At 46.9% G+C, this 140,585-nt stretch overlaps 5 protein-coding genes across 15 annotated transcripts in view; 3 read left to right on the top strand and 2 right to left on the bottom strand.

The window, feature by feature from the left end:
- The window catches only part of C7H15orf39 (chromosome 7 C15orf39 homolog), a 9,704-nt gene extending 5,831 nt beyond the window's left edge, over window positions 1-3,873 (top strand). Inside the window, exons 2-3 of one of the 2 annotated variants that reach the window (XM_059180343.1) lie at window positions 1-385; window positions 2,393-3,873. The exon at window positions 1-385 is cut by the window's left edge and continues 2,360 nt beyond it. In XM_059180343.1, the coding sequence (XP_059036326.1) occupies window positions 1-385; window positions 2,393-2,760 (753 nt within the window). In that variant the 3' untranslated portion in view covers window positions 2,761-3,873. Of the gene's footprint in view, window positions 438-2,392 lie in introns of both variants that reach the window. The other variant, XM_059180344.1, reaches the window with a different exon arrangement.
- Window positions 3,874-31,994: 28,121 nt separating this feature from the next.
- On the top strand, window positions 31,995-37,563 carry COMMD4 (COMM domain containing 4). Of its 3 annotated transcripts, XM_059180340.1 has the most exons (8): window positions 31,995-32,066; window positions 35,487-35,558; window positions 35,765-35,830; window positions 36,002-36,041; window positions 36,327-36,446; window positions 36,615-36,695; window positions 37,023-37,199; window positions 37,287-37,563. In XM_059180340.1, exons 1-8 carry the CDS (start codon window positions 32,064-32,066, stop codon window positions 37,325-37,327), a joined length of 600 nt encoding a protein of 199 aa, XP_059036323.1. In that variant the 5' UTR covers window positions 31,995-32,063; the 3' UTR covers window positions 37,328-37,563. The 3 variants fall into 3 exon arrangements, with proteins under 3 accessions (XP_059036323.1, XP_059036324.1, XP_059036325.1); XM_059180341.1 differs by lacking the exon at window positions 35,765-35,830; XM_059180342.1 differs by lacking the exon at window positions 37,023-37,199 and having other exon boundaries at window positions 37,200-37,563.
- A 4,141-nt stretch (window positions 37,564-41,704) lies between these two features.
- On the top strand, window positions 41,705-49,396 carry NEIL1 (nei like DNA glycosylase 1). 6 transcript variants are annotated; one of them, XM_059180337.1, is made up of 10 exons: window positions 41,705-41,845; window positions 44,094-44,549; window positions 46,731-46,850; window positions 46,942-47,005; window positions 47,229-47,328; window positions 47,721-47,848; window positions 48,257-48,284; window positions 48,468-48,529; window positions 48,670-48,835; window positions 49,160-49,396. In XM_059180337.1, the coding sequence occupies exons 2-10, from the start codon at window positions 44,116-44,118 to the stop codon at window positions 49,228-49,230; spliced, it is 1,173 nt and encodes a 390-aa protein (XP_059036320.1). In that variant the 5' UTR covers window positions 41,705-41,845; window positions 44,094-44,115; the 3' UTR covers window positions 49,231-49,396. The 6 variants fall into 6 exon arrangements, 5 of the variants coding, with proteins under 5 accessions (XP_059036320.1, XP_059036317.1, XP_059036321.1 ...); XM_059180334.1 differs by lacking the exon at window positions 41,705-41,845 and adding an exon at window positions 42,359-42,674; XM_059180338.1 differs by lacking the exon at window positions 41,705-41,845 and adding an exon at window positions 42,713-42,874.
- A 522-nt stretch (window positions 49,397-49,918) lies between these two features.
- On the bottom strand, window positions 49,919-61,037 carry MAN2C1 (mannosidase alpha class 2C member 1). Its single transcript, XM_059180332.1, has 26 exons — window positions 60,854-61,037; window positions 60,452-60,577; window positions 59,896-60,019; window positions 58,776-58,846; window positions 57,500-57,677; window positions 57,007-57,196; window positions 55,586-55,692; window positions 55,302-55,412; window positions 54,850-54,942; window positions 54,624-54,740; window positions 54,343-54,438; window positions 54,097-54,242; window positions 53,602-53,725; window positions 53,154-53,275; window positions 52,965-53,050; window positions 52,686-52,841; window positions 52,412-52,509; window positions 52,147-52,241; window positions 51,807-51,911; window positions 51,568-51,724; window positions 51,327-51,470; window positions 50,855-50,964; window positions 50,666-50,745; window positions 50,422-50,570; window positions 50,228-50,337; window positions 49,919-50,155 (listed from the first exon to the last, which is right to left on the bottom strand). The coding sequence occupies exons 1-26, from the start codon at window positions 60,958-60,960 to the stop codon at window positions 50,029-50,031; spliced, it is 3,129 nt and encodes a 1,042-aa protein (XP_059036315.1). The 5' UTR covers window positions 60,961-61,037; the 3' UTR covers window positions 49,919-50,028.
- A 1,981-nt stretch (window positions 61,038-63,018) lies between these two features.
- Window positions 63,019-134,867, bottom strand: SIN3A (SIN3 transcription regulator family member A). 3 transcript variants are annotated; one of them, XM_059180331.1, is made up of 22 exons: window positions 125,039-125,101; window positions 124,789-124,822; window positions 113,593-113,814; window positions 109,446-109,622; window positions 103,230-103,336; window positions 102,225-102,507; window positions 100,928-101,179; window positions 100,086-100,238; window positions 99,782-99,940; window positions 97,529-97,618; window positions 94,956-95,074; window positions 94,172-94,382; window positions 93,752-93,868; window positions 91,216-91,454; window positions 89,218-89,401; window positions 87,666-88,239; window positions 85,163-85,332; window positions 80,524-80,697; window positions 75,416-75,508; window positions 74,433-74,527; window positions 66,936-67,143; window positions 63,019-64,375 (listed from the first exon to the last, which is right to left on the bottom strand). In XM_059180331.1, exons 3-22 carry the CDS (start codon window positions 113,779-113,781, stop codon window positions 64,145-64,147), a joined length of 3,825 nt encoding a protein of 1,274 aa, XP_059036314.1. In that variant the 5' UTR covers window positions 113,782-113,814; window positions 124,789-124,822; window positions 125,039-125,101; the 3' UTR covers window positions 63,019-64,144. The 3 variants fall into 3 exon arrangements, with proteins under 3 accessions (XP_059036314.1, XP_059036312.1, XP_059036313.1); XM_059180329.1 differs by lacking the exons at window positions 124,789-124,822; window positions 125,039-125,101 and adding an exon at window positions 134,810-134,867; XM_059180330.1 differs by lacking the exons at window positions 124,789-124,822; window positions 125,039-125,101 and adding an exon at window positions 130,457-130,732.
- Between the last annotated feature and the right edge of the window lie 5,718 nt (window positions 134,868-140,585).

Raw genomic sequence — 140,585 nt, 5'->3', positions numbered from 1 at the left:
GGGCCCTGGGGCCGGGGGGCGTGGCAGGACTGCCAGGCTGTGCAGGGGCTGCTGGGCAAGCTGCTGTCGCAGCTGCAGAGCTTCGTGTGCACGCAGCGGTGCCCCTTCCCCCACGTGGTGCGCGCTGGCGCCATCTTTGTGCCCATCCACCTGGTGAAGGAGCGCCTCTTCCCCCGGCTGCCGCCTGCCTCCGTGGACCATGTGCTGCAAGAGCACCGCGTGGAGCTGCGACCCACCACGCTGTCTGAGGAGCGCGCGCTGCGTGAGCGGGCCCTGCACGGGTGCACCTCTCGCATGCTCAAGCTGCTGGCACTGCGCCAGCTGCCCGACATCTACCCCGACCTGCTGGGCCTGCAGTGGCGGGACTGTGTCCGCCGCCAGCTGGGTGAGCATGGGGCGGCCCCAGTAGCCACCGGAGCTGTGTGAACGAGTGACAGGTGTGTGGGCTGTCTGAGTGGTCACAGCCGGGCCAAGGGACTGCCTGGGACTCAGGGCAGGGGAGCCCAAGAACTGGTGCTGGGGAGGGGCCTGGCCATCCTCCGGCGGCCCTGTGGACTCCCACCCCCACTCTCACCCCCCCATCCCTCCTCACCCCGGTACCACCAGGACCTTCATGGCCTCTTCCTTAAGCCTCTGAGCAGGCCTGCTGCTCTGTCCCTGTGGAAATGTCTCTTAACTTTCTCCGATGCTGCGGCTTTCCAGCTTCCCTCTTCTGCTGGGCCTTCTCCCACCTCAGTATAGACTTCTCCTTTGGGTTCTAGGGCTCTGATGAGGCCCTGTTCTCTATCTGAGGTCTCTTCCTCCTGTGTCTGTGTCCCACCCAGCTTCCCTTCTTCTGAGCTTGAGCCCTGAATTACTAAGTGCATGCTGGCCTTTTCCACTCAGTATCTCTCCGACCCTTAACTCCTCCCAGACCCACACTCCTAAGCTTTCCCCTAAATCCTTTGCCCCCGACCCCACCTTCTCCCCCTCAGTAAATGGTACCTGATTCCTGACAGTAGGCAGGGGTCCCCTTCTCCCTCCAAACACGGTTGCCTTTTGAATGTGCCGTGTTTCAGTTGTCCCACTATTTATAGTCACAGAAGCGCCCCCGTAAGTGGGAGCGATGTTTCTGGTTTGCTTTTCCCCTACTAAATGACATCTCGTGCATATTGCTCTCCAGCTTGCTCTTTTTCTCTCCTGGAGCATCATGAGCTTAGGTCGCTTGGCCCTGCTCTGGGCAGCTGCTGCGTGCTGTGTACACTCACTCCTGCTGGGACTTTGGTGATGGTGCCAGGTGTGCTCATCATGGCCTTCTGTGCATCAGTACACCTGGCACATGGAGGCCTGAGGCCTGTGACTTGCTTTATAGCCTTCCCTCGCTGCTCCGCCATCCTGCCACCAAGCCTCTGTGTCTCTGTCTCCACGGGAATGGTTTCTCGTCCCTTCACCACCTGGCAGCCTTGCCCTGGGCCCTTACCTTGTCCTGGCTCCACATCAGGGTGGGGAAGGCGCCCGAGGCAGTGAGGCATACATGTGGAACTTGGGGTCTAGGTGACAAGCATTGCTGACTCCTGAGCACTTAAGTTGGAGCATTTGCCCAAACAGGTGCAAAGAGAACGTACACGGGAGTGTTGAACCGGGGGGTGGGGTGGAGTGGAGTGAGGGGTATCATGTGTGGCTCAGAGGCTCCAGCCCAGTCTTCTCCCTGGACAGTTGGACTGTCAAGCCCAGAGAGGACAGGGCCGTATTTTCCAGGCTGCCTGCTGGGCACTCCACAGTCCCCTCCTGCCCTGCCCAAGCTTGGAAGAGTCTGGGGCCTAGTGCAGAACTGACTGGGACCCAGGTTATTCCTGCTGCTGGCTGGATTTGGCGCCCCAGGGAGGGGCCAAATTTGGCCCCTGAACTGTGAGTCTTCCCCCGATCCTGGGGGGGAGGTCCACCCTTCTGTGGGTGTCCTTTGTGTTCTCCCTGACAGCCTCACTTGCCATGAGGTGTGCTCTTGGTCAGAAGCCCTCTCCTGCCCCCTCTGCTGCCTCCTCTACTCCTGGGCCCTGGGGGTGGTCTGGTAGAAGGATGCCACTCTTAGGTGTAACAGGGCCCTCTCTCCATGCCCCAATTTCCCAGCCTCTACAGGCCAGTGGTTCCTGTCTTGTTGGCCCTTTTCCTTTGGTTCTTGGACCAGATTCTTTGCCTGAGCAGTACTGTCATCTGATAGAGCCCTGGCGTCACCTGGGGAGAAGCATACCTTTCGGCTTCCTGCACACGTGGGGAAGTCATGATGGCCGTGACCCTGCTGGGGCCCTCCAGGCCTGAGGCAGAGTGGAACCACTGGTCTAGGTGGCTTTGGAGGTCAGGAGGTGGGACCTGAGGGTGTTGGGGTCTGCAGCCTGACTGTGTGTTCATTTTCCAGGTAACTTTGACACTGAGGCTGGATCTGTGCCCTCCTCAGAACCCACCATGGCCAGAGATGAGCCGGAGAGCCTAGCCCTGGCCTGGAAGTCACCTGTCCCCAAGGCCAGGAAGCCAGGGAGGAAGCCACCAACCCCTGGCCCGGAGAAAGCAGAGGCAACCGCTGGGGAAGGGTCCCATGGTACCTCCCCTACCCCTGCTGCCAGCACCAGACCCCCCGGCCCCACACTAAGAGCCCGCTTCCGCAGCCTCCTGGAAACCGCTTGGCTCAGTGGCCTAGCACTCCCCACTTGGGGCCACAAGGCCTCAGGGCCGGACCGGTCTGTGCCCCACCCACAGGTGCTGGGTGGCCAAAGCCATCACCTATAGCCTTGGTGGCTGTTTGGACAGCTACTGTATGGGGGTCACTTTCTGGACCCCAACCTTTTTGTAAGGCCAGCTGCCCAGGGCCAGGAGTGGACATGCCATTGGAGCTTCTCCTGCTCTGCTGCCCCCCACCCCCCACCCCACAGTGGGCTGAGAGCCCCTGAACTTTTTACATGAGGGCCTTTATTATTAGAAAGGACTACTTCCTGTTTCTTCTTAGAGAAAATGTGTGGGCTTTGGAGCTCAACAGACTTGGGCTTGAATCCTAGCTCCTGTGTTCTTGCTGTGTAACCAGGCAAGTCACTTCCTCCCTTGAGCCCTCAGTTCTCAGTTTGTAAGATAGGACAACGCAGCCTACCTCACAGGGTTGTTGTGGGGGTGATGCCTGACACACACCCATTAAGGTTTGCTCTCTGCTCCCTCCCCAGGACGGGGGCCTAGATCCCAGCCAGGGCCTAGAATAGGAGGCTAAGGCAAGTAGAACCTTCTAGAAAGTCTTTTTGTGTCATAGGACTTGGTTATTTAGGGTGGTACAGTGTACAGTGTGTATGACTTAACACTTTCTAGAGTCATTTCCCAAGAAAGCCTGGGGCTATGCCCTAACGTTTGGGGTTGGGCCCTGACCCCCCCCCCCCCCAGCCTGGAAGCTCTCTGGGAAGCCTGCCCCTTCCCTCCTTCACTACAGGGGGTGCCCAGATACAGCCTGGGGCTGGCATCCTTGTTCTGGGCCTGCTGCTTTCACCTCTGGGAGGCCCCAGGCCTGTCCTGAATTGACACCAGTGACTTCCCTGAGCTGCCTTGTCCCCCCTGGTGCATCTTCCTGAGAAAGTGGTATGTTTGCTAGAAGCCAAGCAGCTGCAGGGACTCAGGGACTAGACAAGACAGGCTGAATGACAGCTGGATCCTGGGAGGTCTCCGAAGATACGGACTGGGGACCCTGGCATTCCCCAAGCCAGAGCCCCATCAGTCACACCTGCTATGAGTGACCTCCTTGCAGAGTACTAAACTGAGCCAGAGGCTGGCAAGCTGGGCCCTTGGCCTGGCTAAGGTTTGTAAGAAGGCTGTGGGCCCGGGAGGCAGGCCATTAAACATTAAAGCATTTGGGTTGTTTTTGGATCTGAGGCCTGGCTGTGTGTTTGGGCCGGGGGGTGTGGGGTCTCAAGTTTAATAGGCCATCACCTAGTCCTTGGCAGTTCTCCCTGCTCCCAGCCCAGAAGGTGCTGAGGCTCCCTGGCACCATTGTGCTGGCTAGCTGTGGCCAAGTGGGTCATAGTCACACGCCCGCTGGGTGGCCACTCCCCTGCTCAGGGAAAACCCCTCCTCGCGAGACCCTTGGGGGTCCTGGTGGTCTTTGGGTCTGTGGCGCACTGTCCCAGTGAGAAGTGCTGGTCACTGCTCCCTAGCATGTGCCCCTCTCCAGCACCAAGGACGTGCTCACTAAGGCGTCTCTAGAACAGTGCTGTCACCCCACCCCCATGCTGGTGACTCCATCCTGCAGAAGGACAGTTCCTCACACCTTAGCTGGTGTGGGGAGATGCTGGGTACACCCTCCAGAGACCCTGTCTCTGTTGGGCTCTCCCTGCAGAGGTTTGTTCTCAGGGCTTGCTGGGGTGGCTTCCTGATTTCCCATCTCATCTAGACCAAGGGCCAGCCCACTAGGACAGGTCAGGCCTGCCGGGTCAACCCCAGTCTTTGTGAGCCTTCCCGGAGCTCAGTTACAGCATCCCTCCTGCGCCTGCTGACAGCTGGAGCCTGGCATTGCATGAGGCCGTTGACTTGCTGGTGACTGCCAGGATGCCGAGCGGCCGCCACCATTGCCCTGCTGCCTGTGTGGGCCCGAGGAGTCCCCCAGCCCGTGAAGGTCACAGGCCAGAAGAGAGGCAACTCCCAACATGTGGTCACCACAGTGACAGAACCTGGGGAAGCGGGCTGTGGAAGCTCGACAGGGGCCTGACCTAGCTTGGGGACAAGGAAGTGTCCCTGGATCCCAGAAGAGATGCTGCCGGTACTGGGCCTCGGAGGCAGGGAGGAAGAAGGTAAAAGCGAGGGAGAAGTGCACCAGGAGTACGGTGAACAGCGTGTGTGGAGGCCTGGCGGAATATTTGGAAAGGGGAAAGCAGCCTGCTCAGCCCTACAGCCTGGAGGCTAGGGGCTATAGGGCGCCTGTTTCCCAGAGAGCTGAAGTGAGGCCTGTCTGCTTCACTTGAGGCTACCTGAGTGGGGAGCATAGATGGGATGACAACACGGGTCAAGTCACTGAACCCCCAGGCCCTCTGCCACCCCGTCAGCTTCATCCACCTCATTGTCAAAACCTGGATTTGGCTCTGTTTCTTTTTTTTCTCTTCCTTTTTCCTTTTCTTCCTTCCCTCCCTGCCGTCTTCCTACACTTGCTTGCCCACCTACCATGCCCCTGCTCCCCGGCAGGCACACTTCTCACCGGCAGCCCCGGGCGGGCTCCAAGGCCTCGGCATAGGCAGAGCTGCTCAGCACCCAGGGGCACCTGCCTCTCCACTGTGGCACTACAGGGCCTCCATGGTGCAGAGGCTGGGTTTCAGTGTCCTGGCCCTGGACCTTGCTGGGGGAGGGGGCTGCTTCCAGGAGACAGCTCTGGCCTGGGAGCCTTGGTCAGGTGCACTGCCCAGTGCTGTCAGCAGTGCACCTGAGCACTGCCCAGGACCTCGCCTGTGGGAGGCTGTGCTCCCGCCCCTCAATGAGGGTTTTCACAAGGCCTATTCTGCGCCTCAGTCAGGGTGTTGATGGCTGACAGCGGAGGTTGTCAGTGGCCCTCACCTCTCAGCGAAGCTAGATCGGGCCCACTCTACCTTGGCTGATCATGGCTCTTCAGGCCCTGCAGTTCCCCTGTAACTGTCCAAGGCTTCCGAGCTGGAGTAACTCTTCTCACATGGAATCACCTGGAAAATGTTTGCCCCCCCATCTGGAAAATATTCAGGTCCCGCCAAGAACCCTTCAGCAGAGCCCAGAAAGCTGGGTTTGAACCTAGCCCCAACGGTGATCCTGGGTCAGGTGTTCAGGGATCCTATTGAGTAATGCTGACAACTCTCTTCAGGTGACAGGTAAGGAAACAGGTCCCCTCACTTGCTGCTGGTCACATCAAGTCAGGAGCTGTGTCAAGACGCCGCAGATCCAGTGCTGGGTTTTTGAGCCGGCCAGGAGGCCAAGAACGCTTTGTACCTGCCACTGCTTCGCCCTAACAGCTGAGCTCAGACCTGCTCACCGGGCTATTCTCCGCCTCAGGTGGCCTCACTAGACAACATGTAGGTCTCTGGCCTGAGTTGAAAAAGGGAGGATAGCGCTCAGGTGGGCCTAAGGCCTGAATGAGGCCCTGTCTCCCGGTGGCCCTACTTGGCGCTTGGACCCAGTAGGAGGCAGAGGAGCCCAGCCTGCTAAATTCCCCGCCAGGAATTAAGCCTCAGGCCTGCAAGGTAAGTGACGGGGCAGCTTTGTCTCCAGCCTGTGTCAAGCCTGTGTTGGGTCACTGGGGAGGGGAAGGAAGAGTGCAAGGCTCTGCTTGACAGGGGATTATGAAGACCCCCTTGGTAACCTCCAGGTGCTTCCAGCCCTGCCTAGTTCTCACTAAGGGGGTTGGGGTGAATGGGCTGGGTCTCCCGAAATCCCCATAGGGGACATGGAGCACCTGCCTGAATGTGCCTCTTCTCACCCCATAGTCCTGCCAGAGGTGGGAGTTAGTGGCTCCAGGCCCTGGGCCACCCCTCACCCATGCCTGCTGCTCCTTCCACCCCAGCCCCAGCTGAGGAAGGCCACAGGGACACCCCAGTCAGAGGGCACTGAGCCCTCCTGCTGGCTCTTGTCCTGTGTGCTCTCGAGACCCCTTTCCTGAGTACCTATCCCAGCCCAGCGGGTGCAGCCCTTCCAGGCCCCAGGGCAGGGGAAGGTGGTGTAGACCCCCTCCTCTCTCATCTCTAGCTGGACAGGCTCTCTTGCCTCTGCCTCAGTCTTGGAGGGGCCCAGCTTCCAGGCTTGGGGCAGTGAGAGCCTGGGCTCCTGGGAAGAGGGAAGAGAGTGCTGAGCCCCTGAGTCCCTTGAAAGACCCTCAAGAGGCCCCTCCTATGATTACTAGACTGGAGCAGAGGGTCCCTGCTGCTTTCTTCACTGGCACCAGATAAAATCTACAGACCTCTCCTCAGATGGGGGTTATGGGGACAGAGCAGGTTCCCCTCCTACCCTCCAAGCTTGGCAGTGGCTTCTCCTCAAACGGTATAAACCTCCCAGACCCGAGCACCCTGTCAGAAGAACAGGAGCTTTGGTCTGGGGCCCCTCAGCACAGACGCCAGAGGCTTTCGTCAGCCTCCGCCCTTCATCCTGAAGCATCCTTACTCCTGAGTTCCCATCCACCTTGAGTGGGCAGGAGAAAGCCCTGACTCAAAGAGGCCTGGGTCCCCCCAACAGACCTGGGCCCTGCCTACCTTTCTGTGAAGCTTGGCACCTTGCTGGTATAGGAGAGCCGGGGTCGCCTTGTCCAGCCTTCACTGCCACCCCTTAGCTTGCTACCTGCTGACAGCAAGGACACATCAGGTCTCCCAGCCCTGTCTGCTACCACCCTACCACTCTGGCATCACCAAGTCAGCTACGGCAAGGGCCCCCAGCCATAAAGGACTGGTCCTCACCAGATCTGCCTGCTGCTGCCCTAACTCTGCCTTGGAGCTCAGCAGGCATTCCAGGCCCCCAGCTTCTGGTACCCCAGTCCTTTCTGGTTGTTGCCAGCTGGACGTGTTCCATCTGGAATTAGCCTAGACCTTTCTGGTCTTGTTGGTGCCTCTGATCCCAAGTGCCTGGTCTACCAGGATGGGTGAGGAGGCCTCTCCCACTTCCACTGATCCCATGCCCTGTACACCAGGCTTGCTTTCTATGTACTGCCGTTCCCTTGGGGCCTCCAGACCCCTGCCGTGTGGGCCCTAAACCTTTAGCTGGGCCCACCCCTGCAGAGGAAGTGCCGAGGCTTCTGCAATACTTCCTCTCATGGTGGGCTGTGTAAGAGGGCCTGAACCAGAGTGTTTGGGAGCTCCTCTCTGCTGACCTTCCTTTCTCCTTGGCCTCAAAGAAGGCGGTTTTCTCCATGTCCCCAGCATGTACAACACCGCCCCTGGTCTTCCCATCCCTAGAAAGCATTATCCACTTCCCTGTGTGACTGACAGCTTTGCTTTGCCCTGGGATCCTTGTGAAATGTGGTTATCCTTGCTTTCCTTGTCAGAGGGTCAGCTGAGGTGGAGAGGTGGAATGGCTCCCCCATGGCCCCAGCCCATCTCTGGGTGGTCATGTCAGGGGGTGCCAACCTTAGGGGCTTCCCTCAGCAGTCTTCTCTCCTCAGGCATGTGCTGTCCTCACACTCATCTTCCTAAAAGCCAAAGTCTGTTTCTAGTAAGTCTTCTTGGTTCCATGGGGTGGATGGGGCTCCCGGCCTAGGGTTAGGGCCCTGTCTGCCTCTCAAGCCCCTTTCAGATGAGGGAGAGACCTGGGCCTCCATTGCTACTGATGTCCACTAGCTGCCTCCTCTCCACGCCTGTTCCCTGCAGCCAGAGGTCGGGCTAGGCACAGAACTGGGTGGGGGTCTAGGGGGAGAGTCTGCCCACCAGCTCCTACCTGGGCCCTGGGGCAGCCACCAAGTGCCAGCTCATGGGCCTGGCCCCACTTAGCCCCACCGGTGAGTGGGAGGACGCTCGCTATCTTCTAGGACATGACCACCACACTTCGTACCTCCTGGATTCCCTGGCAGACCTGTTACCCGCCCTTCTGACTGTCCTGAGCCCCAGCTCAAATCTTCCCTGCCCACAAGAACCTTTTCCTGAAGGGTCATCCCCCCACCCGTACACCCCCTCCCTTCAGAGCTTTGGGTGAGGGTTCCTGTGAGGGTTGGACGTCAGGGATGGCCTAAAAGCCTCCGGAGGAAGGCACAGATACCTGTAATTCCCACAGGGCTAGGCCCTCCTCTGCCTCCACCTCACCTTCCAGGACAGCCCAGTGCCCTGCTTCCTTTGGTCATGGGCCTGCTGGGAGTTGTTGTCCTTGCTTGATTGAGCTTCCAAGGCAATACTGACCTCACCGTGAGACAGAAGGGAAGACTGGCCTGGCAGGAGTTGTCCTGGGTGACCACAGGGTCCTGACCAGGAAAGGGTCAGCATAGCAGGACCTGGGTATTGGCACAAGGTGGCCGGAGATTGGTGTGTGTGTGTGGGGGTGCTGTGTTCAAAGTCCCAATGCCCTTCCAGTTTTGTGCCCAGCAGGGTATATCCAGAGCACCCTGAGCCCAAGAAGCTGCTCATCACCTTGGTGGTCCTAGAATCAATGCCCTGCTCATGATGAAGGCCAAACCGGCTGAGTCCTGAAAGTGGGTGGAGCCCCTCCACCTTCCACAGCCTTTGAGGTGGGAAGATGTTCCTAGAGGCATAAGGGATGGGAGCAGATTGGGAGTATGGGCTTCTCAACCTCAAGGCTCCGTAGTCTGTCCTCCCCAGGGGAAGCTTTGAGCGCTGGGGGTGGGACCTCTGAACCTAGCCCTTCTGCTGTGAGTCTCCTGGCTCCAAAAAAAGAGTGCTTGTTCAAGGTCACCATGTAGAGAGGGTGGAGTGGGACTTGGGCTCATCCTTACTCAGAAACAACTTTACGTCCCCTCCCTGTACAGGCAACAGATAACCAGGATAACCTCTCCACTGGGATTTCGCCTTCATTTATATCTGGAAGGGGTGCCACCTCTTGTCCCATTGGAGGACAGATGCCCTCCGGGCTTCAGCATGAGTGGCTCATCACTGGGACTTGAGTCTTAGAGTGTTCCCATGTGCTTCTTTTTTATTATTTTTTTTAAATTTTTTATTAACATATAATGTATTATTAGCCCCAGGGATACAGGTCTGTGAATCGCTAGGCTTACACACTTCATAGCACTCACCATAGCACACACCCTCCCCAACGTCCATAACCCTACCACCCTCTCCATGCCCCCCTCCCCCCAGCAACCCTCAGTTTGTTTTGTGAGATTAAGAGTCTCTTATGGTTTGTCTCCCTCCCAATCCCATCTTGTTTCATATTTTCCTTCCCTACCCCAACCCCCCCAACATTGCCTCTCAAATTCCTCATATCAGGGAGATAAAATGATAATTGTCTTTCTCTGTTTGACTTATTTCGCTCAGCACAATACCCTCAAGTTCCATACACGTCATCGCAAATGGCAAGATTTCATTTCTTTTGATGGCTGCATAGTATTCCATTTTGTGTGTGTGTGTGTGTGTGTGTGTGTGTGTGTGTGTGTGTATCACATCTTCTTTATCCATTCATCTGTTGATGGACATCTAGATTCTTTCCATAGTTTGCTTGTGGACATTTGCTGCTATAAACATTCGGGTACATGTGCCCCTTCAGATCACTACATTTATATCTTTAGGGTAAATACCCAGTAGTGTGATTGCTGGGTTGTAGTGTAGCTCTATTTTCAACTTTTTCAGGAACCTCCATGCTGTTTTCCAGAGTGGCTGCACCAGCTTGTAGGTCCACGGTTGGTGTACCACCCACAGTGTAGGAGGGTTCCCTTTTCTCCGCATCCTTGCCAGCATCTGTTGTTTCCTGACTTGTTAATTTTAGCCAGTCTGACTGGCGTAAGGTGGTATCTCATTGTGGTTTTGATTTGTATTTCCCTGATGCTGAGTGATGTGGAGCACTTTCATGTGTCTGTTGGCCATCTGGATGTCTTCTTTGCAGAAATGTCTGTTCATGTCCTCTGCCCATTTCTTGATTGGATTATTTGTTCTTTGGGTGTTGAGTTTGATAAGTTCTTTATAGATTTTGGATACTAGCCCTTTATCTAATATATCGCTTGCAAATATCTTCTCCCATTCTGTCAGTTGTCTTTTGGTTTTGTTGACTATTTCTTGATGAAGTCCCAATAGTTCATTTTGCCCTTGCTTCCTTTGCCTTTGGTGATGTTTCTAGGAAGAAGTTGCTGTGGCTAAGGTCAAAGAGTTTGCTGCCTGTGTTCTCCTCAAGAATGGATTCCTTTCTCACATTGAGGTCTTTCATCCATTTTGAGTCTATTTTCGTGTTTGGTGTAAGGGAATGGTCCAGTTTCATTTTTCTGCATGTGGCTGTCCAATTTTCCCAACACCATTTGTTGAAGAAAGTCTTTTTTCCATTGGACGTCCTTTCCTGCTTTGTCAAAGACCATAGAGTTGAGGGTCTATTTCTGGGCTCTCTATTCTGTTCCACTGATCTCTGTGTCTATTTTTATGCTAGTATCATACTGTCTTACAAAGATGACAGCTTTGTAATAGAGCTTGAAATCTGGATTTGTGATGCCACCAACTTTGGCTTTCTTTTTCAACATTCCTCTGGCTATTTGAGGTCTTTTATGGTTCCATATAAATTTTAGGATAATTTTTTCCATTTCTTTGAAAAAAAATGGGTGGTATTTTGATAGGGATTGTGTTAAATGTGTAGATTGCTATAGGTAGCATAGACATTTTGACAATATTTGTACTTCCAATCCATAAGCATGGAACACTTTTCCATTTCTTTGTGTCTTCTTCAATTTCTTTCATGAGTACTTTATAGTTTTCTGAGTACAGATTCTTTGCCTCTTTGTTTAGGTTTATTCCTAGGTATCTTATGGTTTTGGGTGCAATTGTAAATGGGATGGACTCCTTAATTTCTCTTTCTTCTGTCTTGTTGTTGGTGTATAGAAATGCAACTGATTTCTGTGCATTGATTTTATATCCTGACACTTTACTGAATTCATGTACAAGTTCAAGCAGATTTGGAGTGGAGTCTTTTGGGTTTCCCACATAAAGTATCATATTGTCTGCAAAGAGTGATAGTTTGACTTCTTCTTTGCTGATTTGGATGCCTTTAATTTCTTTTTGTTGTCTGGTTGCTGAGGCTAGTACTTCTAGTATTATGTTGAATAGCAGTGGTGATAATGGACATCCCTGCCGTGTTCTTGACCTTAGCGGAAAAGCTCTCAGTTTTTCTCCATTGAGAATGATATTCGCTGTGGGTTCTTCATAGATGGCTTGGATGATATTGAGGTATGTACTGTCTGTCCCTACACTTTGAAGAGTTTTGATCAAGAAAAGATGCTGTACTTTGTCAAATGCTTTTTCAGCATCTGTTGAGAGTATCATATGGTTCTTGTTCTTTCTTTATTAACATGTTGTATCACATTGATTGATTTGTGGATGTTGAACCAACCTTGCAGCCCTGGAATAAATCCCACTTGGTCATGGTGAATAATCATTTTAATGTACTGTCGGATCCTATTGACTAGTATTTTGGTGAGAATTTTCACAAATGTGTTCATTAAGGATATTGGTCTGTAATTCTCTTTTTTGATGGGGTCTTTGTCTGGTTTTGGGATCAAGGTAACGCTGGCCTTATAAAATGAGTTTGGAAGTTTTCCTTCCTTTTCTATTTTTTGGAAGAGTTTCAGGAGAATAGGAATTAATTCTTCTCTAAATGCTTGGTAGAATTCCCCTGGGAAACTGTCTGGCCCTGAGCTCTTGTTTGTTGGGAGATTTTTTTTTTTAAAGATTTTATTTATTTATTTTACAGAGAGAGATCATAGGTAGGCAGAGAGTCAGGCAGAGAGAGAGGGGGAAGCAGGCTCCCTGCTGAGCAGAGAGCCCAATGCGGGGCTCAATCCCAGGACCCTGAGATCATGATCCGAGCTGAAGGCAGCGGCCTAATCCATTGAGCCACCCATGCACCCCTGTTGGGAGATTTTTTGATGACTGTTTCAATCTCCTTACTGGTTATGGGTTTGTTCAGGTTTCTATGTCTTCCTGGTTCAGTTGTGTTAGTTTATATGTCTCTAGGAATGCATCCATTTCTTCCAGATTGTCAAATTTGCTGGCATATCGTTGCTCATAATATGTTCTTATCGTTGTTTGTATTTCTTTGATGTTGGTTGTGATCTCTCCTCTTTCATTCATGATTTTATTTATTTGGGTCCTTTCTCTTTTCTTTTTTGATAAGTCTGGTCAGGGGTTTATCAATCTTATTAATAAGGTCCTAGTTTTGTTGATTTGTTTTTTTTGGTTTGATTGTTTTTTTGGTTTCTATTTCATTGATTTCTGCTCTGATCTTTATTATTTCTCTTCTCCTGCTGGGTTTAGGTTTTCTTTGCTGTTCTTTCTCCAGCTCATTTAGGTGTAGGGTTAGTTTGTGTATGTGAGACCTTTCTTGTTTCTTGAGAAAGGCTTGTATCACTATATATTTTCCTCTCAGGACTCCCTTTGCTGTGTCCCACAGATTTTGAATGGTTGTGTTTTCATTATCATTTGTTTCAATGAGTTTTTTCAATTCTTCTTTAATTTCCTGGTTGACCCATTCATTTTTTAGTAAGATGCTCTTTAGCCTCCATGTATTTGGGTTCTTTCCAGATTTCCTCTTGTGATTGAGTTCTAGCTTCAGAGCATTGTGGTCTGAAAATATGCGGGGAATGATCCCAAACTTTGTTACTGGTTGAGACCTGATTTGTTGCCCAGGATGTGATCGATTCTGGAAAATGTTCCATGTGCACTAGAGAAGGATGTGTATTCTGTTGCTTTGGGATGGAATGTTCTGAATATATCTGTAATGTCTATCTCGTCCAGTGTGTCGTTTTCTAACCCTTCACTTTAAATCTGGAGGTGTCTTTGGGTCTAAAATGAGTTTCTTGCACACAGCATATTAATGATTTTTTAAAATCCATTCTGATACCCTGTGTCTTTTGATTGGGGCATTTAGGCCATTTACATTCAGGGTAACTATTGAGAGATATGAATTTAGTAGCATTGTATTGCCTGTAATCTGTCTGTTACTGTATATTGTCTCTGTTCCTTTCTGGTCCACTATTTTTAGCCTCTCTCTTTTCTTAGAGGCCCCCTTTCAATATTTCCTGTGGAGCTGGTTTGGTGTTTACAAATTCTTTTAGTTTTTGTTTGTCCTGGAGGCTTTTTATCTCTCCTTCTATTTTCAATGATAGCCTAGCTGGATATAGTATTCTTGGATGCATGTTTTTCTCATTTAGTGCTCTAAATATATCATGCCAGTTCTTTCTGGCCTGCCAGGTCTCTGTGGATAAGTCTGCTGCCAATCTAGTATTTTTACCATTGTATGTTACAGACTTCCTGTCCCAGGCTGCTTTCAGGATTTTCCTTTTGTCACTAAGACTTGTAAGTTTTACTATTAGATGACAGGGTGTGGACCTATTCTTATTGATTTTGAGGGGGATTCTCTGCACCTCCTTGATGCTTTGCCGTGTTAGGGAAATTCTCTACAATAATTTGCTCCAATATACCTTCTGCCCCCCCCCTTCTTCTTATGGAATCCCAATTATCCTAATATTGTTTCATCTTATGGTATCACTTATCTCAAATTCTTCGTTCGTGGTTCAGTAGCTGTTTGTCTCTCTTTTGTTCAGCTTCTTTATTCTCCATGATTTGGTCTTCTATATCACTAATTCTCTCTTCTGCCTCATTTATCCTAGCAGTAAAAGCCTCCATTTTTTATTGTAGCTCATTGATAGCTTCTTTTTATTTTAGCTTGGTTAGATTTTAGTTCTTTTATTTCTCCAGAAAGGGCTTTTATTTCTCCAGACAGTTTTCTCTAATATCTTCCATGCCTTTTTTGAGCCCAGCTAGCACCTTAAGAATCATCATTCTGAACTCTAAATCTGACATATTCCCAATGTCCATATTGATTAGGTCCCTAGCCTTCTGTACTGTCTCTTATTCTTTTTTTTTATGGTGAGTTTTTCCACCTTGTCATTTTATCCAGATAAGAATATTAGAATAAGAAAATAAAATACATAAAGGGTGGCAAAGAGCCCAGAAAAATGTGTGTTAACCAACTCAGAAGAGACCTTACAAATCATAGGGAGAAGAAAGGGGGTAAAAAGAAGTTCAAAAAAATTTTTTTTAATTGAAAAAAATATATATAGAGAGAGAGAGAGCCACCCACTTGATTTTGGGTGTATTTTGGTCTCTTGAAGGAACTACCTCCCAAAATTTTAAAGAAAGAAAAAAATACATATATATATAAACACACACACATAAAAAATATAAGGGTAAACACAATGAAGGGATAAAATATGACTGTGAATATGAAAATTTTAAAAAATTCTAAAAAAGGTGTTGATAAGATAAGTTGGTTGGGGAAAGAAAGAAAAAGAGTGGAGAGAATTTGCTCAGGCTGGAGACTAGAACAAAGCCCTGTGCTAGATTTAGTTTATATTTTGATCTACTAGAAGAAGTATCCCAAAATTTTTTAGAAGAAAAAACCCTATATGTATACAAAAAATAATGTTAGATATAATATAGGATAAAATATGACTATAATAATAAAGGTTCAAAAAGATTTTTTTAAAGAAAGGTATTGTAAAATAAACTAGTTAAAAAACATTAAAAGAAGAATGAGTAAAAGTTTTTAAAAAATTAGAATAAGAAAAAAAATAAATTAAAAATTTTTAATTAACTTTGCAAGACTAGAGAATCATGAGGCGAAAGCCACGAATTCCATGCTTTGCTTTCCCCTCCTCTGGGATTCTCCTTTTCTCCCTGATCAGTGAGCTTGTCCTTGGCTGGATGTTCTTGCTGATCTTCTAGGGGAGAGGCCTGTTGTAGTGATTCTCAAGTGTCTTTGCCTGAGGCGGAATTGCATGTCCTTGCCAGGGGCTGGGCTAAGTAATCTTCTCAGTTTGCTCTTAGGAGCTTTTGTTCCCTAATTGCTGCCGGTAGAGTTGTGAAGGACGGGAATGAAAATGGCGGCCTCCCAATCTCCCACCCAGAGTAGCCAAGAGCTCAGGGCCCCACTCTTCAGTGTGCCCTCGTAGAAAAGCGCTCAATCACTCCCATCTCCCTGGTCTCCTGCCATGCTCTGAGCTCACCTGACCTGTGACCAAGCATCTCTGTCTTGGGCACACAGCCCTGTTTCGAGTCTCCAAACCCAGCAGATTCCTGCCTACAGAGAAGGAAGGTGAGTCTCCCCGGATCTGCCACTGTGGCGTCCCTGCTCAAAGAGCAGTGGCCTGACTGTGCCACGGATCACGATAAGGTAATCCCGAACTCAGAGCTCACTCCTTGGCTCCATCTCTTAGCTGGCTTCCCCACTCTAATACCTGCGAGCTCTGCTACACTCAGACACCCCTGATCTTTCTGTGACCCTGTGGGACCCTGTCCCCACGAGGGCGCCACCCCTGCTCAGCCTCTGGAGCGATGTCCCTCAGTGGAACATACTTTTAAAAGTTCTGATTTTATGCTCCGCTGCTCTGCCACTTGCCAGGAGCCGGCCCCTCCTCCCATGGTCTATCTTCCTGTTGCTTCGGATTCACTTCTCCGCACGTCCTACCTTTCAGAAAGTGGTGATTTTCTGTTTCTAGAATTGCTTTTCTTCTCTTTGATCTCCTCTTGGGTTTGTAGGTGTTTGGAATGGTTTGAGAACTATCTAGCTAAACTCCTGCAACCTGATGTCATCTCAGCCTGCTACTTTTCCACCATCTTGACTCCTCCCCTGCTTTTTTTTTTTTTTTAAGATTTTATTTATTTTACTTGACAGAGAGAGACACAGTGGGAGAGGGAACACAAGGAGGGGAAGTAGGAGAGGAAGAAGTAGGCTTCCCGCTGATCAGGGAGCCTGATGCAGGGCTTGATCCCAGGACCCGGTGGTCAGGACCCGAGCTGAAGGCGGATGCCCAAAAACCAAGCCATCCATGTGCCCCTCATGTGCTTCTTGATCCAGGTGTCCAGGACCTTGAATCTGTCTCACTAGAGTTTCTCATGCCCCCAGCCTTGGGGCCTTCTCCACTCCCAGTCCTGGAGGATCTCAGAGCATAGCCATCCCCATGGCTCCAACACCAAGACAGGCTTTGGCCACTGTAGTTCCCCCTGGAGCCTCAGGCCATTGCCCTGCCACTGTCCAGCCCCTGGAGGGACACTTGGCTATAGCTCCTGGGCCCTGGACCAGATCTGTACATCCTTCTGTCCCGGATGAATCATCTTGGCAGATTGGACACAGCTTTGCTGGATGTCCTGGGCTGGGCTAGGCCCCTCCCCACAGTGGTGAATCTTTGCCTTGAGGCCCCAGCAGGCTCTGAGCTGAAGGTGGGGTGGGATCTGATGTCAGTGGATGAGATGTCCCAGGACACCTGCTTCAGTTCTTGGCCCCTGTGGTCTCTTTTGGGCATTACACCTTATCCCGTGCAATTTCCTGCTCTGGCCACAAAAGCCTTCCCTAGTACCCTCCCTACCTCAGGCCAGTGTCAGGACATCTGCCGTCCCAGGCAGAAGCCCAAGGACAGAGCCAGGCCTTGGGAATTGTCCCCGGGTGCTGACGGCCCTGGCCAACCAGCCATGGGTCCACGCTCCCTCATTGTGGCTGGTGAGTGACACCCACTGCCCTTCCCCAGCCTGCTGTCCCCCTAGGGGGGCCAGGTTTGACCCCACCAGATCTTTGTCCGCTTTTAGCCTCTTCTCTGCCCACCAAGCTCTCAGGTGAATGTAATCGTCCTGCCTATTTCCTTGACTGTCCTCAACAGGAAATGTATAGAGCCACTCAGAAATCACATCTTTTGTCAACCAGACCCTTGCCAGAAATGTGACCTCCTCAATAGGCCTGGGGTCAGGCTCAAGGTATCCAGAGGTCATGTTCTCCTTCTGGGACCTAGCCCCAGTGGCTCCCATAGACCTTTCTCTATCCAAGCAATGGCTTGATGGGCAGCTTCCCCTTTTCCAGTGCAGAGCGCCTTACAAGGGCAGGAGAGTGGGGAGGAAGGTCAGGCAAGAGCTCTGTTCCTGCCTCCCCCATTTAAAATTCATTGGAATTGAGGTGTCCATCCCTGTCTACCTCCCCCTCCCTGGCCTACTGTAGGTTCCATTTTGAGGTTCCTAGTGAGTGTCAGAAGTATGGGCGGTGGTACTCGGCCTCAGCATTCCTCCTGACCTTCTGGGCCTGGGCAACCACTGGCCCAAGAGAGCCTTGGCCAGCTTGTTTCCCACACTGCCACCTCCCAATGCATGGGCTACATGCTTTGTCCTCTGGGTGAGCAGAAAGAAGTTGCAGAGTTCCTATCTTTTAGGTTCAGATCCTAGTAAATTCCCTGCCATGGGAATGTGGTACTGAAGAATGCAGGTTCTGGGGTCATTCAGACAGTTGGGGTTTGAGCCCACCCCAGCCACTTTGTGACCTTGGGCAAGTCACTTCATTCCTATGCCTCCCCTTCTTCAGCCATTCTATGGGGACCAGAGCGCCAGATTCACAGGTACTTGGGGAGTACTAGGCTTTTGGCAAGAAAGGAACTCTGGAGGAGATGGCAGGCAGAGTGACTGAGCCTCTTATCAATCTGGAGAATGAGGTTGCATGGTGCCAGGATTGCTGCGAGAATGTTCTGTGTGCTGCTGGCAGTAGGCCATGGGAAGTGATCCTGCAGCCCCATCCTGCCCAATGGGGAAATCCCACTTAGGAAAGACCCCTCATGTGTATGGGGGACCTTGTATTCCCAGCCCCAGGCCAGACCCCTCCACTGACCTCCAATGGCCCATCCAGCTGACCCTAGTGGTGGCTGTCCCACTCAATGGCCATCTGGGTGACTCACCTGTCCAGGTGGACCCTTCCCCCTTACACGTTGCAGGTAATATCATGTCACCTCCAGAGAAGCCAGGCCTCTCTGAAATGAAACAAATTGAAGATGACACAAATAAGAAGATGTACCCATGCCCACGATTGGATTTTAACAGTAGTATTTATTGTTAAAATGTCCATACTACCCAAAACGATCTGTAGATTAATGCAATCACTATCAAAACACCAATAGCCTTTTTTACAGGACTAGAACAAGTAATACTAACATTTGTAGGCACCATAAAACATTTGTATGAACAATCAGAGCAATCTTGAGAAAGAACAAAGTGGGAAGTATCACAATTCCAGACTGTAAGATACACTACAAAGCTATAATAATCAAAACAGTATGACACTGACACAAGATTAGACATATAGATCAATGGAACAGGATAGAGAGCCCAGAAATAAACCCACAATTATATAGTCAATTAATCTATGACAAAGAGGGCAAGAATATACAATGGAGAAAAGACAATTTCTTTAACAAGAGGTACTGGGAAAACTGGACAGCTACATGCAGAAGAATGAAGCTGGGGCAGTTCCTTGCTCCCCCCCTCCCCAATAAATAAATACCTCAATGTGTGACCTAAAACAATAAAACTCTTAGAAGAAAACATTAGCAGTAATCTCTTTGACATTGGTCTTAACAACATTGTTCTAGATATGTTTCCTCAGGCAAGGGAAACAAAGGCAAAAATAAACAATTGGGACTAAAAAAGATCGCACAGTGAAGAAAACCATTAACAAAATGAAAAGGCAACCTACAGAATGGGAGAATGTATTTGTAAATGATATATCTAAAAAGGAGTTAATATCTAAAATATATAAGGAACTTCTACAAATCAAATCAAAACAAAATCAGTTCAATTTAAAAATGGACAGAGGAACCAAATAGACACTTTTCCAAAGAAGACATACAGATAGCAACAAGCATGTGAAAAACTATTCAATGTCTCTAATCATTAGGGAAGTGCAAATCAAACCCACAGTGAGATGTCACCTCACACCATTTAGAATGGTTAGTACCAAAAAAACAAGAAATATCAAGTGTCGGTGAGGATATGGGAAAAAAAAAAAAAAAAAAAGGAACCCTCATGCACTGTTGGTGGGAATGCAAACTGGAGGAGCCACTGTGAAAAACAGTACGGCAGTTCCTCAAAAATTTTAAACTAAAAATATCGGGACACCTGGGTGGCTCAGTGGGGTAAGCCTCTGCCTTCAGCACATGTCTTGGTATCAGGATCCTGGGATCTAGCCCTGCATCAGGCTCTGCTTCCCCCTCTCTCTCTGCCTGCCTCTCTGCCTACTTGTGATCTCTCTCTCTCTCTCTCTGTCAAATAAATAAATAAAATCTTTTAAAAAAAAGAAATACGATATGATCCCATAATTCCATTACTAGGTATTTACCCAAAGATGGGTACCTGGGTGACTCAGTCGGTTAAGTATCTGTCTTCAGCTCAAGTCATGATCCCAGAGTCCTGGGATCAAGCCCCGAGTTGAGCTCCCTGCCTCAGCAGAGAGTCTAGTTCTCCCTCTCCCTCTACCCCTCCCCCCGACTCATGCTGTCTCTCTCTCACACACACTCTCTCTCTCTTAAATAAATCTTTAAAAAAAGAGAATGAAAACCCTATTTGAAAAGATACATGCTCCCCTATGTTTATTGCAACACTATTTATAATAGCCAAGTTTTGGAAGCAGCCTGAGTGTCCACTGGTAAGTGAATGGATAAAGATGTGTATATAGACACGATGGAATATTACTCAGCCATGAAAAGAATAAGATCGTGCCATTTGCAACAATGTTGATGAGACTAGAGGGCATTATACTAAGCAAAATAAGTCGGAGAAAGGAAAAACCAGGCCTGTGAAATCTAAAAAACAAAGCAGAAGCAGACCCATAAATACAGATGAGTATTTTGGTAGTTGCCAGATGAGTTGGGGGGAATAGCCAAAATAGATACAGGAAAGGGGGAGATACAGGCTTCCAGTGGTGGGATGTGTAAGTCATGGGGGTGAAAGGTGCAGCATAACAAATAGAGCCAGTGATACTGTAACAGTGTATGGTGACAGATTGTAGCTAAATTTGCTATGGGAATAGGACAACACCGTAGTTGAATCAGTATGTCATACAGCTGAATCTAATGTAATATTTTTTTGAAAAATTCTTTTCATTTATTTGGCAGAGACAAAGGAGAAGAAGGGACACAAGCAGGGGGAGTGGGAGAGAGAGAAGCAGGCTTCCCATTGAGCAGGGAGCCCGATGCGATACTTATTCCCAGGACCCTGGGATCATGACCTGAGCTGAAGGCAGATGCTTAATGACTGAGCTACCCAGGTGCCCTCAACTGTCTTTTTTTTTTTTTTTCTTTTAAAGGTTCTATGAATGTGGTCACTCTGTCTCTCAAAATATCATATTATATTTTATCACCCTTCTTGTGATGACATGAGATGATAAAATGCCTATATAATGACACAAAATGAGGTGAACATCTTGGACACTGTGAGGTAGCATTAAACTACTAGTGACTGACATATGGCACGATCATCTGCTTCCAGTTTATGCTTGACTACAGGTCAAACTGCAGAAAGTGAAAGACATACACATACACAATGAAACTGCAGATGGTGAGGGAGAACTGTATGCAGTTCATACATACAGCACATTCATGTATGTAGCACACCCAACCATCTAAATGAAGATTTATACTTTTTAAACTTTTCTTTTTATGGAAATTTTCTATCTATATAGAGATAGAGAAAATAATGATCCCATCACTCATTTTCAAGCATTACCAAATACAAATAATCTTGCTCCCTCTATACTCTTCATAACCAGATTCTACTGAATTATCTGAAGCAAATCCCAAGCTTCATATAACATCGTCTATAAATTCTTCAGTATGTGTATCTTCAAGATAATGATTATTTATTTTTTTAAGATTTTATTTATTTGCTTGACAGAGAGAGAGCACAAGCAGGGGGAGCAGCAGGCAGAGGGAGGGAAGAAGCAAGCTCCCCACTGAGCAGAGAGCCCGATGCAGGACTTGATCCCAGGATCCTGAGATCATGACCTGAGCCAAAGGCAGATGCTTAACCAACTGAAATGGTCAAGTGTCCCGATAATGATTCTTTTTAAACAAAATAAACAAAAGTATATGACTATTATTAGACCTAAAAGGTGAAATTAACAATTCCTTAAAATTATCAAATGTCCAGTAAGTCTATCATGCAAAGTTTCTAATTTTTGTTTCTTTTTGCCCCAGATGAATATTCAAATCAAGATTCTTTTTTTAAAAAGATTTTATTTATTTATTTGACAGGCAGGGATCACAAGTAGGCAGAGAAACAGGCAGAGAGAGGAGCAAGCAGGCTCTCCACTGAGCAGAGAGCCTGATGTGGGGCTTGATCCTAGGAACCTGATATCATGACCTGAGCCAAAGGTAGAGGTTTTAACCCACTGAGCCACCCAGGTGCCCCTCAAATCAAGATTCTTAAAATATTCTTAAAATATCCTTAAAGGTATCCTTTATATAAACATATACAATGGACTATTACTCAGCCTATCCTTTTATTGTATAAAAGGATATTTTAAGAATCTTGATTACCACCGTACTTTTTGTTTCCTACCCACTTTGAGAGACTTAACATTTACGAAAAAAAACCCCACAATTATTAGTGTAAAAGCTAGTATGTTATAACTTTGGGTGGCTGACTGAGCCACCTAAGCTCCACTAAACAATACACTTTTAGACAATCAATAGATCAAAGACAAAATCATAATGGAAATTAGAAAATACTTAGAAGTGAATGAAACTGAATACCCAAACTTACTAGACGAAGCAGAAGTGGAGCTAAAGGGGAATTTGTAGCTATAAATACTTACACTAAACAACAAGAAAGATCTCAAATCAACAACCTAAATAACAAACAAATGAACTAAGCCCGTAACTAGTACAAGGAAGAAAGAATAAAGACTAGAGCTAAGAAAAATGAAACAGAGACTAGAAAACAGAAAAATTAATGAAACCAAAAGGAGGTTCTTCGTAAAAATCAAGAAAGTTGAGGGACTCCTAGGTTGCACAGTTGGTTATGCATCTAATTCTTAATTTTGGCTCAGGTTGTGATATCAGGGTTGTGAGATCAAGCCCTGCATTGGGCTCCATGCTCAGCAACGAGTCTGCTTCTCTCCCTCTCCACCTCCCACTCACTTGCGTGTGCATACTCTCTTTCTCAAATAAATAAATAGATCTCTTTTAAAAAGGTGACAAACTTGGGGGCGCCTGGGTGGCTCAGTCTGTTAAGCGGCTGCCTTTGGCTCAGGTCATGATCCCAGGCTCCTGGGATTGAGCCCTGAATCGGGCTTCCTGCTTGGTGGAGAGCCTGCTTCTCCCTCTCCCTCTGCCTGCCACTCTGTCTCCTTATGCTCCCTCTCTCTGTCAAATAAATAAATAAAATCTTAAAAAAAAAAAAAGACACTTATCTTTAAAAAAAAAAGTTGACAAACTTTAACTAGATGGACTAAGAAAATAAGAAATAAGACTCAGATTTCTAAAATCAGAAATGTAAATGGCGGGGGGAATGCCTGGGTGGCTCAGTCTTTTAAGCATCTGCCTTTGGCTCTGGTCATGATCTCAAGGTCCTCGGATCCAGCCTCATGGATCCAATTTAGATGCCTTTTAGTTCTTTTTCTTGGCTGATTGCTGTGGCTAGGACTTTCCAGTAGTATGTCGAGTAGAAGTGGAGAAAGTGGAAATATATGTCTTGTTCCTGATCTTAGAGGAAAAGCTGTTTGTCTCTCACCATTGAGTATTATATTTCTTGTGGGTTTTTAATATGTCACTTTTATTATATAGAGGTAATTTCCTTTCATTCCTATTTTGTTGAGTGTTTTTTATAATGAAAAGGTGTTGAATTTTCTCAAATGCTTTTTCTGAATCAACTGAAACAATCAAGTGTTTCCCCCTTCATTTTGTTGATGTGACATATTGATCAAGTTTCATGTATTGAACCATCCTTGCATTCCAGGAATAAATCCCACTTGGTCTTGGGGATATATCCTTTTAATATGCTTGCTGACTTCTGCTTGTTAGCATTTTGCTGAGAATTTTTGGATCAATGTTTGTGTGAGGGATGTGGGTCTATAGTTTTATTACAGTGTCTTTTTCTGGCTTTAGTGCCAAGGTATGCTGGTTTCAGAGAATGTGTTAGGAAGGGTCTCTCCTTTTCCATTTTTTGGGAAATGTTTGAGAAGTATTGATATTAATTCTTATTTAAGGTTTTGGTTGAATTCAGCAGTGAAACCATCAAGTCTGGGACTTTTCTTTGATGAGAGATTTTTTACTCCTGATTTAAGGTCTTTACAATTTATAGGCCTATTCAGATTTTCTATTTCTTCATTAATTAGTCTTGGTAGGTTTTGTGTTTCTAGAACTTCTTCCATTTCATCAAGGTTATCCAATTTGTTAACATACAGTTGTTCACCATACTCTTACAAACCTCTATTTCTGTAGAATTGATAGTAATGTCCCCATTTACATTTCTTTTTTTAAGATTATTTATCTATCTATTTATTTATTTATTTATTTGAAAGAGAGAAAGAGAGAGAGAGCATAAGCAGGGAGAGGAACAGGGGGAGAGAGAGAAGCAGACTTCCTGCTGAGCAGGGAGCCCAACATGGATAGACAGACTGGATTCATGAAAATTAAAAGATTTTATGCTTCAAAAGACTACTATCCACAGAGTAAAAATTCAATCCACAGAATGGAGAAAAGATTTGCAAATCATGCATCTGACAAGGGATTAACATCTCAAATACACATTCTAAACTCCTAAAAGTTTAGGAACTCCTAAAACTCAACAAAAATACAACCTGGTTCAGAAGTGGGCAAATGACCTGAATAGACATTTCTCCAAAGAAAACATACAAATGGCCTATAAACGCATGAAAAGATGCCCAATATCACTAACCATTAGGGAAAATGCAACTCTAATCTACAATGAGATATCACTTTTTACTTATTAGGATGGCTACTATAGAAAAACAAACAAACAACCAGAAACAAGCGTTAGCAAAGATGTGAAGAAATTGGAGCCCTTGTGAACTGTTGGTGGGAATGTAAAGTGATACCACTGGTGTGGAAAGAATATGAGGATTCTCAAAAAATTTAAAAGAGAATTACCATATGATCTAGCAATTCTACTTCTGGGTATATATTCAAAAGAATTCAAAGCAGGATCTTGAAGAGATATTTGTACTCCCATGTTACAAACTAGCAGCATTATGCCCAGTTGCTAAAACATGGAAGCAACTCAAGTGTCTGTGGACAGATGAGTGGGTAAGCAAAATGCAGTATATACATACAATAGACTATTACACAGCCTTAAAAAGGAATGAATTCTGCAATATACTATACCATGTGTGAACCTTAAGGGCATGATTCTAAGTGACATCCACTCTCCTATTTGGTAATGCTAAAGTATAATTTATACAGGAGGCAGGAAAAAAATACTTGATTCTTTCCATTTTATTTACCAGTTTTTACAATAAAAGTTGGTTCACTAGAATACTCTGAAGTCAACCAACTTACTTTTTTCTAAATAAATAGAATGGCAGACTTAGTCAACTATCAATTCAGAGCAGTCATAGATTCTTGACATATTTTATGTGTTTCAATTCATTGAATTTATTTTTAATGCTTGAAATAGTCTTTCTTTTAGGACGCCTGGGTGGCTCAGTCAGTTTAGTGTCTGCCTTCAGCTCAGGTCATGATCCCAGGGTCCTGGGAGTCTTGCATCAGGCTCCTTGCTTGGTGGAGAGATTGCTTCTCCCTCTGCCTGCTGCTCCCCCTGCTTGTGCTCCCTCTCTCTCTCTTTCTCTTTCTCTTTCTCTGACAAATAAATAAGTAAATAAATAAATAAAAGAAATATCCTCTCTTTTGCTAGTGAGAGGCCATTCATAGACAAAGATAGGTTTTATTTATTATTTTTTAAGACTTTACCTTTTATTTAAGAGAGAAAGAGAAAGAGGGAAAGCCAAGGGAGAGTGACACAGAGATGCAGAATACCTGGTGAGCAGGGAGCCCCACACAGGGCTCAATCCCAGGACTCTGAGATCATCACCTGAGCCAAAGGCATACACTTAACTGACTGAGCCACCCAGGTGCCCCCTAAGACAGGATTTAAAGAAACTCTCTTCTCCCACCCCTGGAGAGTAGATTGAGTAGGAAATTGGCACAGAAATGAATCATAAGTATGGCAGAACTGCAGCAGAAACTGAATGATCAACTGTAATGGGTCTCCTATCCTCGATTCATTTTGGATACCTTCTATTTAAGTTCACTGCCTTCAGGTTCACTGATCTTTTTTTCCTGCAGTGACTAATCTGTTAATCCCACACATTTGTTGACATTTTCTTGTCTCTAGAAATGACTTTTTAAATATCTTCCATTTATCTCTTCTCATCATGTTCAGATTTTTCCCTACCTTCTTGAACACATGCAATATATTTATAACCACTGTTTTTAAATGTTCCTATCTGCTAATTACATCACCTTTATCATTTCAGGGTCTGTTTCCATGGATTGATTTTTCCCCTTGTTATGGCTCCTATTATCTTCCTTCTTTGCATTCCTGGTAATTTTTGACTAGGTGGTAGACACTGTGATTCTGCTGTTGTAGAAACTGAATTTAGTCATTTTCTTTCAAATAGTTTTGAACTTTGTTCCCACATCATTTAAGTTACTTTTAAAAAATTAGATCTATTCAAGGCTTGCTTTCAAGCTTTGTTAGGAAAGTTTCAGACCAGCCTTTATCCCAGTGCTATTTGAGCACCCCTGTTAAGACAAAAATTTTTAAGGATTCTGTTCAAAGTCATGTGTATTAGGAGGTGTTCCTATTCTGGCTAGAGAAAATAGGAATTATTTCTAGTCTCTTGTATGCTCTGGGAATTGTTTGGTCTTCTGCTTTCCAGTTTTCCCCTCCATACTTGTTTTCTTTCACATGTGTATATATCAGTACTGAGCCAAATACTTCAGGCATCTTCTGTAATTTTCCAGAATGTGCTCACTCATGCTCTCTCTCTGAAGTGTCCTCCTCTCTGGTATTCTGCCTCATATTCTATCTGCCTTGATCTTCCTAAACTCCATTCTCCCATCTCAACTCAGCAAGAGAGCTGGGCTTTATTTGGATTCCCCTTCCCAAGGTTGCAGGCTGTTGGTTGCTTATAGCAGTAAAATGAGGAAGATGTAAGTTTCACCTTCTTTTAGAAATCATAATTCTGCTCTACCTACTTTCTAATATATATATATATATATATATATATATATATATATATATATATAGTCACATCGTTTTTTAAGATTTTTTTAAGTAATCTCTACATCCAAAGTGGAGCTTGAACTCGTAACCCAAAATCAAGAGCCATTCTTCACTGACTGAGCCAGCCAGGCACCCCTTCTCATCTTCTTTATCCACTCATTAATTGATGGACGTCTGGGCTGCTTTGGTAATTTGGCTATTATAAATAATGCTGCTATAATAATAGGGGTGCATATATTTCTTTGAATTAGTGTTTTTGTATTCTTTGTATAAATACCCAGTAGTGCAATTATTGGATCATAGGATAGTTTCATTTTTTCTTTAAGATTTTATTTATTGATCTGACAGAGAGACAGTGAGAGAGGGAACACAAGCAGGGGGAGAGGGAGAGGGAGAAGCAAGTTTCCTGTTGAGCAGGAAGCCCAACATGGGGCTGGATTCCAGGACACTGGGATCATGACTTGAGTGGAAGGCAAAAGCTTAATGACTGAGCCACCCTGGTGCCCTGATAGTTCTATTTTTAACTTTAAAATAAAACCTCCATACTGTTTACACCATGATTACACCAGTTTGCATTCCCACCAACAGTGCAAGAGGGATGCTTTTTCCATCTTCACCAACACTTGTTTTTTCTGGTGTTTTTTATTTTAACCATTCTGACAGGTATAAGGTGATATCTCACTGTGTATTTGATTTGCATTTCCATGATGATGAGTGATGATGAATATCTTTTCATGTATCTGCTGGCCATCTGTATGTCTTCAATGGAGAAATGTCCATTTATGTCTTCTACCCATTTTTAATTGAATTATTTGTTTTTTGAGTGTTGAGCTGTATAAGTGCTTTACATATTTTTGATATGAAGCCTCTGCTGGTTATGTCATTTGCAGATATCTTCTCCCATACTCTGGGTTGCCTTTTAGTTGTATTTTGTGATTTTTATTATGATATTCATGTTTAGTTATATAATTTTATTTTTATTTCATTTTAAATATTTTATTTTTAAGTAATCTCTACACCCAATGTGGTGCTTGAACTCCCAACCCCGAAATTGAGTCACATGCTCTACTAATTAGCCATCCAGGCACCCTTAGTTATATAATTTTAACATATTAAATATCATTTTTAAGAAACGCGAAGCCTTTCCTTGTGATCTAGCCAAGACTGACTATAGTTGGAAGAATCAGGAAGGCTTCCACGCATAAGGTGGGCTCTCTGCCTGGACACCCTCACCCTAAGTTTGCTCCCACTGCCCCCTCCACATTCACACCCACCATTGTCACCTCCTATGAGTGAGCCCCCCCCCCTTTCCCCGAGCCCTGGGTGCCCACTCTCTGGCATTGAGAAGTGATCAGTGGGTATGTGGTGAGTGAGTGAGTAAGTGAAGGAAGGAAGGAGGGGCTAATCCTGAAAGAGGTGACTGCCTATGACCTTTCCCCAACAGATGGAACCAGTTCCCCTTTCAGCAGCCCCCTGGGGAAGGACTCCAGCGTAAGAGTTGGGGTGGATACAAAGCTCAGTGTTTTCTGCAGTGGGTCTGGGGGTGGTCCTGCTGCTGTGCACAGCAAGGAGGTGGAAGTCTCAGGAAGCGCTCATTCCTGAAATCCCCCCAGGACCCCCCAGAACCCTAGAGCACCCTTGCCCCCCAGACATGGCTCTGTGGTCCAGGAAGGCCCAGCTGATGGTGAAGGTGCACTGGGGCTAGTTTGTGACTGGCCATCTGGTCCAGCCCAAGGAGCTGACCTGGCGACTGTGCTCCCAGTCCCCCAGAGCTAAGGGAGACACTCACGGTTGATGTGGGGGTGCTTAACTGTGGAAGCCAGCTGAGATAAAAGGGAAAGGTGAGGTGGGGTTTGGAGTTAGAAGCCAAAAACTCATCCTGGCCAGAGGCTGGAATGGCTTCCGACCGCCATCTGTGAACCCATTGAATAGGGTCTTCAGCTAGTCTCAGGGTTCCTGGGTTCTGGTTGGAGTCCTCCCCTCATGGGCTCAATGGTTTGGACTGACCCTGCCCCTCCTCCAGCCTCACTTTCATAAGGCAAACCAGAACTGGGCCAGGGCTCTCAAGACCTTTCAGTTGGACCTCTGGTTTCCTCGCAGGCTGATAGGAAGTCAGACAGATGTGGCCTGGGCTCCGCTGCTTGCATCTAGCTCTCCACCTGTGAGGTGGATGGGGCTAGGACAAGTGAGTGCTTACCTGTGGGTTTCTGACTCTCCTCTGCCCCAGGTAGGCCTGGAAAGCCTCACGCAATGCTCCACCTCACACTGCTTCCCCCCTCCACCCCCGCCCCCCGCCCTCCCGTTCCCCCTGCCGTCCCAACTCCCCCCCACCCCGGGCAACTGGCATTCTGTGACTTCTAGTTTTTCTTCAGGTGCTTCTTTTGATTTTTCAGATAGACTGTCATCTGCAAATACGAGATTTTTTTCTTTTTTCTTTCTTTTTTTTAAAAGATTTTATATATTTACTTGACAGAGAAAGATCACAAGTAGACAGAGAGAGAGAGAGAGAGGGAAGCAGGCTCCCCGCTGAGCGGAGAGCCTGATGCGGGACTCGATCCCAGGACCCTGAGATCATGATCTGAGCCGAAGGTAGTGGCTTAACCCACTAAGCCACCCAGGTGCCCCACGAGTTTTTTTCTTTTCCAACATTTATGCTAGTGGTTTTCCCATGTTTTATTTATCTAGAATAGAGTTTCTTAACACCAGCACTATTGACATTTTTGGCTAGATAATTCTTCATTATGGGGGACTGTCCTGAGCCCTGCAGAATGTTTAGGAGGCTCTCTGGCCTCTGTCTTCTGGATCCCAGCAGCATCCCCTAGTGGTAACAAAGAAAAATATCGCCAGACAATACCAAATACCCATGAGAGGCAAAATCACCCTCAGCTGAGAACCACTGGCCTAAGCATCTAGAATAATGTTGGATCACAGTAAATGCCGGCACATAACTGCTCCAGACTTTAATGGGTCCCGTCTAGTATTGAAGTATACGAGTATTTCCTGTTCAGGGCTAGTATACTTTCTCAAAGTTTAATCTGCAAAAAGTAAAAAGCATGACTGTCATTCAAATAAAGAAAGAATGAGTGTTGAATATTTAATCATTGAAGGCTCAGGGGGGGCGCCTGGGTGGCTCAATGGGTTAAAGCCTCTGTCTTCAGCTTTGGTCATGGTCTCAGGGTCCTGGGATGGAGCCCCGCATCGAACTCTCTGTTCAGCAGGGAGCCTGTTTCCCCCACCCCTCTGCCTGCCTCTCTGCCTGCTTGTGATCTCTCTCTGTCAAATAAATAAATAAAAATCTTTAAATAATAATAATTTTAAAAAGAAGGACTCAATAAAATGGTAAGGCAAGTTCAAGTAACATTTTGAGAAGCATTTCTAGTGTGCCCAATCAGAAAATCTGTTGATGTCTTACAGGGCAATAATACTGTACTCTTTGGGATTTTCTCCTAGACAGAAATCTATAAATGATCACATCATAACGTTTCAGGTATGTTTTCCTACATTAGTGGTTTTCAAAGTATAGTCCTCAAAGTGGAAGCATCAGCATCACGTGGGAACTTGTGGAAATCGCACGTTTTTGTTTCCTATCCCAGGCTTATTTAATTAGAAACCTTGAGGGTGGGACACACCTCTGTCTCCCCAATCCCTCCTGGTGATTTTGACACACTGAAAAGTCAGAGAACCACTGCTCCAAAGAGTCAATCTCTATTTATGAAACAAATCTGTGAGACAATGTTTCAGTATGACATTAAAAGGACACCCTTTTGGGCGCCTGGGTGGCTCAGTGGGTTAAGCCGCTGCCTTCGGCTCGGGTCATGATCTCAGGGTCCTGGGATCGAGTCCCGCATCGGGCTCTCTGCTCAGCAGGGAGCCTGCTTCCTCCTCTCTCTCTCTGCCTGCCTCTCTGCCTACTTATAATCTCTCTCTGTCAAATAAATAAATAAAATCTTAAAAAAAAAAAAAAGGACACCCTTTTGCCTGGTTTCCAGATTTAAATACTTTGATGTTAAGTCTCATGTTTGGTCTTTTATTTTTCAAATACTCTGATCAACTTAAGACAGCTTCCACCTATTCCCAATTTTTCTTTTTTCTCCTTTTGAATCAAAACTGGTTTTCCAAGTCTTATCAACTGTGTTCTTCTTCAACCTATTAGTATAATGAAACAGAAGTTGGGCCAGTCTTATAATTCTTAAGATGAAGTTTTTCTTTGACATAGTGTAGCATTTTAACACATTGTTGACTTCAACATGCTGATATTTATGATTTTTAAAAAGCTTTTTATAAATGAGATCGATTTTGGCATGGATTGGGAAGCTTTCATCTTTTTCTATTTATGGAGCAGTTTAATTGCGATGGGTTCTGTCCTTTGAAAGCCTGAAAGGCTGCAACAATAAAACCAGCTGGGCCCGGTTTATGGGGGGCTGGGATGTGTAATCGAAAAGAGATCTCAGATTGTTCAATTTCTTCTTTGGTTTTTTTAGTCTATTCTCTAGGGTATTTTTTGGTGCTGTTGCTGGTTTGTGTTTTTTTTTTTTTTTTTTTTTTTTTTTTTACCTCTTTAAGTGAATATTGGAAACTTAGTTTTCCTAGTCCATCTTCTGTTCAAACTCACCAGTAAGCAGGATAATGCCACTTAAAACAGCCTATTTTTCTCCTATTCCATTGAGAAAAACTAAGATAAAGATCTAATGTTGGTGAAGCCACAGGGAGAGTTCTGGGCATGTCAATTGTTACAGCCAACTGTAACTAAGGCAACTAAGGGGAATTCATCAAAATGAAATCAAATACTCAGGCACTCGAAGGAGCTATGCGGCTTACTGGTAATGTTTCCTTATATGTGTGCTGGAGATGTGGGCTGTACAGTTTATGAAAATTCATTTAAGCTTTATACTTACAATACGCCCAATTTTCTGTATGTGTATCATATTTCAGGAAAATTTTTAAAACGCCTTTTGCCACAGTCCATAGGTATCGATAAGGGCACGGCTTACTGGCGGGGACCGACCTGAATACCCCTTCACAAGGGAATCATTCCAAGTGCTCCGGGGTCCGGACTCCTGCTCTCTTAAGTCGAACACATTCAATGACTCGCACGCCCTCTTTTCTAACTAAACCGGGTCGGGGAAGGGGAATTGACGCCGGTCACCTCCGGGAAAGGGTTCTGGGGAGACACCGAATTCATCAGCCTTCCCCGCGAGCTCCAGCCGCGGCCACCCGCGCTCGCCCCGGTCCCGCCCCCTCCCCCTCCCCCGAACCGGCCCTGCTAGCCCTCGGCCCGCCCCCGGCCCGAAGGCCCCGCCCACACCACGTGACCGTCGCGTCAGCAGTGCGCGCGCGTCGGAGAAGAAGGCGGGTCGGCTTGCTGGCGCGATGGTGAGGGCCGCGCGGTGACGGTGCGCCGGGGCGGGCTGGGAGGGCCCCGACTCTCGCCTTTGCTGCCACGGGAGACTTAGCGGCGGGACGGGGAGGTGGAGGCAGTCCCGGCCCCTCGGCAGACACCTGGGTGCGGTCGTCCGGCTGGCAGGACGGGCGGGCTGGGGGGCCGCGAGCTTGGAGTCCCGGTGCCTCCTCCGCGGGAAGGAAGGGCCCGCACCCCCCAGGGCTGGAAGTGGATGCTGCCTGGAACGGGAGCGCTTCCAGGGCTTCCTCGCCCCCGGACGACCTCCCAGAGGTGCCCTCTTCCCGGCCCTCCTGTGTGACCTGGAGAACAACTTGCATAGAATTAGGCTTAGTCTTACGCCCAGTTCGGAAGTCTTTCCATCCTTCCCATAGCCAGAAAGGGTTGGGACTTCTCAACAACTCCATCCATTTATTCCTTTAACAGACTTTGAGTGCCTACTCTCCACCATCCAGCGTGCCAGGCACTGAGGCTTAAGCTGCAGGAGGCTTGACTTGGCAGGCATACTTAAGACTTGAGGGGAGGGGACCTAACTGTGCCTTGTGTGTACCGTTAGGAAGGCTTCCTGAGGGTGACAGCAACCGGAGGGCGTGAGGGCAGGGAAGAGAGCTGGCCGGCTGCAGTGCAGATTGTGTACCAGGGGTTAGGAGGCTTGGGGAGGGGGCCCTCTATCTTCAGAGAACAGCATTCAGGTGAGAGAGAGCATGGCTCACTAGGATGCAGGTAACCTAGCTGGAAGGGTATCACCTGGACGTTAGTGAAACATGAGGCTCAACAGGTAACAAAGACCAAATCCTGCTGGGTCCTGAGAGCACTGAAAGGAGTTTAGACTTTAAGAAGAGGGCCCTGGGAAGCTAGGAAAATCCTCTTGGCTGACTTGTGGAGGGAGCAGGAGGGGAGCAGACCCCCAGGGGATGGTGGTGACCTGAGTTAGGGCGGAGAGAGTGGAGATAGAAGTGGGGAAAGGCAAGAGGGAAAAGGGAGAGCGGGGTGACTGGGGTTGGCTCCTGGGTGGTGGTGCTTCAGTGGGGTGGAAAACATAGGAAGGGGAGCAGGTTTCAGTGCGAAGACCAAAAGTTAACTTTGATGGGCGGCTCTGTGTGAGGTTTCTGCTAGCCATCAGGTGCAGCTGGCTAGAAGACAGTCTAGATTTAAGGGTCTAAGACTCAGAAGAGAAGCTACAATGCAATTATAAACCTCATTGGCTACGATACTGCCACTGCGCAAAGCTACAATGCAATTATAAATTGGGGAGTCAGCACAAAGATGATCCTTGTAAGCCTAAAAACATGTAACATCTCAGTGATGTGAATTGGGAACAGAGGACCCAGAGCAGAACCTAGAGAAATGCCAGCATTTTCAGAAATTACACAAGGAACACATTCTTGTAAAAAATGTAGATAACGCAGAGATGGTAGATGACTTCTGTGAGTAGAAGTCGGGGCCCATGAACTTAGGAAAAACCTCACATCTTAATTTTCACTAACTTCAAACTGAAATTTAGCATTTCCTTCCATTATGAATGTTGGCAGCCAACCCCAGTTATTCATAGCACCTCTGACTTTGTCACCAATAGAAATTAGTTATTTTTGTATCATATTACAGCTGGTGACATTGTTCACATATTTATGCAGATCATTTTAAGTTACGGGTATTAGACTTGAAACATCACATCACCAATTTGACTGTCTTGACTTAGTTTAACTTAGTTTCCTTTGCAATCCTGTGTATTTTATGCATTTAAAAACATGGTTTTGAGAAAGTCCTATAAGGCTCCACCAGATGCCAGATGAGGCTATGGCAGAAAAAGGTGGAAAACTCCTGAAATAGAGACAGAAGTGCAAGACTATCCTTAATGTCCTGTCACCTCATCAGTTGTCCCAGGCCCCTGCCCCGGAGTAATGATGCAGGCAGTGTGCAGAGATCACCATTTGGGGGCTGGGGGAAGGAGGGTGAGCCAGCAAATGAGACCGAGGCAAGGACAGGGAACAATACTCTCCTGTATGCTGCTTCACCAGGGAGGACAGGTTCATGTGGGATGCTGCTGGGGAGTTGGGAAGAGGAAGGCCAGATTTAGTGACAGTCATTTGGGACCACAGCTAGAGGACTTCGTGGGAAGCCCACATACAAGCACCAGTGCTGGGGGTTCAGGCGAAAAACAGCAAGAGAGCTGGTAGTTGAAGGATCGTGGAGCAGGTCTGACATGACCGAGGTGACTGGTTGGGGCAAGTAGGGGACATGGTGTTGCCAGGCTGCACTGAGGGCCCAGCAGAACCAGGAGAATGTGGGTGTCCTTGGTTTGCAGGGTTTTGTTCCCAGCATTTGTAAGCAGCCTGTATGTAAGAGGTGTGGGAAGCTGGCCATGTATGTTCCTGTGCTCTGGAGCTTTGCCGGGCAGACAGGCCGAAGGACAGTTGATCCAGGGAACGGAGAATATTGGCAAGATGTGGCCAGCATTCTAACAGGAGACAGACCTCGAGGAAATAATAAATGTGATGTCTTCTGTGGAGATCAAGAAAGAAGGTTAGGGACTAAAGCATGATGGAGAAGAGCTATTTTATTTTTGAACAGTTTTACTGAGATAAAATCAGTAATAACACACGTTTATAAATGCACAGTTCAATAAGTTCTGAAATGTATATGTTCCCACGATCAAGATAATGAACATACCCACTGGCCTCTGAAACTCCTTTGTACAAGGGGCTGTTTTAGAACAGGGGTGGGCAGGGGTGCCTGGTGGCTCAGTTGGTTAAGTGTCCAACTCTTGGTTTCAGCTGAGGTCATGATCTTCAGAGTCCTGGGACTGAGCCCTGGGTCAGGCTCTGTGCTCAGTGCAGAGTCCGCTTGAGATTCTCCTTCTGCCTCTGCCCCTCCCATTGGTGTTCTCGTGCTGTCTCAAATAAATAAGTAAATCTTAAGAAAAGAAAGAAAAAAGAAGGAAGGAAGGAAGGTCAGAGAAGGCCCATCTGAGCGGAGACCAGAAGGAGGTGAGAGAGCAGGGTGTGCAGAGGGGCAGCAAGGACAGGATGGAGAGTGCCTGGTGTAGCCGGAATAGCAGGGAGGCCAGTGTGGCTGGAGCTGGCGGGGGGAAGTGATAGGTCACTGACGTCATGACAAGGACATTGTTCTGTTCTGTACTCCCAGCGCTTAGAGTGGGGTTTGCCACAGTCAGTGTTTCCTGAGCACATGAATGCCTAGGATAGGCAACAGAGCAAGGTTTGGTGGCAGGTGGGTCTGTGAGGGGGTTCTCTAAACAGCCTAGTAATAGGAAAGAACAAATGGCCAGAGGCATCCATCTTGGACAGGAAGCATGGATCCCTGAAGAGCAGTAATGTGGGAGACCCCTGGCCACACTTGAGCCCTGAATCCTGACCGCCTGCCTCACTCCTGTGCAGAGGTTCCGGTTCTGTGGTGATCTGGACTGTCCTGACTGGGTCCTGGCGGAGATCAGCACGCTGGCCAAGATTGTTGAGTGCACCGGGTCTTCTAGGGTGGGAGGCGGGGATTGAGGGTAGGGGCTCTGGGGAGGGAGGGTGGTGAGGCTCCTCTGAAGTTGGGGCTTCAGTGCTCTCAGCTTGTCCTAGCCTGCTGTGTGACTCTAATATGTGGCCAGCCCTCCAGCATGGAGGGGTGGGGTGGGCCAGTTTGGCTCATGCAAGGCCTTCCCCTCCAGTCCTCCGTGAAGCTGAGGTTGCTGTGTAGCCAGGTGCTGAAGGAGCTTCTGGGACAGGGGATTGACGTGAGTGCAGGGCCCAGCACCCCACTGTTTCATGACCCTCTGATCCTTACTGCCCTGAAAGTGCATCAGAATCGGGGGTGGTGGCGGGGAGGGCAATCAGGATGCAGACTGGGGTGCAGGTGGCTGGTGAGCAGGGGCCTGGCACCCCCTGAGGGCCTCCTTTCCCCATAGTACGAGAAGATCCTGAAGCTCACCGCTGATGCCAGGTTTGGTGAGTACCCGCTCAGTCCACAGAATTTTGGGCCGCAGTGGATGCTCAGCGGGGCTTAGCACAGAGGCCCCTCCTCCCAGCAGCCTGTCCTGCTGCACTTGCCTCAGCAGAGGAGCCCCAGGGAAGGAGTTGTGTTGTCAATCCCGCCCTCTGCCTGTTCCTGGGGAGGCAGTAGCTGTGCTCATGGCTCAAGGAGGCCCGGGCGCTGGGAGCTGAAGATAGTGGGGCAACAAGGTGGCCAAGGCCACAGTGACATTCCCCTACCCCACCCACGGGTTCCCCCAGAGTCGGGCGATGTCAAGGCCACGGTGGCAGTGCTGAGTTTCATCCTCTCCAGTGCGGCCAAGCATAGCGTGGATGGCGAGTCCTTGTCTAGTGAACTGCAGCAGCTGGGGCTCCCCAAAGGTACGGGTATGCAGGCAGGCGGGCGGGGGACCTGTGTGCCCGGGGTGCTGGGCAGCAGGCCAGGCCGAGTGGCTTTGAGATATGCCCTGCCCTCCGGGAACCTGACCAGCCCTGTGAGCAGTCTGAGCCCCCACCGGCTACATCAAGGGGCCTCCATTCTGTCCCCAGAGCACGCGGCCAGCCTGTGTCGCTGTTACGAGGAGAAGCAAAGCCCGCTACAGGAGCATCTGCGGGCCTGCAGCCTGCGTGGTGAGTGTGGCAGGGGCCAGGGTGGAGTTTGGGCTCCGATCTGGAAGATGTATGCTGCGTGGGAGGTGCTGGTCCTCAGAAAGGAGACTTAACCCTGGTCACATGTCAGGCAGTCATGGAGCCAGGACTCCTGACTCCAGCCCAGATTTCTTTCCTCTGAGACCTGCTGTGGATAATCTCTCTGATTATTGAGCCCCTTCCCTAGGTCAGAGGGAGGAGAGGTTCTCAAAGCCACAAAGCCTTGAAGGGTTGAGAACGGAGCCGGGTGTGGGCTGAGGGCTGTGTAGCTCAGCAGCCTGTGGTCCTGACAGCCACCCCGTTTCACAGTGAACAGGCTGGCAGGTGTGGGCTGGCGGGTGGACTACACCCTGAGCTCCAGCTTGCTTCAGGCTGTGGCAGAGCCCATGGTGCACCTGAAGCTGGAGGTGGCAGCTGCCTCGGGTGCCGCAGCCCAGCCTGTGGCCATGTCGCTCTCAGCTGACAAGTTCCAGGTCCTCCTTGCAGGTGAGACTCAGCTGTCCCTGGAAGGGGAAAGGGCCCTCCCAGATCCCACCGGACTGCCACCCACCTGCTCACCTCTTCCCTCTGCAGAACTGAAGCAGGCTCAGACCCTGATGAGTTCCCTGGCCTGAGGAGAAGGGTGTTTGGGGCCCGCGTTGCATCGCTGCCCTCCAAACTCCTCTTCTTGGGTGGCCGCAACTCCAGGACCCTGGAGGCCTGGCCTCCCAGATGTCTGACTTGCTCGGTTCCCACATGAGAATTCAGCATAAGGATTCTGAGGACTTCTCGAGCATTGCCTTCCCTGCCCCGCGAAGGGCACTTGTCAGCAGTTCTGATGAGCCGGAAGAATAAACTGAAGTGTAAAGGAGTGCGTGCACAGGTTTCTTTTTGGCTCAGATGAAAGGTTTTTGTGAGAGGAACCAAGTGACATCCAACCTCCCTGGCCCATTACTCACTCTCTCTTTTCAGCTGCTGGTTGAGGCAGGTCAGGGGTGAGGCAGAATGAGGACTGAAATGAAACACCTTGTCTGTAGATCAGAAAGTCAGGGTTCTAGCTCCCAGTCCTGCGGTGTTTGTGGCTCTGCCTCCTGTGCTGGCCATGTCTGCAGGCTGAGAGCAAGCTCACAGCCCCAGGGCAAGATGCCCCGAGTAGAGAAAGGAGAGAGCCTCGCTCTTGCTGCCATCTTCGTTTGGAAGAGAGGAGGGCCCGTGCCTGAACCACTCCTTGGCAAGAGGAGTGGGGTTAGGGGCTGCATGTGTGTGTCCACTCCCTATTCCTTGTTGAAGCCCTAACCCTTCAGTGAGATGGTTTTAGGAGATGGGGTTTTGGACAGTACTTAGTTTTAACCCACTGAGCCACCCAGGTGCCCCGGACAGTAATTAGTTTTAGATGAAGTTATGAGAGTGGGACCTTCATGAAGGGATTAGTGCCCTTAGAAGAAGAGAAAGGCTCTCTCCACAATTGAGTACCAAGAAAAGGCCACATGAGAACAGCAAAGCAGGAGAAGGCCCTCACTAAGAACCAAATCTGCCAGCTCCTTGACCTTGGACTTCCCAGCCTCTAGAACTATGAGAAATAAATGTCTGTTGTTTAAGCCACCCAGTCTATGGGGTTTTGTGACAGTCCCCTGAGCTAAGACAAGTGACCTGAGAACATCTTGGGGTGCAGGGAAGCTACCAAACAACAATGAGAGCCCTCAGGAGGAGCCAGCTCGTTCCATTGGCCAAAGATGTGACAGTTGTAAGCAGCAAAAAGTTAAGGACTGACTCCAGTCCTGACCTCTGCTTCTGGAAAAATGGGGCAGATGCGCTTTCCCCTGTTCCTCCCACTAAGTACAGCTGAAAACCTTGGACAGAAGACTCTACAAGGTGAAGAGAAGGCAGATTCTCTGAGATCCTCAGGAATTGGAGAACAGCAGAGCAGAGCCATCCTTAGGTTTTCTTTTTGCTCCATGTGTCCTGGGCTGGGTGCCAGAGACTGGCAACCCAAGAAACCCCAGCACACCGAAAGCCCCAACCGCAGCTTGCTCTCTTGAGCCAGGGGATCAGGAAAGGGGCCATCTGATGAGACGGGAGACTTAGAGATGGCAGCTGCTGTCCTCCGGTCACACTGCAGAGAAACTGCAGCCCCTCTTCCACCCCCCTGGCATGCATGCATATATATTATATATATGTATATACATCTACAAAATATAAAATATATAATTTTTTGCATGCAAGCAAGGGAGGGGGAGAGAGAGAATCAAGCAGATAAGAGCTCGATCTCATGACCCTGAGATCATGACCTGGGTTGAAATGAAGACTCGGATGTTCAACCAATTAAACCCCCCAAGTGCTCCAAGAAGATTTAAATAAGATGCAGAGTCTCAATACCCCAAATGTCCAAGATTCAAAAAAACAAGCAAACCGAGAGCTAAGATCTCAACTTTAATGAGAAAACAACAGATGCCAACACTAAGATAACTCCTGACTTGTATGACAGGGATTTTAAAGTAGCCGTAATAAAAATGCCTCAGGTCTTAACAAGGAAATAGGAGATACAAAGAATGAGAAGTTTTAGAAAAATCTGCAATCAAAGTAAAAATAAGCTGGACTGAACAACAGAAGAAAGAGTCCATAAATTTGAAGATAATCATAGAAATTACCCAATCTGGACAACAGAAATTAGTTTGGGAAATAAACACACAGAAAATCAAACAGAGCCTCGGAGCCTGCAGGCTGTAACATCAGATCTAATATTCATGTCATCAGAGTCCCAGAAGGTGAGGAGAAAGGGCAGAACAGAAAAAGCATGCACAGAAATCATGGCTGCAAATTTCCCCCATATGGCAGAAGACCCAAGCCTACAGAATCAAGAAGCTGAATGAATCCCATATGGGCTAAACCCAAAGAAATCCATGCCGAGGTACAACATTACAACAAACTTCTGAAAACTAAAGAAAATCTTGAAAGCAAACAAGAGCGGAATGACATGTTACCTTATGGGGGGGAAACACATGAGTGGATTTCTTGTCAGAAACCATAGAGGCCAAAAGGGAGAAGCACATTTTTCAGGTCTGAAAGAAAAGTGTCAACTGAAAATTCTGTATTCCACAAAAACTACCTCAAGAGTAAAAGGGGAAAATCAAGATATTCTCAGACAAAGGATAACTAATATGATTTGTCACCAGCAGACCTAACCTAAAAATAAAAAGGCGAAAGGAGGATCTCTGATCAGGAAGGAAATGAAAAGGAATCTTGGAACATCAGGGAGAAGGAATGATGGAAGGTGTGAAGCTGTGGATACAGTTAGACTTTCCTTGAGCATTTCAAGTTATGTTCAGCAGCTGGAGCAAAACATAAAACATTGCTGGATGTGGTGTGTAGAGGAAACACGCAAGGTTATTATAAACAGGAAAGGGGGAAAAGAGGTGAGATTCCTACATTTAGAATGTTAACACCAGTGAACTGTGGCAAGCACGTGTGCGTAATATCTAGAACAGCTACTTCAAAGGCCGTGCAATGTATTGCACTTGAAACCTATACTGATAAGTCAAACTGGAGTTCTGAAAATTCAGGTCACCCACAGGAGGGCAGGAGGAAGACCAAAGAGAAATGGATTAAACAAAAAGCAGCAGGCGGAAGTCATAGGAAATTCTAAGTTTCCTCAAATGTTTCACATTTGCTTGATTTCCCAGGTTGCATTCCCTCTTCTGTGCTGTCACAGAATCCCACAGGTGCATCTCTTACTCCTGTGGTAATACGGGATTGTCATTTTGTATTTACTCATTTGCCTCATTTACCCTTCTGAATTTTTTTTTTAACTTTTTTTTAAAGATTTTATTTATTTGAGAGAGAGAGATCACAAATAGGCAGAGAGACAGACAGAGAGAGAGATGAGGAGAAGCAGGCTCCCTGCTGAGCAGAGAGCCCAATGTGGGACTCGATCCCAGGCCCCTGGGATCATGACCTGAGCCGAAGGCAGAGGCTCAACCCACTGAGCCACCCAGGCGCCCCTACCCTTCTGAATTTCTTAAGGATGGGAATTATGTTCCTCTGTGTGTATAGTTTTGGTGCCTGATAAGTACTCCATTAAATGGGGGAGAAGATAAAGACGGCAATGGATTTACTTGTGTTGAATGTAAAAAAAAAAAAAAAAAAATCCATGAATCAATAATAGGAAAGAGTCTATAAAAGACAAAGTCCCTCACCACCACCAAAAAAACCCCAAATGAGTCCTAATTTGTCACCATTAGATGTTAGTGCACCAGATTCTTAGTCTGAAAATTGATCATTAAAGGGAAGGAATACAGAATTTATCCTGTCTTTTTAACATTTCAGGACAATCAAATGGCCTTAGTCAAAGAGGCAAAGCTCTTCTTTACAGAAGAATTCCCATTAAGGTACAAGGAGTGAGAGAAAAACCACCACTTTATAAATCCTGCTTAAATACTTGATTGAGGCAGGGATCCTTGGAGATGGTAGAGCCATTAGGTGAAAAGTTTATGTGATGTGAAATGGTATTTGCGGGGTGCTGAGGAATGCTTTCACACAGTCCAGCGCCCCTCAGCTGGAAACTCGATAAACACTGGATAAACACGGACTACTACTCCGCAGTCGAAAGAAAACGGCTGATGAACATAACATGGATGGTCTCAATGCATCATGCTGAGAAGCCAGACTCGGAAGGCTACGTACTGACGATTCCGTTCATGTGGTAGCATGGAGAAGGCCAAAACATAGGGACTGAAAGCAGGTCAGGGTTTGCCAGCAGGTGGGGTGGAAGTGGAAACTGCCAGGTTGGTGGGGGGTGAGGGGAATGTATTCTTTTGATTGTGGCCATAGTTATGTGAGTGTATATATTTGTCAAAACGCATTCCACACGGTGAGTTTTACCTTAATTTAAACAAAACAACAAGATACCAACCAGCAGAGAAATCACCCCATCGGTTACTTAGTAGTCACGAGGTGTGAAACATCTTTATAAAGCAGAGACGGGCTGTCACAACCTCACCCGTGATTGGTTTCAGCCTCACTGATGTGGGACAGCCAGATGTCGGGTGTCTCCTACCGAGAAGCAGCTTGGAGTGCAGTGCATCTGAGTAAACATTCGGACAAATCCAGAGTGTGAAGGGGCCTCTCAGAAAACAACTGGGTTGGACTCCAGAAAGGTCAGTTTCATGAAGACCAAAAAGGAGGGGTGGGGTGAGTGGGAAGATGGACAGGGTGGTTCCATCTGAATCAAAAAAATGATTGAAGAAACCTGTAACCCTTGGCGGAACTCTGAACAGACCAGCCATAAAAGACATTTTGGGGACAATTAAGGAAATTCGAACGTGGACTAGGTATTAGATGGCATTTTATTAGGTATGATAAATGTGGCTTTGTAGGATACCGCTTTTTAGAGATGAATGTTGAAGTATTAGGGATGAAATGTGGTAGTTTGTTGTAGTTTGCCTAGTTTACTTCAGAATACTTCGGCCTCAAGAAATGAGGAAGCAGAAGTAGTATGAAGGGGCAGATCCGGGCTATGGGTCAGGCAGGCACCTGTGCCGACCGCACTTAGGACAGAATGCAAGCGCATTACAGAGGCCCCTTGAGACCACACTTACCATCTGAAGTCTGTTCTGCTTCTCCGCCCACTTTTTGTTGCTTGGCTACACTTGCCACCCTGCAGGTGGTGATGGTGCTTCTGTGTATGTGTTACGTCTGACTGTGCCTGGATGTTTAGCGGCCACCACCGGGTCCCCAGGGCCTGTGTTTTTCACGCACCTGCGCGCCCTGCGCACAGGTGCAGGCACCTAGGCCTCTGGACCTTGCTGCTGTTTCCTGCTGGGAGTGCCTACCCTGTTTGGGACTAGTCGGGTGGCTTCCCCCGCCTCACTACCCCTCCACCCCCTGCGCCACGGAGACAGCTGCAACCCAGGACCTCAGACCTGACCCCAATCCCAGCGGCTCCGAGCAGCAGGAAGCCAGGTTCCTCCACCACCTCCCGGACAGGTGACTGCCCCCAAAGCCTTTTCCACACCCGGGGCCCCCAGCCCATCCTAGCCAAGCACTGCCGCCTGCTCGAGAAACTACACTTCCCGGCAGGCGCCAGAGCAGCGACCTCAGCTCCCAGCATGCTCTTAGGCGCAGCTGGGTCCCCCACGTTAACCCCTCAGTGGCTGCAGGCTGGCGGGGAGCTGCGTGGGGAGCAGGTTATTGGGCCGGGGGAGGAAGCGGCAGAGCTGAGGAGGGGACCTTGGGGAGGAAGGGACCTGGGATTAGCCGAGGACGGGCAGCAGGGCAGGGTGGTGAAAGGGAAGCGAGCAATGGGGTGCCCGCCCTGCGGAAGTTAAGAATCTGGACTTTCACCTTTTACCGGAAAACGAACTCTTTTGGTGCCAGGCCCCAGACGGCGCAGAAGAGGGGTTGGGGGTAAGGGAGTCTGCCCTCCCTGGCTAAATGCCCCCTCTGCCCCACACAAAACCTGGCCTTGATCTTGGCAGGTCCTGGAGGAGAGTGGAAACTCCTCCCCAGCCAGGTGTCGGGGGTGTTTGATTCCCATGGGCTGGCGCTTGGTGCTGATGCGGGCATTTCCTCTACCCCCTTGGACCTTGGCCTGGAGCTCAGGAGCCCTTCCTGTCACCCCTGTCCTCCTCCCTCAAGAGTCGTGGGCACCTGGTTCCAGCGCATATGCGCCTGGAGACACCTGCCTTCCCTCCCCTTTGTCTCAGGTCTGGTCCTGAGCAATGGGTGGTGACAGGCTGGTCCTTGCTGCAGGCAGAGTCTCTGGCAGAGTAGCATGGTTCCGAGTTCTCATTCCCCAGGTGGGGTTAGGGTCGCTCCATCAGTTGTTCCGGACCAGGTGCCGGCGGGGTCCTAAGAAGTGGAGTCATGCCCTCTGAGGTGGGAGTGGAGGTAGAGGCAGACAACAAACAAGATGATTTCAGATTCTGGGGATGCCATGAAGAAAACTCAGTGGTGGTGGGGGGCTGCTACCTCAGAGAGGGTGGTCAGGGAAGGCCTCTCTCCAGTGTCCCAGACTGAAGGGACAGCAGGGACAAAGACGTGGCAATGGGGAGACTGTGCCTGGAGCCAGTGAGTGAGGAAATGAGAGGACCCTGTGGGCCCAGGAGGGATCTGGGCTTCATTCTGAAAGCAGTGGGGGCTCCTGAAAGCCCCATGGAGAGTGTTAAATAAGGCAGAGTCTTGCTTCCCCAAAGCTATGGGGCTATGAGCCCCATAGTGCCCTGGGTTTTCTGAGCACTGTCAGCTGGGGACCAGGGCCTGTGGCCAGGCTGGCTGATTTGTCCGCCCATTGCAGCTAGGAGCCACTGACCCTCAGGGTTCTCCTTTATAAAATGGGGTAATAATTCTATGTCACAAGGTCATGCTTGGCCCCACCTGCTGTCATCCTGCCTTCCCCCCCTACAGGCCCAGCCACCCCTTGCCCAGAATGCCCGAGGGCCCCGAGCTGCATCTGGCCAGTCTCTATGTGAATGAGGCGTGCAAGGGACTGGTGTTTGCCGGGTGTGTGGAGAAGTCACCTGTCAGCCGCAACCCTGAGGTGCCGTTTGAGAGCAGCGCGTACTGCATCTCCTCCTCGACCCGTGGCAAGGAGCTGCGCCTGACTCTGAGCCCCCTGCCTGGGGCCCAGCCCCCACAGGAGCCACTGGCCTTGGTCTTCCGCTTTGGCATGTCTGGCTCCTTCCAGCTGGCGCCCCGGGACGCACTGCCGGCCCATGCCCACCTGCGCTTTTACACAGCTCCCCCTGGTCCCCCACTCGCCCTCTGCTTCGTGGACATCCGCCGCTTTGGCCATTGGGACCTCGGGGGCGAGTGGCAGCCCGGCCGCGGGCCTTGTGTCTTGCTGGAGTATGAGCAGTTCAGGTAGGCCCGGTACCAGGAGTGATGAGCACAGTCTTAGGCTTCCATCCTGGCTCTGTTAGTGCCTCGCTGGCCAGTGAGGAACAAGTCTAGTCCCCTCTGGTTCCTCAGTCCCTTCATGTGTTAACAAAAAGTCTCCTTTCCTGGGGAGCTAATGGATGTGGAGCCCCAAAACAACTGATGTGGGGGGGCAAGAGGAGGATGGGCAGGCCTGTCCCAAGGACACATGGCCAGCTCGTGTCAGAGCTGGGGATCAGCATTCCACTGTGGTTCTCTGAGGCTAAGAAAGGTGACAGGGCTTTAACAACCTGGCAAGAACGGTTCCTGCTCAGGTTCCCTTCCCTGAGCAGGAAGAAATTGCTTCGAGGCGGGGGGCTGCCTCATGCCACAGTTTCTGAAATGAGTTTGCGGTCTCCCACTTCTGCCTGCCCACTGGTCTGTGACCATCTGCCGGAGGGGTCACCGCCCCACCTGGGATGTGATGTGTGTCGCGGAGGATTGCCAGCCACTTCCCTTCCCTGAAACATGAAATGTGTGTGGGTTTCTTTTTTGTGCGAAGCCCTCTTCCAGGTGTTGGGTGGGTACTGCAGTGAGCAAGATGGATGTGGTCCCTCTCCCACAGGCTGAAGTTCAGGTAGGGCAGGGGGAACAAGGAAACAGTGGGTGACTTCAAATAGAAGAAAAATCCAAGAAATAGATGACTCTTGGCCAGGGGGCTGGGGGTGGGGGATTAGGAAAAGACCACTCCAGGTGATTTGAGCCAAGGCCCGCCTGATAAAAAGGACCCAGCCTTTGCAAAGTCCTAGAGGGAAAGCGCTGTAGGGACAGAATCACGGACTCAAGGCCTGCAGTGGACTTGGCGAGTCCTCCCTTGGGGCTGGCATGCTTTCCATTGGGCCTTAGGCTCAGTGGCTCGTCAGGGTTGGTCAGGGTGTCTTGAGCACAACAGAAGTCACTTGATTCCTGGCCTTCCCAGGCACAACCCTGAGTTCACCCCAGGGTCCTGGATTCCTCCCACCTTAACCTTCCTGGGAAGTCATTACATGTCAGCTGGCTCTGAAGTTTCTCTCAAGTGAATTTTGGCGGTTTTTTTGGTCCCACTACTGAGGAGCATGCAGGGGTCTGCCGCCTAGTGCTCTGACCACTTAGGCTAGTGTTCCCCACTTGGCCCCAAACTGTGTCTTACGGCCCCTACTTCATATGCTCCTTGTGCCTGTTACTGAGTCAGTCTCTCCAGGATCCTTTCCCACAAAGAAACAAGGTGCATTTCCTCTTCATGGGGATGAGGAGAGACCTGGAACCCCTGGAGGTGGGGGCTGCTGGAACACTCTCTAACCACAGCTTGTCAGCACACATCTCCTGCACAGTCAGCTCCGGCTTCCTTGAAGATCTTCAGGGTCTTCAGAAAAGTTGACCCCACCAGTGTCAGACCCACATTCTAGTCCATCAGAAGTTCCAGACAGGGAGCTCAGGCTCTTGGGACACCACGTGAGCTCTTGGGATCACCTTGTTCTCCAAAAGGTCTTGAAGTCTTGAATCTGAGGGTCTTTGGTGATAGACCACAATATCTACGGACTCGTGTGCTTCCTTGAATACATTGCCTTTTTAAAAAAGATTTATTTGAGAGACAGTGAGCACAAGCAGTGGGAGGGGCAAAGGGAGAGGGAGAAGCAGGGAGCCCAACCACTCAGGGCTCAATCCCAGGACCCCAGGATCATGACCTGCGCCAAAGACAAGACACCCAGGACCCCGAACACATTGCTTTTGATTGGTATCTTTCACCATTCATAATGAATTCAAATCTCATATTGGTGTTCCCAATTAACAGGAAAATGGAGGGGCCCCTGAGGGGCTCAGATGGTTAAGCATCTGCCTTTGGCTCAGGTCATGATCCTGGGGTCCTGGGATGGAGCCCCACACCTGGCTCCCAGCTCAGCAGGGAGTCAGCTTCTCCCTCTGCCTCTCTGAAACGAATGAGCAAAATATTGAAAAAAAAATGAAAATGGAGGTTTTCACGGCCAATATAGCACCAAGGCTGGGAAAGGGGAACAGAGACTCCCACATTCCTTACCCTTACATCCAGGTACAGGTACTGCTGGCCCCTCTCTCCTATCGTGTGTCAAGCCCTCAGGAATGGGGGCAGAGAAGGGGGTCTCATGTGCCCGGCTGGCTGTGTTCCTCCAGGGACAACGTGTTACGAAACCTAGCGGACAAGGTCTTTGACCAGCCCATCTGCGAGGTTCTCTTGGACCAGAGGTTCTTCAATGGCATTGGCAACTATCTGCGGGCAGAGATCCTGTACCGGTCAGCAGGTGGACCGGGAGGACTAGGAAGGGCTGGGTGTGCCCGCATTCTCCACTGCTTAGCATGGCTCCCTCTCTCCACCCCAATGCAGGCTGAAGATACCCCCTTTTGAGAAGGCCCGTAAGGTTCTAGAGGAGCTGCAGCAGCACAGGCTGGTGAGGGTGCAGGGAGCAATGCGGCCATCGACAACTAAGGCTGGGTTAGGTGTCTCTAGCTTTGGGCCCATTTCCCTTTCTCTGCAGTGTCCGGGGTGGGGGCAGATGGATTGTCTCTTGAGCCCAGCTAAGCTCTTGGGGTTCTGCACCCTGGGACTCATTTGCCTTCTGAGTGGCCCTGCCTCACGCTGCCAGCCAGTTCCTGCCTCTGCCCCTTCTCCAGAGCCCGGAGCTGACCCTGAGCCAGAAGATCAGGGCTAAGTTGCAGAACCCAGACCTGCTGGAACTGTGTCACTCCGTGCCCAAGGAAGTGGTCCAGCTGGGTGAGCCCTGGGAGCCAAAGATGGCTCTACCTCTGCTTCAGAATACTGTGGAACCCCAGGGCTGTTCCTGCCCTCCTTGGGGTGTGGATGTCTATAGACTTAGTTGTTGCTACCTGGATCAAGCCTCCTCACTTGTTAGGCATCTATGTCCTCTGTGCAGCCCAGGAGGTGGGCAGGACAAGGGTTAATCACCCCACCCCAGGATGGGAAAGCTGTGGCCCAGAGCCAGGGAGCCCCCAGCCTGAGGGCACACAGCTGCGGGAGGGAGAGCCTCGGTCCCCTGACGCAGTCCCTCAGCTGTGTGGCTGAGGTCCGAGCCAGGTCGACCAGGCTCCCCCTCCTCACAGCCCGAGTCTGCCTTCCGACTCCGGCCCGGTTCCTCTGTCCCACAGGGGGCAAAGGATACGGGCCGGAGCACGGGGAGGAGGACTTTGCTGCCTTCCGAGCATGGCTGCAGTGCTATGGTGTGCCTGGCATGAGCTCCCTGCGGGACCGGCGTGGCCGGACCATCTGGTTCCAGGTTTGGGCCCTAACCTCACACAGGCAAATGGAAATCCTGAGGAAGCTAGTGGGGTGGATAGGCCTGGGGTCCCAGTAGGGCAGGAGCTGGGGTCTCCTAGGAGCAGATGTCTAGGGCCTGTGGACACCCCCAGGGGTCACACTATTCCCAATGGTATAGGATTTCCTACACCATTTCCATACCATGGTTTACTCCTCCTCTCCTTAGCCCCAGGGTCCCAGCCAGTGGAGCAGCCCAAGGCAGGGTGGCCTTGATGTGGGGTCCCACCTGGGGAGGATGGGGCTATCCGAGAGGCCTCTTAGGGGAGAAGCCCCACTGATTTGGAAGGATAGTTGTGAACTCTGCTTTTCCAAGGAAAACTACCCCTGCTCTAGCCAGGTTGATTCCTGAGTTCTCATTCCATTTTAGGGGGATCCTGGACCCCTGGCCCCGAAAGGTAAGCCACTCTCAATGTAATAAGCTAGGAGAGCAGGAAGGACTAAGGTGCTTGCAAAAGCTACATTGCCCTTCTCCATCCCAGTCCCCACTCCACCCCTGGGAGTCATCCCAGAGCGGGAGTCTGCAGGAAGGGGGCTGAGGGCACAGGATCCTCCCCCCGCCTAGTGTCAGTGTCCTGCAGGAGGCAAGTCCCGCAAGAAGAAATCCAAAGGAGCACAGCAGGGGCTGGAGCACAGACTGGAGGTATGTCTCCTCCCTTCATTCTCTCCTGCCCCAGCCGCACCCCCCAGGAGCCCTCCCTTGACGATGGGGGGCAAACAGTGGGTCCTCACCAACCTCTGAACTGCTCACAGAGCCCCCTGGGGACTATCTCCTCTACTCAGGACCCTCTCGTTCCAAGCACAGCCCCTTCCAGGACATGTGGGACACCCAGAGGCCCTCCTGGTCAAAGTACAGCCCAGCAGCCAGAGGGGACCAGCCTCCAGCAGGACCCAGAGGTCCCGCCAGTCCCTGGGAAGGGAAAAAGGAGGAGGAGACCAGCAACCTCAGGTGGGCCTTGCCAGAAGGCTCTGTAAGAAGTGGTAGTGCTGGGGGGGCACCTGGGTGGCTCAGTGGGTTGGGCCTCTGCCTTCGGCTCAGGTCATGATCCCAGGGTCCTGGGATCGAGCCCCACATCGGGCTCTCTGCGCTGCGGGGAGCCTGCTTCCTCCTCTCTCTCTGCCTGCCTCTCTGCCTACTTGTGATCTCTGTCAGATAAAGAAAGAAAAAATCTTTAAAAAAAAAAAGAAGTGGTAGTGCTGGTGGGAAGACTGCGGACGGAGGTGGAGGGGAGGCCATCAGGGCAGTCCTGAGCCTCACCTGTCCTCGTCCCAGGCCACCGCAGACCCCGAAGGATCAAAGCTGACACCCCATCCTTGGATAATGAGGGGACGGCAGCCTCTTAGCAGGAGGGCCTCCTTGCTCTGCCAAGCCCTGCGGGGCCTGGGTGGCTCAGCTGAAGCAGGCTGGAGCTGCTGGGGGCCAGGTGTCCCGGTTCTGTGGCTATTCCCTACACAACTATGATGTTTTTAATTGTACCCCATCCCCCATTTTTTAAACCCACGTGAAAAATGCTATGATTTTTAATAAACGAATACACTTGAATTTCTTGGCACTTCTTGGGCTGGCTGTAGAAGGTCTGGGAAGCCCAACTTGGGACAAGCTGTTGCCTGACCTTGGAAACAAGAGAGCCACCCAGGCAAGGCCGACTGAGCCCCTCCACCCGTCTTCCAGGCCCTGGCTCTTAGAGGACTGCCTGCCTCTGCAGGTACAGCTGCTTGGAGGTGGTGTAGAGACCCGGGCCCCGGGAAGCAGGGGGTCCCCCCAGTTCCTCGCGACCAGAATTCCCAGCACTGCCATTCGCCTGTGCTTCCTCTTGCTCCTCTTCTAGAGGGCAGCCAGCTGGAATCCACCCTCCTGGCCTCCTCCCCATGGGAGGAGCTTCTTATCCCGTCTCTTAGCCAGGTTGTGGTCCCTGATATCCCAAATCCCAGGGGGCGCAGCAACCCAGACCCTGCACAAATGCCTGGGGAAAAGTCTTCCTCCTTGAGGCTAGGCCCCGAGGGGAGTGAGCAGGGACTACTGCTAGCAGGGTTCCTGAGTCGAGGATTTATTGTTCAATACATGAGGGGCTCTTGCTTCAGGCTGGGGAGGCAGAAGTGAGGAGGGAAGCCTTCCACACAGAGAGCCCCACCAGTTGGGGCTCAGTTGGGAGGGGGCTGCAGCACCAGCAACAGGGACCGAACTTGGAAGGGAGAAAAGGTAAGCTTCAGGCGGGAGTCCTTAAGGGGCAGGTGGCCGTCAGGGTCGCGCTGCTCCAGGAAGTTGCAGCTGGAGAACAGGAGGGGTTACGAGAGCCCTGCGAGGGCAGGACTCCCGCCTCCCTCTGTGCCCCCCACTCACAGGACGGCCTCCTGAATCGGCAGCGACGTGTACAGCCAGCAGTCGACGTGGCTGCCGTGGGCCTCGTACAGCCTGAGCACCAGCGTACGGCCCTGGAGGCTGGCCTCTGCCTGCGGAGGGAGGCAGGTGGTGGGCAGGGTAGGGGCGGGCTCAGCTGAGGCCCCGCCCCCTGCCGCCCCGCCCCCGCCGCTTGCCTGCTTGACTGTCTCCAACACGACTGCGGGCGAGGACACAGAGAAGGCGCTCCAGGATGCCGCGGGCGCTGGGCCTGGGGCAGGCAGTGCCAACAGGGGGAAGTTGAGGTTGTAGGCAGCTCGAATAACGCCAGCTTCCTGGAAGGAGCCTGGTAATGGGGGTGGGAGCATGGGCGCGCTGGTGTTTGGGAAGAAACCGAGCCTCAGAGCAGGGCAGAGAGGCATGCCGGGCCGCGGCACTCACCCTTGTGCGGCATCAGCGCGTAGGTGAACTCGTGGCGACCCATGTCAGCAGTGGCGTCGGGGGCCTTTGGTGCCCGCAAGCTGGGGTGGGAAGGGTGGAAATGGGCCGGGCTGGAACTGTGGGCGTTCCGGCCCGGGAGGACGTGCGCCCCCATGCCAGCCCTCGCGGCCTGGCGGGCCCTCCACTCACAGAGAGAGGCTGAGGACGTTGCCGCGGACCGACGCGCCGTACTTGCAGTCGTTGAGCAGAGCCAGCCCAAAGCCGTGCTCTGACAGGTCCATCCAGCGGTGGGCCCACACCTGGAGGGCGGATGCCAGACCCACTTGGTGGCCCCGCCCCCTCCCCGGCCCGAAGCTCCCACCACTACTGGGAGGGCCCTCTCTGGGACCACAGGATGGAACTCCAGCTCTCACCACTGGAGGTGCTTGGTACACCATCCAACCTGTCTAGGCCTCAGCTCCTCATCTGTGAAATGGGGACAACAGAATTCACCCCACCCAACAGGCATGTGGGTCAAAGTAAACACAGCATTTAGCACAAGGTCCAGCCGAAACGTCCAGCATGGTGATCCCGGTGATCACCGTCCTACTCCTGACCCCACACCACACAGGTCTCTTCCCAGCCCGGCAGGCTGCAAACCCCACCCCACCCCATGTCAGACCTCAAATCGAGCCCAGTCCCAAGAGGTGTTGTGGTGCGTGGGCCGCTGCAGATGTCCGAACTGGACCTCATAGGTGGCTTGGAGGCTCCGCACGCGGGTGGGGAACTCCACCTTCAGGAACTTGTGGGCCTCATGCCAGTGCACCTATGACGGAAGGATGCACACACACACACACAGGCCTGGGCGACTCCCTCCTTCCCAGCCGCCCAGGGAGAATGCCCACCACCCCGCTGCCTGCTACCTCGGTGTGGAAGCGGACATAGGGGCAGCCAACGTCCAGCACCACCTCCTGGCTAAGCCGACTATTGGGGCTGATCTGCAGCAGGAACCAGGCGCTGCCCCGCATGCCGCCCTCAGTGCCCACTGCCAAGGTTCCTGCCTGGCCCAGCACTGGCTTCCTGCGGGGTGGGGTAGCTAAGCTGAGCCAGGGCAAGCTGATGGAGAGGGCCCACCACCACCCCGGGCCTGTCCACACTTTACCGTGTCTCCAAATGGTAGTCCATGACGTCCCATGCATCCCAGTACAGAGGGACATCATCAAACAACACAAACTGGTTCCCCACCATGCCCTCAGCAATGGCCTCCCTAGAAGGATTAGAACTTTATGACCTTGGTCTCTCCAGCTGCCTGAGGTGGGGTGGGGGCCGGGAGAACAGGCCCACAGGACAAGGGGACTCTTCCTAGCCCAGCCTGCCCTGCCCTGTGTGGGTCCAGAGCCCCTGATGGGCTGCCATGGGCAGAGCTGGGGCCAGGGGACAGAGGGAACGGGCTCTGGGAGCCACCTGCCAAGCAAAGGAAGAGGGCAATGAGGAGTTGGCACCTGCCGGAGGCCACGAGCACCAGGGATGTCAGACAGCCAGTTGGGTCCAGCCTCACCCGGATGATGCCATTGTCCAGAGTCACAGAACCGTCGGTCTTGGTGGGAAGCGTCCTTGAAGCTGAGTCTGCAGGGACTTCCCACCACCAATGGCACCCCCAGCCCAGCCCCCCACCACTTGCTCCAGCTGGAGAGCGTAATTACAATCCCCACATTGTTAGGGATGGCCCAGGAGGGGCCCCGCACACCCGCTTGTGCCAACACTTACCTCCTGCACCACAAACACAGGCTGCTGGGTCTGCAGGGGCTGCACTGAGGTGGGGGAGGAGGCAGGAGCATAGCCCATGCTGGGCACAGTCACCAGGGCTGGGGATGAGGCCCGGGCATCAGTGCGGCCTCCCTGACCTTCTGGGAGCCTCACCCGAGGGTTGGGTGGCTGCTTCTCCTACTGCCCCCTAGCTGGGGGCAACCCAGGGCAGCGCCCCCTCCCCTGGGGCAATGTCCCTCCCATTGCAGTAGCAGCCTCTCCCCCCAGCTCCTACCGAGGCTGTGGGCCCCACCAGGCCTGGGCAGGGCCAATACTTCAGTGCGTTTCCACGGCAGCGTGTTGACGATGAGGAGGCCCTCGGGGCCTGGCTCCCCGGCACACAGAGCAGCCACCGCAGCACTCAGCAGCGTGTTGCCATGGGAACGGATGTCTGAGAAGAGACAGGCTGGTCATGGGTGGGCGGTGGATTTGGGAGGACCCCTGAGTAGCCCACAGGCCACTCTCCGGGCTCCACCCCGCCCGGGGACAGTGGCAGGCAGGCCATCCAGCTCACCTTCATAGTGGCACATGGCCTCTTCCGCCACCAGCTGGATACAGCTTCCGGTCAGCACGTCATGGAACTGGTTCAGGAGCAGCAGCCTGCAGGAGCCCGGAGCAGGGATGGAGAAGGCTGGAGGGGCAGCCACAGAGCTGGCGGGGGGAGGCCGGGGCGGTGGCAGGGCTGGGCAGAAGCAGGCCTGACCTCCAGAGGTCCTGCAGCTGGGCTGCCGGGTACAGGAACTGGGTGCTGCGGGCCATGGCCAGGCTGCTGAGCAGCTCCACGTCGTGCAGGATCCGCTCACACTCCCGGTTCCCCTTCTTGAGCTGAGCACAGTTGTTGGGGGTGGGGGGGGATCTGTCCCAGGCCACCTTCCAAAGCCCTCCGTGCTCAGAACCCGAGGCTCCCCAGGGCCTCCCAGCTAAAGCCTCTAGTGCCTGACCTGTCCCTTCCCTCCCCAGCCTGAGGCCTGCCTTCTTCAGGAATACTCAGTCCTGCCACCTCCAGGTCCCTGGCCCACCCGGCTCTGGTACTTCTCTCCCCTCAGTGCCTCCCTGGAACACGAGCCTCATTCCCACAGGTCTGGACTAGACTCTGCCCCTGCAGACCCAGGGCACATGCTCCCTGCTGGGCTCAGGGACTAGCACCTGACCTGAGCCTGAGTGGTGTAGGTGCCATTGTGTAGCTCCAGGAAGAGCTCCCCGACCCACGTGCACAGCTGCCCTGAGTGGTTCTCCAGTGCGGAGAAGAGTCGCCCCGGAGAAGACAGCTGCACCCTGAGGGAGACACAGCCTGGGTCGCCCAGCCTTGCGGGTACTGTGTGGCTCACCCTTCCCCCTGCCAGAGCAGATGAGAGATCCAGTCCCAACAGAAAGGAGCATCCCCACCGCCCATCTCCAGAATGCTCCCTGTCCAGGCAAAGCCAGTTCCAAACACACGGGGAGGGTTCTGTCTCCAGCAGATTTAAGCCTCTTCCTACCCGCAGCTTTTGCCCCGCCCCCAGGGTGGAAGCTGGGAAGAGCTGAGGTCAGGGACTGGAATGGGACAAGGTCCAGTGGAGGAGCTAGATGGAATGTCTGAGCAGAAAGCAGGGCTGCAGGCAAGGGCAAAGGGAGCTCCCGAGGGCTGCTGGAGGGCCAGGGTGCACCTGGGCAGCCCGTCTGTGTTGTGCAGCCGCTTCAGGCGGTCCAGCATGGTCTGGGTGGGGCCCCCGCCCCCATCCCCAAAGCCAAAGAGGAAGGCACTGTGGTTGGTCCGCCCCTTGTCCCGGTTGTTGACCACGGTCTTCAGAACCTGGATAGGCAGAGCAGGGCAACCCGGGTGAGCCTAGGACCGGACACCCAGCCCTCTCCAGCCCACTCCCCTGCATCTCAGCCACTGGGTGCCCCCTCACCTCCTCCACACTGCCCTGCATCCCATATGAGTCTCCAGGTGGGAAGTGAGCCAGCACACGGGAGCCATCCAGCCCCTCCCAGAAAAAAGTATGGTGCTGCAGGCAGGGAGACAGGAGAGGGGCCAGAGTCAGGCCTAAGGCCTGTTGTGTACCCCTGGGCTTGGGGTCGGGGGGAAGAGACTCTCTGGGTGGAGTTGGGTGGTTGGTTCATCACCCTTGAGTAAGCCAGGTGGGAGCTGAAACGGGCCAGCTGGGGACCCTGGCCCCCTGCTTCTGCTCACCGGGAAGGAGTTCACCAAGTTCCAGCTCAGTTTTTGGGTCAGGAAGTGCTTGATGCCGCAGCTGCGCATGATCTGGGGCAACTGGGCTGAGTAGCCAAACGTGTCTGGGAGCCAGAACTGTGAGGAAAGGGGCTCCTGGTGAAGCAGTCCCAGCCCCTCAGCCTTCCCTGGCTCAAGGTCAAGCTCGAGCCCCATGTACCCACAGGCACAGCGGCTTCCAGCCTACCTCCGAGCACATTTTCCCAAACTCCTGCAGGAAGAAATTCTGGCCCTGCAGGAACTGCCTCACCATGGCCTCTCCACTGGGAAGGTTCCCGTCCTGGCAGCAAGTGAGGACAGAGGCAGCCAGCATCAGCGTCCCTGGGAACTGGGCGGGAGCTTGGGCCACCCCCACCCCGCACAGGAGTAGCCAGGGCTCTGATGGAGAGGGCTCATGCCCAGTGCCCAGAGGTGTTCCTCTCTTGGCTTCGCTCTGCTGTCTACCAGGGGAAGGGGAGGCTTGCAGGGTGGGGACGGGCCTGCAGCCTCCCACCCTTCTTGAGTCCCTCCACCCCCTGGAGGTCCCAGGCCTTGGGAGTCCAGGACCCCACAGGAGGGGTATGAAGGTCCTACAGAAAGCCAACTACCCACAAAGCCAGAGGGGAGGCCTGAGGCTGAGGGGTTGCAGATGGCACTTACCATTTCCACCCAGGTGCCCCCGACAGGCACGAACTGCCCTCGGCAGGCGAACTCCTGGAGCCGGGCATGCAGGCCAGGGTAGTGGTTCTTTACCCACTGAAACTGCTGTGCCTGTGTGGCAATGGGACCCATATTGGGGCAGGAGTGACAGGGATCCCCTCCCCCCGCCCCCTGGCCTAAGCACCTGGGGCCAGTGGGCAGCTGAGGGTGGGGAAAAGCCCCCTTCCTCAGGTGTGAGAAGGCCCTGGACCTCATCCAGGTCCCCACACGGCTGTCCCTCTGACCTGGGAGCAGGCAAAGATGAAGTCTGGGTTCTGTTCCATGAGCTGCACGGCTGTCGCCCAGCTCCGGGCACATTTTCGCACAGTCTCCTTGAAGGGCCAAAGCCAGGCTGGACGGAAAGGGGTCAGAGGTGGAGGGAGAGCAGCACGGTGCCCGGCTCCCCACAGATCTCCAGCCTCGCCCCTGCCCCCCAGCACCCTGGGCCTCCAGAGGGCTGTCCTCCTCCATACTAGGCTCCTTTCCCTGTAAGGCCCTCCGGCATCCCTCCTGAGCTTTCACTTCAAGACCCTGTCTCGAGGTGGGAGTAGGGGGTGGGGAAAGGAGGCTGTCAGTTTCACAAGTCAGGAACTGGAGGCCCTGTGCCCTGCAACAGCCTCACTCTGAGGCTGTGGCCCCCAACCCCTGAAAGGACCCTATAGAAGGTGGCAGAGGTTACCACATCGGTGGGTGCCGCAGAAGAGGGGGCGTGGCATCCCGACATGGATCTGCCTGGGCCAGCCCCACTGTGTGAGGCACTACAGCCTCTCCTGCCCTCTAGGCCCGGTTCCTTGCTCGCCGGTCCAGAGCCCTCACACTCCACCGCGTACCACAACACAGCACAGAAAGCCTTGTTCTATGGTTCCGAAACATTAGCTGCTTCAGATTCAGTACCTCGGGGAGCTTGTTAAAAATGCAGATTTCCTGGGGCGCCTGGGTGGCTCAGTCAGTTAAGCGTCTCCCTTTGATTTGGGCCATGATCCCAGGGTCCCAGGATCCAGCCGTGTGGCGCTCCCTGCTCAGAGAGCGGTCTGCTTCTTCCTCTCCCTCTGCCCCTCCTCCCGCTGGCCCACGTGCATGCACATACTCTCAAACAATAAAATAATCTTTTAAAAAAATACAGATTTCCCATAAGCCTCACAGACACTGCAGACTCATCAAGTTCAAAGCTGAACTCATGACTCCCCCCCGCCCTATCCCTCACCCCCTCTACCCACCCACCCCCCGCCCCAAACCTGCCCCTGTGCATGAGTCCCTATCTCCCTTACTTCTACATCACTCCTCCCTGAGGACTGGGACACCCTTGTCAAACTCTTACTTGGTCTCACTTGGTTAAAAGGTCACCTCCTCTAGGAAGCCTCTCTGAGCCCTCCTGACCCATCAGGGTTAAGTGCCTCCATCGTGGCGCCAACCCTGTCTGCCTACTTTACAGCCATCATTCTCTAGGAACCTACCTCCCCACATCTAGCAAGGGCCATGTGGGGCCTCAGTTTTGTCAAGAGAATAAACGAAGCCACACCTAGCGAAGCCCATTTTACAAATGGGGAAAACTAAGGCTATGGTGAGCCAAGAGCTCACTGGGGACGACACAGTGTTTCTGGGGCATAGCCAGGGCTTCAAGGGCACCCCTGCCTTGCCCAGCCAACCCGGCCAGCTGCTGCCCTACCTGTATCAATGTGGCAATGACCCATGGCATGGATGGTATGCTGACTTTCTCCTCCACGTTGGCCAAAGAACCTGGAGGCCAGGGCCTGGGCCACCGGGAAAGTCTGTGGCTGGGCAGGGTCACACACGTTCACCATCTGGTTGGCTGTGTACAGGGCCTGGAAGCTGCGCTGGTTGTCTTCCCCAAGGCCCTGCAGCAGGGTTCTGCCCCTTAATTCCCATCCGGAGCAAGGTGGGTCTCCAGAACTCGGCCCCAAATGACCTCTCAGAGCTCCTTCCTACCTCCAACCCTTTGCTCCTTCTGGTTCCCCCTGCTTAGTACCGCCTCCCTCCTCCCCCTTATAGAGGGAAATCCTTTCAATACTCAAGCAGGCAGAAACACTCACCCTCTTTGGATTCCCAGACTCCCAACTCTCCGACCCAAGACACAACCAGTCCCCGGTGGAGCTGGGAAGGTCCCTAGAGCAAGCAGCTGGGGTAGGGGTGTCGCTTACCTTGGCTATGCCCAGCAGCAGCTCCAGATCCACCAGGAGTCTGTGGACATCCCGGCAGAACACAGCCAGTTCAGCCCGGCTCACCCGGAACATCTTCTCTGGGTCTGGGGCTGCGATCATGCTTCCCTTCCCGGCCCCCAGGAGCCCATTGCAGGCTACTTCCACATAGAAGGTCAGGCTACAAATGTGGGGAGGCAGCCTCAGGCTAACAGACTGGCAGAAGATGCTGGGGGCTGGGGGAGGGAGGACCAAGGAGGCAGCCACTGCCCAGGCCCTGTTTGCCTCCAGGGTCCACCTCCCCCCGGAAGATCCCACAGTAGGTCAGGGGTCTGTGCGAGAGGGTCCTGTTCTGCTGATGAGCGTTCTACTCCGGGCAGGGGTAGTAAGCAGCCGAGTTGGGAACTGTGTGAATTACGCTGCTGCTCAGCCTTTTATTCCCATTTCCACAACTGACTTTACAAACACTGCCTTGGTCTCCGAACCCTTTCTGCATATTAAAACCGTGTTTGGATCCCCCAGGTCCAATCTTTCAGAGCAAAGATCCAGCAGCCAGCACAGGGCGGGTTGTTCTCTACAGTGGCACGGTAGTCTCTGGGGCTATTCTGCTGTCTTCAGAGAGCAAATGGGACTTTGGTGGAGAAGCCTTCCCCCACCCTCCTGCCACCTCTCCCAAGTCTGGGACCACCCTCCATACTGAGCTCCTGGTGTTTGCTCTCAGAGCCCCCATTGGTTTTGTAATTATGTAAGTGTCCCTGAGTCCCCCTTGCTGTCAAGGACCATACTACTCACTATCACAGTGCTAGGCACCGGAAGCATCAGCTACAGTGCTCAATAAATATTAGAAAATACAGTAATACTATGTCTGAGTTCTGAACGGTGTCATAAAATGCCCATGTTATATTAAGGGACAAAAAGATATCCGGATGCAAATCATCAAAGAAATACAACCTTAGCCAGGAGGAACTACACCTGAATGAGTTCCTGAGCTGAGTGCTCAAATGTTAATAATGGTCATCTCTAGGTGGCAGGGTAATGGGAGTAACTGACTTCTTTGTGCTTTCCTGTATTTACCACAAGAAGGCAGACAGTATCTTTTTAGCCAGGGGGAAAAGACCAAAACAACCCCCCATCCCCCTGTTTAAAAAGAAACTGTGAGATCTGAGGATGCCAGTGTTGGAGGTGGGCAATTCGGGTCATTCTGAGCCTCAGCTCCTCCTTACCCCCTGGCCCCCCCCACCCCCCAGCACGGTCCACCAGGGCATGGGGACTACCTCACCTCCGGGGGTCTCCTTCTTCCAGCCTGTTGGTCAGGACATAGCTGGTCTTCTCCCCCTCTGTGGTCAAACCCTGGTGGGGAGTGGAATGAGAGAGACAGGGCCAGAGGCTTTTCCACAGTTTAGGGGAAATGTAAGCTGAGGGAGGCCAGGCCCCTCCACTTAGCCCCCAGCTGTGGCTCCTCTCGCCTACACAAAGCCAACATTGGCAAATCAGGGAGCCCTGGAGGCCGGTGCCCAACACCCATGGCAGCCCGAGTGCCCTGATCACCAAATGGCTCCTGTTTAGTCTAGTTGGAATGGAAGCTGAGCAAGTGAACTGACCACTGTATATTTTAGTTTTTTTTATCTGTAAACAGGCATAAAGACCCACCACAAGCAATCATAAAAATTAAATCTGATACGGATACTTAGTTGTTCATTCTGGGGAACTGGGGATGCTGTGATAGGGAGAGATCCATTACTTCAGGGGAAGAGGACTTGAATTTTTCCTTTATGCCATCCAGAACTGCTTGAAAGTTTCCCCCCATAAGTATAGGCTACATATAATAAAAACTGGTGTATTGAAACTAAAACTACGGGTGCCTGGGGGGCTCAGTCAGTTAAGCGACTGACTCTTGACTCTGCTCAGGTCATGTTCTCAGGGTTGTGAGACTGAGCCCCATGTTGCCCTCAACACTCAGCACAGAATCTCTGCTACAGATTCTTTCTCCCCCTCTTCCCCTCCCCACCTCTAAAAAACAAAACAGAACAATGAAAACCACTAAAAATAAAAAGTGGTATGGTCTGCAAAGCCACTACTCTGGTACCCAGCACCCAGTAGAGGGTTAATAAATGAATCTACTGTACTGTTATTATTGTACTTGATTAGCAATTATTTTCAGGCCAGAATGAGAAAATGGCCAGTCACTGGCAGGGTTGGCTTAGTACTAATTATTTTAGGACCCAAAACCCATCCATTGAACGTCCCAGTGTGAGAGGGACAGATCACACTAGGGCCTAAATGGCAACTTCCCCAGCCCTGCAATTCTTTTACCCACAGGCACAGCCGCTAAGCAGCACCTTCTTCACAGACCTGGGCTGAAATGGGGCCCAACCTACCCCCAGGGCAGGGCTGCTCACCTGGATAGGTTCTCCCTCTCGCCATAGCAGGCCTTCTCCATCACTTTCCCATCGAAGGTGAACTTCTTGACCCACCCATGCCTCTGGGATGGTGAGCTCTACCCGAAACCAGCAGGTCCACCACCTGCAAGACAGCCAACGGCATGGGCCTAGGGGTCCACGCCCTTGTCCTTTTGCCAGATTCCCTTGGACGAAGGGTCAGAGGGACTTTTCTCCAAGGATCCGCGGCATCACAAGCTGTTCAGCTCGGAGCCACAAGAAAGGGGCAACACGATGTGCGGCGAGGGGAGGGGAAAAGGCGGGCAAGTCAGGGGTCCGTGATCCGTCCTAGAGGGTCTTCCTGAGAAGGTGTCGAGGTCCTGGGAGAATGCAGGGGCGGGGGATGAAAACTCTCGCAGGAAAACGGAGGCAGCAGGGAGCTGCTTCCAGCAGAGGGTGCTGCTTCGCCCCGAGAGGCTGTCTAGGAGCCGGGGCGGCCGTGGAGGTGTGGCCCTTCGAGCCGCAGCGCGAGGGAGAGGGGCTGCCCGCGGCTCCGCCCCCTCCAAGCGTTACCCACGTGGGTCCAAAGCTGTCCCCGATCTGCGCGGGGCGGAACTCCTGCTGCACCGCCTGCTGGTAGGAAAGCCTCTCGGGCGTCTGGAAGCTGGAGAGCGCGGTCACCGGGCAGCTGTCTCTGAAGAGCCTGGGCGGGGAGGAGCCGGTGGGCGCGCGCTCGAGGCCGCTCCCGTTCGGCCCGCGGGCGAGTCGGCGGATGGGGCCGCGCCTTCCCTTGACCCTCCGCCGAGAAGGCTGCCCCCCAGCACAGCTTTTCCCGAGCCCTCCTCCCGGGCCCCTGCCCTGTCCGCGGCAGGCACTTCGTCCCTCGGCCCGGGTGGCCGCGGCTTGGGTTTCCCCCCGGAAGGGAAGACTGGGGCGCGCGGAGGCGGCCGGCCGGCGCCCGGGGCGAGGGGGCCCCCACCTGCCGCGGAGGTTACAGTCCGTGAAATAGAGCGGCGACACGAATTTCTCTACCCGCTCCAGAGTAGTGCGCCAGTGCTTCAGGGCCGGCGCCGCCGCCATCGCCATCGCCGCGCGCTCGCTGCTCTCCCCGGAAGGCCTCTGCCGCTGCCGGCACGGCCCACGGCCGGGAACCAAAGGTTCCGGCGTCCGAAGGGCGCCTTTCGGCCCCGGGCAGCTTTTCGTGGAACACTGGCGGCTCTCGGAAGGCCCGCCGCGCGGAACTCAGAGCGAGCCGCTGAGCCGAGAGCGCGGCTTCCGAGGCTCTCCACCCGCTCTTCCGAACCCGCGGGCGACTGGGCAAATCCCTCAGTAGAACGGCAGCTTTGACGCTTAGAGTCTCCGAAAGTCCCTACACCGAAACGGGGGCTGTAGGCGCGACGGGCAGGAGCAGACGTGGTCCCTGGTGCAGACGTGGGTCACCCGGGCTTAGAAGCCACGCGCGGCAACCGGCTAGTTCTCCCCGCCAGCCAGACCTCTAGTGCTCGCTAGCCGGAAAACCTACTTAACGTGGGAAGAGCCAGGCGCCGGGCCCGTGCTTTGAAGCTGATCGGCAGATCTGTGTAAAACAGGGAGGGCTTTGCGCCGCGATAACCGGAGCTTCCTCCAACATATTGTGTGTATAGCCGTCACTTATCCCCAGAAACCCTGGATATATTTTGATGTGATGGCAGATCAGTCATAGCATTCAAGATCCCACCTGAATAACGTTATTTCACCACATAGGGCTGGACAGTTCAGAAAAGCCACAATGCCAGAAACCTCTCCAATTTCATCCTTACCCTAGTCCATCGGCAGTTTCTTTTTCCCCCTTTTAGGATTGCCAAGCAGTGCGCTTGTCTGTAAAATCATTACTAAGAAAAATATATACACGTTAGCCCTGATACTTTAATGGAAATACTGACCAAGTTCACATTTCAAGTGCAAATCACAGGGAAAGGGGACTAGTACAGAACACCACACATGATTTTAACTAAAGAGAACTCACCGCTATAACAAAGACTGGGTTTAGAACTTGGAGTTCAGTTTTCAGAGAGCAGGAGGGCTAAAGATGGTGCTTGTAAAAACACTGGCTGTAGGTGAAGCTCCCACTTCTTTGGGTTGCCCTGATGGGTTGCCTTTTCTTCTGAACTTGGCCCTGAAGCCAGATCCTGCAGGGAGGTAAGTCTGGACATAACAGTGCTACCACAGCTAACAGATGGGGTGCCCCTGGTAAGACCAGATCATTTCCCCCATAATTTCAAGTCAGCCTGCCTGTTCTTAAGCAGAGGGGGATAAGTGGGGAAACCTGAAGATCTTTCCCCTCAATCAATAACGCATCACTGTACCTCCAAGTCAGGCACTGCCTTAGCTTCACCCTACTATCTTCTCCCACAAGGCTCTATTACCACCCCCTACATTTTGGGGCTCAGAGTCTCCTGTTCCCTCTGCAACAACAAAAGTCTAAAATAGAAGTCTATACCATGTGTTTTTAAAGTTCAGAAGCCCCCACACTTGTAGTCTTCGGTGGCAGTGTTGGGGGTTTTTAAGCAAACAAAAACCACACAAAACACTACTGCTTACTTAACGACTGAGACTAGGGTAATGGTTGATGGAGAATAAATCTACCAGAGTACTGGGAGGGGTTCAGTTGGTCTTTGTTCGGAAACTCCAGGCTAAAGACCTATAAAACAACTACTCACTCAGTTTAAATGTCTGGTCTACCAGTCTAAATTTATGTAATTAAAAAAATATATATTCCATTTGCAGTTGCTAATAATGTAGCAAATCTCTCTCCCAACCCCATTTATACCACACGCCTTGTACGCATTTCCTTCAAATACTGCTTTGGTATTTAAGTCGTTCACCCCCATTTCCAATTAAGGATAAGAAAAACAACACAGAAATGCAAACTAAATAGCCAGACAACTGCCCAAATAGAAAATATTTCCAAACAGTTGAAATAAGGAGAAAAAAATGAAGTATTCTATTTTAAAAATTTGGAATATTTTGATTTGAGACAAGTGCAATGAACTGCTAACTATTTAAAGCAAATTCTCGTTTGTGCCGAGGGTAAGGAACTGAAGCCCAAATCCCTGTTCCACAGTAGTTCTCTGGTGAGGAGAAGGGACTTGGGTTGAGAGTTCATTCCTTAAGTAAGAACCAAGCTTTATTTATTTACAAAAAAAAGAAGAAGAAGAAAGAAAAGAAAAAAAGGGAAAAAAATGAAAGGGGAAAAAGGAAAAAAGAAAAAAAGTTGGGGCAAGGGGGAGACAAGTTTTACACAAAAGTACTACAACGGTAACTCCCTTTGGTAAAAAGTGTAATAAATGTCTTGTACATCTGTTCACAGGTACTAAATCTGAGCCACATAGAACTATGGTACACAAGAAGCTAGAGCAGTTATGCTAGCACATCAAAGCATATTTCTTTTAATAAAAAATCGACAGTATGTACATTATTTACAAAAAAAAAGAAAAAGAAAAACCAAGTTAAAATTGTGTGTGTGTGTGTGTGTGTGTGTGTGTCAGAGAGTAAAGCTGGTGGATGGCACTAGGGTAGACTAGTAAAGAAGCAGGTACAAAACAGTTCCACGGGAGCTAAAAAGGACGACGGATTTGAACTTGCTGAGGTTGAGAACCAGAGGAGAGTGTAAAGGGTGGGCAGCGAGGGATTCGTCAGGAAAAACCCACAAGATGATCAATCCCAAAGCCAAACTGCAGGTCCCAGATAAAATCTAATGGGTGATCTAGATGTGCTCGAGTGACCAGGAAGAAAAAGAAAAAGAAAAAAAAAAATCAAATCCAGTTTTTTTTCCTTTTGGGGGGAGGAGAGGAGCAGTGACCATCAGAGTTACAATCCATCTGAGCGGTGAGTCCTTCCCCAGTCTGTCAGTGCACGCCCATCCAGTCAAGGTGTGAACAGCGTCTGGCTCCTTCATCGAAGGTCAGGCCCCAGGAGACTCCAGTCTTAGCTCTGCTGGTGTGTGCAAGCGAGCTGCGCGTCTCTGTGCTTGCACGGATTTCCTTCCCCTCCAGGGCAGGCTAACACCCCAAACCCCTTGGGAAAAGTTCCAGCTCCGGCTTCGTATGGTATCCACGTTCCTTCTATGCAGCTCACTTGGTGCCAGGTTAAACCAGCCACACACTGATCGGGTGGCCATGTCCCAGAGAGGCCCAGTGAGGCTTGAAAGGCATCTTCCTTGTTCTTCAGTGTGTGTGAGTGCGCGCGCTCCCCACACACACCCCCTCAGTTACCTGCTCTGGCTCTGCGGTTACGGGGCTTTGAACGCTGCGCCGTATTTGACACGGTACTTGTTTATGCTTACAAAGTGCAGGGTCTCTGTGTCACAGGTGGTGGTACAGGGCACCAGGCCCTCCAGCCCCTCACCCATGAGCCACTTGCTGGTCTCTGCTGCCATCTCACGGGGCACGTGTTCCTTGGTCCATTTGTCCACCCAGGCCTGGAACCTCTGATGTAGCCGCTTGCTCACACGCTCATGGGACTGCGAAAGAGAACAAGAAAAAAAACCATGAACTAAAACAAAAAACAAACAAACAAATAAAACCAAAAAAACCCCTCTTCAAATACAAAGCCTAATTTTCTCCTAAAGTAGCAGGGGAAAAGATGTGTGGTCAAGCCTTTGATACTACTGGTTAGTTAGGAGTCTCTGTTTAAAGAAGAAAACTGAAAAGAGGCTAAGAACACAGAGTACGTGAAGAGTCGGAGCCCATAAAGCCCCTAAAGAAATGTCAACACAGGGTCTTAGCAGAACGAGCTCAGTAGTTCTCATTTTTAGCATTCATTAGTACCAACTAGGTAACCTGATAAAAATACAGATTTCCTCGTTTTCATCAATCTGAATTTTTTTTTTTTTTAAAGATTTTACTTATTTGACAGAGATCTCAAGTAGGCAGAGAGGTAGGTGGGGGTGGGGGGAAGCAGGCTCCCCGCTGAGCAGAGAGCCTGATGTGGGGCTTGATCCCAGGACCCCAGAATCATGACCCGAGCTGAAGGCAGAGGCTCTAACCCACTGAGCCACCCAGGCGCCCCAATCTGAGTTTTTTTTTTTTTTTAAAGGTTTTATTTATTTATCAGAGAGAGGGGGGGAGAGAGCAAGCACAGGCAGGCAGAATGGTAGGCAGAGGCAGAGGGAGAAGCAGGCTCCCCGCTGAGCAAGGAGCCCGATGCGGGACTCCCGATCCCAGGACGCTGGGATCATGACCTGAGCTGAAGGCAGCTGCTTAACCAACTGAGCCACCCAGGCGCCCCTCAATCTGAGTTTTTAAACTAGCAGCCCAGATGCCTCTAATGTACCCAAATGAGACACAACTAGTTGCAGCTATGAGATCCTTCTGTCAGCGTGACAATCCACTTCTAAGTAAGACGGCACAAGGCAAAGGGCTTAAAACTCGCTTTCCCTTCACGGTATTACCCTGCCCTGCCCAGCAGGGCATGGGGCACAGCAGATCTCCAGGAGAGGTGTATGGTCCTACCTACCCAGCCACCAAATATTTACCGATGCCTATGTGTGAGGCAGAGGAGGAATGCCAAGATGAATTCGGTGCTACCCAGCTCCTGGAATAATCTGCACCAGACCCACAACACACAGCGTCATGAGGGAAATCTACTGAATCACCCATCCAACTTCTCTCACTTGAATGACCTCTAATCCTTTCACACTTCACCAGTCCAAAACACAGTGCTTGATGTGTCCCTAACCCCCTTCCTATCAACAGATTATGCCTCTAAACTGCCCATTTTCTCAAGCAGAAACAAAACCAAAAACCAACACAAGACCAGGCATCATCCTTGATGTTCTCTTTTCTCTTATGCACTCATATCTATCTGATCATTACTGCATCCTGACAACTCTATACCCAAATTGTACCTCTGACCTAATTCTTAGAATTCCTGCCAGCCCGGGTCACCGTCACATCTCACTTGGACAAGAGCAGTCTTTTGAGCATTCTTTGCCTTTCCAACTTCATGCCCCAAATTATCCCCACTGGGATGAACAGCAGTCCAAGCCATTCTGTCAACAACGTCCCCCAGTACTGCAAACAAAATCCAAACCATGGTCTACAAGACTAGTGATGATGTCTCTGCCCACCCTCCCTTTGGCTCAAGCCATGCTGATGCTTCTAGTTTCTCACACATGCTGAGTCCTTTCCTCCCTTCTGGCATTGCATTTGCTAGTTTCCTTCATCTAGAAAGCACTATCCCTCAACTCCTCACCAAGCTGCATCCTGGTCGTTGTTCCAACCTCAAGGGTCACCTCCTAAGGGAAGTCTGCCCCGACACAAACAGGGCCTGCATGCCAGCTACCCTCCCAATCGCCTCACCTAGTTTCTCTCCTTCATTGTGCGTATTACACCATTTCATACGCTCTACTTCATGGCTGTGCCCCAGGGCCCGGCACAATCCTGCTCCAAAACTATACCAGAAAGCTTTCACAATCGGGATGGCATGCAAGAACAGACAGAATTCATAAGCAATACCCCGTGAAATGCCAAAACTGGGTGGAGCTTTGCTGAGGTGCCACTGGCTGCTGTAGGTTGAACTGTGTCCCCTGCAAATCACTGTGTTAGTCCTCCTGTCTGTACCTCAGATTGTGAACTAACTTAGAAATAAAGTTGTTGCAGATGTAATCAGTTAAGATGCAGTCAGACGATAGGAAGGTGGACCTAGAGTCCAGTATGACCAGGCCCTGAAAGGGGGACACTGGACACAGGCACACAGGGAAAAAATGCTGTGTGAAGCAGATGAGGGCATGGGAAAGATTCTCCCTCCCAGCCCTGGTTCGAACCAACCCTGCCACACGTCAATTTTTGACTTTTAGCCTCCAGAACTGTAGGACAATAAATTTCTGTTGTTTGAGGCACACAGTCTGCGGACCTTCATTCTGACATCTTTAACAGCCTAATACATCTGCTTACCCAACAACTCACCACTCACAACAAGCGGTGGTACTCAGAAAGGGAGAGAAACAACCAGGACCCTGTGGTAGCCCTGGGCCCAGCCGGGGAGGAAGGGCGCGGAGACATTCTGCGACTGGTTCTTACCTGATGAGCCCGGAGCAAGGCTGTTCTCCGGTACATGTAGTCCTCTGACTTGATCACGTACACCATCTTGTAGGAGTTCAGCTTGAATCTACACTCCAGTTTATCCAGGCTATCCACATTCTCCATGGTCTTCTTGCTGTTTCCTTCCTTCCCTTCCTTTTCCTGCTGTTCCCGACCACGCTGACATTTCCGGATTCGCCTCAGATTCCTACGGAGCAGAGAAGCCCTACAGAATCAGAGCTCGCCCAGATGCGCCTTCCCATGAGTCCCCTCAAAGGGGTTCTCCTTGTCATATGCCTTTTTAGCACTTATCATAATTTTAGTTACATAACCAGATACACACACACACACACACACACACTTTTCAGTTACATATACTTTTATATTTTAAAATATATATATACTTTATATATACTTTTAGTGTGTGTGTGTATATACGGTCTAACTTAGCTATATATATTAACTATACATCTCTCTCCCCAATGGTTTCATTGTTTAAAAAAAAAAAAAGTTTCAAATGCAGAGATACACAGAATAAAAGGCAGAAACCTTCAACCTCTCCTACCCCAGATTCTCTGAATCCCACATGCCCCAGAAGAGGTAGGCACTGAGAACAGTTTTGATTTTAAACCTCCTAAGCCTCTCGGAATTCACATACATAATCACTCACTATAGTTCTGCTTTGGGATGTTTTTAAAGACTAAGATCATACTATGTATTATATTATTCTCTGTTTTTCACTTAATGCGAAAATTTCTTTCGTCACATTCTCTTGATCTTAACCTTGATCTTAACCTTAACTGAACCATCCCTTAACAGGAACCACTAAGGGCTCCTCACCTGAACCATGGAGCAAAGATGGTTATTCAAATGCCTATTTTTTCAATTCCCCCCAAAGATGGTACATAACTCCTGTATCTTATATATACAGTTAAGAGGACAATTCACATGAATGAATGCCCTGGAAGGTATTTAAAGCTGAATTCTCTCCAAAAGCAAGCAGAAGAAAGCTTGTCAGCCAGATAGTTACACTGTTGCTAACACTTTGCTATGGCAACAAACATTGCTTAGTGAGTATCTGGTATACATGTATTTCTGTAGGCCTGCAGTTCTTTGGTCCAAGGACCCCTGGGGGCCTCCAAGCCCCTTTTCAGGAGATCTACTATTTTCATAATAATACTGAAACATATATTAAAAAAAATGTTTTCCTATGTTAACATTTACACTGGCAGTGCAAAAGTAATGGTGAATAAAAATGCCGGTGGCACCAAAATGTCCTTAGAAACCTTTATATTCTTCTCAGGCCATGTTCTGGCAATTAAAAGAGGAAAGCTGAGGGTGCCTGGGTGGCTCGGTCAGTTAAGCATCTGCCTTTGGCTAACGTCATGATCCCAGGGTCCTGGAGATTGAGCCCCAAGTTGGGCTCCCTGCTCAGCTAGGAGTCTGATTCTTCCTCTGCTCCTCACCCTGCTCATGCTCTCTTTCTCTCTCTAAATAAATAAATCTTTAAAAAATTTTACCTGATATAATCCACATTAAAAACTTTCTGGAATATTCAGTCTCTAAGAAAAATTTAAAATAAAAATGAGGAAAGCTGGTTTCATTTAAGAATGTACATGATGATGGGGCGCCTGGGTGGCTCAGTGGGTTAAGCCGCTGCCTTCGGCTCAGGTCATGATCTCAGGGTCCTGGGATCGAGCCCCGCATTGGGCTCTCTGCTCAGTGGGGAGCCAGCTTCCCCCTCTCTCTCTGCCTGCCTCTCTGCCTACCTGTGATCTCTCTGTCAAATAAATAAATAAAATCTTAAAAAAAAAAAATATATGCATGATGTGGATACCTGGGTGGCTCTTGTCAGTTAAGTGTTCAACTCTTGGTTTCAGCTCAAGTCATGATCTCAGGGTGAATCAGCGCAGAGTTTGTTTAAGTTTCCCTCTCCCTCTGCTTCAGCTCCTCCCCGCTGCCCTCTCTCTCAAATAAAAAAACTTTTTTTAAAAAAAGACTTTATTTACTTTTTTGCCAGAGAGAGAGAGCACAAGCAGGGGGAGCCGCAGGCAGAGGGAGAAGCAGGCCTCCTGCTGAGCAGGGAGCCTGATGTGGGACTCGATCCCATGACCCTGAGCAGAAGGCAGACATGTAACCAACTGAGCAACGTAGGCATCCCTAAAAAAATAAATTTAAATCTTCAAAAAAAAAAAAAAAAAAAAAGTCCTTGATGAAGCAATAAACGTATTTTGTCAAATCCTAGCCCCTTAGTATACATCCTTTTAATATGCTGTGTGGTAAAATGGGAGCTACACATACGGCACCGTAGTGTGCCAAAGCACTGCCCGAATAGGAAATGGGTCACTATTTTTACCTGAAGGAAAAACGGACTAACCATCCTGGAGTACTGTCAGCTATTTTTTCAAAAAATGAACAATGAAGGGGGTGCCTGAGTGGCTCAGTCGGTTGAGTGTGGGACTACATGGTTTTGGCTCAGGTCATGACTAAGGGTCATGGGATGGAGCCCGGAGACCAGGGCTGGGGCTCCATACTCAGCAGGGAGTCTGCCTGAGAGTCTCTTCCTCTCCCTATTCCCCTCCCTCGTTCATGCACTCCCCCTTCCTGTAAATAATTAAATCTTCAAAAATAAGTGTTACCTGATATAACCCACATAAACAAAAGCTTTTTTGAAATATTCAGTCTCTAAAACTGTAAGGGATCTCCAGGCCAAAAAGACTGAGAACTCAGCTCCAATAGCTGTTAAGGCAAATTATTAGAAACCAAAGTTATAAGGTAAAGTTCCCATATATTTTTATTGCCCCGGCCCCAGAATGATGGTATCAATTTATATTTTCCCCACAGAATATGAAGTGCTTTCCTAGCCCACACCCTCTACAGCACAGGTTATAAATCTTTTAAAAACGTGGCCAACCTGGTGAGAAATACACGGTATGCTTATTGTACTATTCCATAACCCTAGAGACTAAGCCTGTTTTGTTGAAGAGAGACCTGGCACAGAACAGCTGCTCCAATGTCTGCCAAATGAATCAAGGAATGAAGAGGCTGGCAGGACCCTTTTGGCTCACACCCCGCTTTTTCCATGTTCTGATTAGAACTCAGTCTAATAATAATAACAACACAGATCTTCCTGGACTTAGGGGTTATAGCCCGATGAGATGTTGGAAATATTTTAAGTCAAAAGTGCATTTTATCCCTAACCTACTGACTGAGCATCACAGCCTAGGCTAGCCCACTTCAAAGTGCTCGGAACACACTTTAGCCTACTACTGGTCAACATCCTCTACCACAAAGCCTATTTTATAATAAAGTGCTGCATGTCATGTAATTTATTGACTACTAACTGGAATATGCAAACAAAGTGGCTGGATGAGCAGAGCACGGTGCTAAGCATGTCAGCTCTTGCCCCTTGTGCTCCTGAGGCTGACTGGGAGCTGCAGCCCCTGCCCAGCATCATAAGAGGACCACACCACAGATCGCTAGCCTGGGAAGACCCAATTCCAAATTCAAAATAGCTTCTAGTGAGTGTGCCTTGCTTTTGTACCACTGTAAATCCAAAAATCATTTAAGTCCAACTATCCTAAGTGGGGGACCATCTGTATTGGGATAATACCTTTCTGGAAACCTAAGACCTGGGATTTCAATTCTGAGCTTCTGGGAAGGAAGAAAGCTACTCTACTACAGCACAACCTTTTTTCTACTTCTGCAACTCCATTTTCATCCTCACAGGACCAACAATACACTGCCCATAAATAGGGAGGACATTTTTAAAATTCTGTGAAGTGAATATAGCAGACCTAAGCCTGCTATCTTTTATGGGTTCTTTCTACTATCTTCAAAAGAGAGCTCTACTTCATTATTTTTTAAAAATGTAATTCTAGTATAGTTAACTACACAGTGTTGTATTAGTTGCAAGTATACAATATAGTGATTCAACACTTCCAGACATCACCCAGTGCTCATTGTGACAAGTGCCCTCCTTAATCCCCATCACCTATGTCACCCCCCCCCCCACCTCTGGTGACCATTAGTTTGTTCTCTATAGTTAAATGAGTCTGTTTCTTGGTTTGTCTCTTCCTTTCCCTGTGTCTGGTTTCTTCAATTCCACAGATGAGTGATATCATATGGTACTTCTTTTTCTCTGACTGACTTACTTCACTTGGCATAAAACTCTACAATACTCTCTACCTACACCCATGTTGTTGCAAATGCCAAGATTTCACTGCTTCTTATGGCTGAGTAATATTCCATTGTATATCACACCCCATCTTCTTTATCCATTCATCTACTGATGGACACTTTAGGCTACTTCTGTATCTTGGCTATTAGAGATAATGCTGCTCTAAACATAGGGGTGCATGTAGCCCTCTGACCTTTTTGGATTCTATGGGGTAAATTCCCAGTAGTGCAATTCCTGAATCATAGGGTAGTTCTATTTTTAACTTTCTGAGAAACCTCCATACTGTCTTCCACAGTGGCTGTACAGTTTGCATTCCCACCAACAGTGCAAGAGGGTTCCTTTTTCTCCACATCCTTGCCAGCATGATGTTTCTTCTGTTTTTGATGTTAGCCATTCTGACAGGTGTTAAGGCAATGTCTTATTGTAGTTTGGATTTGCATTTCCCTGATGATCAGTGATGTTACGTACCTTTTCATGTTACCTGTCGGCAACCTACAGGTCTTCTCTGGAGCAATGTCTGTTCGTGTCTTCTGCCCTTTTTTTTTTTTTTTTTAGATTTGAGAGAGGAAGACCGAGCAAGCCAGTGCACCCATGTGTTGTGGCAGGGGGAAGGCAGAAGGAGAGAGAAAAATCTCAAAGGAGAATCCCTGCTAAGTGTGGAGCCAGACACAGGGCTTGATCTCATGACCCGATGATCATGACCTGAGCTGAAATCAAGAGTTGGACGCTTTACATACTGAGCCATCCAGGTGCCTCCTGCTCATTTTTAACTGGATTATTTGGTTTTGGGAGGTATTGTGTAAGTACTTTATATATTTTGGATACTAACTCTTTATCAGATACATCATTTGCAAATATCTTCTCCCAAAACAGCATGAAGGTTCCTCAAAAAGTTGAAAATAGAGCTACCCTATGACCCAGCAATTGCACTATTGGGTATTTACCCTAAAAACACAAATGTAGTAATCCAAAGGGGCACGTGCACCTGAATGTTTATAGCAGCAATGTCCAAAATAGCCAAACTATGGAAAGAACCTAGATATCCATCAACAGATGAATGCATAAAGAAGATGTGGTGTATATATATACAATGGAATACTATGCAGCCTTCAAAAGAAATGAAATTTTGTCATTTGCGATGATGGGGATGGAACTAGAGGGTATTATGTTTAGCGAAATAAGTCAATTGAAGAAAGACAACTATCATATGATCTCTCTGATATAGGAATTTGAGAGGCAGGGCGGGGAGTCATAGGGGGTAGGGAAGGAAAAATGAAACAAGATGGGATCGGGAGGGAGAAATCCGTAAGAGACTCTTAATCTCACGAAAAAAAACTGAGGGTTGCCGGCTGGAGGGGGTAGGGAGAAGATGGACGGGTTATGGACATTGGGGAGGGTATGTGCTATGGTGAGTGCTGTGAAGTGTGTAAGCCTGACGATTCACAGACCTGTACCCCTGGGGCAAATAGTACACTAATAATACATTATATGTTAATAAAAAAATTTTTAAGTTAAAAAAAAAAAAAAAGATTTTCTCCCATTCTATAGGTTGCCTTTTAGCTTTGTTGATTATTTCCTTTGCTGTGCAGAGCTTTTTATTTTGATATAGTCCCAAGAATTTATGTTTCCCTTGCCTCAGGAAACTTATCTTAAAAATGTTGCTACAGGGACGCCTGGGTGGCTCAGTTGGCTAAGCGGCTGCCTTCGGCTCAGGTCATGATCCCAGCGTCCTGGGATCGAGTCCCACATCAGGCTCCTTGCTTGGTGGGGAGCCTGCTTCTCCCTCTGCCTCTGCCTGCCACTCTGTCTGCCTGTGCTTTCTCTCGCTTCTCTCTCTATGACAAATAAATAAATAAAATCTTAAAAAAAAAAAAAAAAATGTTGCTACAGCCAAAGAAATTACTGCCTTTGCTCTCGGATTTTTATGGTTCCAGTTCTCACCATGTAGGTCTTTAAAACCCATTTTGAATTCATTTTTGTATGTGGTATACAAGTGGTCCAGTTTCATTCTTTTGCATATAGCTGACCAGTTTTCCCAACACCATTTGTTGAAGAGACTGTCTTATTCCCATTGATAATCTTTCTTGTTTTATCAAAAATTAACTGACCACATGAATCGTGGTCAGTTTTCTGTTCTGACTGGATTTTCTATTTTGTTCTATTAATCTACGTGTCTACTTTTGTGCCAGTACCATGCTGTTTTCATTACTACAGCTTTATAACATAACTTCAAGTCCAGAGTTGTGATGCCTCCAGCTTTGCTTTTTTTTTTTTTTTCCAATTTGGCTATTGGGGGTCTTCTGTGGTTCCATACAAATTTTAGGATTATTTGCTCTAGCTTTGTGAAGAATCCTGGTGGTTTATTGGTAGGTATTGCATTAAATGTGTAGACTGCACTGGGTAGCGTAAACATTACAATATTTCTGCTTCCAATCCATGAGCATGGAATGTATTTCCATTTCTTTGTTTTCTTTAATTTTTATCATCAGTGTTTTATAGTTTCCAGAGTACAGGTCTTTCACCTCTTCAGTTACATTTATTCCTCGGTATCTTATTATTTTTGGTAAGACTGCTATCAAGGTTATCACTTAGCTGGGTTCTGGAATCTTGGATTTTGCAAGTTTCCACCATTCCCTAAGCATTAAAAGAGGCTCAATGTACCTAAACTGTTCACAGAAATATGTGGTTTCATCTGAAAACCTGCTTTCTTTCTGGGAGTCTGGAATTTTGGTATGTGCTAGACAGACAGTGCCTACATGACTATCACCCAATAAAAAACCCAGCACTGAGTCTCCTAATGAGCTTCCCTGGTAGACAGAGTTTCGAACATACTGTCATTTGTTGCTTGGAGGAATTAGGAGTGTCCCGTGCAACTGCAATGGAAGACGGCTCCTGGAAGCTTGCACCGGGTTTCCTCTGACTTTGTCACACACACCTTTTCCCCATGCTGATTTAGCTCTGTACTCTTTCGCTATAACAAGTCATCACTGTGAGTACGACTACATGCTGAGTCCTGTGAGGATTCCTCATGAATCATCAAGATTTGGAGACCAACACACACTCCTATCCAACCCAGGAAAGTTACCACTGATTCTCAAAAGCTCTCACTTCTCTGATGCCTTGGGGCACATGCTGCAGGTAAGCTCATGCATGAACAGCCACAGAAACCTTGAATCAGTGTCCTCAGTGTCCTTGCTGATCAGCAGACAGAACAACAAACTGAGCAAGCGAAAACCAAGGATCTGAAAGTCATTTAACTTTGTGTTCCTCATCCCTGTGCAGGTATATGCTGCTAATGTGTGATTCAGTTCACTCACCTTGGGAGAAATACTGGTTTCCGTGCCAGGTGCTCACGAAGCTCGGGAGAGGTAGTATCAGAATTCATGTATCGCTCCACATAGTCTGACCAGCGCTAGGGTTATAAACACAAGATGGGGGTGGAGAGAGAGTACAAACACCAGACTCCATCCTCCTCAGGTAGTCTAGCAAATTCTAGGACTAAATTGTCAGACACCCTTAAATTTTAACATCAAAAAGATCTTTCCATAATGACATGCTGTTACTTGATATTGACATACAGCTTCAAATTCCTGTTATGGAACAAAACCCAAAGTTTGTCTGAGATACTTTAAAAGTTACCAGAAGTTGTAAATGGGTAGAAACTGGCTCACTGACAAATTTTATTTCCCCACAGATGGTTTTGTTAAAGAATAAAACATACAGTGGCAAACGTCTGAAAATCAGTATCTTTCGCATTAAAATCTGGGTTTCTGGCATCTCAAAAATTTTTTTTAAAAGATCTGGCAACCAGGAGCCAATATTCCCACAGAACAACCATCTCCCTTCCATGGCCCCTCAACATCACACACAGGGCTTCCGTCTCTCGTTAACTTTACCTGCTAGGCCAGGCTATGGTAACCACTCTATGGGGCCGAGAACTCTTGGCTTCATCAATCCCAATAAAGAGTAAACATGACACAAAATCAACATGATACTGGCCAATGACCTCATCTGTTGTTTCTTATACTTTACAAAAAACAGGAAAGGTGCCAACCATGAGATGTCCTGAGAGATGGCTTAACTGACGGCTAAAAGAGATGGCCATCAACCCTAAGTACCTACCACTAGGTAGCCCTTCCCTTCCGCTGAATACATACATGGCTGGAATGGCCTGTACTTGAAGCATCAGGTTCTGACCTGTAACAGGCCGGAGACTGTCCTGACCTAAGACCATCACTAGGCAGTCTCAGTACAGGATGGCTCTCTAAACACACAGTTTCTACAATATACTTGTCCATACCTCTGCTTCTACAGGGTCATCCGAGTTCTCCTCTTCTGTGTCCAGGAGCTCAATGGTCAGCTGAACCTGGCCCTGGCTCTGAATAAACATAAGCTGCAAATAAGAAACCAGGATGTAAACAAAAGACCATCTCCTCCAAAACTATAACCTAGCAGCTAAGGGTTGGGAGGTTGGGAGGCAATAAAGTTATAAAGCTTCATTCACTCTAATTGAAGAGATGAGGCAGGTACTCCAAAGTTTAGGAGGCAGGTGATAAAAAAGGCCAAAGTCCAATCTTGCTACCAGCGCAATGAAAGGCTAGAGCTAAAAGTATGATTTCATGTCTCACACCTCCTGTATGAGCTGAGCAATAATCAATATAAGAGTGTTTCAAACTTACTTTGTTCAGTGGAAAGAAATATAACATAAAGCCAGAACCATAAAATGTCAATGCCATTTTACCTGATACCCTCATTTCTGGAACTTAATACAAAAAACGTTAAGCCAATAGCATGAAAGAAAAAAGAGAAGGGAAGGAAAGGAAAGGAGGAAGGAAGAGAAACTTCTTTAACTAAAGTGAAGCAGAAAACATCAAACCCAACAGAGAGCAGCAATCAATTCTAATGCCATAAAGATTACTACCCAAAGGGGCACCTGGCTGGCTCAGTTGCAGAGCATGTGACAGTCGATCTCTAGACTTCAAGTCTGAGCCCCACATTAGATGCACAGATTATTTAAAAATAACATAACATAACATAACATAACATGACTACCCAAACCATCATACACACTGTGGCCTAAGGAACACAAAGCATCAACATATTAACAAAGTTATCTGCTATAATGGTTATCAATCATATTAAAGGTTCTTAAAATTCTGAGTTCCAACATTTGTATGATTTTTAAAAAAAATTTGTATTAAAAAAAAAAATTCGTATTTAAAAGCAACACACCAGGGCACCTAGGTGGCTCAGTGGGTTGAGCCTCTGCCTTCGGCTCAGGTCATGGTCTCAGGGTCCTGGGGATGGAGCCCTACACTGGGTGGTGGGGGTGGTCTAAGCTCAGTGGGGAGCCTGCTTCCCCCACCCCTGTCTGCCTCTCTGCCAACTTGTGATCTTTGTCTGTCAAATAAATAAATAAAATCTTAAAAAAAAAAAAAAAAAAAAGGCAGTACACTGATTAGAGGCAAAAACAAGTCATGCTTTGTATAAAAGAACTATCAAATGGTGGTGGCACATGAGACTTCCCCTGTCAGTATCCCAAGATTTTCAATGCCCTTATCCTAACGACTTACTACAGATAAGATCACTGTCCAAATCACATGGAGAAGACCAAAGCTTACAAGAAGGCTTGAGAATCATCTATTTGAACCTTTTGCGTTTTACACAGGAAAAAATTTAGAGTTCTCACTTCTCAAAGCCACACAGTCAATAAGTAAATAGGACCAGAAGCCAATTCTGGTTCCCAGTATTCCTCCAGAGAAGGTTTAAAAATTCCTACCTGCTAGTAAAATGTAAAACATGACAAGAGCGTAATACATGCAACATAAATACAAATATAGTTACTTCCACAACAGATCTGAAAAAACTGTCCCTAGGAGTTTGCTTTTTCCCACCCAATCCAGGATGACCTAGAGTGTCAAAATTTATCCTACTGCTTAAGGAATAAAAATTAAGGAAATCAAATTAAAGTGATACTGAGAAGACTGTCTCCTCTCTATTTTTTTTTTTTTAAAGATTTTATTTATTTATTTGACAGATCACAAGTAGGCAGAGAAGCAGGCAGAGAGAAAGGAAGGGAAGCAGGCTCCCCGCTGAGCAGAGAGCCCGATGTGGGGCTCGATCCCAGGACCCTGAGATCATGACCCGAGCCGAAGGCAGAGGCTTTTAATGCACTGAGCCACCCAAGCCCCCCAGAGAAAACCCTATTTTTAAAAGTACCTAAAAGAAACAAACACCCCTCCCAAACACAGGGTGAAGGATATGAATAAGCAATATGGAGCCCGCTCAAGAATTTCTCTCCATGGGGGCGCCTGGGTGGCTCAGTGGGTTAAAGCCTCTGCCTTTGGCTCAGGTCATGATCCCAGGGTCCTGGGATCGAGCCCCACTTCGGGTTCTCTGCTCAGCGGGGAGCCTGCTTCCTCCCCTCTCTGCCTGCCTCTCTGCCTACTTGTGATCTCCATCTGTCAAATAAATAAATAAAGTCTTAAAAAAAACAAAAAAAAAATTCTGTCCAGGATGCTTGGGTGGCTCAGTTGGTTGGGCGTCTGCCTTCAGCTCAGGTCATGATCTCAGGGTCCTGGGATCGAGTCCCATACTGGGCTCCCTGCTTGGCTGGGAGTCTGCTTCTCCTTCTCCCTCTCCTCCTCACCTCTGCTTATGCACACTCTCTCTCTCTGACCAATAAATAAATCTTTAAAAAAAAAAAAAAAAGACTCTCTCTCTCCCCCTCTGCCCTTGCCACCACTATGTGCTCTCTCAAAATACATACATACATACATTAAAATCTTTAAGAAAAGACAAGATGAGTATGCTAGTATATATAGCCTGTGGCTGGAGAGAGTGAAATGGCATTCTCCATTAAAATGTAACATTTAGGGATGCCTGGGTGGCTCAGTCGTTAAGCATCTGCCCTCGGCTCAGGTCATGATCCCAGGGCCCTGGGATTGAGCCTCACACTGGGCTCCCTGCTCAGCGGGAAGCCTGTTTCTCCCTCTTCTGCTTCCCCTCCTTGTACTCCCTCTCTCACTTTCTCTTTCTCTGTCAAATAAATAAATAAAATCTTTAAAATATAAAATAAAATAATGTAACATTCAGGGATACTTGGCCGGCTCAGTTGGTGGTGTGTGCGACTTGTGATCTCAGGGTCCTGAGTTCACGCCCCACATTGGGTGGAGCCCACTTAAGTAGGTGGAGCCTCCTTATAAAAAAATTGAAATAATATATATATATTTGGTTAGTTATTTAAAATGTAAAATACGCACATCCTTTGACCCAGTGATTTCATTTCTTGGTCTCCACCTCAAATTCTAACATATGTGCACTAGGATAGAAGCAGTAGATATAGCACTATATGAGAAAGTAAAAAATGGAAATTGTTTAATGTTCACCCTGAAGGGAATGATTTTTTTTTTTAAGATTTTATTGATCTAAGAGACAGAGAAAAAGGGTGAGCATGTGGAGGGCAGAGGGAGAGAGAGAATCTCAAGCAGACTCCGCACTGAGTGTGAGACAGATATGGGACTCAATCTCACGACCCCAAGATCAGGACCTGAGCTGAAATCAAGAGTCATGTGCTTAATTAACTGAGCCACCCGGGTGTCCCAGGAATGACTGTTTTTAAACCTATGGTACATTTTTAAATTATGGTACATTTTTACTCTTAAGTACAACAAAGCAGTTGAAAAAATGAGCTTGGTCTATATAAACCAAAACAGAGAAATTCTAAGTCATACTAAGTGAAAAAAACACAATGTAGAATATATAGCCTAATGTCATTTATTTCATATATATACACGTATGCATGTAAAGGCACAGAAGCGGGTCTGAATGGATATGAGAGCCAAGCATTGCTGAGTTCTTAAAAAGCAGAGTACAATGTACAGAGAAAGAAAATGGAGCGGAGGCTGGGACTCAGGGTAGGGCAGGAGATCTGAAGGGCTGCTTACGCTTAATGTTAATCATATCAACTTTTATTCTCCACATGCACATTTTAAAAAATCACTGACATGATATAATTTTTTTGGTTACTAAGTCTTTGTTTTCGCTATTCCGTCTGCTACTCTGAAAACTATTCTTGTCCATACAGTGAGTCTATCCATCCCTCATAGGCCTTCACCATGCAATGTAATCCATTGTTAAGTCACTGTGCTTGGGAATGGTAATTCTGCTCCCCACGAAACAACACACACTGAATTTCTAACAAACATTTATAGGTTTAAAACTCAGAAGAAGAAAAGAAAAACCAACCCTGAAAAGCTTAGGAAATGTCCTCTGTCCTGCGAAGAGTGCAGGTGATGGATTAGAAACTACAGAAACAGCTGATAAAGTAGAAGCAGACAAGTGGACAATCTGGGGTCGGATCAGTCAAGTACACGGAACACACCCAGTAAGGATATGTTAGCTCTCTCTGCTCGGCCAACTACAAACCTTATTCTGGGCCCCTGGAACCTGCCCTTCTTATGTAAATACATACAACAAGTTTTGTTCATTACAGCTCTGCAGTCACAGTACACATAGTTTTATTTCCTTTCACCTGATGTAGTATTATAATTTATGATTAACTATTACTGGCCGCAAAATATGCCACCTGGCATTCACACAATGGGCTGCTCATAACCATTCCCACAGTGGGCTGTATGTCTAGGTCATTCCCAACTATTTGCTTTACTAACTAGCAACAACAGTGCGGTAACGGTGGAAAATGGAAACAACGTAATGCAGCAAGATAGTCATAATCCTCCATAAAATAGTCAGGAAAAGATGAAGACCCAAGTGTTGCTAAGTGAGCAAAATAAGTTACAGACCATTCTGCCCAGTATACTCTCTTTCAAATCCAATAAAAGCACAGAAAAGTCTACAAATGTCGTCATCATCTACAAACCATGAAACACTACAGGTGATGATTTTTTTCTCTGCATTTCTTATCTTTTCTACAAGGATCATGGATTATGTGTATTAGCATATTTATTTATTTAAATTTTTTTGGTGGTCTCTACTCCTAATGTGGGGCTCGAACTCATGACCCTGAGATCAAAAGTTATATGCTCTTCCAAATGCATCAGCCAGGTGCCCTTCTGTACTAATATTTTTAAACAAAGCATTATAGTATTTACAAAGCATTATACTACTAAAAATATTCAGAGAGAAAAGGACAGAATACAAAATTATAAAAATCATACATAACAACTTTTTAAAATATAAGAAAGTAATAGATCGTCCATGGGAGAATTTACTTCCACTTTTCCATGTTTTTCATTCCCTCCAGTAGGCTCAGAGGAACTCTAAGAAGTTCCAGGAGTGGCATCACTGCATCAAAGCATCCTGAAACGGCTTTGATTTCTGATGGAGATAGTTCCAACAACTTAAACAGTCACCAGCATGGCCCTGGGGTACATGAGTAACTCTCACCTTAAAGCAATTCTCATCCGACATGAGTTGCTCAGCCTTCCGCTGGTAAGTTGACTCCAAAAGACTTCTGGATGTCTGTGTGTTCAGTTGGCCTCCGGTGGCCCCATTATTGTTTTCTGCCAGGTAAAGGTCAGTCACCTGCACACAGATTTCATCACTCACGATGTGCTGCAGCTGGAATCAAGCAAAGGCAAGTCATCAGTGAACCAAGAAAATATTTCTCCCTTTCATACAGTCAATCTTCCTTTGATAGTTCCAGTCACTCAGCTCAGAAAGGTTTTCTGGTTGGTTACTTTAGAAAATTAAACACGTAAAACCAGTATTTCATATTCTTGGAGAATAACTAAGCCTAAGTCTTCAACAGTATCACTGGTCTTTGAGTAAAGCTTTCCTATCTATTTAAACACAAAACTGGGGCACCTAGGTAGCTCAGTTGCTTACATGTCTATGTTAGGTTCAGGTCATGATCCCAGGGTCCTAGGATCAAGTCCCATGTGGAGTTCCCTGCTCAGTGGTGAGCCTGCTTTTCCCTCTCCCTCCGCTTGTGCTCTGTCAAATAAATAAAATCTTAAAAAAAAAAAAAAAAGGCAAAAGCATAAGCTGCTCATATTACTGTGCTGCTTATTTCAAGTTCTAAGGAACTGTAAAACAATTTTACATGAAAGAAAATTCTCATGGATTCCTGTTTTTATGGTGCTTCTTTACCATTTACAATTTGCTTTCACTCTCATTCTCATTTGATCTACACAACTACCCTGGGAAGGAGGCTGAAGGGGGTGCCCTGTTACACAGGAGACAAATTTCCATTTTAGATGAGAACACTCACTGTGTGCCAAGGTGAGGACAGGAGCTGTGGAGAACCATGAAAGCAAGATCCCTCTCTATATTCTCAGCCTGAGTACAAAGTCTGACACTCACTGGGTATTCAAGAACCGGTTGCTGAATCACTTACCCAGGGGTTATCAGCTGAAGGAACAGAGTTAGGACTAATTTCAAGCTTCCTGACCCCTAGGCCAATATTCTTTCTAATACATTACTTATTTTTCTACATCAGATAAAAAATATAGTACTTAAATTGTAAATGTTAATTGACTCAATTTCAACAAAGGTCAATCACTACTGACTGCTGGTAATTATTGAGAATATGTTGTTGTTCTTTTCTTTTTCATGAAGATTTTATTTGTCAGAGAGAGAGAGTGAGCACAAGCAGGGGGAGCGGCAGGCAGAGGGAGAAGCAGGCTCTCTGCCAAACAAGGAGCCCAATGTGGGACTCGATCCCAGGAACCTGAGATTGTGACCTGAGCCGAAGACAGATGCTCAAGCAACTGAGCCACCCAGGCACCCCATGACTCTGTTCTTAAACTATCTGATGACTAGAAAGTTGAACCGTTTAGAATTTCCATTTTCACAGGTCATGACTATATTTTTTTCTTTCTTTCTTTATTTCTTTCTTTCTTTTTAAAGATTTTATTTATTTGACAAAGATCACAAGTAGGCAGAGAGAGAGGAAAGGAAGCAGGCTCCCTGCTGAGCAGAGAGCCCAAAGCGGGGCTTGATCCCAGGACCCTGGGATCATGACCTGAGCAGAAGGCAGAGGCTTTAACCCACTGAGCCACCCAGGCGCCGCCCATGACTATATTTCTATTGTGGAATAAAAATTCCCTCAAATGAAACTTCACTCATAAAAAAATGCCAGAGAATGTGAAAAAACACACACAAGAAAAAAGCAAAATGTTAACTGCAATATCAATTTGTCTATTTTACTTTAAAATTCTCAAAAACCACTAAGCCGTTCTATTTTTAGGAAGATACATCCTTTTTGAAGTGCTAGTAGCTATGACAACTACTTATTTTTAACATTTAAAAAAGTCTTAAATGACAAGTATGTGTATTTGTAGATAAATGGACAGAGTACAAGGTCAGAAGGGTGACTGATCTGACAGTGGTAGAAAGGCCACCAACTAGAGATGGTTACATTATAAATGGTCCACACAATGGGCTCTCAGGTGGCCAATAAAATAATGCCTATGATAACCTGATAACATAGGGAGTAGCTTAAGATACACTGTTTGGGGGGTAGGCAGTGTAAAAAAAAGTGCATCTAAAGCATGGTCCATACCACATAGACACTTCTGGTTAAGACCTTCTTGGCTGAAATAGACCATGTCACTGACTCCCCATCCACACCCTCTTCTTGGCTATCTGGCCCCTCCTAGAATCTTTGAAAAGGGCAGCCCTATAAAATCAGGGACAAATGGAGAGCTCGAGCTCTCAAGCTAGGCTGCTAAGATTCTCCCTCTTGCTAAATTGAAATGACACAGTGAATGTGTTTGGTAGACTTTTTACAGACGAGCATCTAGATGGAAAGGTCAAGCAATGCTGGGGCCAGGGGCACTGCCATGGCAAGCCAAAGCCCCAGGGGGCTGGAGAAGCCTTGAGTACATGGCCAAATATCCATCTGCAGAGAGAAGCATGAGAATGAAGCAGATTTCCAGAAAGAAGGCATGCAGGAGAAGAAAATAAACCAAAAGCAAAAAAAAACCCAACCCCCCCCAAAACCCAAAAAACTTCCCAGTATAATCCCTGTATTGGCCATTCCCTGAGTTCTGTACTAAGGAATCTGTGAGACCACCTACCGTGTTAAGACAAATCTCTATTAAACTACAGCTGATCCTTGAATAACATGAGGGGTGGGACACCAACCCTCCACACAACTGAAAATCTGCATATAACTTTTGAACCTGCCTCAAACCTAACTAGTCACAAACTGTGGCTGATAAGCCTCACTGATAGCAAAAGCAGTCAATGAACAAATATTTTTTATGTTGTATGTATCATATACCATATTTTTACAATAAAGCTAGAAAGTATTAGGAAAATCCTAAGAGAAAATGCATTTACAGTGCTACGCTGTACTTATTGAGAAGAATCCAAGTGTTAGTGGACCACGCAGTTCAAAGGCCTGCTGTTCAAGCAGCAGCTGTACTCTGGAAAAGGTAAACATATGGCTTAACCTTGAAATATATGTTCTACCTCCGGTCAGCAATGAACTCTGGGGGAACATCAAACAGGATAAGGAGAATGAGAGGAAATATGCCTCCAACTGAGGAGTAAGGTGAGAAGCATGAACATATGTTTTAAAAACACTGGATTTGGGGGCGCCTGGGTGGCTCAGTCAGTTAAGCATTAGACTCTTGATTTTGGTTCAGGTTGTGATCGCACGGTTGTGGGACTGAGCCCCACACGTCAGGCTCTGTACTCAGCATGGAGTCTGCTTGAGATTCTCTCCCTCTGCCCCTCCCCACCCCGCCCCGTGCCACATGCACACGCATGCGTGTGTACACGTGCATGCATGCTCTCTCTCTCTCTCTCAAATAAAACCATAAGAAACAACAACACTGTATTTGGGTTTCTGGACAAAAACTATTTCTTAAAAAGATTAGACATTATGCATTACTGACTCAAAATCATAACCAGGTGCTTTTAATAAATGGATAATTATATCTATTGTTTCAGAAACCAATCTCAAGCTTATGAAAGTTAATTCTACTGGATTTTTAAAGTTTCTGTGTTGCCAGTGTGAGAGACTTTACGTCCACACTGGGATGCAGAAGCACACGATAACTGGAGTCTTTATTTTACATACATCCAGATTTTCCATATATTTAGATTTGTTTGTACCCATATAATGATTTCCATCAGGAAGGCCTCTTAACGTCTGCAACTTCCAGGAAAAAAACTGAATACCTGACAACCTTCACGAAGATGCCAAGATTCAGTTATGCCAAGTGTTCTTCCTTGACTATTGAGCAGATCCTGTGAAAGGGCGCAGAGCCATGCGTCCTTCCAAAATCAAGGCAAAAAAAAAAAAGCCTGGGTACTTGTAAAGAATTCCATATTTTACTCCAAGAAAACACTGAGTAACAAGTTTTTACTCCTCATAGTGGCAGTGAGGACTCAAGAACTTTGTCAAGTTTTCACTTTAAAAAAGTGACACACCAACAACATACTCTGATCCCTTCGGAAATTCAGAAGTCAAGGCAAAAGTGGAAATCTGACTATGTGCTATAACTGATCACAGCTGTAAACATATTCAAAGCTCCTAGGGTGCCACAGGAACATACCACAAAACCAATCACGAATCTAAGTCAAGTGGAACCTCAGATGGGGATAGTATTACAGAACATGTATGGAACCATTCCCTCAGAAGAACTTCAAAAGTTAAGTGAGCAAAGTACACAGAATCACCAACACCTCAGACATGGAAGCGCTCCCCGCTGAGAGCTCCCCACTAGGCGATCAGGTAAGAGCTGGGCCAGGACTAGGGCTCGCTCTACAGGTAGACAGCAGGAGAGGGGCAGCACACCGGGGCAGGGCTAGGCTCTTTCAACTGTGAAGGGCATACGGAGCAGAGCCAAGGACTCCATTAAGCGGCTGAAGCACTCCCACTCTGTTAACGTGAGCGATCCAACATCACGTTAACCTCCCCCTTTCTGCTAGAAAGCCATACGTCCATAAACATTGCTTGAGCAAACTGCCCTTTTTTCTCCAAGAGAAATCTTGCCTTTTCTCTTTGCCTTATCCATCTTTAGGTAAGGACCTCTTCCCTCACCAAACCTAGCCTCCACCGTGCCCTCACCTGTCTGACAATGCTCTGGATTAGTTTGTCCATGGTGAAGGCAATGTAGGCATGAATGGTGAACATCTCTCTCAGCGAATCTTCATATTGCGACGAGTCTATGTTGCCATCAAGCAGGCTCCGCACCATGTCCAGAAAAGCTGGGTAATAATCTTCCACGTCAACATCCACTGTGGGAGAGATGGGAGAGGTAAGGCCTTACCCTGCTATGAAGAGGTCAGGAGAGACGTCAGGGTCAAACCCCAAGCTGGCCTAAGGTGCCTCTGATGGAAGAAGCCTGGGTAGTCAAACATACACACCACATCAGCTGTAGGCAGAAGTGCCATCTGACAGGTGCTACAATGGCCAGTGCTATCAGAGGACAGTGACACTGCAACTTTAACGGGGGCTTTAACACTCTACCCACGCCAGAGAAACACTTCATTATAGTACAGCGGGCTCTGCTGGACAGGAGAGCAGAATGTCCCAGGGAAGAAGTTTCTTCAAAAAGTTGCTGGCTCTCATGCTGAGAGAAGAACCTGCCCTCCCAGCCTGCAAAGCATTCCTCACACGGGTCACTTGCTCATAAAGCTATTTCAATGAAGCATGAAGTGCAGATGAGAAAAGGCAGACAGCACCACACTCGAGCCCTGGGAAACCCCTCAGGAACAGAAAAATAGGAGCGCAAATTAAATCCCCTATGAATAATGAAGTAACCTGCATTTGTCAAAGTCCTTCTGTTTAAAAATGGATTCCCAATTTGTACTTCACAATTTACATTAAATGATCTGTGCTCACTGCGCATGAATCACTTCAACCAGCAGCTAGAATCTTATCAGTTGTTACAGAGACATTCACGTGGCAACTTGCAGAGTGCAAAAAGAAGCATAAAAGGACTGTGCCTTTAACTTATACAAGACTGATTTACTGATCTCTGGAGCTGGCAATCAAGATGGTGGCACAAGGGGGTCACTGGGGTGTTGATTATACTGGTTCTTGATCCAGAGGCTGATTACACAGGTGTGTTCACTTTGTAAAAATTCACTGAGGTACACAATTTGAATTTGTATCTTTTTCTATATGTATGTTGCACTTTAATAAAAAGTTCACTAAACTGAAAAAAAAAAAAAAAATCACAAGAACTCTTTTGTCCCGGACATCTGGTTACCCATTTTTAAAGTCTATACAGAGAAAACAGGTGGGGAGCTAAAGCTAAGTCCGTCTCCATTTATCTGAAGTGTGATGGGCTCATCAAAGACATGCAAAACAGAGCATACGGTTTAAAAGCAACTGGCTTAACTTTGACCAAGGAACTTCACCTTGTTCAGACCCAAAGCACAGGCACGGGCTGTGCTACCAAGAGGCAGATGCTTTCACGCCAGAATAATGCTGGGAGCACAAGCCAGACTTGTGCCCACGAGCTATGAACGGTGCAAGGCTTGCTGTTACCGCTCAACACCCAACAACATAAGCCTCAAACCAGGTTAAGTCAGTGATTGAGACAGGATTAGACTATTTGCTCCCTGATTTCTACCCAAGCAGATGGTATCACCACTCTTGAGATCCAAAAGTTGTCTCTCTCAAGCTAGGACTGCCGAGAGAAAGGGTTTTAACATTAATATCCAGGGTCGTTAGCTCTTCAACAGATAGAAAATTAGGGCCACATGTGGGCTTCTTACAGCAGCAACAGTTTAGAAATTTTTTAAAAAGATAATTCACTCCACAGATTGGCTATTTCTTCAAGAGTACAGAAGAAAGGCTCCACGGAAAAAGTTTTTGGCTCACAGCTCAAAAACCTCATTTATGAAAGGAATAGTTCTCTAGAAGCCAGCAACAGAGAATCATGTAAAGCACATGACAGCTTCCTCGGCCCGCATTTACTTTTCCTTCTCCTGTGTTCTCTATCTTCATTATTGTTCTGTCTGGTCCACTGTCTCACACCGTCTCTTGACTTCCAATCTCCTTTCCATAAACTATTTCTATTTATTAAAGAATGAGCCATGAACCTCACTGGCCAAGAAGCCTGGCCACACATACCTGAGAAAATTCGCATCTGCCTGAGGCATGAATAACTCAGAATTGTATTCCGTCATGGAGCAGAATGGACTGTGACATTCTAGCCCCACCCTGTCCTTTAACACACTCTGCAATACCCCAGGGATCTGCCATTGGGGAAACTGATGGTGAGTGACACTCGCTCCCCAGGTGACCACAGCAGCAGCTACTGAATGGCCACAATCCTAGCACCACACAGGGAGCTCCCCTACTCAGCTCAAGCCTCCCAACAATTCTACAAGGTATTAAGAAGTACCTCCATTTCGCAGGTAAACAGGTTTGGGGAGCTGAAGGAAGGTCACACAACCAGTCAACTGCAGAGCTAGGATCCAAACCCCAGTCAGATTCCCCGCTCTAAGGCCTGCCTGCCTGTGCTTGATGTGTGAAAGGTGGCAGTCTTGCATCTAATTCAGCTCTGAGGTCCCCCAACCCCTCACATCGTCCAGAAACCAACAGTCTAAGCACTCACTGGGTTCTTTGAGACGTAGCTGGATGGCAGGGCTGTCGCTCTTGTCTCGTTTTATGCCCAGCACTTCCCGTTCCCACTCTCTCTCTCGGTTTTCTTCTTCAATCTGCCGTTCGGCCTGGGAGCAAATCCGCAGCAGGCGCGAGCAGAGGATCTGGTGTAGCCGCATGAAGATATACCAGTTGTTATTTACATAGAAGAGGTTGTACACTTCATCCATCCCCCTTAGCTTCTGAGCTGCTGTGTTACTAAACAGTAGCTTGGACTTAGGGGGACTGCCCCCGACACCATTGTGCTTCTTAGCTGCCCCTGTGGCTTCATCTACATCCATCTCTTCTTCTTCCTCTTCCTCCACATCCGAAAGATCACCTCTCTGAGCGAAGAGCAGATCTGGAATGAAATGATGCATGATTTGCTTGATTTTGTACTTGTCCTCCTTCTGAATGCCTGTCTGCCTCTTCACGTGGTGGATAATCAAAGCAGCAGCATCTTCCAGGATCTGTTTGTCTTCGTAGGCAAGGGAGAGGTGTGGGCCAACGGGTATACCGGCATTGTCTTCTGTAGCTTGCTCTTGCCTCTAACAGGAGAGAGATGCAAAGTATTATGTGACATGTGTCCAGCAACAACAAACAGACCTATGAGACCACGCCAGCAGTCCAGGCCACTACTAACCACAGTGGCAACCGTCTTCCAACCCGCAACTTGCAGAAACAGATACAGATAATGCGGGAGGTGGTCTGACACCAAGATACTGCTATTTTCTAGACTGTGAAGACTTACTGGGGACAATGGGACAAAACTGGGACCGGGACCATCTTTGAAAATTCTATGTTAGTGTTTATGGAGAGTACCACAGGAGGTCCAGGATCTGAGGTTTCCAATCTGGGGTAGGGGTGCGGAAGGTGACAACTCTAACAAAACTGGCAGAACAGGGATGCTTACTGAAGGTTACTTAAGAGCTCATTCTACCACTCTCTTCCCCCCTTCCATCTATGTTTGACATTATCATGATACAACACTTTTTAAAAATTCAAGATCATGTAACTTTTAGGAATTCTCAATCATACTGTATTTATAACTCTATCCATACCCCACAACTGTGAGCCCAAGAGAGCAGGATTAATTTCTTAATCATCACTAGATCCTGCCTCCCAGTACTATATACACTCCTGGTACGTATGCCAAATAAAGATTAGAAAGTATCTGGGGATTAATGATGAGTGTTTCAGTTGTGGGAAGCTGACAGGGCTACATTCAGTAGTGTGAATGAAGACGAGGTATGGTTTTGAGGGAAACAGACAGGACAGTGGTAGAGGGAGACAGCATGCACAGACAAAGCCAGGATGGTAAACCAGGAAACCAGTATAGCAGCTCGGGAGTAAAGGTGAGGTTTACAGTGACAGAATCAGGAAGAGAAGTCTGGGACAAGTCTGAAGCAAGAATCAACATGTCTCAGAGGGTCTTGCTTTCATACGCCAAAGGTAATTTCCAGGAGTCCAAGTCACACTGAGCATAAAGACTGGGTCCTCTCACGGATATAAAACATCCAGCTCACCTCATCATAGATGCTCTCAATCTCGTTAAGCAAGCTCTTGGACCTCAGGACCTTGGTGTCATTCTGTTTAAAGTTGATGCCCTGGTGGTCCAGTGACTTCAGGTAGTATTTCTCATTTTGCTCTCTCCAGACCTTGTTAAAGCCTCTCTGGGCTTCTCGCCATTCTTCCTCTTTCATCTTCAACCTGGGCGGGGTTGGGGGGGGGGGTAGAAACAAGACATGGGAATCCAGATGTGGGAATTTTAAGGGAGAGAGTTAAAGTCCTTGGATTTGAATCCTCCCTCTGCCACACTAGACTGTTTCCTTATCGAGGAAATAGGGATAACAATCCCTACTCTCTAAGGGTTTGTTTTTTATTTTATTTTTTTAAAAGACTTTCTTTACTTATTTGAGAGAGATGGAGAGTGAGTAGAGACAAAGCACCAGCAGGGAGACAGGGAGAGGCAGAAGTAGACTCCCAGCTGAGCAGAAAGCCCAAGGAGGGCTCGAACCTAGAGCCCCAGGATCTTGACCTGATCTGAAGGTGCATGCTTAACCAACTAAGCCACCCAGGTGCCTGTCTTAAGGGTTCAGAAGTGAGAAATGTGTCAGACTTACTTTATTTCAAAAGTCAAAAGACACAATAGGTCAAAACTGTTGGCAACTTGGGATACTGTTATTCAAATTGTTATTCAACCCAGGCTTGAACTCTGTTACCTGAGGAACTGACTTATCCAGGACTTATTTTGGGGAGGTAATTTGTCCCAAAGTCAGAAATTTTACCTAGAATAGTTATTTCTCAACAGCATTCCACAGAATACACTTGAAAAGGGGGTTGACTTCCTTGGCCAGCTGAAACAAGCACATCTCTTTGCAGCACGACTTCTAAGAACATTCACTATGCTAATGTAAATGCAAAAGTCCAAGAGCAGAGAACTTGCACAGTAATGCTCCTTTGCACACAGTTTGGGAATTTCTGATGGCAACAACTGATCTTAACACTCCAAAAGCGAGGAGAGTAAAATCAAAACCAGCACTGGAACTGCAGAGTGTCCTACATCTCAAAGCCAAAAGTTAAATGCTGCTGGCACGGCAGGAAGAGGAATAGCCTGTGCCCCCTCTTGAGCGGAAGACTAGGGAGGGACAATAAAAGTCAGGCAGCTATGAGCCACATAGCACACAAGAATCCCGTCATCACCGTTGCAGGTGATACTGAGAGATGGTCCAGCTGGCATTCACAGATGTTGGCTGGCATTCACAGTGTGGTTTGAAGTGCCACGGCCTTGAAGGAGCCTGTGGCTCACTGGCTCTAGCTCTAGCCTCCTTGATGCCTGGTCTTAGGTGGGTACAAGAGCCCCTCTACACTTCAGGCTGAAGCCTTGAGAAGAGGAAAAAGGAAGACGTTCTTGGTACAAATGGCAAGCTAGACTTTTTAAATAAAACATCTATTTTACAAAGACAAAAGGGTGATTTTCCTTATTAAAAAACAAAGATGTTAACAAAGGTTAGTACTGAGTGGCAGGAATGTGGGAGGTTGTATTCTACTTTGTTCTTTTCTGTATTTTAAAGTATACCCTTAAACACACAGCTTTCCTCTATGGACTTTCAAGGTATGTTCTCTACTGCTGGTTACACAGAACCCTATGAAGAAGCTCCATTATCCCATGGTCCACCTAATTTCCAACAACCAGTGCTGGGGCAAGATGGATGTCTCATGGGATAGCAATCAGGTTGAAAATGAGGGCCTTGGGGCGTCTGGGTGTCTGCCTTCGGCTCTGGTCATGATCCCAGGGTCCTGGATGGAGCCCTGCATTAGGCTCCCTGCTCAGCAGGAAGCCTGCTTCTCCCTCTCCCACTCCTCCTGCTTGTGTTCCCTCTCTTGCTGGGTCTCCTTCTGTCAAATAAATAAATAAAATCTTAAAAAAAAAAAAAAAGAAAGAAAATGGAGGCCTTATCTATTGGGACACTGAATCGATCATGAAGCACACTAAAGCACAAAAGGCACATTCAGTCAGTTACCTTTTAAGGACAATTGGGACAGCAATGGAAGGGTTCTTCCTCAGACCATCAATGATGTCAGCTGCTTTATCAGCATATATCCTCTGGAGTGCTTTTCGATGAATAACTTCTGATGTGCCCCCGAGGGTGTTGTCCAAGCGAAATTTGGCTTGTTCCTCAGCAGACAAGCGAGAAAGCTTCTTCTGTATTGCTTCCAGAACCCGGATTGTTGCCAGATTGGTCTCTAAAACTACATCAAGCTAAAGCAAAAGACAAAGTGTGCTCAGGACCCAAACCAGAATGGAACAGCAATCAAAAGTATGAAGTAGGGAGCCAAAATCCTTGGATTTGAATCCCACCTCTGCCATAGTAGCCACACATGATTCTATTTCCTTATCAATAGAATAGGGATAACCTCACATACTCTCAAAGGCTGTTTTCTAGATCAGATGATATAATCCTAATAAAGGGTTTAGTGCAAGGCCTGGCACAAAACATCCAATAAATGATAGATAAGTGGTAGTTGTTACTTCCAACACCACCAGTGTGCTTTGCTTAGTACTACTGACCCCAGACCACAGGGACCTCATGTAAGGCAACCTTACTGACACTTTCCCCTGAACTTTCCTGGATTGCTGAAATCTGTCAGGAATGATAAAATGAACAAAACAAACACACAACAATCAGAAGACCGTTCAAAGATGATAAATCAGTCTTATATGTGAGGTTTTTCAGTTTAACCTGAAATATTTAAATATTTAAAAGCATTGTTCTACATCCAGTAATAATAAGAGCAGTGACTACCATTCCTTGAGGACTTCAATGTCGTATCTGTGGGTAAGCATTTAAATTCTAATAGAACTCCTGCCACTTACTTTCTGGCAAGGGCCTACCCAGACCTGGTGAAGGGAAGGACTGGCAACCTTTGAGTAACTCTTTTGCTAGGCTCCATACAACATTCTCTATATGAGAAACAGAAAACGAAGTAAACGAGAAGTCTCAGGGTCCTGTGACCAAATGTCTGTGGAGGAGTTCCCAGGGTGGCACCATGGGTTGAGCGTCCGACTCTTGGTTTCAGCTCAGGTCAGGATCTCAGGGTTCTGAGATGGAGCCCCCGGGGGGCTCAGTGCAGAGTCCACTTGATATTTCTCTCTCTCTCTCCCCCCGCCCCTCCCCTGCTCAGGCACACGTGCATGCACATGTACTCTTTCAAGCAAATAAATTTAAAAAAAAAGGAAGTGTCCCAAAGTAATTTTGATGAGCAGGATCCCCTGCTAACCATCAATGCACAGGTAGTGTGATCAAGAAATAAATGTTTTTATTCATGCCACTGAAATCTGGGGATTGTCTGCACTGCAGGATCACTAACCTATCCTGATATATAAAGGAATGCTCCTTCAAACTAGCCCATCCCACCCAATCCTAAGCACATGCACACACAACTTCATCATCACGCCTATAATCGCAGATGGGAAATGCGGATGCTGCCTTTTATAGGCACACCAGTTGAGAATAGGAACATCCGGTCAGAAAAAGATGCCAATCTCTGCTTTCTAACTCCTCATCTAACCTTACTAAACGTAGGTAACAAGGAAATACTTTCTTCACCCTGATACAACTTTCCATGGAAGTTAGCACCTGTCATGATCTTGTTTTGTGCAAATGGTGGAAACTCCTCATGAACACTGCGGCCAGTCACCTGCAAGCGGCCAAGAAACATGCGGCCCTTCATTCAAGACATGTCAGAAACAGCCGAATCACGTGGGAAAGGGGAATGGCTGGCAGAGCCTAATCAGCATGGGTTTAAAAAAAGAGCAAGCCCTCGCGCATCTATATGAATAAGCAGGGCCAGTCACTTTCATATAATAAATACCTTAAATAGGATGCAAATCATTTTACCTCTTCCAACACACTGAACATTCCCTTTTTGTTGATGAGATACATGAGCTAGACATTTTAACACACCGGGGATTCTGAGCCCACTCACCGTACTCCTACTCCTGGTACGGGGGCTCTACCAGCTCACTTATTTACTCCAGCTCTTCCTTTCCCAACTGCTTCAAAATAAAACCCTAATTTCACTTTCTTTCACAGGGAGCCAAGTAACAGATTTGGAGAGAAAAATTCCAGTTCTCACAGGAGAGCTGGTTTGCTAACCACGTCAAGATACCTGCTAAGAGTAACAATACACACTTTAAATAATTAAACCTCTTTAAGAAAGCCCAGTCAGTCTTGAGATACTCTTTTGTATACCCTGTAAAACACAATAACCTTTAAAATGCTGTTAAAAATTCAAGGAATTATTATTCAGCCATCAATGGATAACTTCAAAAGGGTTCAAGTGGCCTAGATAGGACACACTTGCCCTAAAATATTATTAGTGTATTTGACGAACTCAAAAACATTCTAAGTAGGACAATAAGCATTTACCAGTGAAGAACATGAGACTTTGGCTCTCCAGTCTCAAAAAGCCAAGCCTCACAGACAGATATTTAAAATATCTTAGCATTTAGTGCCTCCCATTTCCACAACCTCCAAATGATAAAGGAGCTTGTACCTCAAAGCGTTCATCTTCACAACGATAGATGTGTTCTTCATACTGGGTTTTCTTGGAACTAACGAAGGTGGAGTCCTCAGACCAGGAAGGGAAGGAAACCCAAGTATCATTTAGAACCTTTGGGTAAAAGAAGATAAACTGAAGCTAAAGTGTAACAAAGCTTTCTGGTAATCAATCATTTTTAGTAAAAAGACAGACACAACTCTAGGGGATGAGAGAAAGCACCAACACTACAGCTTTCACCTTTAACAAGTTTGCAAAGATTGGAAAGGTTCTGGACAGAAGTATAAAACATTTTCTTCTGAGAAAAGACAGAGAAGGGTATTGATTCCTTATTCACATAGATTCTCAATCCCTGGTGTTACTCCCTTCTGGAGGAAGGAAAGACTCAGAGCTGACCCTTTCTAGGGAAGGCCTTACCTCTTTACAGAGAGGGGTCCGTCCTGTACACTTGGGCTGCTGGTAACTCTTCGGTAGGGCTCGGTAGCTGGAGCCCAACCGTTTACAAGAGGCATAATCTATCTCCATGGCAATGCCCTCTGTGGCTCGTTCCTTTGGAAAGGTTTCCAGATGTACAGACTCCTTATAGCCCAGAAAGTTTTTAAACCAATTAAACAATTCAGGGAATTTCCTGAAGAATCAAACCAAAAACTGGTGAGCAATCAGAAGCATGATGCAGTTATCCTGAGGTATAGCTACTACTATTTGGTGTTGGGTCAAAACTTAACTACCAGGGACAAATTCCAATGACAATTATTATTTCCTGCCTAAGAAGTTCTGCTTCTGAGAATCTGGCTTCCCCTTTTCTTGTAGAGCGCTCCAAGACTGGTTAGGGTACTGCTGGAAGAGTTACACTGAAACTAAGCAATAACCAGCTGTTCTTCTAGTCAAGAAGACCACGTGAATGCTCAGATCATTCTTAGGTTGTCAAATACAGTCAAGATTCTAGAACCCCAATGGAGACTGGTCTCTATAAACACCCAACACTGGTCAGCACACTGTGTCAGCAGACATTAGTCTTGGCCAATGCCCTCTCTGCCTACTTTTTCATCTGTAGTTAAACAAGAAGAATTCCCAGAGGACTCCTATGACACTGACATTTTATGAGTCAACCAACTGACATACCATGATCAAATTATGGTTGCCCATCACATACCCGCACCTCCACAGCACCCATCAGCGCTGAGTCCCTCACTCCACTTACCCCAGGAAAGGAGAGACCAGCTGCACAAGTTCAGCCCGAGAGATCACCTCCTGGTTAAAGATAACAAGACAGCGCAGGAAATTCTCATAGGCCTCTGCACTCCGCAGAGCCTTTCGGACCTTATGGAGACAACCAGAAGAGAAATAGATGGGAAATCAAGAGATCCTGGATTGCTTTTAAAAGACTGGGGAAATTTAAACAGTTATTTGATGATACTAAAGGAGCTGATGTTAGTTTTTTTTAGATGTGATAATGACTATGTTTGAGAAAAGTGTTACTTTAAAAGGACACTTAGTACTTATGGATGAAATAATAAAATATCTGGAATTGGACTCCAAATAAGCCAGGGTGGGTAAGAGTACATATGAAACAAGAACACTGGCTAGTAGGAGGGAACCTCCAGCAGAGGCTAGAGGATGGGTACATAGGAGTCATTCCACTCGGCTTGTCATTTCACATGTTTAAAATGTTTCACAATAAAAAAAATTTAAATGAGATCCTAGAGTAAATATTACATTTACCTTCTTATATACTTGATTTTCCAACCATATCAGAGTTCCCCTAGTTTTTGTTGCTTCTGACAGATGTTTACAGCAAGAATCCTTTGTCAACACTGTTTTTAAACTCTGGTAATCCTGAATAATTTTTAAGTAAGACACTTCCGTCCTCTGAACTGATCCTTTTCCTTCCTCCACTTATAATACTGAACACTTCTGACATCCAAAACCCTAAAAATGTTCAATGGCATAAGCCAGGTAAAACTAACCTGGCTAGATAAGCAATCTGGAATTTTAATTTTAAAAGTAAATTTTTAGGAGTGCCTGGGTGGCTCAGTCATTAAGCATCTGCCTTCGGCTCAGGCCATGATCCCGTGGTCCTGGGTGAGTCCCGGGGATGAGTCCCTGCTGAGCAGGGAGCCTGCTTCTCCCTCTGCCTGCTGCTCCCCCTACTTGTGCTCTCTCTCTTTCTGACCAATAAGTAAATAAAATTTTTAAAAAGTAAATATTTAGCATTATGGTTCTTTAGTGAAGACTATAGACAGATCCTCACCAAACCAAGCAGTTAAGACAACCCCTTCTCCAGGCTCCTGTATACTTTTATAACTATTAGTCGGTAGATATTACATGGACTATGTATTTTCAAAGCCAAAGATGAAAGAGAACTGTACTTTTTGTACTATACATAGTATCGACGGACTTTTAATTTTTTATTAGCCTTTAAACATGCACAAAAGTAGACCGAATAGTCTAATGAACCCCATGTACTTCCCCAGCCTCAATGATCAATATACAGTAAATTCTATTTCATCTACAACCATGTCCTCCACCACTGAATTTTTAAAGCAAATTTCAGGCATTTCAGCTATACAGCTGGCCTTTGAACAACATGGGTTTGAACTGTGTCCACTTACACGTAGATTTTGATACATAGAGCACTATAAATATATGTTCTCTTCCTTATGATTTTAATAACATTTTCTTTTTTCTAGCTTATTTATTATACAGTATACCATACACATAACATACAAAATATGTGTTACTCAACTATTAAATATTATTGGTAAAGCTTCTGGTCAACAGTAAGTTTTGGGGAGTCACAATTCTACTCAGATTTTCAACCCCCATTGTTCAAGGGTCAACTATGTACCAGTATGTGTCTCTAAGAAATAAGTACTCCAAAAACAAACAAAAAAATACCATCACTCCTACAAAATTAACTTATTCACACCCCACCCCTCCACTCTCTCATTGTCATTTGTTGGTTGTGAGCATTTCCACATTTCCCTTAAAGGCACCAAATGCCGAGGCAGCCCTCACAAGTGGTTCAAGCCAGAGGGAGACAACCATTCAGCAGGACAGTGCACACAGGCAGGGCAGGCTAGAGAGAGATCAGGAGGCACCAATCACATGAATGTTAAAACACCTGCCCTTTTGCAAAAACCCAAAGGTGCAAGACAGGGTAAATCTGCACCAGATCATCCCAGGCTGGTTCCTGCAGGTGAGAAGTCTGACAGTTACCAATTACCCTGATGAAAGCAGCCTGCTAATCATCAAGTCTACTCCAAGGAGGAAGTCAGACGTAGGAGGAGAGGTAAACCAATATACCACACAACCCTGTTTACACCAGTAATCGCAACGCTGGCTACATATCAGGTTCACCCAGGGAACTTTGAAAACATACAGTTAAATGTGAACTGCCACAAACCCTACATGCGACACATTTAAGTACTATGAGCAATCAAGATTACAAGCCATCTCAAGTCCTCAACAACTGGTGCACACCTGGATATCTACAATGAGGAGCTCCAAATATCTCTCAAGAGTAACATCACGCATTTTTTTAAAAGCAGTCTTCCGTCATGGGAAATGCTCTAAACTACTTCCAAAACCAAAACAGACAATGCTACTGCTTCCCTAGCTGTGCTAATGGTTTTGGTAGCCTGAAAGGACCAACAACTTAGAAACCATGTCAAGAGGCAGAAAGTCCTAATCAACTAAAACAAGCTCCTCTTGGGGATAGGGAGATTTTTTTCTTTTGGCATTAATAATAAATCTAATTCAATCACTACTCACCTTATCAAAAAATAATGATTCAGTTCCTACACCATGCTTGCTGGCATCTGCCATGGAAGAATCCTTTAGGCTAAGCAGTTTAGGTTTCTTCTGCAAAAGAAGGAAAAACACAAACACATAAGATCCAAAGAGGAGAGTTCTTGGGAGTTTTATTTTCATCTGTGTTCGATGGGTCTGTCACTGACCACTGCTGTCAATAATCTGCAATGAATGAGAGAATTCTCATTTACGTTAACTCATTAACTTTTACACCCTGAAAGATTTCCAACCATCTTCTCCATCTCAGTTTGCCTCCACCCTGAGGTTCACAGATCATTCTACTTACCGAATATTTTCTCACTTCATTACTGAATATCCTCACTTTTTCCATTAGCCAAAAGTAACTTAACTTGGAACCTAGTGCCATCACCTCATCTTCTTAGAGATGGAGGTAAAGAGTTGTAGCACACTACCAGGAGAGGGTAGAAATCAACCTTCAACCTTTTAGTTATAATTCAATTTAAAAATTCATGAAAAGGGACGCCTGGGTGGCTCAGTTGGTTAAGCAGCTGCCTTTGGCTCAGGTCATGATCCCAGCGTCCTGGGATCGAGTCCCACATTGGGCTCCTTGCTCCACAGGGAGCCTGCTTCTCCCTCTGACTCTGCCTTCCACTCTGTCTGCCTGTGCTCGCTCTCTGACAAATAAATAAATAAAATCTTAAAAAAAAAAAAAATTCATGAAAAGAGGCGCCTGGGTGGCTCAGTTGTTTAGGCGACTGCCTTTGGCTCAAGTCATGATCCTGGGGTCCGAGGATCAAGTCCCTCATCAGTCTCTCTGCTCGGCAGGGAGTCTGCTTTTCCCACTGACCTCTCTCTTCTCATGTTCTCTCTCACATAAATAAATAAAATCTTTAAAAAAATATAAAAATAAAAAAAAATTCATGAAAAAAAGCAGTTTATTTTCCTAATAGAAGGAATGACTCTTGTCAGCAATATCTACTTGGATCAATTTAAGATTACGTTTTCAAAGGGAATGAATACGCCACGACATAACTGTCAGGCAAGAATTCCCTTTTATAAAGTCATCTCCCAACCACCTGTGAAGAAATGCACAAACTCTGAGGGAAGCAGCACATTTACCTTCACCGCCTCAGAGTGCACTCTCAAGAGCCAAAGCCTCTGCTGCGTAGGCTGCCTGAGGAGGAAAGGAGATGGGGACTCTAATCCCCCTTTCTAGTGTTTCCACCTGAGGGTAATCAAGTGTGGGAGGGGACCGAAGCAAGAGCAGAGCTGAACTGCCAAGCTGATTCTTGCTACCCATAGAACTCCTTACTGAAGTGAAGAAACAGAAAGTATTTCTACGTTCAGTTTGCTTTCAAAAGGAAAAGCCAGGAGACACTAAAAAAGTCTTTCAAGTGTGAGCAACACCTAACGTGTCAGCAGTCATCTGCTTCTTCACCAGTCACTGCCTACTTTCAGAAATTCCACTGTTAGAATAGTGAAAAAATAACATGATTAATTAGATTCTGCAGACATGTCCCATCTTTTCCATATTAAATACTGCTCTAGAATTCACTGAAGCAACATTCAGTACATACACCTAGCTCTCTCCCCGGCACAGCTGCACGACAGGCTTGGCCTTCTGCAGGCAGACCATCACGTGTTTACTCTAATGAGAAGCATCATGTGATAGGTCACTAACAAACTGAAGATCCCCCTCTGCTATAGCCCAACGGTCTGGCCTTGGAGACAACAATGATACAAACAAGACCTGGCAGCTGAACAAAGAAACCTGGGCAGGATAGGCCTCTAGACCAAAGAGATCTCACAAAGTATAGATACTTTACACACAGGAGGACCTTAGAGGCCACTGACTTATTTCTGAAACAATTAACTCAAAAATCTTCTTTCTTCTTATCACAAGGCAGGTTGAAGGCATCAAGTAAGTAAGAGGAAGGGAAAAATTAGTTAAGTCTCAGAAACCTTTGGCACCAAACAAAAAAAGACATGATGGCTAAAAGCAAAGAAGAGAGAAAGTATAGAGAAAACAATACAAACTCCAAAAGTACAGTAATTTGTGTAATCAGTGATAGTCTAACATTCTTTTGCAAGCCAGATGATAAGCTTTGCATTGAGTTTCTGTGACATACACCAACTCACTCTGAGTATCCAACTTTCAACACTCTTGGAAAAGAACACGTGAACAACCCTGGAGTACTTGTCCGTGAGGACTGCTCCCGAAAGTCAAACTGTGCAGGTGCCGGCCATCCTCACCTTTACCGGAGGGGTAGTTCCCGTTCCTGAGTGCCTACGGATCTGGCAGCCGTTCTGGTTGGGCCTCTGTGGCTTGTTGTTCAGCTGGGGCTTCTTCACAGTGCCTCCATGGTCATTTCTCACGGAATCAACCTTCTCAGCCGTTGTTTTGCTTAAAAGCTAAGTAAGACAAGGGTAGAGATTAATTCTCTTACCAAGTAGGCATATCATTCATATCAACAGAAAAGATTCTGTTTCCAGCTTCCTAACTTAAATTTTAAGATAATAATTCTAAATAGTATAGCTCTTTCTAAATAAAACTTACCACAGAGCTGTTGGCATCTGGTAGGAACTGTCCAAACTCTGACAACAGATCTTCCTGATTTTTAAAAAGACGAGCCACCTGGGCATATACTTCCTGCTCAGTCAATGCTGGAGTGTAGTTTCCTCCAGCTTCCTTGGCATTTCGTTGCTCTTTCTGACAGGAAATTTCAAATGGGAAGGTATCATATAAGAGGGCCACTGCTTTGAACGACTGACTCCCTTTTGCATACTTTCTGGGATGTTACCTACTTGGGCTGTACCTAAGAAGAAAAGTCTATGTTCTTAGCACTTCTTTTAACTGCACGGTTTTAAGGTGAGAAATGAGTGGAAGATGGTGGCTGACAATTTTTTTAAAACTAGGACGGGGCGCCTGGCTGACTAGGTTGGAAGAGTGTGTAACTCTTGATTTTGGGGTCATAAGTTCAAGCCCCATGCTGGGAACAGGTCAAATAAATAAATAAAATAACCTTTAAAAAATAAAATAATAAATAAAAGAGAGTATATGTGAATGCTCAGGGGACCACTACCAACCAATAAAACACAAGATAATAGAGAAATATGTCCTCCTTCTACTGTAGATGAACTACACTACACAAATCATCCTCTAAACCCCCCAGATAATAAGAATCTGCTTCACAGGGCAGTAACTTCAAAGTCCTATTGTTATAAGGCAATTAAAGTCAGGCAAATCAAACTAGCTTTATAAACACACATCCCAGTTTCTAACCTGTTGACTTCCAGTAACAATTAGAGACCACAGTAACGGTTATTCAAATCCTTCTCTGGTCAGATGCCCTCAGCGTGTGACCTGGCTAAGGCAGGCTAAAAGAGCGGATCTCTTACCTGGTATGTGTGCAAAATCTCCAGGAACGCTTTGTAGATGTCTGGTTGGCCCTGGAACCTGTTCTTGATTTTATTAACATAGTTGATGGCATGATTAAACTCCACAGGCTGATTGTTCTGCAAGGATGGGGCCGTTCCCAACGAGATTGTCACTGGTGTATGAGGCTGGACAGGTGGAGAGCGCGGGGACGCATATGGTGGGAGAGGGGGAGTCTGCTGACTGGCTGGAGTATGTGCTTGTAGTTGGGAAGGCTAAAAAGAAAAAAGTCATAGCCTCCTCAGGAACACAGATGGTCTGACATAGGAAAAAAAGGTCAAACTAAAGAGAAACAAGATGTCTGATCAACAAACGTCCTTAATTCACTCTGGCCAGTCCATTTTAGGCCAACTCAAATCATACTGGGCAGGGGTGAGGAGTGCAAAGGGCTCACACATTCTAATACAGATTAATTTTAGTCTCAAATTTTCTAAATACAACCTGAAAAGTGGCTACATCTCTAATTACAGGGCAGAATTTTTCTAATGCAATTTTTAAGCTCACTCAACAGGTGCAAACAGAAGAGGGAGAAAAAAAAAACCACAACCCTCACTCTCTATAGATCTTTAATGTCAGAAGACACTTGTTGCAGAAATCCACATAAAAATCTTCTAAACTACCTCTGTCCAATAGAACTGAGGTGACAGCAATGTTCTTTCACACTGCACTGTCCTACAGAATACAGCCACTAACCCACCCGGGGTTACTGAGCACTTGAAACATAGCCATTAAAACTGAGAAACTGAATTTAATTAGTTTAAATTTAAACTCAGCCATATGTGGCTAGTGGCTACAGTATCAGACAGTGCAGTTTTAGAACAAGAACATTCCACCACCATCATTACCACCATCAGTAGGGTCTTCTGCTCAGCTTGATATGACCTAATCTGGTAAACAGAGTGGCTTTTGTAAGATGACCCCATGGGCAACAGCATAATCTGATCATGAGATGACCGTTTCTGCCATACTGTCAAAGTACTACTTCAAGTCAAGTGGCCATCTGTTGGGATGCTCATGGTTCACTAGGGCAGGAGGTGGGGACAAAAACAAGTCCTCATAGGTTACTGATATGTTGATTTAAACAGACATCTAAATATGTAGAAGGTAAATGTAAACCATCTTACAGGGAAGTGACTATGGATCTACTCTGATGAAATCACTACAACTGATGTCTCTAAGTCTTACATAAAGGGGACTTGTCAAAGGAGGGTGCTCTCTAGGGATGCATTTCACATGATGCAAAGTATTCCAAGTGCTCACCTTGCTGACTTTGGCAGGTGGGGGCTGAGGAGCTGGCTGGGCAGGAGCTGGGGCTGACTGGGCTGAAGGCTGGGAAGGATGTTGGGGTGGTGGCTGAGGCTGGGGCTGGATGCCATGGGTGGGGATCTGATGAACCTGGCCAGGAGTTGTCACGTTCACCATGTCATTGGTTTGCACCTCAATCTTGTAGCCAGGGGGCAAGAAGGTATTGAAGCCCATAATCAGGTCGGGGTGGCCTTTGAACAGCTGGGACACACGACTAATCACTCCTGGGGTGTCAATGCTGATTAAAACAAAAAACAAAACACACACACACACACACACACACACACACAACAAACCACAAAAATTAAAGTGGCAAGCTTGACCAACAGCCTACTAAGAAAAAAAATAACACATTCCACTAGGTTCTTTCAACAGGAAAATGTAAAAATCAACCTGCATATTATAAAATCAACAAAACAGAAAGAATTCTGAAATTCCAAAGCAATTTTAGCATCATATTCATAGAGGTTTGGTCACAATTTTGAACAGAACCTATGTTCATGATTAACAGTCCTAACAAGCAGATATTCTCATCAGTAAATCTAAAGCAGCAATTCCCATTCAAGACCCACCCTCTGACACACCAGCATTAATCATTATGTGTCTACATTTTTTACGAATTACTCTAACAGTGAACCATGCCAGAATATTAGTGTATCCTTAAGTCAACTCAAAGAGCAGGTAACCTAAACATTTCCAGTTTACTTCCCTGATTGAGGTGAAGTAGTAAGAAAAATTTTAATGAAAAAAAATTAACCAACAGGGAGAATACAAAGGTCTAGGGCCGCCTATAATTTTCATCAATAAGCCAAACATAAACTAAAAGCATGACCCTAAAAATTAAACCCCCCAAAAGAAGGCACCCTTTATCTCTCGGCATATGAGAACGAGCCATATCCTCCCCCTCCAAAATCAACATTTCAAGCACAAAGCTTGAATAAAACCACACAGATCTTTTACCTCTGAGATTTAAATTCCTTCATGATGTCAAGGAAATCATTGTAGACCTGAGGCTGACTACCAAACTGCAGCTTCACCTGGTCGAGATAGGACAGCGCGTCCTCCACCTGAGGCAGGGATAAATCTCAAGGTTATAAAAAGAACGTAAACCAAGATTCTTATTAAAAAACAAATGACTTATGCCTAAATAAAATTAATGTAATAAACAAAATTAAAACATACAGTAAAGATACACGAGAGTATTAAAATAGTAGTATGGGGGCGCTTGGGCAGCTCAGTGGGTTAAAGCCTCTGTCTTCGGCTCAGGTCATGATCCCAGGGTCCTGGGATAGATCCCCACATCGGGCTCTCCGCTCAGCAGGGATCCTGCTTCCCCCCACCCCGCCTGCCTCTCTGCCTACTTGTGATCTCTGTCTGTTAAATAAATAAACAAAATCTTTTAAAAAATAAATAAATAAAATAAAATAGTAGTATGGATGCCAATAGTAAGACTCAAGCTTAAAATAAGAATCAACTCATAAAATTTGTAGCCTTGCCTTGGATAATTTTCCAGAGAACAATGAGTGAAAAATCATCACATTAATGTACTGTTCACTTATTCATTCATTCATCCATTTCACAAATATCTACTAAGCCACAACATAACCACAGCAGGCCAAACATGAGGTACTAAGGAGTCAAACAAATATGTCACAGTTCCTGCTCTATAGAAGTTCATTCACATCTCATTTGGTGTTCTAATACAGTGGGGTAAATGGGGAATCATTGAATGCCCAGAGAGCACATCGGAAGGGCACTTCTGCACTAAGAAAAATCCATGGGCACATAAGGAAGGGCTTCCCCAAGAAGTGAGGTTTAAACTGAGTCCTAAGGATGAGTACAAGTTAGTGAAAGTGAAGACAGACCTACAAAGAAAGTCAGAGGAAGCAGCATCAGCAAAATCCCAGACAGGACACCATCTGGTACACTGGGAAAACTGCAAACACTTTAGTTCAGCTGAAGGAGCTATGGTGAAAAGGAAGAAGAGTGGCAGGAAGAGTGACAAGAGAGAAGACAGGAGAGGAAGCAGGACCTAGATCCCAAAAAGCCTTGTAAATCTTATTAAAAAGCAGTTTAGGGGTGGGGTGTGTGGGTAGTTCAGTCAATTAAATGTCTGACCTTGGCTCAGGTCACAATCTCAGGGTCCTAAGATCAAGCCTCTAGTCTGGCTCTACACTCACCTGGGAGTCAGCTTGTCCCTCTGCCCCTCCCCTCGTGCTCCCTGCCCCCCCCCAATAAATAAAATGTTTAAAAACAAAACAAAGACCAAAAAAAGCAGTTTAGAGGCGCCTATGTGGCTCAATAAGTTAAGCGTCCAACTTTTGATCTTGGCTCAAGTTATGATCCAGGGTGGTGAGATCAAACCCTGTAGTAGGACCTGGAAAGAGCCTGCTTAAGATTCTCTCTCCCCCTCTCCCTTTACCCATTTTTGCACTCCCATGCTTGCTTGTTCTCTCAAAAAAAAAAGCAGTTTAGATTTTTAGTATCTGCATTTTAGTGTACTCCATTTGCCTACAGTGTTGTGAACAAATTGGTACAAAGGACAGACTGAAAGGAGACAGGAAGCCAATTATGCTATAAGGCTAAACTCAATGTGAGAAAAAAAGTGGCTTGAACTGTAGTACCAAAGGAAAAGAGAGAACAGTATAGACTGAAAAGCTTTATAGAAGGTAGAAGTGATACAGTTTCAGGACTGACAGGATATGGGAGATAAAGGAAAGGAACAGTCACTAAATTATATAAATTCTGTGACCATTCACAAAGGAACAAGACTGAAGGTCTACAAAGTTATGAGTCTGATTTAGGAAGACTTAATTTTTTTAGTTATTCAGGAAAAATCCAAGGGAATTACCTACTAGGTGTTTCCTATATACTCTGGGATTATTTTAAATCATACAAAATATCAACTATAGGGAAGTTTCAGAAATAAACATATGATTTGACAAACTTGTGATATATTGTGATACAGAACATTAATGTTCAAATAAACCATGAAATTATATTTCAAAGAGTTGCCCAAACTTCTCTAATGGGAAGCTCCATCGTGGGAACCATCATGCCATGGTTAATCTGAGTATTTTAGCTTTGCTAGAGCAGTATGTATACTTCATCAATACCCACTCATTTCATGGTTGGATCTTCTGTACTTTAGAAGTAACAGGACAATTTCTGTTGAAATTCAATGGATGATTTAATTCATATTCAGAACTTTCCATATTGAAATGTCTCATTAATGACTAGGCTGATGGAACATAAAACTCATTAAGTTTGCAGAAGAAACAAAGACTTTGGAAGATATTTAAGAATAGCATTCACAACCATGTGACAAAGGAGGAATTGTCAAAAAAAAAAAAAAGCCACAAAACTGGGGCACCTGAGTGGCTCAGTCCTTAAGCGTCTGCCTTCGGCTTGGGTCATAACCCCAGGGTCCTGGGATCAAGTTCAACATTGACATCGATCAGGCTCTCTGCTCAGCAGGGAGTCTGCTTCTCCCCCTCCCACTCCCTCTGCTTGTGTTCCCTCTCTTGCTGTGTCTCTGTCAAATAAATAAATAAAAATCTTTTGAAAAAATTTTAAAAAATAGGGGTGCCTGGGTGGCTCAGTGGAATAAGCCTCTGCCTTCAGCTCAGGTCATGATCTCGGGGTCCTGCGATCGAGCCCTCTGCAGGGAGCCTGCTCCCCAACCCCCCACCTGCCTCTCTGCCTACTTGTGATCTCTCTCTCTCTGTCAAATAAATAAATAAAATCTTTTTTAAAAATAAAATTAAAGGGTGCCTGGGTGGCTCAGTGGGTTAAGCCGCTGCCTTCGGCTCAGGTCATGATCTCAGGGTCCTGGGATCAAGTCCCGCATCGGGCTCTCTGCTCAGTGGGGAGCCTGCTTTCTCCTCTGTCTGCCTCTCTGCCTACTTGTGATCTCTCTCTGTCAAATAAATAAATAAATAATCTTAAAATAAAAAATAAAAATAAAATTAAAAAATTAAAAAATTTTTAGAATTTAAAATTTAAAAAAAAAGGGCCACAAAATTTTGAATAAAAAAGTAATCATGCTATGGTATAATAAATAATAATACTGAGAGAAAAAATGCAGATGCCTGAGTCAAAGAAATTATGTGATGTATTCAAGTCTAGAGAAAAAAAGGTACTGGTCATGGTGATCTGCTATGTAAATTAGTTATAAAATAACACTATGCTTAAAAAACACCCAGCATGATAACCACATTATAAATGAACTATCTGGGGGCCTGGGTGGCTCAGGCCATGATCTCAGGATTGTGAGATTGAGCCCCATGTCAGACTCTGTGCTAGGCGTGGAGCCTGCTTCAGGCACCTGGGTGGCTCAGTGGGTTAAGCCTCTGCCTTCAGCTCAGGTCATGATCTCAGGGTCCTGGGATTGAGCCCCGCATCGGGCTCTCTGCTCAGCAGAAGCCTGCTTCCCCCGACCTCTCTCTGCCTCTCTGCCTACTTGTGATCTCTCTCTCTGTTAAATAAATAAATCTTTAAAAAAAGATTTTCCCTCTGCCCCTCCACTCCAATAAACAAATAAACAAACAAACATACTATTTGTATGTAAACATAATGAGGAGATTCTCTCATTACCTAAAGTATAGCTCAACTCTTTATAGAAGCATGTATGCAGCTCGAAGAAAACAACTTAGAACTGGTCCTTCTGAAGCTACAGGTCTAGGGAAACACTTGGAGAGGCCCTGAGTCTGCTGATGTATTTTTTTGGTTCACTTCAACAGGCATTTATTATTGAGGTCCCTAACCTCTTAGGGTTCACAATCTTGTTGGGAAAACAAACACGAACAACTGTAAAGAGAACTCGCTCAAGAAGTGCCAAATATCTACACTGCTAGCATTCAACAAGTAGCTAGATCACACTAAACACTGAAATTATCCAAATTTCCTTGTCATCAATCTGCCAAAGACAAAAAAGAAAGTATAGACAATGCTGATTCTTGAAATAACCTATGTATTTTCACTGAACACTTCCTTATTATAGAATATAAATGGTTTATTGAAGTTGATTCCAATGCTTGTAAAGCATTCTAAGACTGATCTAAAAATGGCAGGCAGTGTGGGAAAACTGAAGTTACAATGGAGGCACAAGAAAGCATTTTACCCCTCCTCATCAGAACACGAATTCACATCACGGCATCCAGGAATCATATACAAGAGTGAGAAGAGAACAGAGAAACTGACTCTACCTGTGACTCACTCTAAAACCCCAACTCCAGAACCCTTTCTTGCTTCCTTGACAATTTCTGTAAAACACACAAAAGACAACTGTATACTTATACCTAAGTGAAGGAGAGGAGCAGGTGCTGTGCTTTGATAGGACTGGCTGAAAAAGCCTATAGAAATATACATTTTTGTTAGTTTAACAGCAAGTTTAGAAGCTCTTTGGCATCATTAAGGTATTAATTAACAGCTGAATACAGTATTAATATGAATTAAGTCATACCAAAACAACTTAAAAAAGTATTTTCAGGACTTTGTGAAGTGCTAAATTCATGGCACTGATACAGTTTGGTACACAGCCACCACTCTGTGAGCAGACAGGCAAAATGTTTTAAGAAAAACATCAAGAGGGGCGCCTGGGTGGCTCAGTGGGTTAAAGCCTCTGCCTTCAGCTCGGGTCATGATCTCAGGGTCCTGGGATCGAGCCCCGCATCGGGCTCTCTGCTCAGCAGGGAGCCTGCCTCCCCCTCTCTCTCTGCCTACTTGTGATTTCTGTCTGTCAAATAAATAAATTAAAAAAAAAAAAAATCAAGATAGCTTACACAAATTTTCCCAAAGACAGAGCCCAGAGTGAAGTTTCAAGGCAAAATAATTTCTATTCTCTTTAAACACTATGCTTACTTATAGTCAATTTTTTTTAAGTATAGTCAACTCTTAATTACTTAATATAGACAAAACAAATTTTACAAAATCCCTCTATAAAGCTTAGCGTTGGTATGCTTCATATTTATGTAGCATTTACTTTCCTTAGGCCAAAATTAAACAAGCTCCTGAGAACCCAAACCAATGTGCGCAGGGATCAGGGAGAACTAGATTAAGCATCAAGGAAAACAGAAGGTCGAAACGTTTGCTACACATGGATTTGTCCTTCAAGGGTATATCATTCACTCCTACCTGGAAACTATTTAATTAGGCCGACAGGACCAAATTAAGACCCAACATCCCATTTCTTTACGGTTCTTTAAAGTTATATTTCTTGTCTTTGATTTGAAATTTTATATAAATGTAAAATTTAAAAACCTGAAATCTGGAACACTTACTGCAACAATCTCTTATTTTGAAAAGTAACACTCAAGTAAGCAGAGAGAGGGTTAGCTGGGAACACAAGCTCTACTTCTCCACAGATGCCTCATGAATTTCAAAGGCACTGAAAACCTACAGCACATACTCAGCAGAACAGATGAAAACACTGACACTTCATTCACAATTATAGTCTTCCCCAATCTTTATAAAGGTTCCCAAAAAAGGAGCATGTGTTTTACTAAGGATGGACTTGAAGATGCCAGCCCATTCAGCTATTTATAAGCAGGGATAAAAAGATTAAATCGTAAGGTAATACTGGACCCAATTACTGTACAGGACCGTAGCCAACCATGTGGACGCTCAAGAAAACCTTCTGCCATGCTAAGAACTGAGAGTTCAAAAGGAGGTATCCCAAAAAAATGGACTTTGTTTATTTCGTATGAAAACAGTCCCTGTATCCTGACACATTTCAGTACCATGCATTTATACATTCCAAAAACATTTCTTAAATGTAATTTTCTGGATAAGGCACTGATGGTAAGATGGGAAATCTAAGTAGGTTTCAAAACAAAAACAAAGTAGAACTCCTTGTGATTCAATTCCTAGTCTAGCTAGCATGTTAAAAGTTATAATGCCAGGGCGCCTGGGTGGCTCAGTCATTGGGTGTCTGCCTTCAACTCGGGTCATGATCCCAGGGTCCTGGGATTGAGCCCTGCCTCGAGCTCCCTGCTCGGTGGGAAGCCTGCTTCTCCCTCTCCCAATCCCCCTCCTTGTGTTCTCTCTCTCTGTGTCAAATAAATAAATAAAATTAAAAAAAAAAAAAAGTTATTATGCCACTAGTAATAGGCTGAAGCCAATGCTTCCTGCTGAGAGAGAAAACTTTTTAATGGAAGAAGAGGTGCTGAAGATCACCTTAAGCCTCTGAAATTGCTGTTGTCCCTGTACTGGTGCAACAGGTGGGGCGGGATGAGCATGACTCTGAACCACCTGGCCTCCATGGGGCTGCACAGCGGCTGGGTGATGATGACTGCTATGAACCGCCGCGATGGTGGGCCCGTGACTGCCAGAGCTCTGTGGTACTGCTGACACCTGAGGAGGACAAAATGCAGACAAGAAACTTCAAGGCTTTTGCGTTCTTCCCCAGATGCATCTAAAAGATGTGCATGCATATCTTTGCACACACACAGAGAACTACAGATCTTCCTTGGCTTACAATGGTGTTACATCCCAATAAACCCATTTTAGGCTAAAAATATGCGACATCAAAAATGCATTTAATACAGCTACCCTATTGAAAATCATAGCTCAGCTTAGCCTACCTTAATTGTGCTTAGTATACTTACAGTAGCCACAGTTGGGCAAAATCATCTTGTACAAAGCCTATTTTATATGAAAGTGCCAAGTATCTCATAGAATGTGTCGACTAGTATACTGAGAGAAAAACTGGAATGGCATAAGGGTCTTGGTTATTTACCCTCATGATCGTGTACGGGACCAGGAGCTGAGGCTGCCACCGCCCAGCACCAGAAGAGTAAAGCACTTCATATTGCTAGCCTAAGAAAAGGTCCAGATTCAAAATTCCAAGTATGGTTTCTACGTGTATCACTTTCACATTATCATAAAGGTGAAAAATTGAAAGTCAAGCTATCCTAAGTCAGGGACTGTCAGTAATTAGTAGCCCAAATTTCCCATAAAAAGGAACTGGTGAAATGAAATCACCCATATTACAACAGGATTCTCTGCCACTATTAAAATTATATGGCTCAATACTTCTCAAACTATCTATGGCAAAGGACCTGTTTTTTCTTTTCTTAAATTCCAGTCCATCACGGGCCACTACTTTTATAAAATACAATAAAAATTAATTACTACAGAAGTGAAATGAAAAATACGTAAGCCTATAATTTCCATTCCCACATTTTACAGATATATTACAAAATTGTTATATCCAAATCGCTGTGTCTAAATATTCTCAATTTCTGTACACATGTCATTATAGACTAATAAGAAAATAAATACATCAGCCATCTGTGGACCACACTTAGAAGAGCACTGATATGGATACATATCTTAACATTATAAAATGTTCATTATCTTTAAATTAAATGTATTCATGTGTTGCATACAGATTTAAACTTTTAAACATTTCTTTAGAAAAGCACATTACAAAGCAGTATCTATAAATCAATAAAAAGATTTTAAACCTTGGAGTTTAAAAAGGCAAAATGTTAGCCTTTTATCTTGTGATAATGGGATTAGAGAAGACTTTTATTTTGCTTACCCTTATTTTCTACTTCTATCCCCATTTGTTTATTTTGCTATCCTCATCTGCTAAACAAAACTTTCTTCCAAACTGTTAGTGGTTTGGTCTCAGACATAATTATTTTCTACTCTTTCTCTCCTCCTCTTATAAGCTTAGAGTGAAATAAAGCACAAGCTTCTTTCCTTCCATTTCTATTGCAAAAATGCTACGTAAAATTTCCAAAGCTTTTTTTATTTCCTATTTCAGAATTGTTAATCACCACAGAAGACAACTAAGGACAATATCCTTGATTTGCACTCTCCAAAATAAGGAGACGAAACAACATGAACTTAATCTAAGCAGTGGAAGTTGTATACTACAATGTAAGAGAGGATTAGTTTTTTTTCAAGTCCCCACAAATTTATAAAGATTCCCCTGGACATGGGGCACCTGGGTGGCTCAGTGGGTTAAAGCCTCTGCCTTCAGCTCAGGTTATGATTCCAGGGTCCTGGGATCGAGCCCCACACTGGGCTCTCTGCTCGGCAGGGAGCCTGCTTCCCCCTTCCTCTCTCTGCCTGCCTCTCTGCCTACTTGTGGTCTCTGTTTCTGTCAAATAAATAAATAAAATCTTTAAAAAGAAAAAAAAAAAAGATTCTCCTGGACAGGGGAGAATGGGAAATAGACAACTACTTACAAATCCACACAAAGTATAGTTACACATTAGGAGTAAAAAGAAACTATTTAGACAATTCTGAAAGCTATAATGTATCTCTAGCAAGAAGAGTTATTATTCTGAGCTTCTATATTCCAACATGTATGTTTTGAACAGTTTTTTAAAAGGCTTAATTGGAGCTTATACATACTTGAGATGACTGGTTTTATGTGAACACATTATAGTTTCTAGTATATGAATAGATGCAACTATCCCAAGTACAGGAAATAGTCATCAATCTGTTCAGATACAAGTAATCACCAAAGGAAAACAGCCTTTCTTTCTTCCAAGATCTTACTTAAAGATTCAATCTACAACAGTCCTCTGACTGCAACCCTCAGTCCCAAAGGAGGGCATGGTATTACTTCAAGAGGGATCCCTGAGAAAGAATGACACCTAAAGAATCACCATTTCCTACTTCACGTGGATTTCCCTCTTCTTTGTTTTTCTTATAATAAATTCTGAGAAATTTATGAAGTTATGGAACTGCTAGATCAAACCGTAATTAAAGAATCTGCCACAAGTGTCAAACTGCTCTCAAAAAAGGTTACGCTAGGGGCGCCTGAGTGGCTCAGTGGGTTAGGCCTCTGCCTTTGGCTCAGGTCATGCATGATCCGGGGGTTCTGGGAGCCCGCATCAGGCTCTCTGCTCTGCGGGGAGCTTGCTTCCCCTTCTCTTTGCCTGCCTCTCTGCCTACCTGTGATCTCTGTCAAATAAATAAATAAAATACATTTTAAAAAAAGAAAGGTTAAACTAATTGATGTTTCCAGTAACAGCCAGAACTTTTAAAAAGTCACTAATGAGGTGGTTGAAGGTCTCTCCAGACCAGGTAAATAAATTATGATTCAGACTGACCTAGATTGGAATATTAAAAAGGTAGTGATTTCTTAAAAATTACCTAGATCTACACATACGTATTCAAGTGAAAAGCTGTCCACTATATATTAAGTGAAAAGAGCAAAGAGCAGAACAGTATATACTGTATCATTCATATTACATAAAAAGAGAAGTGTAGGTAGGCAGGTGAATATAGGTAACCTAAAAAATCACGAATGGGTTGAAGTCTGAAGGGGCAGATAAAGTAGGATCATTAAAAAAGGATCATAGAAAGAGGATCATTAAAAAAAAAAAAAAAACTATGGTGATATTTACTTTCACAATTAAAAAGGGCAGAAAACAAATTTCTTTCATTTCTACAAAACAGTAAACAGATAAGAGATGAAAGATCAGCACTGGTCAGGATATGGAATAAAACTCTTCCTCATATGCCCTCAAACCTGTTGAGTGATCTGCAATAAGATAAGGAGTTTACACCTGGATGTAAACTAATTGCTTCACTTACTAATAAGCACACTATTTAATTTAGCTGCCTTTGTTTCCCCATGGCCAGACTTTTTTTTAAATAAAAAAAAAGTAGTACATTGCTTTAAATTCTGGTGCAAGGTTATCTTGTCACGGATTGCCACTGTGAGTACCACTGCACTAAGAGAGACACTCACACAGCACCTTTACAACAGTAAAAATCTGGTAATAGCCTAAGAGTCCAGCAAAAGAAAAATGGGTAAGTAGCTAGGATATAGTCATGTAATTCACTAAAGAGTGAAAATGACTCAAATATTTACACACAAAAATATGGCTAAGTCTTGGGAACCGCACTGAGTGAAAAAAAAGTGAGTTAAAGAAAAAAATATAAGGGTGCCTGCCTGGCTCAGTGGGCAGAGCATGTGACTCTTCATCTCAGGGTTGAAAGTTTTCATCCCAAGGTGGGTGTGGAGATTACTTAAATAAAATCTTTAAGGGGCACCTGGCTAGCTCAGTCGGTGGAGTATGCAACTCTTGATCTTGGGGTTATGAGTCTGAGTTCCACACAGGGTGTAGAGATTACTTAAACGTTAAAAAAAAAAAAATAACTAAATAATAAAAAATTAAAAACCTGGGTGGTACCCAAGTATACACTGTTTTTGCTATTTGCTGTATCTTACTTACAAATATCCCATATACATAATTTTGTATCTAACTGGATGCTTAATCCAATATTTTTTTCATTGGACGAAATCACCAATGCTCCTCCCTTACACTAAGTCCCCGGCTGCGCTCCAGCTCACCTGATAGCTTGGTGTCACGGAGTACTGAATTCCCGTGGCTGACTGCATGGTCTCAGACACTGCTTCATACACAGGAGGGGCAGGGGCAAGCACCCGGTGCTGGTGAGGAAAAGCCTCTGTGCTACCAGGGATCCGACGCTGCTGGGCCGCATACACCGGTGACTCCTGGTCATCCAAACGTCGCTTCATTCTGCGCTCATGCTCAGGGATGCACCACAAAACCTGCAGAAACCAAAAGCACCGACATGCAAACTAGTTCACACATCTATTTGATGTGTACAACAGAGGACTGGGCACCCAAATTTATTAAAAGCTCAATTCCCAAAACCAACTATTGACTTCATCCTGGAGATGATCACTGGCTAGTTTAGGTGCATGCTTGCACACACAGCTCCCACAGTGGATGGTGTTATCACAACTCAAAGACAAAAGTTTAAATAATAACACACTCTGAATTAACTTGGGACTACAGAGTCAAAAAATAATCTCCAATTTAAAAACATGAAAATATACCTTTCTTTTCTTTATTCTCTAGTTTTCTCCTCAAATGCCACCACTCCTAACATCAATGACATATTCATAAGCTACAAAAACATTCAAGTACTTCTAATTCCTCTCAAAACCTAGTACTATAACTGTGGTCTAATTTTTAAAATATCAATAGTTTCAAAAATTAAATACAATCATGAAAGAGCAGTAGGCCACAAGTAAGAGAACAATGGTTCTAGACTTGCCAATTTAAAGAGCTATGTACATTTCAACAACTTCCTCATTCCATGAGTTTGTTTCTCCAACTATAAAATGACAGGGTTGGAAAAGATCTTTAGGTTACTTCCGACTCTAACATTCCTTAACACTAAGGAGATTCCAGAATCCCTTCTTAATAATATTCCTCTGTGGAGGCAGATGCAAAAAGTCTAGTAATATTCTGGGAGGGAATCCAGTCTGGTCTTTGGGGGGCTTTTCCAATAGCCAAAGCTTCTTCAAGGTAGGGTTCTCTACAACTTTGCATTCCCCACAGTCCTACCACTTCACACACTCAAATACTGACCATGCAGAAGGGAAAGAATGAGAGTAATCATTAATATAATAATATTTAGCATATAATGAATCCTAAACACCATTCTACACAGTTTATAAATATTACTACAATTCCCACAACAACCCTATAAGCAAGGTGCTGTTATTCTCTATTTTATAAGTGAGGAAACAAACCTAATGACTAAGTAAACTGCCCAAGGCTGCACAGCTAACAGGCGAATTTTATTTGATCAACAGGTGAATTTAGTGAATTGATATTCCAGTTTTGGCTGCAGAGCTAACAGGTAAAGGTGGAATATAAATTCACCAAATCTACCTCCAGAGCCTGAATTTTTTTTTTTTTTTAAGATTTTATTTATTTATTTGACAGAGAGAGAGATCACAAGTAGGCAGAGAAGCAGGCAGAGAGAGAGGAGGAAGCAGGCTCCCCGCCAAGCAGAGAGCCTGATTCGAGGCTTGATCCCAGGGCACTGGGATTATGACTTGAGTGGAAGGCAGAGGCTTTTTAACCCACTGAGCCACCCAGGAGCCCCTTGAGCCTGAATTCCTAATCATCTCAGTATCACCTACCTCTCACAGTGTAAGAAATAAAGGGAGAAGAGTCCCTTTACTTAATTAAGACACACATGCACTGAGCAACTTCAGCTTTCTTTGATCTCTCCCACACTTAACTCATTCATCCTTTCAGGCTCAACCCAACAAAGCAGGAAGGCTTGGCAACATTCACTCTTTAAATTAGCAAATATTCAGGGAGCAGAAATGAAGGAGGTAGGTGTCCTATAAAAGCTTAAAAACTATTTGGGAAAACCATATACAGCCTCACTAGTAGTCAAAGAAATATAAAGTAACATGACACTTACCCAAAAGCGACAGGCAGAAATTAAGAGAGAATGATGATACTGAGTGTGGGTGAGGGTATACGGAAATACTACTGGCAGAAGTTTTAACTGGCAGAGACTATGGGTTGGCAACTTATAGTATCCATTAAATTTTTAAAGATTTTATTTGTTTATTTGACAGACTGAAATCACAAGTAGACAGAGAGGCAAGCAGTAGGTGGGGAAGCAAGCTCCTGCCAAGCAGAAAGCCCAACACAGGGCTCGATCCCAGGACCCTGGGATCATGACCAGAGCTGAAGGCAGAGGCTGTAACCCACTGAGCCACCCAGGCGCCCCTCCATTAAATTTTTAAAGTTAAAATGGTCATACCCTTTCACATAGCAATTCCACTTTCAGGTGTCTGTCCTATACACCTGCCAAGTGTATTTACTGCAACAGAGTATGGAAAATCTAAATGCCTACCCATAAATGAATGAACTTAATATATCTATATTGGGTAAACTATGTAGCAATTAGAAAGACAGGGGTTCCTCTATAAAGAAAGCCCTCCAAAACATACGATTAAGTGAAAAGAACAAGCTACAGAATATATACAGTGTGATTTCAACACTCACACAGAATGTATTCGTTAACTTTGTGCTTCTCATTATAAATTTTGCATCATCAGAAGGAAAAAGCTATAAACAAATACTGAACTTTGGATAAGGATACACATGCTCAAATACTTAAGTGAAAGTGTACTAATGTTTGAAATTTACTTTGAAATACATTGAGGAAGAACGGATATATGACAAAGCAAGTACTATAAAATGGTAATGTAAAATCTAGTGTGCACAGGAATATTCACTGTAAAATTCTACCAACTTTGCTGTGTATCAGAAATTGTTCTTTTTTTTTTTTTTAAAGATTTTATTTATTTATTTGACACACAGAGATCACAAGTAGGCAGAGAGGCACGTGGGGGGGGGGGGGGGGAGCAGGCTCCCGGCTGAGCAGAGAGCCCGATGCAGGGCTCCATCCCAGGACCCTGGGATCATGACCCGAGCTGAAGGCAGAGGCTTTAACCCACTGAGCTACCCAGGCACCCCTGAAATTGTTCTTAATAAAATGTTGGGAGGAAGGGCTAACAATACAAATAAGGTCATGAGCAGTACAAGTAAGTACTATAAATTTGGTAAGGAGTAGAAATGTGTATACTGGAAAAAACTCTATAGAGAAGGTAAATGTTTGGTTATATCCTGAAAATCGGAAATGAATTAGGGCATGGGGGTACACAGGATGATATTAAAATATTACAGTAACTTTGGACGTACAGGTGATAACAAGCCTTTTACAGTCTTTGCCATTTCATTTACTCCACAAATAATTCCCAAGAATCTACACATGCCAGACTCTGCTTTATGTGGGGGACCAGTACTGAACAGTACAGATTTCCTGCCCCACAACAAAGTCTTCCAAAAATGACTGTTGTTAAGTCAATGTGCTCCTCCCAAGAGTCCTGTCAGATGGGCACACCCAGAACTTTTATTTAGAGGGAAAGTGATACTCAAAAGAAATTAAGTGACTTGTTCAAGGTCACATGGCAAGGAGCTAGACACTCTTTCCTTGGAATGCATAACCAATCTGGAGTAGAAATACTGGACAGACAATAGTATCCTTGCTTGCAGAGAGGTCAGTGAAATTCCAGACTATCAGTATTCGAATGCCAAATAATGGAGCCACAAGAGTCAGACACAAAGCTACTTTCAAGCCCTGCTTCAGCTGACAGATTTTCATCCGCTACTATGGCCTCCAACTGTTTCAGATTTGGAGCTTACACTGTTATCAGAATTTTAGTCCATGAAGATAGAATTTAAAACAAGGAAACAAGAGGGAAAAAAGCACTTTGAGGGACAGAAATTAGTGAAGAAGGACTAACGTGAACAAACAATGGCAGCGGAACACTTAAAAAGTCATCTGGCCATGTGTTATAATAAAAAGTGGGAATAGCTCCAATTCATCATGCAAAGAAATCATAATTCCCAAATAAAGCAAGCAGAGCAGGATAATTCTGATATTGCAGGGCAGTCTTCTGGAATAGGACAGAACAACCAGTAAGCCACTGTGTCACATTTCAGACAAATTTTAAATGGGCAGAAGTAAAAGCTAACCCTTTCAGAACGATAAATATAAAAACCAATTTTCTAGCTCTACACCTAAAATGTCTTTCATTACAGTAAAAATTTGGCCTTAGAAATCCAGACAGTTCTCCATGCTTAATAAAATCCAAACGGAAAATCCAACTTTCAAGAATCTTATCTTTTCATTTAAATTTTACAAATTAGGGGCAGCACCTGGGTGGCTCAGTAGGTTAAGCAACCGACACTTGATCTCAGCTCAGGTCCTGATCTCAGGGTTGTGAAATCAAGTCCTGCTTTATCTGTTTATGAAAGTAAGGAATAAATAACAAATAAATTCCATAAACTGGCTTAAACAGAGATGACAGAATTAAAGAAGTAAGAGTGTATGAACGAACTAAATTGCTCTATTATGGAGGCTTTTATGAATACAACTTTCTTTCCTTTTTTTTTTTTTTTTTAAAGATTTTATTTATTTATTTGTCAGAGAGAGAGCGAGCGAGAGCGAGCACAGGCAGAGTGGAAGGCAGAGTCAGAGGGAGAAACAGGCTCCCTGCGGAGCAAGGAGCCCGATGTGGGACTCGATCCCAGGACGCTGGGATCATGACCTGAGCTGAAGGCAGCGGCTTAACCAACCGAGCCACCCAGGCGTCCCATGAATACAACTTTCTTTTTGAAATGCATTTAATTTATGGTTGATCCTTTATAATGCCCCTTAATTTTGTACTGTTATCCTGAATTAGACACATTTTTAAGTTCCTTTATTTATGTAATTTAAAAAAATCCTCCAAAATTGTTCTTATTGGTGGTCAGCATCACATAAAACCACATTAAAGTGTCAGTTTTAATGGTCAGTTTACATCAATAAATACTGTGGAAAGACAGAAAGTTTCTCTTCAAAAGCAAATAAATTCTTATCAAAGCATATACTGAAATGTAATCATGTACTTTAATCCAGTGTAAGTGCCCACCAGTCAACCTCAAAACCTGTCCAAAAAACCACTTTTGGAGGGGCACCTGGGTGGTGCAGTCAGTTAAGCATTTAATTCTTGGTTTCAGCTCAGGTCCTGATTTCAGAGTTGTGAGGTCAAGCCCTGCATCAGGCTCTGCACTCAGCACTGAGTCTGCTTAAGACCCTCTCTCCCTCTGCACCGCCCCTGTGTGCCCTCACACACTCTCCCTCTTAAATAAAAATCTTTAAAAAAAAAAAAAAAATCCACTTCAGGATTTAAATCTGCTAGAAAAGGAAAAGTATCCCAAAATAAATGAAAAATGTAATCTATTTCATTTTCCATTTTATACAAAATAATAGCTCCACGAAATAAACAACCCGTTCTTCTTAAAACACAAGATCTAATAATACCCAAGCACCCTGCATTAGTTTTACATTCTTCTAATGAAGTGGGCCTTAACCAGGAGAGTTTGCCAGAACCCCCCACCCCCCACCACATCTGTCAATGCCAGAAGCCATTTTGGGTTGTCATAGTTAGGGGACAGGAGTACGACTGACGTCTCATGAATTCCCGAACATCCTAAAATGCACAGAATAATCCCCCACAACAAAGAATTATTTGGCCAAAACCTAATATAATGCTACCCCCATTAGGTACAAACCTTTTGTGAGCTTTGGTGGGATTATATCATACTGTGGTATGACAACAATTTTTGCCAAAGTAGCTCAAAACAGTCCTCTTGGTTGTTCAAAATATATCACTGTCTTTTTTTCCTTCCGGTTTTATATATTTATTTGACACAGAGAGAGAGATCACAAGTAGGAAGAGAGACAGGGGGATGCAGGCTTCCTGCTAAGCTGAGAGCCCGATTATGGGGCTCAATCCCACGACCCTGAGATCATGACCTGAGCGGAAGGCAGAGGCTTAACCCAATGAGCCACCCCATCACTGCTTTGTTTTATGACATGTGATTTACCCTGAACCCTTGCTGTATCAGAAAAACTTATTTACCATTTGGGTGAAAAACAACTTTATTAGAAACTTTAGTAAGAATTTAAATAGCACGGGCGCCTAGGTGCATCCAGGTGGCTCAGTCGGTTGGGCACTGGACTCCGATTTCTGCTCAGGTTGTGATCACCCAGTGGTGGTGGGATCAAGCCTTGCATTGGGCTCCACTCTCCATGGAGTAGGTTGGATCTCTCTCCCTCTGCCCCTTCTGCCTGACCCCCTCCCCCATTCACACAAGCGCCTATGCACACTCTCTCTCTAAATTAATTAAATAAATCTAAAAAAAAAAAAAAAAAAAAAGGGTGACTGGGTGGTTCAGTTGGTTAACCGTCTGACTCTTGATTTCAACTGGGGCCATGATCTTAGGGTTGTGAGATCAAGCCCCAGGTTGACCTCCACACTCAGCAGGGAATCTGCTTGAGATTCTCTCTTTCTCCCCCTGCCCGTTTACCCCTCCCCCATCTCTAAAATAAAAATAAATAACTTTTCTTAAAGAGAATTTATATAGGGGTACTGAGTGGCTCAGTTGGTTTGTGTCTGACTTTGGCTCAGGTCATAATCCCAGGGTCCTGGGATCAAGTCCCACACGGAGCTCCCTTCTTAGCAGGGAACCTACTTATCCCCTCTCCCTTTCCCCCTGCTGTGCTCTCTGTCAAATAAATAAATAAAATCTTAAAAAAAAAAAAAAAAGAACTTAAATAGCAAATCCTAATTTTTATTTCCTACTTCCCTGGTTTTGGATATATAAATACCCAAAACAGTTAATATCCTTAAAAATGCAACTGACTTTGGTACCTGGGTGGCTCAGTGGGTTAAGCCTCTGCCTTTGGCTCAGGTCATGATCCCAGGGTCCTGGGACTGAGCCCCACATTGGGCTCTCTGCTCAGCAGGGAGTCTGCTTCTCCCTCTTCCTCTGCTCCTCTCCCTGCTCATGCTCTCTTCTCAAATAAATCAATACACTCTTTTAAAAAAATGAATCACCAGTAGCTTGTAATGAATAAAGCTACGTCTGTGGCAAAAATATCTGTAAAAAGAAGAAATGACAAGGACAGAAAATTTCAACTGAGGGGCGCCTGGGTGACTCAGTGGGTTAAGCTCAGGTCATGATCCCAGGGTCCTGGGATTGCATGCGGCTCTCTGTTCAGCAGGGAGCCTGCTTCCCTCCTCTCTCTGCCTGCCTCTCTGCCTACTTGTGATCTCTGTCAAATAAATAAATAAAACCTTTAAAAATAAAAAATAAAAAAAATAAAATGCAACTGACAAGTCACCAAATATCACACATGAGGTTGGAACATAGTCATTCTGTAAATTCTGATTTCAGATACATCTCTATTAAAGTTCTAACTTATCACCACTTTGGGATTTTTTTTTCTTTTTTTGTATCACCATACACAATACTTTGAAAATTTAATTCTTAATTTTATTGTCAAGGACAATCATCTTCTTTGCTCTACAGCTGCAAGCGTTCTCAGTTTTAGGCTAATAAACGCCAATTAGAATGATCTATCCAATGTTTTTTCATTTCTATATCCTGTTTCCTTCCAATCACTTCTGTACACCTGCCTTTAGTAAATGTCCACTCACAAGTCAGTTTCAGTGCATAAACATCCTAGAAGATGAAAGAACACAATCATATACCCTTTTAGCAAATTGAAATGGTTTTGATTCACATTAAAACACTTCATTCTGAAGTCCTTCCTGCTGAACAACTACCTGGATGATATCATTATTTCTTACCCACCTCTCAAAAATACGTGGTGTACATGTTACGTTCTTCATTCTGAAAAAGTGCATCGTACTGTCACCTAAAGACTACACAGTCTGTGAAGAGGCACACAGTTTCACCACCATCGCCCCAGTCTAGCCGGCTGCTGTCTGCTGGACTGTGTCTCTCTGCTAGCTCCTCTGATACCTGTGAAGGGTTTTCCTCTGTTTTTATTTCTCTTTGCCATTACAGGAGGCAAAAAAATGAAAGATTACCAAATATGTTCCCTGAAAGCTTAAAAAAGTTGTAAAAATAGTATAAAAAATGGTCATATACCTTTCACTCAGATTCCCCAGCTGCTAATGTCTTACAGATTGTTTAAGATGGTATCTCCCAACTTTTTGTACACCATCTTGGAAGATGCTGTAATGCTTCAGGCAAAGCAGTAAGAAAACTGAAGTGTACAGTGATGATCTATTTTACCACTGCATTATCCTTCTAGGCAATGCCATCATTCTTCCCTTTTCTTATTATTTTACTCTTTTTTAGTATAATAGGGAATAATTGATGAGCAATGATGAAATAATTCGTAGGATGATGAAATACCAAAATGTTTCAAGCTATAGAAAACTAAGATCATTAAGATCCCATAATATAGGGACGCCTGGGTGGCTTAGTCAGTTAAGAGTCTGTCTTTGGGGGCCCCTCAGTGGCTCAGTGCGCTGAACCATTTGCCTTCCCATTTGCCTTCGGCTCAGGTCATGATCCCAGTGTCCTGGGATCAAGCCCCGCATCAGGCTCTCTGCTCAGCAGGGAGCCTGCTTCCCTTCCTCTCTCTGCCTGCCTCTCTGCCTATTTGTGATCTATCTGCCAAATAAATAAATAAATAAAATTTAAAAAAAAAAAAAAAAAAGAGTCTGTCTTCAGCTTGGGTAGTGATACTGAGGTCCTGGGAGTCCCAAGTCCCATGTTGGGATTCCTGCTCAGTGGGGAGCCTGCTTCTCCCTCTGCCGCTCCCCCTGCTTGTGCTCTCTCTGGCAAATCAGTAAAAAGTTTTAAAGATCCCATAATATAGTTCAGATGTATAAATGGTAATAGCTCAAATGAGTTTATCTCATTAAAATGAAAATAAGTAAATTCTCTCTTTGGTATAAAACAGACTGAACATAAATAACAGAAGATAAGCTAGCTACAGCTATGAAGAAAGCATTGTAATTATGACCTGAGGAGTGCTTGGGTAGCTCAGTCAGTTAAGCATCCAATTCCTAATTTTGGCTCAGGTCATGATTGCAGGATCATGAGATCAAGCCCCCACCTTGGGCCCCATGCTGAGTGTGGAGCCTGCTTACAATTCTCTCTTGCCCTCTCCCTATGCCCCTCCCCACCTCACACTCTCTTGTTCTCTCTTGAAAAAGAATAGGACTTGAGACAGTTAACAGGACAGGTAGATGTGTCACTTAACCTCATCCTGTATTTACTCTATTAGCTATCTGCCCCCACACAGGCCTGGGCACATATATCTTTAACCAATTTTGTATTCTCCCCTGTGCATAGCATACAGTCTTGCCTATGGCAAAATTCAAATCACTCACTCATTCATACATGCACCCTCTAATATTTATTGAGTCCACAGTACGTCCCAGGCATTCTTCTTGGAGCTAGGGAAATAGCAGTAAACCAAAAAGTCTCCTCCTTCATGAAGTTTACATGAAGAGGGAGAAAAAGACAGTACACAAGGTGTTCAGAACACTAGACAGTGACAAGCACTAAGAAGAAGCATTAAGAAGAAAAAGAGAAGGGTTTTTGAAATTTTACATAAGAGTGACTAAAGAATATCTCACTGATACAGTAACTTTTGGGTAAAAGAAGTGGAGAGCTAACCATGTGGAAATCAGTGAATTATAGGCAGAAGGAAAAGGAAATGCAAAGACCCTGATGCATATATGTGCTTAATATTTTCCAAAAACAGCAAAAAGACTGTATAACTGGAACAGAATGAAGGAAAAAACAGACTGATAGAAAATGTAGAGGTAATGGGGTTGGGGACAGTGGGTAAGGAGCATACTGTGTTTGCTCTCAGAAGTCATATAATGAGGATTCAAGCTTAATCACCAAACTGACCTGGGAAGCCACTGGTGGGTTTCAAGCAGAAAAGTGACATGGTCTGAATAAGGTTTTAAAAGACTCACTTGGACTGCTGTGCTAAGAACAGCCCAAGAGGAGCTGAATAACAAAGCAGAGGGAACACTTAAGGTAACTGAAACAATTCAAGTTAGAGATGTACTTACATTCACTGCTACAGTTGGGAGTAGGGTGGTGGTGGTGGTGGTATTTAGTGATCAAATTCTGAGTAGTATTTTCAATATAGAGTAAAAAGAACTTACTGAAGATTAAATACAAGTAAGACAGAAAAAAAGAGGTCAAAATGCCTATTAAATATCCAAGAAGAAATATGAAGAAATAAGAAGTGGGCCATGGGTTATGCTCATCTCTAGTACAGGGGAGAGGTCCGCAATTAAAGAAAGCTGGGAGTTATCAGCATTGTTTGGATTTTAGAAAGGTGAGAATATACAAGGTAACTCTCCTTAATTAAGCACATTCACATCTCTGTACCACGTGAGACAGTCTAGACCTGGCTGGTGGCTATTAATCAGTTGTGGAACCAAACTTACCAAACAAACAAACAAAAAATTCTTATGTTTCAGAACTGCAGATAGGGATTACAGACATATATGTATCTTTCATTAGCCCACCAGTCTGCAAGGATATCATATCAGCAGGACTGAGGAAGTACCCACAGCCATGATGCTCTAAGTACAAATAACATGCAGACACACAAGACAGAAAGGTAGTACAAAAGTAGTACAAAAACAAAAGAAGGGAAGGGCAAAAAAAGAGACGTATGCCTTCGAAATTGCTACTAATAAATGCTTAACTCTGAAGCCATTTGCAACTAAAGAGATGTAGTTAACAAACTTTAAAATGCAATTTGAGTTCAGTTCGTATACTTTTTATTACCTATTACGTGCCAATATTATTCTAGGCACAGAGGCTATCACAAAAATTAAGTTCCAGCCTAGATGGTCTAAGTTAGTGGTACAGCTCTTGCTAAGGAAAACCAGTTGCCCCACAAATGTATAGGGGCAAAAACCTCTATACGTTTGATTATATTTGACAACAATTCTCACTAGGCATGTCTTCTGAAGAGAGACCCCAAAATAAAATTACATAATTAAAGGAAGCCAAGGTTTTTTGGTATTTTTAATATGTCGTTAAAAGACAATTAAGACAGATAACTGTCTAAATACAATTAGAATTTACACTTAGGGGTGCCTGGGTGGCTCACTTGGTTACACATTGGACTCTGGATTTTGGCTCAGGTCATGATCTCAGGATCATGAGATCAAGTCCCACATTGGGCTCTGTGCTGAGCAGTGTCTCCTTGTCCCTCTCCCTCTACTCCTCCCTCGCCCACCCTGCTTTTTCTCTCTCAAATAAATAAAATCTTAAAACAAAAAAGTGGCAGGAGGCACCTTGGTGGCTCAGTCAGTTAAACATTCAACTCTTTTTTTTTTTTTTTTTTTAAAGATTTTATTTATTTATTTGACAGAGAGAAATCACAAGTAGATGGAGAGGCAGGCAGAGAGAGAGAGAGAGGGAAGCAGGCTCTCAGCAGAGAGCCCGATGTGGGACTCGATCCCAGGACTCTGAGATCATGACCTGAGCCGAAGGCACCGGCCCAACCCACTGAGCCACCCAGGCGCCCCTAAACATTCAACTCTTGATCACAGCTCAGGTCTTGATCTCCAGGTCATGAGTTCACAACCCACGTCAGAGGGAACCTACCTTAAAAAAAAAAAAAAAATGACACAAACCCAAGATTCTCTGAAATGTTTGTAAATAAGATAAAGCAATAATGGCAGAATACACTATCCTCCTGGGTACGCTGCTGAATAACCTTAACCTTAACAAAAAAAGTATCCAGAAGTATTACTTGAGCTGTAACCAGAAAAAGATAAAAATCCCAAGATATTACTTCTACTACTCACTTAACTGAAGTAGAACTAGGAAGGCACTTGAAGGAAAGGAAGTATTAGGAAACAATAGCTGGCCATATTAGCGTATCTAGAGCTTCACATGGTAGCAGTAACATATGTGCCAAGTCCCTAATTTCTTCACTATGATTCTTATTCTTAAACACCTTCCAAAGCAGTAAAAGCAATCAGGTCTATAAACTGAAGAGAGAACAAGATTCACAAACTCTAGAAGAGACTACAATTCATGTGTGAATTTCAACATAATGCCACTCTTTCTAAAAGACACTCTCCCAAAACACTCTCTAGGGGTACTCTGAGATGTCTAAGTTCATACATTCAACAACCTGCTTCAACTGGATCTGTGATTTCAAGCTTCATCCTCCTGCTGCTCATTCAGTGTCATCTCCTCCTCCACCCCAAAAGTAGGGTCTCCCTCCTCTGAATTCCTTTCAGCTCTCTATAGTTGACTCTTACAGCACTCAATCTCCACTGATGTGTAATAAAATCATCATGTAAATATCTGCCTTTCCTTCTAAGAATGTAAACTTTTCTGGGACAAAGATTGCTCCTGTGTCAGACCAGGGCTACTTAAGAAGGTGCTCAAGAAATGGGTGTTGACCTAGTTCCCCTTTAGAATCAGAGTTCCAGTCTTTTCCCTCAGAGCTGCTTTCAAAAGCACAATGCTGGGTCCTCAAAAAATTAAACACAGAATTATCATTTGATCGAGCAATTCCACTTCTGAGTATATACCCACAAGAATTCAAAGCACGTACTTGAAGAGGTATTTATATATCCATGTTCTTCGCATTATTCACAATAGCCAAGAGGTGGAAACAAACCAAATGCCCACCGATAATGTGAATCACTAAAAAGTGATATATACATATAATGGAATATTATTCACCGTTAAAAAGGAAGGTAATTCTGACATGTGCTACAACATGGATAAACCCTTGAGGACATTATTCTAAGTGAAGTAAGCCAGACACAAAAGGACAATTACTGTAGGACTCCACTTAAATATCAAGAACCTAGAGTAGTCAAACTCACACAAACATAAAGTAGAATGGCTGTTGCTAGGGGCTGGGGAGAGATTTAAAGGGCCTGTTGGGGTGTTGAGTTTGGGGTGCCTGGGTAGTTCAGTCAATTAAGCAACCAACTCTTGATTTCAGTTCAGGTCATGATCTCAGGGTCCTGAGATCGAGCCCCACAGAGGGCTCTGCACTCAGTGGGGAATCTGCCTCTTTCTTTCCCTTCCTCTCCCTCTGCCCCCCTACTTCATGCACACACTCATGAGCTAAAATTATAAAATGCTTAAAGATAGATAGATAGATAAATAAAGGAGCTGTTGTTTGATGGGTACAGAGTTTCAGTTTGGAAAGATGAAAAAGTTCTGGATGGATAGTTGTAATGGTTGCACAACAAAGTGAGTGTACTTAATGCCACTAAATTGTACACTTAAAAATAGCTGAAACGGTAAATTTTGTCACATATGTTTTACCTCATATGTTTACATATGTTTTACCTCAATAGTTTTTAAAAGCACACTGCTCCTTCACTGTTTACTATCCTTAGACCAGACACAAATGAAGTGTAGAATTAAGAGCAGGGACTCTGGAACCAGAACACCAGGGTTCATGCTTATCATGGCCACTTACCACAGTTTTAATCTCTCTGTATCACTGTTTCTTCATCTTTAAAACATGGACTTCACAGTACCCACTAGACAAGGTTATCATGAAAATTAAATGGATTAATAAATGTACAGTGCCAGGGGCACCTGGGTGGCTCATTGGGTTAAGCCTCTGCCTTCAGCTCAGGTCATGGTCTCAGGGTCTTGGGATTGAGCCCCGCATCAGGCCCTCTCCTCTGCTCAGCGGGGAGCCTGCTTCCTCCTCCCTCTCTGCTTACCTCTCTGCCTACTTGTGATCTCTTTCTCTCTCTGTCAAAAAAGTAAATAAAATCTTTAAAAAAATAATAATAAATAAATGTACTGCCTAACTCAGTGCCTGGGACATAATGGCTCAATAAATGGAAGTTCTTACTGGGGTGTGTAGGTGGCATAGTTGGTTAAGACTCCCACTCCTGGGGCACCTGGGTGGCTCAGTCGTTGACTGTCTGCCTTCGGCTCAAGTCAAGATCCCGGGATCCTGGATCGAGCCCCACATTGGGCTCCCTGCTCAGAGGGAAGCCTGCTTCTCCCTCTCCCACTCCCCCTGCTTGTGTTCCCTCTCTCGCCGTCTCGCTCTCTCTGTCAAATAAATAAATAAATCTTAAAAAAAAAAAAAAAAAAGCCTCCCACTCTTGGTTTCAGCTCAGGTCCTAATCTCAACCTGAGCTGGTGCACAGTCTGCTTGAGATTCTCTCTCCCTCCCCATTTGCCCCCTCAGCTTGTGTGTGCGTGCTCTGTCTTTCTAGGATAAACAAATCTTTATTTTTTAAATTTTTTTTAAAGATTTTATTTATTTTTTGTCAGAGAGAGAGAGAGGAGCGAGAGTGAGCACAGACATAGTGGTAGGCAGAGGCAAAGGGAGAAGCAGGCTCCCCGCCGAGCAAGGAGCCTGATGTGGGACTCGATCCCAGGATGCCAGGATCATGATCTGAGCTGAAGGCAGCGGCTTAACCCACTGAGCCACCCAGGCGCCCAGGGACATAATCTTTTAATTCGACTAAAATTCACAGCCATTAACATCTGCCTTGAAAAGATCTCCAGTTATCTTGTCTGTATTTCAGATGTAAACAGACTAAGCTTTGCCAATAATCTTATCAAATTACTACATACCTCTTTGCTTAACAAATAAGAAAAACACTCTTACTCCACGGTAAAACCATCTTAATTACAAAATGCCAATCTATCATCTAGGGTCTTAACTCTGACAAAACTACAGTATCTATCATACTGATATTTGGAGAGCTAAGAAGCATTTATAAAAACTTTCCTAATATAGTATAACCAGGTTCTTACTTGAATCCTTAAAGCATATCTGGGACTTCTGATCCTGGTGCCCCAAGAGACAACATATTAAGGGCATGACTTAGGTCTTCCGTGTTTCCCAGCAGACAGCACTGCAAATGGTGGGAACAACTATGTGTTGACCAAATCTTCCTCAGTGGTAGACTGTACTATCATCACTATCTTTGGCAATCTATACGTCAGAAAAAACACCCAGGCTTTCTGTCTCCACACCAATTCTACCACAGTCACAACTGCTCAAATGAAAAAGCTACCTTTGCCATTGCTACTTCCTTAACTGAGATGGGACTTACTCTCTTCTCATGAATATGGGCCAGGACATCAAGCTCTCAGTCCCAACTGAACAAAGCACAAATCCAGAATTTAACTTCAGTTCAGGTATCAGCCAGAGGGCTTACTCAGATTTTCGTCTATAAATATATTCCTTTGCATTTATTTTCTCATGAAAAAATATAAAAAACAATAATTTCTCTTAAGAAAAAAGAATGTTATCAATTCAAAGCAAAAAACTGATTTAAAATCATTCATTATGGGGCACTTTGCTGGCTCAGCCAGAAGACCATGCAACTCTTGTCTCCTGAGCTCGATCCCCATGTTGGGTGTAGAGCTTACTTTAAAAAAAAAAAAAAAAAATTTAAAACAGTTCATTAAACATGAAACGTCGTAAGGCAACTCCCCAAAACAGGTCGGAGGGCAATGCTACAAAAGTCACATACAAGTCCTCGACTTCACCCTCTGTTAACAAAACGGCAAGAACGCTGTTTTATAGAATATAAACAGAAATAGTCTTGATGTTCTAACAGAATTATACAAAACCATAAGAGAAGGCTTTTCAAGAATACCTGTAGTTACCTAAATTTCAACTTATTTCTTTGTGAAGTTAAGCTCACATAGCAGAACCACCTGTATATACAATGAAAGCATTCAAAAATGTAACAGCCGAAGAAATCAGAGTATTTTATTCAGAAATTTTTAAAATCACCATCTTTTATGAACACATCGTTTTAAATAGTAAAATGTAAATCCAACCCTTCCTTTCCTATATCTCCGCCTAGTTAAAGACTTTTTCTGGCTAACTGGATTTGAAGTCCTAAGGCACCTAACTGTGGCCAAATCCAACTACCCACTACCCTATTGGCTCATAGGAAACCCCGCCCCGAACAGCCACAGTAACTGAACATCAAGGGAACTCCAAGAAAGGTTGTCCCCGGCTACATTTCTAGTCTCTGATGACTCTCCGCCCCTCCCCCCAACAATCACCGCTGCGGAAGCATGGTCACAGCACGAGCAGCCACTCCACCGCAAGACTCCAACGAAAGGACCTTGAGCACCTCGCCCCAATAATTACAATTCGGGGAGGGGGGAGTGGCAGTGATCATGCTCCCAATCTCCAAGGCTGAGCGGTGCCATCGACGCTGCGTGGAGCTAAGCAGAGACAACAGCTCTGGCACCCAGTTCCCCTGCCCCAGGCAAAAGGCATGGCCGAGCCACAGGAGTAAGTACTGACACCTCCGCAGCTCAGAGTCAGCGGGAGCCCCTCCCATCCCACCGAGACATAGGGCGGGGCAGATCTGGGCGCCGCGACTCCAAGCCAGACCGGACAGCGGGCTTTCCCGAACCCCGCCTCACTTGCCAAGGAGGCGGAAACCGGGGGGAAGGGGAGGACGGCCTGGGGGAGTGGCATCGCCGCTCCGTACGGCCCCTCCGGCCAACCGGATCCCGAGAAGGCGGAGGAAAGCCGACTTCACGCCCCCTCCCAGCCGCGCCCCGAAGCCACACGCGGGAGACCCCTTGCCCGTCCCCCCAACCCCAGCATGCCAGTGCGCGGCTGCCCAGCCGAGGCCCCGCCCACCTCGGGAAGACAGGAGGGGTGGTCGACCGCAAACAGCACTTAGCCAGGGCCGCCCCGCCCCTTTCTCCACAATCGCACGCGCGCGCCGGCCCCGCCCCTGAACGGCGGCGCGAGAGCCCGCCCCCTCCGCGCGCACCGGGACTACGCTCTCCTCCCCCTCCCGCACGAAGAGCTACCCCGCTCCGCCCCCCACCCCCCTCACACATCCACACACCTCCCGCCCGCCTGCTCTACGGGAAGCCGAGGAGGTCAGCCCCCCCCTAAAAATACACACCCTCGAGTCCAGCGTTACCCTCCACCAGGCTCCCCGCCCCGACCCAGGCCCGGCGTGCTCTCACCGCAAAGCTGCTCCGGCCGCTCCTCTCTGCGTGTCCCTCTCGGCGTGAGCCTTGGGCTCAGCAGGGAGGCCCCGAGAACGGCGCAGGCACAGGCCCGCCGAAGCGGACTGGCAGCCTCCTCTCCGCTAACGAAACGGTCACAGGCCCCGGTGCCCAGACTGGGAAGGAGGGAGGGAGGGAGGGAGGGAAACTCCGAGGGGGGAAGGGGAGGGGGGGAAAGATGGAGAAACCGTCTCCGCCGCCTCTACCGCCGCGGCCGCTTCTCTGTTACCCGGGAAATCCCGCCCACTCCCCCGGCCCGCCCCGCAGAGGGAAGACTCAATTTCGCTCCACCACAGGCCGCATTATCCGCCCGTCAAAGGCTTAACCAATCGCTGTGCCCTGCCTGCCGGCTGCCCGCCCCTTCCCCCTCGGCTGGGAGGGGAGGGGGAGCCGCTCACCTTCTCCACGCCCCTATTGGCGGGGAGCTTCCCTAACTCAACCCCGCCTATTGGAGACGAATTGCAGAATCCCACCCCCACGCCTCAACACTATTGGAGGAAGCAGGGGAGCTCTTCACATCTCATTGGAGGACTCCACATATCCCGCCCCGTGCGGTCTCAGCCACAGGCCCAACAAGTCGGCTCCCGCCCTCGCCGGTCATCGCATTGGAAGGTAAGTAACCGATGTGGGGTAAAATGTCCGTAAGTGAGACAAGCTCCGCCTCCAACCACCCGATTGGAGATCTCGGCGCCGGTAGCAGCCTCCATTGGCCAGGACGCCCGTCTAGAAAGGACTTGACTCCGCCCCGCGCGAGGAGGCTGAACCTTAGCAGTCCTTTTGTGGAATGTTTACACTAGAGACTGAAGTGCAGAGAGTTCCAGGGCCCGAAACAGGAGGGGGCGCGGAGCTCAGCAAGCTGAGATCCGAAGCCCTGGGATTTGAAGGGGAGAGGCACCAGCACTACCACCGTGGAGGATCCCTTACAAGAAAAAAAAAAAGAAAGAAAAAGGAAAAGAGCCTCATTCTATCCAGTTCTCTCTACAATTTACATTTCCGCACTCTGCCTCCTTGTAAACACAAATATCCAGAGCAACCGGATCCGTACAGCTCCTATCAGTACGTACAGAATTAAGAGCTGAAGACCAAAGCCGAAAAATAGCCCCAGTGGTTGCCAGCGCTCTGCTAGGGGTGGCTGCACACCTCTAACACCAACAATCCCTAAACTTGAGTATGCAGTCCTAAGAGGGCGGAGATAACCAAAAAGAAGGCAGGGCCCTAACAGCCACCGCCCTGGCAAGCCTCCGGAAGGCGGAGCATGAGGTGTAAGGCGTTTGCGATCTCCCGGATAGATCTGGAGGCATACTCCAAATCGAACTGAATCAGAAAACCAAACAGGCCACAGTATAAATGAACCTTCACCCCACGCTTCATACAAAGAATAAAAATTCCACAGTTGATGACAAAAGAATAGAATGGCTGTTCACCTACTCCTTTAGCCAACAAGGGTTAATGGCTGTCCCTAAGCCTTCTCTGTGTAGGTTATAGTGCTTCAACCGCACAGAGACAAAGTGCTTGCAATGCCTAGGTTGCTTTTATTTATTCATCAAATGAGGCGGAGAACTGACGCTGGCCCTGCTTTGGGGGGCGCTCAAGGAGCGCCAGGAAAGGAGGGGGCGGGACTAGAATTTTCCCGCTCTCCGGCAAAAAGGCTACTCCCCCGAGAGCCCTGTCAGTCCCCAAGTGGCAGGCCCCAGGGAACCCGCTCCCAGGTCCTATCTTGTCCTCCCTCTGCAATCCACCGGAGACCGCAACGAAACCAGCGCTGGCAACAGGTGGGTCTGACTCCAAGGATGGCTTCCAGCCGCAAGGACAAGGCACTGAACTGTGAACTCCATGAGTAGCTAACTGATGAAAGACAAGCCCTGCCCAAAGACGGAGCTCTAAAAATAAGTCACACCAACGAAAGCGACCCTCGAGTCAAACCTCTCCGAAGTTAGGAAGAAGCGACACTTATACAGAACTTATGGAAGGTACCTTTCACTCTGAGCCGTCCCCTGCTCCCTAGACTGGGTGCCACACGACGCTCCACCTGGACGTCAAGAACCACTTCGAATCCAAGCAGGATTGGGCCGCCCCCGACTCCTCTGCCCAGTAGGGGGTGAACCACCCCAGACCTTGCTTAAAGCACCCAGGCCAAGCTTAGGGTGCTCAGAGTTTTAGATAAAGCCACCTACGGACAAGCTGCCAGCGTCCGCGGCGCTCTCAAGTGAAATTCAGGGCGATCTCGTGGAAGTCAAGAGGCGCGGGAACGGCCAGGCCACAGGGTCAGAACTTTAGTAATTGGCCCGGAAGGCCAGATCCACCCCTCCTCCCCAACCGTGCAGAACCCCTGGAGCCGAGGCCCCCGAAATCCACTCAAGCCGTTAACCCCTAACTTCATCGCAAAGCTACCAGATCTAGAGCCTTAGAGGAATCATTGTGTGCCTTTCAGCTCTCTTCGCCCCCCTAGGCCCCCCCCTCCCCCCCGCCAAGAACTCCAAACCCGGGACTTCCGGGCGGGAGCACAGTTCGAAGGAGCAAGGCGGGACTCACATGTGCGGAGCGCGCACACAGGCTAGGGGAGGGGGCGGAGTACAGGGGGTGGACTTCCCCCTCCCAGCTCGCTCGGGCGGAGGGGGCGGAGACTATCTATCTCACCAATCAGAAGTGGGGGCGGGACCTTGCGCCTCACGTAAGCCGCAGGAATCCTCCCTCCGCCCTTCACGGAAAAAAATCCTAGCAACTTAAACTCCAGCCCGGCCTCCGATAGGCGGAGCTCTGGAGAATGTCATCCAGTCGAGAACCGAGAAGGAAAAAAGGGAGTCTCGTCCAGCCAGTGGAAGACAAGAGAAGGCGGGCCCTCTGGAAGAGCCCGAGGTGGGTGGAAGAGAGAGGGAAAGGCCCCGCCCCTCAGCTCCCCTCCGGGCGGGTTGCACAAGCGGCCGCTGGAGTAGATAGTAAACAGGCTAGGCCGAGGAGTGGAGGCAGGGGCAGCTCAGCACTCCGTGGGCCGCGGCCCCGGCGCCTCCTCTCCCCGCGTCGCCCCACCCGACCCCGGCGGTTAGCGCCGGCGCCCCGCCTTCCAGCCCGCGGCCGCCATCCCGGCTGACAGGCGCGCCCCCCGCGCCCCTCCCCGCCCGCTGATGCATTTCCTTTTCCCGATTCCGAGCGTGGAGACTGTTTTCCCAGTTTCCGACCTTCACTGCCCCTTTCAGGCCACCCCCTCGTGGGCGCGCTCACACGCCCGCGCCCCCGCCCCCGCACCTTCAGCGGGCGAGCCGCACGGCCGGGGGAGGGGAAGGGAGCCGCCGCCGCCGCGGCCGCCCTGGGGTGGGCGGGGAAGGAGGCAGCTCCATGTTTGCAAGGGGATCAGCTGGGGCCGCGGGTCGAAGCCGCCACCGAGTTCCTGGAGGTTTTCCGCACCCCCGGGCCGAGTTCCGCGCGGGCTCGCGGCCTGGCGGGTTCCGGCGCCGAATGCCGGCTCTACTGCCACAGCCCGGGAGTTCGGAGAACACAGACCGGCGCTCCGCGGAGCCGGTGCCCAGGCGCGGGGGGCTCTTTCCGGTGCCCTCCCCCGCCGCCGGTCGCCCCTCCCGCAAGTCCGGCATTGCCCCCGCCCCCAGAGTCCATAACAACCGCGGCCCACGGCGCCCGCGCCTCTCGGATCGCGCCCACCGCCCCCTCCGCCAAGTTCGCGGACCGAAACAAAACCTTCCGGGCGGCTGCCGCCCTCACCCAGCACGGTTAGCGGGGAAAGCTGCGGGCTTCGGCTCGCTCGCGAACTCCAGCTCTCAACCAACTCCGGGCGCCGCGGGCTTAGTGGGCCTGGCCCGCCGGGCTCAGGCCGCCGCCCCCTGCCGAGCCCGCGCGCCGCAGCCCGGGCTCGGTTCCAGTCGGCGTACGGAATATCCCCTATTTTCTTCTTTACAATAATTTTTTTAAAGGCATTCCAGGAGCGAGTGGGGGGGAGGGAATCTCCCCCTGCCCACCCCTTACCCAGTCCGCCTTCGAAACCTACCGAAACCGACTGCTCGGTGAAATAAACTAGGCAGCACGGCCGGCGCACTGGCGACCCGGGCCGGCCGACCCCCTCCCCACGAATCCGGCCCGGCTTGGAAACACACACACTGGCGAGCGGGCGGCGCCAAGAGCTCTCCTTCCTGGCCTGCCCCGCGCCTCCCTCGGCCGCCCGACTCCGAGCCTCCCCTAGCTCCGTCCCGGGGCCCACGGCGCCCGCACCGTGGCGGACCGGCCAGAGCCACTGGCCGGCGAGCTAGCCCCCCAAACGCCCGAGATTGGGGAGACCAAATTAAAAGCAGCTGTTTAACATACCTTCCGAGCCAGGCGAGGAGTCCTGAATGGGGAGGAACGCCTCCCACGGGCCATTGGCTCCCTGGCGCTAGCGTCAGTCAGCCTGGGCCCGCCTCCTCCCCTCGCTCCACCTCTTCCCCTTCATTGAACGCTCCCTCCCTCCAAAAAACATTAAATAAATAAATTAAACTCGCCGCGAGTGGGAAGCGCATCCGTGGCAGAGACCCCCATCTCTCCGGTCCCGCCCCCTCATTTCTTGAGACCGGTGGACTGGAAGGAGACCTGAGACTCAGAGATCCGCAGGGTGGGCGCGGAGGAGGAGCCAGCGGGGCTACCCGGCCCCACTTCCTTCGCACTCACACCCCATTTGGAGCTGGTAGGGGAGGCTGGCGGGGACATCCTAGCGACTGGCTGGAATGGCCCCACTCCCCAGGCTGTGTAACCTAGTCCGGTCCGGCCCATTCTGTTAGACGGCTACCTAAACGAGTGGTGTGAGCGGTTAAGTCCCGTGTTCAGGCAACCGGCGCTGGTCTGAGCACCTACCCTGGGTGAGGCAAACATTCATACTGCACCTGCTTCTGAGTGCGAATAGAGGCTGGATGAGATGCTCTCTCTGTACCCTGCAAGGGCTCCAGACCTACCCGAGTTGATGTTACAGCAAGAGCTAAGTAAGGTAAGGCAGAAATGTCTATATAAATAAACATAGAAGCTCAGAGCAGAGAGATTCTTCCTAGCTGAGGAAAACTGGGAAAGTCTTCGTGGAGGAGATGGCTGGCACTCAAGGAGGGTCTTTATGCTTTCATCAGGCAGAAATGAAGGGGGTCAAGTCATTTTTAGCAAAGGGCACAAAGGGGCAAGTGGAAAATATTGGTAAGGATCTTCAAATGTGGCTGTAGTAATGAAAATCAGGATTGGAGAGATGGAATCAAACAGCAGAAAACTTTAATACCTGGTTAAAATTCTTAGTCTTGCACAACATAATGTGCTAGCAGCATTGTTGCAGGACTACAGGCTCAGAGCTGTGGTTTAAGATGCTCGACATCTCAGGAGCTGGATTGGTTCTGAGAGTGGTTGAGTGAGGAGTGCCTATAAGCAGCAAGGTGAGGCACAAAGGCTATTGTAATACTGGGTTTGTAGACTACAGACATACATCTTCTGGTGGGAGCCATAATACATGGTGGAACCAAGGGAAATTTTATTTTCTCTCTCCCAGCCACCCAATCCAGAAGGCCTTGTCTTCTGTATCTCTCAAGTCAAAAACTCTCAGATCCTTCCATGAATCATTTGCTGTGCTTGTCCTGACTTCCAACCAGAAATTGAAAGAGGCTACCCTACATCTCTGTGTTCAACAGAGCTAAGCCTGGGGACAGAGCACATGGAGTGAACAAGAAAGACCTGTGGATTGAGGCATCCAGAAAAGGAAGTTCATGTGGTCAATGTGGGATGTGCAGAATGTGAAAGGCTTTAGAGTCCTGTGGGCAGAGTGGGGCCTGATACTAGTTAGGCTGTCCTAACAATTCAGATGAGATGTAATGAGCACTTGACCAGAGCAGTGGCAGTGGGAAGCAAAAAGAATTAAAAAGGAGAGATGTATTTGAGAGAGACTTAAGGGGCCTGGGTGACTAATTCAGTTTTGATGATGGAGGGAAAGGAGTCTGTGGTCTGGTAGGTGAAGAGGTAGTAGAGTTTGAGGCTAGTGGCTGGGTAATCTGGGTTCTAGACATAGCCTGGCCAGTGACTGGTGATATATTTTTAGGCAAGTACTTCTTCCCCTGGGCCTGTTTCCCTCCTGTAAAAGGAGGGTGGAAATTGGAGTAGAAGGGTAGGCTCTAAGAACCCTTCCCTCACTCGGCATCTATAGGGAAGGGGATTATCTAATGGGGAGGGAAGCTTGCCATTAAGGAGAGAGGACAGGTTGGAAGAAATACTGATTTGGGAAGGACAGTGGATCATCTCATGTGAAATGGGGACTAGAATTTGGGAGGTAGCTTGATTGATGGAATCATTGAAGGAGAGGGTGTGGAGCAGGGAAGACCAGGAGATGTGGACTGTGTAGTTAGTAGGAGGCCCAGTACCTAGCAGGGCCATGGAGGTCAAGGTTCATTCTCAGACCAGGGGGCTCCCTAGGGTGAGAACCAAGTTTTTCTGATTCAGAATAGAAATCCCCTGATGTCTGGAGGCCCATCTCAGATTTCTACTTTTTTTCCGAAGAGGTTCTGCCCTAGATGAAGGCATAACAGATACTGTGTGAATATGAGATGAGGCACAGTAGTAGAGCAGAAAGAACATTAGTCTGGAAGTTGAATCCCATGTTCTTACTTAGTCTCTTTTTATTATCCATGGACCATCCTCCTGTCTGGTACAAGAGTGCAACAGCAATCCTTGCCCTGTTATGAAGATCAGATGTGATGATTAAATGTGCTTTAATACACCTAGTAAAATTCTGAGCTTCTGTGGAGGCCAAAGGCCCAAGCCTTTGACTGTAAGCCTAAACAGCAAGTGGTATACTGTGGAGGAAGTAATGGAACATTTGCACCCGGAGTAGTTGCTCCACTCAGAGAACCAGATTTCGCTGATTTCTCTACCCCCTGAAGTGCAACGGCCTGTGGCAGTCCCCACGTGAACAGCGCTCCTAGACGGAGCTTCTTGAGGATAGCCGCTCTACCTAATTCACCTCTGAGCACCCAGTGCCCATAGTAATCAGGCACAGGATGCCCCTTGGAAGGGGTCCAGGGATTATTGTTTCTGATTCAGTACACTGATGACTACATAGGAGAAGGAGTCCCAGACTCTTTGGGAAAGTAATCATTTGTTTTGGTAACACTGACCCTCCAGCTGCATTGGTTACATCCACCCTACCCCTCCCCAACTCTGTCAGGACAAAACAGTGAATGGATACTGATGAGGGCCTGCCTTCCAGAAGTCACATTGGGAAGCCAGGTTCTGCCTCCTAGGAGGCCACTTCTGTGTGAGTTAGGGGTTATTTTCCTAATTATAGTTGAGTAAACAGAGCAGTAGTGTGACTTGCCCAAGTCAAGCCTGTCTGGACCCAAAGCCTGAGCTTTGTCCACTCCCCCATGTGCTGTCTCTATACACACTAGGGCCCATGATCCAGTTGGAACTTGTGGAGAAAAACAGCCTCCCTCCTACCACCTTACCTTACCACCCTAATTCCAAGGGCAGTTTGTCCCCCAGATAGTTCCAAATGATTTCTGGCCCTTTCCAAAAAAATGATATTCCAAGAGGCAAGATATTTCTCCCAACCACATACATACATGCATCCTTACCTCACACCACCACTCAGAACTGCCACACCTAGGACACCCTGTCTCACAGGCATCGTGCATGTGCTTGTGTGTACACCCTCATTCACAGAAAAGACTGATTTATTTCTTTAGGGTGCTTATGGTAGGTGTGATTAAGACATTTAAGGCCCACACTTCAGTGACTCTGCCAAAAAGGTGTCAGTGCCAATACCCTGCTGACAGAACCCCGGCCAGCTGTAGAGGACGGTTACCAGTGTGGGAATACCCACGTGAGGGGCATTTGAGGCTTGCTCTCCACTCCCCATCCACACCTCCCTATAGGTTCAAGGGGAAAAGCTCAAACTATTGGTCAGAATCCCAGTTTAGTCACCTCCTAGCTGGATGTCATTTGCAAGTTATCTTCTCAATTTCCTTTGTCTATAAACTAAGAATAAGAATACCTACTTCAGTGGGCTGTTGTGAGATGAAAAATAAAGTGTGCCTGCGGTGCTTGGCTAGCTCAGTCTGTGGAGCATGGGGCGCTTGATCCTGGGATTGGGAGTTCAAGCCTTGTATCAGGCATAGAGAGTACTTAAAAAAAAAAAAGTATACCTAGCATTTAGGCAGGGCTTCACAGACCTTCTTCTCCTTCATCTCCTCACCATCCCCTCTCATCCTGGCCTTTTACACCCAAATTCCCTCCTTTTGCAGTCTGAGAGAAGAGCCCAGGACTGGCCTAAAAGACCCCGCAGTGGGATTCTGTGTGAAAACCATTTCTCTGGCAAACAATTGCCTTAGTTTGTACTACTCCATATTTCTAATTTCTGGGTGGTTTGGAGGCTTGGAATTTTTTAGTGGGTTTCAAGATTGCTACTTACAGCCATGAAATGTCTTCCCTTCACTGAGCATTAATAAAAAATAAGTAGAACATTATGTTCCCTAGTTTACCTGGCTTTACATTTTCAAAAAAAAAATTTTTTTTTTTGATATGTCAGTTGTTTGGTGACTTCTTTTTTTTTTTTTTTTTTTTTTTTTGTAAAGCAGCAGGTTCCTTTGCTTGCAACCTTACTCAGAGTCCTAATATGGAAGAGATAAACGTGGCCCTTGCTGTGGTTGGAGACAGCCCAAGCACTGCAGTCTCCACTCTTTCACCTCCCATTCATACCACCTCCCTTTCAGCCCCTGCCCCGCGAGACCACGAGTGAACCTACATTTCCAAATGCTGTTCATTCATCTTAACTGCTCCCTTCCACTGACCAGGCTGGGAGACTACAACCTGGCCATGTCCTCTGTTACTTGTCTATTAATCAGAATTGTTCACAGGTTTTTTATCCTCTCCTTAACATTGGTAACTCCAAATGTCTCTCTTCTCTTCTTGCCCTCCTCCTTCTGTTCTCACCCACTTCCAAGACCTCCAGCTTTTATCTAAACTAAGTCCCCAGGTGACATCTCCAGCCTAGTATCTGTCCTGAACGTCAGACTCCATACATTCACTGGCTGCTGCCATAGAATAAGGTATTCATTCAAGGTCAGCGAAGCAAAGGAGACCACACAGGATGAAATGACTGACCTAAGCTCAGTTGAGCATGGGGCCAATTTTGAGGCTTTAGACAACTACATTAGCTTAGAGAAGTAGTCAGCTTCTGATGTCGGGGGAGGGGTGGAAGTGAACCTGGAGTTGGAAGGGGCACTGTGCCTGTTTTGACTACCTTCTAACTACATCTCACTGTCTTTCTTTTCTTTTTTTCATCTCCATCTGAGTCCTAACAACCATGAGGGACATATTACCCTGAACAGGTGAAAAAGGATCATTGCTCCCAACCTCCATTCAACACTTCTAGCTAGGATTCTGATGTAGCTAGTATGTCCACCTTGGCCTTGGCTGGAAAAAATATGGGTGCTTAAGACGGCAGTATGCCAGTGTAACTTAAAGAGAAGTTGAATCACTGTTGTACACCTGCAACTAATGTAACATCATCATGTGTCTGCTATACTCAATGAAAAAAAAAAAAAGGCTGCAGCATGCCAGATTTAGCTTATAAATAGATTTTTATAAAAGTGATGGTAAGTGGTGGAGGGAGAATAAACAGGTTTCCGAGAGTGCTGTCCTTCCCTCTGTAGTGAAGACCCAGTCTCCTCTGTGGTCAGTTAAGAGTAACAATCCACAACACTTGATATTCACAGTTGTTTTGATGGTAACTATAGGGCAGATACCGCCCTCCCCCAAGAGAAAATCTGTTTCCCACCCTAGTGGGAGCTTTTAGTTCCTGCCCTTGTTAAGAGAACGGTGGTCTGTGGGTAGTGACCAAGGACTAAAGCAAATGTAAGAACCTCAGCAGGGAACTCTGGGACCTTGGCTAGTTCATTCCTTGACTCTGACTCACCCTGTCAGTTCCACATGGAGTAGCACAGAAAACTTCAAGGCCTAGGCCTTGGCCTGGGGACTATCTACTTTCCAAGTTGTGGGCCAAGTGGGATGGGACCTAAGACAATACAGGGAAGGGGCAGCAGCTTGAAAGAAGAGACTTTGAAAACAAGCTTAAAACTAGGGA

The sequence above is a fragment of the Mustela lutreola genome, chromosome 7 (assembly GCF_030435805.1).
Source record: "Mustela lutreola isolate mMusLut2 chromosome 7, mMusLut2.pri, whole genome shotgun sequence".
Taxonomy (NCBI): Eukaryota; Metazoa; Chordata; class Mammalia; order Carnivora; family Mustelidae; genus Mustela; species Mustela lutreola.
The sequence above is the reverse complement of the archived record's forward strand: the minus strand, read 5'-3'. Positions and strand labels throughout refer to the sequence as shown.

Bases quoted from the DNA above. Each gene is read 5' to 3' on its own strand.
- SIN3A (XM_059180329.1), bottom strand. From the start codon at position 134,863: ATGGCCCGTGGGAGGCGTTCCTCCCCATTCAGGACTCCTCGCCTGGCT. The intron at 102,508-103,229 runs GTAAAAGATCTG...TGTTTTAATCAG, and splicing joins AAGGAATTTAAATCTCAGAG to CATTGACACCCCAGGAGTGA. The intron at 95,075-97,528 runs GTGAGTAGTGAT...TGTCTCCATAAG, and splicing joins AATCATTATTTTTTGATAAG to GTCCGAAAGGCTCTGCGGAG.
- MAN2C1 (XM_059180332.1), bottom strand. From the start codon at position 60,960: ATGGCGATGGCGGCGGCGCCGGCCCTGAAGCACTGGCGCACTACTCTG. The intron at 60,020-60,451 runs GTGGGTAACGCT...GCTGTCTTGCAG, and splicing joins GGGGACAGCTTTGGACCCAC to GTGGTGGACCTGCTGGTTTC. The intron at 52,242-52,411 runs GTAAGTGTTGGC...CTTCCCACCAAG, and splicing joins CTGTGTTTGTGGTGCAGGAG to ACCGACGGTTCTGTGACTCT.
- COMMD4 (XM_059180340.1), top strand. The intron at 35,559-35,764 runs GTTGAGTGCACC...CTTCCCCTCCAG, and splicing joins TCAGCACGCTGGCCAAGATT to TCCTCCGTGAAGCTGAGGTT. The intron at 35,831-36,001 runs GTGAGTGCAGGG...CTTTCCCCATAG, and splicing joins TTCTGGGACAGGGGATTGAC to TACGAGAAGATCCTGAAGCT.
- NEIL1 (XM_059180337.1), top strand. From the start codon at position 44,116: ATGCCCGAGGGCCCCGAGCTGCATCTGGCCAGTCTCTATGTGAATGAG. The intron at 47,329-47,720 runs GTGAGCCCTGGG...TCTGTCCCACAG, and splicing joins CAAGGAAGTGGTCCAGCTGG to GGGGCAAAGGATACGGGCCG. The intron at 48,530-48,669 runs GTATGTCTCCTC...TCCTCTACTCAG, and splicing joins GGCTGGAGCACAGACTGGAG to GACCCTCTCGTTCCAAGCAC.